This window comes from Lagopus muta, chromosome 2 (assembly GCF_023343835.1).
Source record: "Lagopus muta isolate bLagMut1 chromosome 2, bLagMut1 primary, whole genome shotgun sequence".
NCBI lineage: Eukaryota > Metazoa > Chordata > Aves > Galliformes > Phasianidae > Lagopus > Lagopus muta.
The window spans coordinates 9,321,855-9,443,750 of NC_064434.1; the positions used below are offsets into that span (position 1 = coordinate 9,321,855).

The 121,896-nt window shown below is 43.8% G+C and overlaps 4 protein-coding genes across 10 annotated transcripts; 2 read left to right on the forward strand and 2 right to left on the reverse strand.

Moving 5' to 3' along the window:
• Window positions 1-13,800: 13,800 nt before the first annotated feature.
• On the reverse strand, window positions 13,801-16,152 carry RHOB (ras homolog family member B). Its single transcript, XM_048935084.1, has one exon. The coding sequence runs from the start codon at window positions 15,853-15,855 to the stop codon at window positions 15,265-15,267; it is 591 nt and encodes a 196-aa protein (XP_048791041.1). The 5' UTR covers window positions 15,856-16,152; the 3' UTR covers window positions 13,801-15,264.
• Window positions 16,153-21,913: 5,761 nt separating this feature from the next.
• On the forward strand, window positions 21,914-22,805 carry LOC125688731 (rho-related GTP-binding protein RhoC-like). The gene has a single exon (XM_048935083.1). It carries the CDS (start codon window positions 21,914-21,916, stop codon window positions 22,505-22,507), a length of 594 nt encoding a protein of 197 aa, XP_048791040.1. The 3' UTR covers window positions 22,508-22,805.
• Window positions 22,806-34,712: 11,907 nt separating this feature from the next.
• LOC125688723 (b(0,+)-type amino acid transporter 1-like) lies at window positions 34,713-44,163 on the reverse strand. Its single transcript, XM_048935071.1, has 6 exons — window positions 43,272-44,163; window positions 41,741-41,874; window positions 39,039-39,168; window positions 37,313-37,437; window positions 36,815-36,902; window positions 34,713-35,925 (listed from the first exon to the last, which is right to left on the reverse strand). The coding sequence occupies exons 1-6, from the start codon at window positions 44,013-44,015 to the stop codon at window positions 35,692-35,694; spliced, it is 1,455 nt and encodes a 484-aa protein (XP_048791028.1). The 5' UTR covers window positions 44,016-44,163; the 3' UTR covers window positions 34,713-35,691.
• A 12,783-nt stretch (window positions 44,164-56,946) lies between these two features.
• Window positions 56,947-121,423, forward strand: PUM2 (pumilio RNA binding family member 2). 7 transcript variants are annotated; one of them, XM_048935065.1, is made up of 21 exons: window positions 56,947-57,176; window positions 75,200-75,268; window positions 80,593-80,698; window positions 80,980-81,167; window positions 81,793-81,965; window positions 85,356-85,626; window positions 85,921-86,014; window positions 87,523-87,645; window positions 88,746-88,885; window positions 90,155-90,293; window positions 95,051-95,194; window positions 96,134-96,415; window positions 101,005-101,241; window positions 107,493-107,760; window positions 108,327-108,456; window positions 110,367-110,501; window positions 110,739-110,876; window positions 112,502-112,627; window positions 113,618-113,739; window positions 116,531-116,723; window positions 118,450-121,423. In XM_048935065.1, the coding sequence occupies exons 2-21, from the start codon at window positions 75,218-75,220 to the stop codon at window positions 118,579-118,581; spliced, it is 3,192 nt and encodes a 1,063-aa protein (XP_048791022.1). In that variant the 5' UTR covers window positions 56,947-57,176; window positions 75,200-75,217; the 3' UTR covers window positions 118,582-121,423. The 7 variants fall into 7 exon arrangements, with proteins under 7 accessions (XP_048791022.1, XP_048791021.1, XP_048791017.1 ...); XM_048935064.1 differs by having other exon boundaries at window positions 56,948-57,176; window positions 87,520-87,645; XM_048935060.1 differs by having other exon boundaries at window positions 57,074-57,176; window positions 87,520-87,645; window positions 110,367-110,495.
• Window positions 121,424-121,896: the final 473 nt, after the last annotated feature.

Below are 121,896 nucleotides of genomic sequence, written 5' to 3' on the forward strand. Positions count from 1 at the left end.
GCCCTGAGTGCCTCCAGGAATGGGGCAAACACAGCTTCTCTGGGCAGCTGTGCCAGGGCTTTACCGGAGTTGGAGAGGGACCTCTTCCTGCCTCTTCTTGGAGAGCTCAGAGAAAACCAGAGCCTTTGCAGAAGGGCTGAAGCATTTTCCCAGTGCACACAAACACAGTTTCACCTCCACACTCGTTCTAAGGTGGTGATGGAGCTGGTAACCACCTCTAATTCCAGCATGGTGACAGGGTGGGAAGCAGCTCTCTGGTCAGCAGCTGGCAGCCAGGAGCATGCTGCAGACTCAGCAGAAAGCTGACAGCTGATAGCTCCATGGGCACAAGTAACATTAGGGACTTTGTAAAGATTGGAAGGAGTCAGTAATAAGGTCTGAACACAATCAGCCTTTGGAAGAGCAGGAGACTTTGGGGCAACTTCAACAGCAGTTAATCACAACTCAAGTTGTTTAGCATCTGAATGAATTTAGGGTCCTTCAAAGAAGGGTGAGAATTTGCACATCCTAAATACACATGGAAATGAGGATTATTGACAGAACGAGTAAGGCTAACCTAATTGGCTTCCTATGCCTGCAAGATCTGTCTAGTGGTGGATAATTATCAGAATATTTAGCAGTGTGATTAGGAAAATCATGAGGGATCTGGGCATCAACCTGAACCCTACCTTTGCAAATGAAGGCTGGCAGCCTCACACAGCTGGGCTTTCTTGCAGGTCCCTGGCACTGCTGCATGTGTTCCTGGCAAGACACACTGTAAGTGAAATCACTCTTCTGAGAACTTGGCAGCTCTGCTTACAGCTTTAGCCAGCAGAACAAAGGAAAATGATACAGAAATGCAAATGCTATCTGACCACTTCTGAGCTTCAGAAGCATTTAAGGTTAAGCAGTGATGTTGGGATACAGACACGCAGTAGGAAGGACGGAGCAGAAAAGTCTCCCCTGTGTTGGGTTGTTGGTTGGTTTGTTTTTTTTCCCCTAACTGGTTTTCCTGTCCCCTCATTGCACCCAGCATCAGGAAAAAGGCATGAACAGCAGGAACAGGAGGAAGAAAGTCAAAGAGATCCCTGATGTGGAGCGGACAGGTCGGTGCCTCAGGTATGGCCATGCTCCTTTCTCAGCCTGTCTGAGGCACGTACAGTGCTGCCATTGAGCCTCCTAACGCACAGGCATTTCCTCATGAGCATCTGTGCATCTTCCCTGTGCATCTCCTCTGCTACACGGATCTACACACCTGCCCATTACCAGCTAATACACAGAAAAAGATAGGAGAGACTGAAAGAAGCACAGTGAAATGAGGCACGTGTTCAGATTGCTGTGTCAAACTGTAACATATGACATAGCCTGGATTTAATTATAGAGTTCCTTTTTTTTTTTTCTTTTTTTTTTTAATTCACCCACTTGCTTTTATTCTGCGCAAAATCACAATCCAGTTATTCCATGCCTGATGAAGCATTATGCAACTTCCTAATTAAGGCAGACAGAGATGTGTAATGCTAAATCCTTCCTGAGAAGCTGCCCTACGGCACAGAGCTTCCCTGGGCTCCTCAGGGCAAGCAAAGAGCTTTGACCAGGAAAAACACTGCCCATTTTCCATAATTAAAGTCTCATCAAATCATAGAATCGTTAAGGTTGGAAAAGACCTCTAAGATCATCCAGTCCAACTGCCCACCTTGCACCAATATGGCCCACTAAACCATGTCCCTAAGTACCACATCTACATGTTTCTTGAACACCTCCAGGGATGGAGACTCCCCCACTTCCCTGGGCAGCCTGTGCCATGCCCTGTTGCTCTTTCTGAGAAGAAATATTCCCTAATATCCAATCTGAAACTCCCCTGGCACACTTCGAGGCTATTCCCTCTCATCCTGTTGATGTTATCCGGGAGAAGAGGCTGGCCCTCACCCCACCACAGTCTCCTTTCAGGGAGTTGTAGAGAGCAATAAGGCCTCTCCTGAGCTTCCTCTTCTTCAGATGAACAATTCCTGTTCCCTCAGCCACTTCTCATACATTCCCATGACAATGAAGGACTAATTTAATCTATTTGCAGCCATCTGACCCACAGAAGCAGAGAAGTCAATTTTATTTGAACACAATTTTTTTGGTGTGATTTCATATCCACTAAAGGATGCATTTTGCCAGCGTGTAAGTCTGGCAATTCCTGTTGGCAGAGAGCTCATGTGTTTTTCTGTGCTGAGTGAGAGGTAACTGATCTCAGGAACGAGAGCACAGGTGACCCTTTTGAACACTTTTGGCACATCCACTCAGAAATGCCCAAGAGCTCTACTAGAATGCTGGTGGTACTACTTTGCTAGCAGCAGCAAAGTCGTCTCCAAATCAAAGTAGTCTCCAAATGAAGCAGGATACTACTGGAACTTGTGTTGAGAAGGTAGGTGCCTTCATTATGGCACCCAGCAGTGCCCATCCTTGGGACACAAGCACTTGGAGAAGCTCTCAGATAAGTAACTTACACTTAGTCAGGGCTTACATATACATAAATAAATCAGGATGAATTCAGCAGCTCACGTTGCTTTAGAGAACATCATCTGGCCCACTTGAGTGGGATACTGCATGCATTAGCAAGGAAGTGGCAGGAGACTGCTTGAGCAGATCCAGACTGCAGAGGGTCAGTGGACCAGTACGGCCAAGGCTGCTGTAAAGTCCACAGGGGACCCTGAGATGGGGAAAATCCCATGCACTGCAATCCCATGTGGCCATGCAACAGTGCTGCCTTTTTCTGGAGATGTGGACCTATCTGCTTGCTAAGTCCACCATGGCAGCAGGTAAATTTATCCCCTACGCATGTACATCCAGCATAGCACTTACTGATCATGCAACGATCCAAAAAATAGGAATACAACCTGGAAAGAGAAGCCATTATGTTCCCATTTCTTAGGTGAGATGTGATCTTTGCTCTGGCTGACAGTGCTGTATTGTCAGAAGGCACCTTCCTCAATTTTTCAGTACTGAGAGATGCAGCTCTGTGCCATTACCTCAAACAAGTGTTCCCCTTGAAGGCTCATGGATTGGAGAGGCTGAGATCTAGTGCTTGGTGCCAGCTTCAGTGCTGGGATCCCACTTCATAATACAGTCTTCCTCTATCACTCTGTGAGTGTGGAGAGAAGTCCAGTTTTAATGGTTCATTGCTTCAACTCATGCTTTGGGGGAAATGGCAGAGGCAGACTGAAGGTAATGAGCATGGAAAATCATAGTATCATAGAATGGCTTGGGTTGGAAGGGACCTTAACGCAGGGTCCCACATATGTCTTATGAATTCTCACTCTTGGTTCATTTGGCATTTAATTACTAAGGCTATTCTTTTTCCATTTGCTGCATAGCAAAAAGCAAGGATGGTCTGGAGAAATGAAGGTCACAGCTGAGTAGCAGATATCTTTACAGTTCAAAAGCTTGACAGGGGTGATGATGGAAGGGTGAGGGAGATCTGTACAGAATTACACCACTTTCCCTCATCCAACCCTGAGGTTATCACTCAGAGTAGCATTACCTCTCCCTTTGCCTCCTGGGAGAAGCACCTCTTCCAGGAGGTATCATGTCTGCATTGGGGTGAGCAGCCCTGAAACACAGACCAAAGTGAGCACCAAGAGAAAATTGCTGCCTCTACACACAGTCCCAGTGGCCCACTGCCAAGAGCAAGGAGTCCCTCAAAAATCTTCAATAAGGCATTAAAGAGATGGAAGATCTAGGATGTTTCTACACGTCAGGTTCTCCACATTACATGATCAAAAGGGGGAAGATAAATCTCCCTCCACAACATCCATGCAGAGCACAGTTGCCTCCCAGGCACTCCTTTGATGAGAAAGTCAGCTCTTATGAGGCTGAACGTTGCCAGTGGCTGGGAAGAAAATAATACAGAAGCCCAGTAAGATGTCCTTGCCTTCCAGCTGGCTTTATAGCAGCCATGGCTGCTGGAGGAGAGATGAGGGTTTGTAGATTAAAGTAAATTCTTCTTACTCAAGGTAACAGAGAAATGGAGAGAAAATATGGACAGTTCTTGAGCTTCAAAGAGTTTGTTTCCATCCCATCCTTTTTAGTTTAAATGTCATTTCCTGCAAAAATTCCTGTAGTCTCAGGAGGAAGGGAGATTGAAATGACATTCAGGTGAATCCCTCACATCAGGAGGACAACCTGGAGTTCACTCAGCCATGGTTCTGTGACAGTGAGTCTCCCAGCCAAGCCACTCAGGCCTGAGGAAGGTCCTGTAGATGGAAGAAAAAGAAGTGTTCTGGTATGAAACTCAGGCTGTGGTCACTCCAGCTGCCCCTATGCCACCCTGAGCTCTTTCAGCTGGCAAACAGCTTATGCAGCCTCCAGGCAAAGAATGTAAAACAAGGCAGAAAATCAATCAGTCCCATCTGAGGATGGATACAGTTGTCTTCATTTTCCTCTTCCCTTCTGCTGCGGTCAACACAACCTAACAGAGCACCTGTATTTGCAATGCATTGTTCCCAGATACTGACTGAGTACAGTATAAACCAAATATTGGAGCAGCACTGCTCCATGGCAGAGCATGTTTAATGGGGCATAGTGACAGGTCAGAGTGATGACAAGTCCCTGTTGAGACTGCAAGGAGTCATTCCAGTTGGCAAAAGCTGGAGCTAATAGAAAATCAGGAAAGCACTGCAGAGGCTGAGCTGTACTGGAGGGTCACTGAATGGAGACATCACTTCTGCTCCAAGTCCTGCAGCCACGGCCACCAGGCACAAAGCCTACCAGCCTGGCAGCACCTTCCTTCCCTTCCTTCTGCGCTCAGCCTGCAGTGGCGGCTGGTCTGGCTCAGGCGCGGGGCTCACTGCAATATTTGCAACCAGACACCACAGTCATGTTTGCATGGCTCTCAGGTTAGACAACAAATACATCCCAGCTGAAGAGAGGTTTTCCTTCCTGTCTGTCTGGCTATGTACACTAGCAAAGGAAAGCTTAACTGGGACTTTACGGATCTTCATTTTTCTGTTATGCTTGCCCTATCACTAGCTCCATTGCTAAACTGAAAACCGAGGCATTTCTTGTGGCATCCAAGCTGCAAATTGGAATGTCAAGGAAAATGAAGACTTGTAGGGTTGTAATTCCCCATGAGAAAAGAGGGGCTGCTTCTATAAAACACTTCTGTCAGCTGCTTGGAAAGCTTTTCAGCAGGTTCAGCCTCTAAAGCTGGCAATGACTGAAATCCAAAATTGGAAAAAATGGGTATCAGCCTGTGCTTAAAGGGCTACTTTGGTCCCAGTCAATAATAGTAATGGAGAGGCAGCAAGTATCCCATACGTAATTCCATCAGCTATCGCACACACAGGGTGAAATCCCACCACAGACCCTGAGATCACAGAATCATAGAATGGCTTAGGTTGGAGGGGATCTTAAAGACCACCCAGTTCCAACCTCCTGCTGTGGGCTGGTTGCCTCCCACCAGCTCAGGCTGCCCAGGGCCCATCCAACCTGGCCTTGAGCCCCTCCAGGGATGGGGCACTCTTAGCTTCTCTGGGCAGCTGTGCCAGTGCCTCAAAACCCTTTGAGTAAAAAATTTCTTCTTAACATCTAGCCTAAATTTCCCATCTTTTAGTTTAAAGCCATTCCCCCTTGTCTTGTCACTATCAGACCACGGAGAAAATCAATCCTCTTTCTTCAAGTACTGGAAGGCCAACATGAGGTGCCTTTGGAGCCTTCTCCAAGCTATACAAGCCCAAATTCCTCAACCTATCTTCACAGGAGAGGTATTTCAGTCCTTTGATGATTTTCATGGACCTGCTCCAACAACTCTACATTTTCTTGTGCTGGGTGCCCCAGGCCTGGACGCAGGACTTCAGATGGTGCCTCATGAGGGCAGAGTAGAGGGGAACAGTCCTGTCCCTCTCCCTGCTGCCATCCCTCTGTTGATGCAGTCCAGGATACTGTTGGCCTTCTGGGCTGCAAGCAGGTACTGCTGGTTCATGTCCAGCTTTTCATTCATCAGGACCCCCACATCCTGCTTCACACTGCTGCTCTCAAATTTTTCTCTCACCCTGTACTCATACCTGGGATTGCCTTGACTCGAGTACAACACTTTGAGATCCCTGCCCATGGCAAGCTGCAGGTCAGCCCTTGGCATCAACACTTAGCACTGAATGTCCTACTTTCTCTCAAGGAGTACTCAGGGCTCAGCACCTATCTGGTTCAATACACACAGAGAGCGGAAATCCTAAATGAGTGGCCAGATTCACCTTCCCTACTCAGGTAGGGTAACAGCACTGAGCAAAGGGACAGAATGTGTCCTCAAGGTCCCAAAGAAGCCACAGGTTGTGGCAGAAGAGGCTGCACTGGCTCTACTCGCTGTTTCTTCCCTCCTCTTGCAACTTCAGTCATGCAGCGTTCCCCAGATATAAGTCCGTACCTTTTCACCTTCAGAGCTGGCCTATTTCTGCTCTCTGGCATTCAGAAATAAGCCTCGCTCCCTCCCAGGAAGGAGTCACACTATAAATATCTCCGTGCAAGTTTCCTGAGTCCAGACATTTCTCACAGCACAGTGCTGCTGCTCTTCCAGCACCAGTAAGCATGGCTGCTTTCTGCAGTGCCTTTAAAAATGTCATTGAGCAGCCACAGCCCTGCTGAGAAGAAATGGAGACTCATTCAGGAGCTGCAGCCATGGTGGCACAACCAAATTTTGCCTTCAGGAAAAAGAAAAGCTAAGGGTGACACATGGAAAGTGAGAGACATGTGGGTCCCATGCAGTATCATGGAGCAGGGAGGTAAGAACAAGCCTGGGTGCTGCTGGTGGTGGCCCTCAGCCTGCAGTCAAAAAGTGGCACTGCAATAGAAATACAAATCCTATAGTGGAGACATGGGGATGCAGAGGTAAACGTATAGTAGCTGAACCCATGTGGGAGGGAAACAAGCTAACTGGTGGGTGGGACGGCATCTTCACACTCTGAGCTATCTCAGCAATTTCTACATGACCTCCTTGCCCCCTGAAAGGAAAAACCTTTCCAATGTTTCCTTTCCAACTTAGGTGATTCTGTGATTCTACATGATGGGACTCAGGTCAGTTTGATGGTTGACTTTATCTTGAAAGCCCTGTCTAAGCTAAATGATTCTGTGATTCTAAGAAATGCAGTAGGAAGAACAATATGTGGTAAGGGGAAGAAAGAAGGATGCAAATCCAGTTCCTTTCCAGCTGCTTGCCTGATTCCATGGCTCTATCTCCTTTGCTTCTTATTTTATGGGTCCTGTAAGTAACATTAACTCACTCATCGAAAAAAGAAGAAATGTTTAGAGGGAGAAAAAAATCCCTTGTGAGACATCTACAAAGAAACAGGAGGAGAGGAAGGAGACCTGGGATCTCCTTAACTAAATTTGCTTATCTACAAGGGAAAAACACAAACAGGGAGAACCAGGAGTTTGCTCAGCTGCACAGAAATTATATGAGTGCAGGGCAAATCCAGTGCCAGCAGTGTCTGTGGCCAGATAAGAGAAGTGCAGAGATGCAAATAATGGTGCCACATTTTATCCAGGGCTGCTGGAATCTTGGCAGGTGGGCTACTAGTTTCAAGTGGAATGAATGGGCAGCTCACATCTTCTTGCACTGCTTGGCTGCAGACCCAGTGGTGCCCAGCTGACCATCCTCCCCTTCCACACCGATGGCTTCAGAAGGACTGCTTTTCTTCCTAGCTCTTGTACATAAGCCCAAGGTAGATTAATGGAGGTCTTCTCCTGATTCAGAGAAAGGAGGGGAACTGGCCTGAAGGCAAAGCAAGAAAATCAGTCTGCCACAGTGCTGAAGGGCTGTGCATCCTGCCCCCTGGCTCCCACCAGCTCAGATCTTGCTATCAGGCCTTCAAACCAAGCACTGAAGCTGCTAATGTGGACAAGGGACCCAGATGCATAAAGCAGCAGGTCTCAGCTTCAGTGGGTTGCCTGGCTTGTCCCTCCTGGCACGGGGAAGAGGGAAGGCTGCAGGAGGCTCTTGCAATGCAGGGCACCAGGACAGCACAGAACCAGGCATGTGCCAAAACTGAGGGGCAGAAAAGCTTGCAAAGAAGGAGGAGGAGAAGATACGGATCCTGAAAGTTTATCTCTGAAAAAAATTATTAGGTCATGCAACTTGCTTCCAGATCTGATTAAACCATGGACTTAGCTTGGAAAGCAAGCAATCCTCTGCACACACTTCATATTAGTTCACCCAGGAACATCCCATCCTTACACTGCTGCCTGCAGCTGGAGCAGGGAGGGAGGCACACACCTCAGAGGGCAGCACGCTTCACCATGAGTGATTTGTTGATCTCAGAGCAAAGCTGAGTTCCTGAAAGTGTAGGAGGAATAAATGTTTTACCAGCACAGTCTAGCTCCATCAGTCCTGATCACTAATAGGTATTTGCAGACTTTAGGTGCTGTTTTCAGCTCCTCGTTTAGAACAGAAAAACAAAGCTGCCTTCCACAACTGACAACTATGGAAAATAAAAACAGCTGTTTAGGCCACAAAAACAGGCCCAGTGTGAGCACCAGCAGTGACTCAGCTCCCTCTCCTCTTCCCTGCCCTGATTTTGCCTCGCTGCTGGCAGAAGGCATTGACAAGGCACAGGCAGTGAGTGGGGCTCAGGTGTTGAGCATGGCCCCATATCCCTTGGCTGCATCTTCCCCACACACGCCCTAGGGTGCAGCTGCCCACATGGTCCTGGTTGTAACACGTCTGGAGCATGTTACATTTGTAGCAGTATTGTTCCTCACTACAAAAGCATTGTTAAACATAGGTGAGTGGGTTGGACAGAATTAATAGTCAAGATTAATAGTCCAAGAGCTTGTCTGCTTGTGCTTACACTGCACCACAGCGATGATGGATCTCCTCTAGAGATGCTCAAGATCCCTCAAAAAGCAGGGACTGAAACATCTCCCTAGAAGTCCAGCTGGAAATTTTCCATCCATTAAGGCTGATTCACAGACCGGAGTGTCCACGGCGTACAGTTCCTCCAAGAACATTTAGGAAAGGTTAAGAATGCAGGTGCTTGCCAGCACAAGTAAGGCTTATCTTCTTTGTGAAAAAAAAAAAAAAGAGAACAGTCAGACAGGAATGACTGGGAGGTGCACAAGAAATGTGTGAATGTCAGTGACAAACACACTTTTCTCAGCACAAGGTGTGGGATTTGAATGCCTCCCACTTAAGAACTGATTTGATCCGATAGCTCCTTTCAGTTTGTACAGGCAGGAAAAATTCGCATCCAGTGATTTAGCAATGTGCTTTTCCCATACTGGGGGAAAGCTTCTTAACGTTGGCATGTAACAAGTGGGCACAACCCACACGATGGAGGTCAGACTTTAAGTGCAAGAAGGTAAACTGTTTGAAATACCAAAAAAAAAGGCTCAAGAGCTTTAGGGGAGATGTCAGGAAGTTCTGCAGAATGGTTGTGAAGGTTACAAATTCTGGAAGATGTAAAGCCTGCAGGTATTATGGATGAAACAATGAACCACCAGCATAGCTGCTTGCATATGATTTTGCAGACCTATCTTTTGTCCTGACAAGTATCACCCACCTACAATGGCTGCTCCAAAAGTAATGCCATCTATTTATTTACTTGGAAACTACATTGGATACAAAGAGTACAATAACATCATTTGATAGAGCACATTCTTAGCTACAAAACACTGTTTTTCAACACAGTCACCACCATTAACTGTCTATTTTCACCAGCTATGAATAAGAGCTCATAAAAATCTGCACCAGTGGAGGCAATGCATGGTTGCCCCTGCTGAAACTCACTGCCAACCACCTCACTGTGCTCACAGCCACTGTTTGGTCTCCAGAAACATTCAGCAAGTGTCGATGAATGCCAATGGGTGCCATTTTTTCCACATGGAGGGATTCAGTTCCACACCTTTGCTTCATCCACACTTCCATGTCAGACGCCATTCTGTCAGACTGCCCCTCTGCTGCCACCTGTCCCACAGAACAACTTGTAATGGGATGTTAGTAGGAAGGTTCAACCTCTGCTGCCATATCACCAATATCCACCTCTGATGTAGTGGCCCAACATAATAGGAAGCATTACTTTCGGAGCAGCTCTTGTAGTTTGTAAGGCAGCCACCTGGAAATACCTAATTTAAAAATTGCTAATAAAAAAGAGCATGCACTCAAAATATCCTCTTGCCTGTGGCTGCTTCCCTGGCATTAAGAAGTACTAAGAAGATTCTCAAGCGAAGAATGTGTGGAGGAAGAATGGCTTTTCATTAAACCCAGTGGCTCAGCTGGAAAAGGCAGAGAAGCCTCCAGGCACCAAATCCCTACAAGTCTGAAATGTTGGCATTTAACTCCAAATTTAACACGGCAGTGTGAAGAGCTGAGCCCACCCAAGAGGAGGCGCTGCTGGCTGTGGGAGCCATGCAAGCTGTCAGCACGGAGCCCGGCCTTAGGCAGACCTGTGCAAAATTCCTAGCTGCGAGGCAATTACTACAGTTTGCTTCCCTTCTCACCTTTTTACTCGTATGTGTGTGTCTCTGTCTTGCCAGCACCTCCTTGTAGTTAATCCCTGGGAATGCTTCCAGGGAAACCTGCAGTCGGGGCAGTGTGAAGTATTCAGCGACATCGCACTGATGTTCAATGGGGCATGACTGGTTTAAACTCAAAACATGTCAATTTTCCTTTTGGGATTAAGCATAGATATGTGCATGTGTTCGTCTTTCAGTGTGGCTGTACAGCTTCCATTGCTGCTGCTGTTAGATGTGCACGCCAAGCAGTGACGTTCCTCCATACCTTCATTCAGTCCTGACTGGTCTTTGAGGTCCCTTCCATTTCCCCTATTAGGACAGGCTGAGAACTGGGGCTGCTCAACCTGGAGAAGAGAAGGCTCTGGGGAGACCTGATAGTGGTCTTTCAGTATGCAAAGGGAGGCTGTAAGAAAGAACAGACTCTTCAGCGGGGTCTGTTGTGAGAGGACAAGGAGAAATGGTTTCAAACGAAAGGAGGGGAGATTTAGACAGGATATGAAGAAGAATTTTTACAATAAAGGTGGTGAAGCATTGGCACAAGTTGCTCAGAGAGGTGGTGGATGCCCCATCCCTGCAGACACTCAGGGTCAGGCTGGACGGGGCTCTGAGCACAGCTGGAGCTGTAGGTGTCCCTGCTCATTGCAGGGACTTGAATAGATGGCCTTTAAATGTCCCTTCCAACTCTATGTCTCAATGACTCTAACCTTAGCTGTTCATTTACAACACAGAAAGTCCTGGTCTGAACCTCACTTTCTTTCCGTGAGAGAAGAGCAGCTGCCACGGGGCAGGTCAGGCTGCCCCAGAGAAGACTGTGCAGCAGGACACCCCAAACTGCAGCAGGAAGAGCCCCACGCAGCAAGAACTACACGATCAAAGCTCCTTGGATACAGAAGCTAAAAAAAAAGAACAACAACAGCACAAAATCTTGGGAGAAGGAGAAAAGGCTCATCCAGGGCCCCCGGGGGTCCCCAGGCTTCCATCGCCCTCCCCTTCCCAGGGGAAGGAATATTATCGTGCAAATGAGCCCACCAGGAAACCCACTTTGTTTCCAAATTCCTCCCTCTGGGCCTTGAATGCGGATGAGGATGAATGGCCTGAATGCAACGGAATAGAGCGTTTATGGTAAAATCCCACCCTCTTTGTCCCCTTTAATGGGAAGGGGATTTTACACACACTGCAGCTGGGCTCCGGATGCCGTGCATGCAGCCATGCTCACAAGCTTCCTCACCCTGATGTGGAGTGGTCGGCCCAGTTGTAGGAGTCCCACTCGTGCCTTGTCCTCCACCCTTCCAGCAGCTCAGCTCAGCGGGCTGCTAGTGCAGTTTCTATCCCTGGTGGTACAAAATCAGCAGCACAACCAAGAAAGACCTGGCTGCGTTCATGGTACAGCTCACTATAATCTGAAAAGCGAAACTGGGCTTTTTGTCTGCATTGGAGGAATAAAATCCATGAGGGAAGTACAGTTGGTGACCAATTAGTTAATCGTCCTCAAAGTACTTTTTTTTTCTCCTCTTACTACATGGAATCTGTGTCCATTCTTTGCTGAGATGCTAAACCAGACTCGCAAGCAACTCCACGCACTGTAAGGCACGCGGAGATAAATTACATTATTGCTGCAAAACCAAGAAGCCACATAAGAAGACATGGCTTCAAATTCTGCTCCCATGTACACTCATGCAACCCCACTGCTGTATGGGGATTGTGAGAGTTTTAAAGAAACTGGTGTTTCAGTTCAGGGCATAACGAGGGCATTACAACCCCTTCTGCCAAAACAACTCGGGATTTTCACTGACTGCTTTCCTCCACCAAAGATGACTTGCCACGTTTTGGCACACCCTACTGAGAATGCTTTCTAACTGAAGTCTCCGTGTGACATAAGGACTACTTACCAGCTGCTGTTGGTGTATTTCCACAAGGGAAGAATGGTACAGTCACAGAACCATTTCCAGGATTTGCTGCTAATGATGCGCTGCTATTGCCACGGGGCAAATTCCCCAGGGGAGCTCCTACCAGAAGAAACCCCTTTTGCAGATGCTGACCTTAGCCTGAAGAGGGTGAAGGAGAGTGCAACCTTTCCTCAGCTTGGGATGCCTGCATGGGCCTGTGGACATGGCAGAGAGCCTCTGAGTGCACACGGAGCGTGTGATGAGTTGGCTGTGGAGCTTCTTCTGGTGCCTTCACTTAATTAATTGCTGCCTGCGTCCTGTCCTCCAGGCAGAGGACTACAGAAGACAAGCTGTGGGAGCAGGTGGACACGGGGTGGGTGACCAGAGGAACATGAGACGAAGGACCTGATGACAGCAAGGTGCGGGTCACCGGATGAAGCTGTGCGACCAGCTGAAGACAAGCTGGGATCCATAGAAACCAGTCTGCTGTTGGAATGCAACGTGCAACTCAGCCTGTCCCAGGCTTGGGCCCCTGCTTTAGCTCACACCAAAGCCCAGCCTGGCCCTGAAGCCTGGTCACCTCAGCAGGGCTGAGTCAGGGCCAGTGGGATGAGGCACACCTTGTGTGGCTAATGGATCCCAGCTGGGATCCCGTGCCATGACCCCAACGGGTGGATTCCTACAGGACCACCTCCTCTCCCTTACAGCTCCACGAGCAGCACGGGAAGCTCACGCTCAGCTCCAGCTGAAACGTGCTTTCTTAGTTTCCTCCCCTCCAGGCAAGACGCTGTAGCCTTAACTTGGGCAAAGTCCAATTTGAAATAATGAATGTAATTACCTCGTAGCACCTCAGTGGAAAATATTGGTAGAGCTAATTACACAGAGACGCAATGCTAAGTCATTTCCTAGTGTTTAAAATACAAATATTAATGTTTTCTCTTTGGGGATGTTGAGAAGATGACTTATCGCTGCAGTCTAATGAGCTTGCAGGCTTTGCAGCTGTTGCAACTGGTTTAAGGCAAAGGTTCCCTGTGCCAAAGGTTCCTTTTAATATCCCTTATTGGCATTGCGTGGAACATTAGGCTGTGTAAGACCTGGCTTCAGAGCTCTCTACGATCCTTTGGAAAGGTCCCTTCCACCTCAGGACATTCTATGATGTCATTATACTACAACAGCGGCCCTTGAAACACTACAGATTGAGGGATTCAATTCTTCTTCTTTTACCAAAAGATGTTTTAGGACCAAAAAACTGATTGTAGGATTTCCCAAAGGGAAACAAAACCCCCATGTCCCTGAAAGCTGCCTGAAAAGTATTGTCAACCAGTGGAGAAAATACCAGTGCCAGCACAGGGCAAACCCACCTAGCTCACCAGCACTGGGGTGCCTTGCTGAAACTGCTCCAGCCCCACCGAGGGCAGCCCTGGAAATCACAACACCGCTTTCTCTTAAGTCAGCATAGAATCTTTTAATACTTTACATAAAAAACTGCATACACAGTTCATAGTTTTTATGTAAACATCATATACATCTCAGTTCTCGCCATGGCAAATTCTTAAAAACAAAACAAAAAGTCTCAGTACCACCGTTAAGGGAAGGAGAGGAAGGAAACAAACAAACAGGTAAATTTGTTCTCTGAACCAGAGAAACGCAGTACTATTTTCACCTGAGTCCGCTACCCAGTGAAAATAAGTTTTAAATAAACCTAAATTCTTTAATCTGCCCTTTAGTGTTAAAGTCTGATGTACTCAATGCGTAAGGAACAGTGTCTTCGTCTTTTTCCAAGGCAAAAGAAATACAGCGATTTTAATTTCTCGTGCTGGTCACAATTTACAACAAGGCCCAGATGAGGTTACTGAGTAAGAATGCTTCCAACGCTGCAGTTGGATGTAGATACAAGCACATTGAGTATTTAAAAAAAATCCAAGTTGTGCAAAGTCATTTCATTTCAAAACAAACTTTTAAATAAATCCAAATCAATGCATTTGCAGAAGACAACACTAAATGAAGGAGCAGGCACCAAGATCATAATATGGCAGTATCACTCCATCCCCCTTGCTCACCCTGCCCCATCCATCAGGAGTGTTCAGCAAGGAGGATGGAGCAGCCCAGCTTTACTTCCCAACCCAGTGACTTCTGCAGCTGGAGACAATTCAAGGCTCGTGTCACCAGCAGGCATCAGTCATGGCAGGCAAAGCGTTCCTCTGCACAATGAAGTCCCAGCTGGGCACCCCCTCCCCACCTCACTTTAAATAAGCACCCTCTGCACTACCCCAGTTTGCACAAGACAGAAAAGTAAGATATATACAGGCTTTGCTTGGGATGAGCCTCCACTCCCAGTCCAGGTCTTCATGGCCAACTTCGACAGCAGGTCAGGTTGAGGCCAGAACACCCACAGGAGACGCTAGGATGCCTCAAGCAGCCAAAAGATGCAGCCTGTTCCCCAGCTTGCCTGGGGGGAGGCACATGCACACAGGAGGCAGGAGTCCCTTCGAGCATCTCAGCTCCACCACTCTCCTCTTGCAAAAGAGAGGAGGCCGCCTGGGAGCTGGGAGCCGCAGGTGGTGGGCGCAGATGAAGAGCTGGGTGCAATATTTGCTCAGTCCAGTCTCAGCAGCTTCTTGTTGAGAGTCAATCAACTTGAAGGGGCCAGTGATGGGAGAACGCTTCTCCCCACCCGATTCCCAAGACTCAGGGCATGCAACCCTCCCCCCCCCCTCCCTCTGTCCCCACGGCTGAGCCATCACAACCCTTTTCGGCTAAGGGAGCGAGCCCCGTCCCTTAGTCCCCACCCCCATTCCCTGCCAGCCCCCAGCTGAAGGGACAGGCAGATGCTGCATACATGCATGCCCCAGCTCCTCTCCGCCTGCCAACAGGTGACCAGGCGCCGTGCCCAGCGCCGCGCTCCAGCCGCGCCCTATAGGACCTTGCAGCAATTGATGCAGCCGTTCTGAGTGCCGTAGCGCTTCTGCAAGGCCGCTCGGGTGGCGGTTTCAAAGACCTCCCTGACACCCTCCTTGGTCTTGGCCGAGCACTCCAGGTAGTCGTAGGCCTGGATGCGGATGGCCATGGCGCGGCCATCCTCAGTGCGCACCGGCTCCTGCTTCATGCGGGCCAGCTCGTTGCGCACGTGCTCATCGTTGCGCAGGTCTTTCTTGTTGGCCACCAGGATGATGGGGACGTTGGGACAGAAGTGCTTGACTTCGGGCACCCACTTCTCCGGGATGTTCTCCAGCGAGTCCGGGCTGTCCACTGAGAAGCACATGAGGATCACATCCGTGTCTGGGTAAGAGAGAGGGCGCAGGCGGTCGTAGTCCTCCTGGCCAGCCGTGTCCCACAGGGCCAGCTCCACCTGCTTGCCGTCCACCTCGATGTCGGCCACGTAGTTCTCAAAGACGGTGGGCACATAAACCTCAGGGAACTCGTCCTTGCTGAAGACGATGAGGAGGCAAGTCTTGCCACAGGCGCCGTCCCCCACCACCACCAGCTTCTTGCGGATGGCAGCCATGGCCAGGCTCGCCAAGCTGGCCTTGCCGTGCAGCAGGACGATGGCAGGGCCCTCCTCCCCGCGGCCGCCGCCTCCCGCTTCTTCTCGTTTCTCACAGGGCACCGTGGCGAGCCGGGCCCGCGCAGGCAGGCTCCCCGAACTGGTACCGCGTCTCCGTCCCCTGCTCCGGGGACACGCTTCGGCTGCCGCTCCCGCCCGGTTCAGTCCAACTCTTCGCGAGGGAACCGCCGCAGCTGCCGGCCCGACCGTAAAACAAAAAATAAACACGAGCCGCTCCGCACCCCTCCGCGCCGCCACTGCCGCAAGCAGAACGCCGGCGCCGCTATTTAAAGCTTCTCCGACTTTCCTAATATAGCCAGCCAATGGGAAGGCAGGGAGTGAGGTCATCGTCGGCGGGGAGCGCCACGATTGGCCGAGCCCTGCGGGCGGGAGGCGGGGCGCGAAAAAGGAGGGGGCGCGCCGCGGGGTTGAGGGGCCCCGAGCTGAGGGGCGGCTGAGGGCGGGCAGGGGGTGCGCTGGGGGTGCTGGTTGTGAGGCGGGGCTGCGGCAGGGCTGGGCTGTGGGGCTGAGGAGCTGAAGAGCTGAAGAGCTGAGGAGCTGAAGAGCTGAGGAGCAGGGCTGGGTGCTGTGTGCCGAGCCCCCAAGGGGGCTCTGCGACAGGGCAGTCCCCGACGCGGTGTTCCCGAAGGCAGCCCTGCTCCTGAAGGGCTCCAGAGTGGCTCAGCACGAGCAGATGGCTCGCACAGCACACACGGCTCACAAAGCCTGGCATTCCTGGTACTGCCGGCCGTGCAGCTATCGCTGTTGGCTGGGTGTTGTCTCCCAGCACGTAACACCTTGCTGCTCAGGGCTGGGTCCGAATCCTTTTGCTCGACAGCGAAAGAAGAAAAATGAGAGATTTGAATGCTGTGTTTGCTGTTGAGAATTGTATTTAAAAACAGCCACTTAAAAACCAAACACACCGCTGAGGAAATCAAATTGCTTAGCTTGTGACTTTCAGTGGAGTGTTACGGAGGCATGTGTTAATAGGGCAAATGGTTCACTTAACCCTGAGCACTGAAATATAATTCATCCCCTGTGAGATTTTTCGTCATTCCCGTTTCTCCCTGTCAGAAGAACACGTCTCTGTTTGCAGATGGATGGATGCGTACCTGATCTTTGTAAAGCACCTTTCATGCAAAGTGAACCTGATAAATTCAACTGAAAAAAAAGACTGAAAGCGTGGCCACAGTCATGGTGTTTTCATATACCTTTGAACTGTCAACAGGCTCCATTTCTGATTTCCGTCATCCCTTCACATTTATTATCACTGCTTTCAATTGCAAACTTTTCCCAAACCCTAAAGAAGTCACCTGCATTGAAGTCTTCTTTCCCATGCTGGCATGTCTGTTCCACGAGGAGAGTCTGAAGGAACTGGGGCTGTTTAGTCTGGGGAAAAGGACGTAGAGGGGAGACCTTATGGCTCTCCACCAATATCTGAAAGGTGCTTCCAGCAAGAGCGGGGTTGGTCTCTTCTCACTGGTGACAGGTGACAGGACGAGGGGAAATGGCCTCAAGTTGCACCAGGGTAAGTTTAGGTTGGGGTTCAGGAAAAACTTCTTTACAGAAAAGGTTGTTAAGCACTGGAATAGGCTGCCCAGGGAGTGGTTGAGTCACATCCCTGGATGTGCCTAAAATCCATGTGGATGTGTTGCTCAGGGACGTGATTTAGCAGAGGGTTGTTAGAGTTTGGGTAGTATGGTTGGGTTGTGGTTGGACTCAATGATCTTTAAGGTCTTTTCCAACCTGAGTGATTCTATGATTCTGTGATTCTATGATGAAGCACAATGTAGCATGTAGCTATTTTCTCTATAATATCACAAGCACGTACAGCCCTTTTAATGAACAAGCGTAGTTCATTTGCTGAATAATGCAAATCTTCGTGCGTTTTGCTGTTTTCCAGTTACTTTAACCTCTTCAGAAGTGGCGCTGGTTCGGTTCGCCGGAGTTCGGTGCCCCCTGGTGGCCGCTCTGCTGGGGATGCCCGCCGTCCCCGCTGCTCAGGAGCTGCCGAGCCCGGCCTGCCTCCCAGGCGGCTGCAGGAGAAGCTGCGGGTGCTTCACAGCTCGTGGGAGGTGCTGCCTAAAGATGCTTTTGAATTCGGTTTTATTTTTATTCCTTTTTATTCGCTGTTCTCTGCAGGGAAGTTGGACGAGATGACCTTTAATGCTGCCTTACAACTCAAACAATTCTGTGATGAATGTGTGATTTGAGTTTTGGGTTGCGTGAGGAGTCGTGGCTGAATATTTGATGTCTTTTCGTCAGCACAGCGCTTCATTAAACAGGAAAAAAGAGCCACCCGAATGAGTAGTTATGCTGATCATCTGCTCTGTGCTGTGCCATGAAAGGTAGGGAAATAGGTAGCTTATTCATATCAAAGCACATGGCTCTGTTGTTCACTCAGGGTGCTGCTAGCAATTATCTGTGTGCCTCAGTGTGCAGAAAGCAAACTGAAGCAGCCCTCATGCATACCCCTTCACTCTTGTAGACTTCAAGACAGGGTGGCCTTATCCAAACAGTCGGCTCATCTCAACTTCAAAGCTGGGCTCAGGAAATGTTCTGAAAAGGTCTGACTAACCCAAGTCATACCCACAGCAGGGGTTCTTCTAATTGCAGACACAGTTCCAGTACTCAGTTACTGGAACTTACTTCATTCACTAGTAAAGTCTTCCATACTGAAGCCAATGGGCCCTAATTAAGACTTAAATGCCTAATACCTGTTACTTATTAATGGCCTGGGTTTCACAATTAGTGTAAATTTGCTACCGTTCCACTGCAGTGGATTCTGCCCATAAATGTCAGAAAGCCTCACCATCAATTTCCTCAGTTTGATTTTGCACTGAAGTTGCAGGAAGCACTGTGTAGTACATGCACTGAGCTAAGTGGGAGCAAGGAGGCCTTAATTTATATTTTTTTCAGTTATATATGCTTCTCTTCTCTGAAGAATCCTCTTTTCAGCTCACACATAAAAGCCTGAAAAGAGTCCGTTCTGAGAACGGTGGAGATCAGAAGCAGAACTGTACATAGGAATCCTTCCCTTTCCCCTGCTAAGATCAGGGAAAAGGGGAATCTGGACAGCTTTACAGTGCTCTGAGTGCAACAGAACTGCAGCAATCCTAGGACTGAACACAGAGGATAACAACCTGCTCAAGTACTTAGGCTTCTTTCTCTGGGTGTGTACAGAAAGCAGAGATGGAAAACCTGGGAAGAAAAATATGAGAATAGGCTCTGGGCTTTCTTCTCACCTAAGAGATTTCTTTACAGGACCAATTCTGCACTCAAGCATAGCTGTGGTCTGGAAGGCTCCAAGAAGTGTAACCACTCTCTGTTGTAATTTTTACATTTCCTGATCAAATTTGCATGATATGCTCAGCTATACTTCTTAAAGCAAACTGAAACTTCCCTTCCAGTAATCCCCTATAGCACAGTCTCTAAGCAAAGAATTTATTAGTTCTGCTGCACCACATACATCTGTATGACTGACGAAGAAAGCATGAGCAAGAGAAAAAAGACACCACATCTTTGCTTTTATTACTTGTGCAGCGGTTTTGAGATTAAAACTCAGCCTTTTGGATATTTACTTGATCTAAACCAATTGGCATTTTTTTATTGTTGAGAAGACAATTTCAGTTTGTTACTGGAGATTGTTTCCAGATTATATGCCTCCTCCCTGTTCTTTCTGCTAAACAGATTTTCTAAATGGCATGTCTGTAACTCAGATAATTTATGGTCATGTATAAATCTACACCAAAAGCATGAAAGCTCAGTGGGGAAGGTGATCTTTCTCCTTTTTGTCAATAAGTAGGCAAGTAAGTACATTGCCTGCTGTGGCATAGCATGCTGAGGGAGCCATGTGTGCCAGTAATGGCATACTGACTCGCCCTGTAACGCTGGCAACAAGCATCCTGCAGTCCTCATGCAAAGCATCTTAGTGAAGGGAGGGAAGTAAGAGCTTGTTAAATGTGAGCAGCTCTCAGTCTAGCACCTGACTTGTTGCAAGTCAAAGTGAGTTGTTCAGTGCTTTCTAATGTCACTGCTGAAAACCTGGATTTAACTCTCAGATTCCTTTGTAATCAGTGCAGTCAGTCAGGAGGTCAGGCTGATCTACCTAGAAACTGGAATGCCAAGGCACAAAAAGAGAAGGTGAAGACCTGTGCATTTTTGCTTAGGGTAAAATGGAAACACAAGTGAAAGCACATCATCCCAAACAGGAAATGCCTTTATTATCCAAAAGAACTCTGCAGGACCCACTGGCATTGCTCTTCTAGGGTGTAAGTAAAGATGCCAGAACTGAATGATTTCCATTTTGTCAAGTTTCTCTGACAAGATTATCAGACTTTTACTTGAATGGGACACAGGAAATATTGTCCTATTAGACCACCATAGAAAACTGATTGCCTTCTGGTCTCCATTCTCTCCAACGATAATAATAAAAAAAATCACCCTCAGTTAAGAACTTGTCTGTTTCTCTAAGATATGAATGTGCTGACTACGTAACTGAGCATCAGTAGTTAAGTATCTGCATCGCCAGTAATGCCTCTGCAAACAGTTCTCTGTGCAGAGAGACCAAATTAATCCATCTCCGGTTCCCTTTGTTCTCAGTTTTCAGTGGATGCACCTTGCATCTTTGTCTACCAGGGAAACTGAGAGAATATAGGAGAAATGACTTGTCCAATGCTCACAAGGTGTCAGGGAGCTCAGTTTCCTCTCTAGGGTCCAAGATAGTATCTGTAACGCTAGACAGTTCTTTCTCTTTAGACAATCCAGATGATATATCTCATTTTGCTGCTTTGGAGATGAGAAAACACTGGAAATGGCTGCCCAAGGGAGACTGTAGTCTCTCCTTCCTTGTCAGTATTCAAAACTCAACCCTGGTGGAGCACAATGATGGACCAGATCATCTCCAGAAATCCCACCTCATCCCTTTTTTGGTTCTGCGGTTCATTACTGTGGCATGCCTCAGCAGATCTGAAAATCTGAGGGTCTGGCTGGCAGGTCTCCTGGTCTCCTTCTCTTTTACTCTCTAGTACCATCAGCCCCAGCCCTTCAAAGCAGTTTGGCAAACTTAATACTGAAATGCTCACTCAGGATGAGTCTTTTGCAACGAGAATGAGGAAACTGCTAAAGCAAACATGCTATGGTGTGTCCGTGAATTGTGTAACTTCCACTTTGTTACCAGTAAAGTGAGATTCTTTAAAAAACAGTGTCATCAGGTTCTCTTTGCTGATTGGTTGGCCATATTAAGAAACATCAACCCATCCCTTTAAATGCTCTTTAAATGTGTTCACTGTGACGGTATTTGAAGAGTGGCAGAAAGTTCTCTGTAGGGCAGAAACAGTGACCTAAGGAAGGTGAGCAGCAACAATATTTGAAGAAACCAGTCTCATTTGGAATATCAACACAGAAGATTGATGCTGGAAATTACTATCCTGTAAGTCTAAAACTTCTATCTCATGTAAAATGTCCATGAATATGTTAAGAGAGAGAACACTTCTTAACTCCCATATGACAGCTAATCTATGAGCAAAAGCAGCATGGACTTATGCAGGGTAGCTGTCACCATTGGTAGTAACCCACTCGCAGACAATGGCAGGAAAAATGTAGACAGCTTGCATAGATGTTCAGTGCAGTGTTCTGTGCTCCATTTCACTCACAAAATTAAAGCATTCAGTGTAGAAAATGAAATCTGTTATGGACTGAATATTGACCATAAATAATGCTTGAGATGATAGAACAGAAATATAGGACACTGCAGGAATCTTGTGATGCCCAAACTTGGTTTACACATTCATTTTTGGATGTATAATAAAAATTGAAAGCAAAGTGCTCCTAGTGTCAGAAGATTCTAATGCTAGAAAAATGGAAAGGGCAAAAATCAGGAAACAAGGGTAAGGCAGAAGCATAGAAAGAAAAAAAGGAGAGAAGGGGAAGAATTCCAAACAAATGGGATTCCCTCTCCTCTTTTACCATCCACAAAAGAAGAATAACTCGTTTTGTACTTCATCTTTGTTTTGCAGGAATGGCTGCTGCTAGGAGGAAGCTTACAGTAGTTGGAGATGACTGCTCTGGTAAGACGTGCCTCCTCTTCGCTCTGCGTCACAATCAGCTCCCCGCATTCTACGAGCCAACCCTGTTTGACACATATGCCACTGACGTAGAGGAAGATGGGAAGGAGATGAAGCTGTTTCTGTTTGACATGTCAGGAAAAGATGAAGCCAGCTACCGAAATCTCCGCTCGGTGTTCTATGAGGACACCAACATTATTTTAATATGTTTCTCAGTGGACAGGCCTGACTCACAGCAAAACGTCCTTGACTTTTGGGTTCCAGAAATCAAACTGTTCTGCCCCACGGTTCCTATTATTTTGGTGGCTACCAAGATTGAACTGAGGGATGATGAAGCTATCAGGAAGAAATTAGCTGCTCAGGGCTATGAGCCAATTAACACTGTAGAAGGAAAAGCTTTAGCAGCCAGGATTGGGGCATACGCTTACCTGGAGTGTTCTGCCAGGACAAAAGAAGGTGTTGATACCGCCCTGCAGATAATTAGCCAATGTGCATTAAATGAGAAAAAGAGGAGAAAGAAGCGCCAAAGGTCCTGCCAAATTTTGTAAGAGGCACAAATATTATTTTGTTTTTAGTTTTCATTATGTGGAAGAGTGAGGTGATGTCTTTGATGCTGCTGTGTGGGCGCTGTAAGGGCTTTTGTGGTACAAGATGGAAAAAACATTTATGTGGATGGAAAGTCTGCCAAGTCTCTCACTTGAAAAGTTGGATTTGTTTCCTTCTCCAAAGCAGGCTGAAGAACACAATTCCAGGTTCGAGCTGAGCACAAGTCTTGAGAAATGGAAATGAACAAGCTACAGTTCTTCACAGAGCTGTCTTGGTCAAGGGACATAATATGCAGACTGGGACAATCATGAGTGCATGGAGGTCAGTGAATCTAATCATGACTTCCTGGTAATCATGACCTCCTTTGGTGGCAAGCAGCTGTGCTGAAAAGGTTTACTAGTATGCACTCCCTTCTGTGCACTCCCTTCCATACACTTCTTTGAAGGACGCCCTTAGGGAATAGAATCACTGCACAGAGCTCACATACTCATGTATCCAGCGTCTGCCCTGCTAATGGGAGTGGCTTTCTGACTGGCAGAGCAGGTCTAACTCTTCGCAGGATTCATTCACAGATCTGACCTGGCTTGGTTCCTTGAATGCATTAGGGATGCAATGTATTGTATAGGGTGCAAGGAAGGCAGTGCTATGTACTTCTTCAGGCACAGGTAAATAAGTTTACCCAAGGAAGTGGGGTAAAGCAGCCTGGCTCTGAGTTAAGATCCTTAACAGAATTCTTACCTTAAAATGAGAGAGGCAAAGAGACCTGACTTCAGTGTCTAAAATTCTTTAGAAATCTCCGTGGTTTGAGCGTATCTTAAATCTTCCTACCTTTCCTTAGCACTTGCAGGCTGAAGACATGAAATAAAAGGAATGCTGACAGCTACGCTCTCTGCTTTGCAAGTCATTGACAATTTGGAAAGAGACTAAAACATGCTGTCAACCTCAGCAGAGAATCTCAGGGAAGCACAGAGACGAGGCAAAAAGGAACGACTTTGGGTGCACCTCCATACTCTTCCCTTCTCCGAAGCACTCTGCTGCCAGCCCAAGAAACTGATTTATGGACTGACATTAAAGGTGCAAGTGTGGGAGACAGAAGATAATGTAACTATGGGATTTGGAGACAGATGCTATAACAGGAAATGGACATAAAAGTTTCAAAGGTAAACTCTGATAAAGGGACAGGACTAATTGAGCATAACTGTTGTGAACTGGGAGAATGTGGAAGTGCAGTACTTTCTTTCACTGACTTACCTAGTGGTGGTTTCATCACTCAGCAGCTTGTCTAAAGTTTCCCAGGGGAAAACAAGACTAAACACAAAATGTTACGCTGATTGTGCAACCTGCAGCTGTACCCTTAGCAAACTAGTTTTCCCAGACCTGGTAAAATACACACTTCATATTTTAATTGCCCATTCTTCCCACCAACATTTGTCTATTGATGGTAACGTGGATAGAAATGCCAGACTTGGCCAGGTATTATTGAGTGGGTTGCTGCTACTTCTTAGCAGTAGGTTTGAGTAACAAATGCTTTAGGATGATGCTTTACATTTCCAAAGAATCTCTGAGCTCTATTCAACTTGAATTACGAATCCATCTCTTGGTGATAAAAAAGTGTTATTTCCATTTTCAAAACTGAGAAACTTAAATTGTTGCCTAAAGTAAGTGTGAACCATCTACTACATGGAGTTCCTGTTTTTCTTGACTCATTTTCTTCACCTTTTCCCTTTTCCCTCCAGAGACAATTTTTCACCTTGATTTCTTCCCCTCTGTGTAATAATCCCCTCTATGCAACTTGATATTGTACACAAATTTAAAACCGTTTTCCCCTTCCTCCTTGGATGTGTGTTCTGTGCATAAGTGCTCTACAGATTCAGGCAGTGACATACATTAGTGCATTTCAAAGAGCTGTGTTTATGTAGATAGGTTTAAATTGTTATTTCCATTTTATATGTGTGGGTGAGGAGGATTAGACTGCAGATAGGTGAAAGAACACAGGTGTTTCATATGCTTCTGATGTAGGGTATGGAGAAAGACCACTTTGCAAAGATGCTAAGCACTGAGCGCTACCACTGCTTGGAAAGCACAACCACTTTGGTGAATCTGAGGTTGCACTGCCTGCTGCTTAGTAGGATATGGGTCAGCGTATTGACTGGAATCTCTTTTCAATCCAAGAAAACAAGGAGTTTTTTCTTGCAGAGGGTGCTCTGCTCAAGAAAAGAGTAGCTGATCAATGGCTGTATGTCCAAGTGGAGCTGAGTCACAAGTGGTGTCCCTCTGGGGTCCATCTTGGATGGTGCCCTTCAGCACCTTTATCAGACCAAGGCAGTGGGATCGAGACTGTCCTCCTTATGTTTGATGAAGACAACCAAGCAGAGTGCTGCAGCTGATCAAACAGCAGGAAGGTATGGCATCCAGAGGGACCTGGACGGGTTTGAAAAGTGGGCCTGTATGAACATAATGAGGTTGGAGCAATCCCAGGTCTGAGTACAGACTGAGAGAAGAACTCATTGAGAGCAGTGCTGAGGAGGAGGACGGGGGGGTTCTGGTGGATGAAGAGCTGGACACACACCAGCAGTGTGCTTCTGCAGCCCAGAAGGCCAGCGGTGTCCTGGGCTGCAACAAAAGAGGGGCAGCCAGCAGGGAGAGAGACAGGAGCATTTCCCTTTGCTCTGCCCTTGTGAGGCCCCGTCTGGAGTGCTGTGTCCAGGCCTGGGGGCCCCAGCACAAGGAAGGCATAGAGCTGTTGGAGCAGGTCCAGAGGAGGGCCATGGCGGTGGTCAGAGGGCTGCAGTACTTCTTCTGTGAAGAAAGGTTGAGGGAGATGGGCTTGTTCAGCTTGAAGAAGAGAAGGCTTTGGGGAGATCTCATGGCAGCCTTCCAGTACTTACAGGGAGCTTGTAACTGGAGGGAATGACTTTTTACGCTGCCAGATAGTTATAGGACAAGGGGGAATACTTTAACTAAAAGTGGAGAGATTTAGGTTAGAACATTAAGAAGAAATTCTTTGCTCAGAGGGTGATGAGGCACTGCCACTGCTGCCCGGAGGAGCTGTGGGTGCCCCATCCCTGGAGGTGTTCAAGGCCAGGGTGGGCCCTGGGCAGCCTGAGCTGGTGGATGGCAATCTTGCCTGTAGCAGGGGGTTGGGACTGGATGATCTTTAAGGTCCCCTCCAACACAAGCCATTTAATGATGCTATGAAATTAACTGAATGTCCATATATCATTCAACAGGGTTATTTGAAAGATGAAATACTTTCTTCCCCACAACAGGTTAAGACATATGTCCAATTAAAACAGCAGGGTACATTTAACCTGTAATATGTGAGTAGGATGCTATGCCCTGCAATTAAATGGGAGCTTATTTGCGATGTCAGTGAAACAATTACACAAATAAATGATAAGTCTTTCAAAAGAAAGAAGAAGGAAGAAGGAAAGAGAAGGAAAGCACAAAACGAAGCAAAATGACACAGCACTAATAAGGCAATACGTGAGAGCAGTTTTCCATTTCCAGTGCAAAGATAGCTTTTCCTTCACCTGCAGAGTGACATATTGAAAATAGACATGCACAGTGCACAGTGCAGGGCCTTGGGAAGAAGTCTGAAATAAAGAGAAGCCTGTATGTTATCTCCTGTTGGTAGGCTGCTCATTGCTTGTTTCTGGAATGGACTGGAAGGAAGGCAATACGTCTTGCTTAGCAAGACCATTCTCTATTTAATATTAATTTCCTGGGTAAATATTAGGCCTTTCTAGTAGCCAATCTATCAGTTACCTGCTAATTCATCTATTTACTCAAAATTATAATGAACTGGGAAGCGTGCTATATTTTATGAAAACAGATTCTCATAGGCTTTTGTCTCAGTTTTCTTCATAATAATGTTTTGCCACTTAATTGAATTCATTGCCTGAGACATACAGCATCTATTTTAAATAATTCATCAGCTTAGACTGTTTCTACTCAGTCACTCCCAGAATGACAGACTGAGACAAGAGCTGTACTTCATCATTGTGTTTTGATGGAAATAAGGCGCTGGATTGTGGTATTCCCTCCAAGCAGCGTAGAGGAGCACATAAAAAGACAGAAGGACTGGTACTTCATTTGCCAAAACTAAATTGTAGGAATCATTAAGGCCTTAAATCCTCCTCGTTCAGCTTCATTGCTGCTCGTGGACACGTGCCTCACTGAAACTCCTTTTGTGCTGCTGATATGGCAGTCAGCTGACATTGCAGTCTCACACCAAGGGTTCACACCAGTGAACCCTTTTTCAGTCCCACTGTTTTCAGCCTCTCGCTGCCCTTGATGCTGTAAGTGTAGCTGATTGATCCAATACTTCACAGTGGGGAGGGATGGAGGCAGGACTTGGTGGCCAAGAGGTATTCAAGACCTTACTCTTCTGCAGAGCTTGAACCCTGTGCTCAGTTCCCAAACAGATGCTGTTTGCCAGCTGCCTCCTGTGTCAGTGAGACCCCATTTGGGGTAACTGTCTGCACACCCCTGGGGCTGTGCCTGTTAGGACACAGACTGGTAGAGGCACATCCCATCCGTGAATCACCACTGACTGGTTTCTGAGTAGTTCAGTGCAACTGGGAGCAACTCTGTTAGCTCAGGTGTGTCTGAGCCTGGCTGTCACAAGGCGGATGTGCCTCAGCACTAAGGGGGATTTAGCTGCCAGTCATCATCCAGATTCAAAAGAGAGTTTGCAAGCCTGAAGGCACTAAAAAGAACAATCTTCTCTCTTCAAATCCTTTCTGTCAGGCATCCGGGGTCTTTGCAGAGACTGTCTACCCTCAGCTCACACCCAGCTGCTCCCCAAGAAAGCATGTTGTTACAGCCTGCTGAACCCAGCAGCCCAACAGAGGTGAGGCTGCTGCAACTCTGTCCCAAATCCAGTTGTCAGTGAGGCCGTGTGTTCTCCCATGCTCACAGACATGCATCATCAACACATATTTATATTTATATAGATCATAGAATCATAAAATCATTTGAGCTGGAAGGGACATTTAAAGGCCATCTAGTTCAACTCCCTGCCACGAGCAGGGACACTTACAGCTCCAGCTGTGCTCAGAGCCCCGTCCAGCCTGACCCTGAGTGTCTGCAGGGATGGGGCATCCACCCATCTCTGGGCAACCTGTGCCAATGCTTCACCATCTTTACTGTGAAAAACTTCTTCTTTGTATCCTGTCTAAATCTCCCCTCCTTTCGTTTGAAACCATTTCTCCTTGTCCTCTCACAACAGACCCCGCTGAAGAGTCTGTTCTTTCTTACAGCCTCCCTTTACATACTGAAAGACCACTATCAGGTCTCCCCAGAGCCTTCTCCTCTCCAGGCTGAGCAGCCCCAGCTCTCTCAGGTTCCTCCCCATGCCATGCCACTGTGCTTGTGGGCTGAGCGATGCTCCCTCACCACCATGGGAAGACACTGCAGGGTTTGCCTGCCACTGCCCAGTCCATCACTGACTTGTGCTTGCCACCACTTACCCCTGGAAGGAAATGAAATGTGGCTGTGTTTAAAGCCTTTGGCAGGAAGAGTCTACATAAACATTTATCAGCAGCCATATGGAGAAGAGCGAGCTAATAAAAATGCATCTTTCGGAAGGCTCTCTGACTACCAGTTTTCTGCAGGAGGGTAAATTTAAATTAATGTTGCACAGAAGCACTCCTCAGCTATTAAAAACGATGATGGGTCCAGGTACATTTCCAGTGACCTGCTGCTAACACGGTATATTCTGCATTGGTACTAAACTGCCAGCATTTGATGGTGCTCTGAAACATGAGAGAGGATGCTCAGACCTTTTTCTTCACCCCTGTTCCACAGGAAAGAGCACTCAGGCTTCTTCCCACACAGCTGAGCTAAGTCCTACAAGAACTGGTCAGCCCCTGCCATGCCACACCAGTGCTCCAGCCTTCACAAGGTTCATGAGCACCCAGCCAAGGCCCAAGCAAAGGGCTCAGCAATGAGTGGCATTCAGCATCTCCAAACCATACTTGTTATTTTCCTCTTCTACAAACCAGACACCTTGCTTGCCATCACCAGATAGACAAGGCTTTATAAGTAGACAGATATTAAAATGAACATCCTTGAAAAAAGAAAATATTGTGGAGCATGATGTTCACTCCTGGGTCCTGCTGCACTTACAGAGACAAGGGCATATGGAGACAGTCTGATGGAGCCATCCAGGTGATCGAGGAAATGAGCAACTCTCCTGTGAGGGGATGCTGGGACAGCTGAGACTGTCGGAGTTCATGCAGTGTTTGGACAGTGCTCTCAGACATCTCAGATTTGGATTTTGGGTGGTCCTGTGCGAAGGCAGGAGTCGGATTTTATGATCCTTCAGGGAGTTTGCAAACGGGAGGAGGACCTGACAGTCTGATAGAGACAGAACAAGGGGGAATGGCTTTAACCCAAAAGAGGGGAGATTTAGGTTAGATGTTAGGAAGAAATATTTGACTCAGAGAGTGGTGAGGCAGTGGAAGAGGATGCCCAGGGGAGGTGTGGATGCCCCATCCCTGGAAGGGCTCAAAGCCAGGTTGGGTGGGCCCTGGGCAGCCTAAGCTGGGTGGCAGCCAGCCCATGGCAGGGGCTGGAGCTTGGTGATCTTTAAGGTCCCCTCCAACCCAAGCCATTCTGTTACCCTTATGGGTCCCTTCCAGGTCAGGATGTTCTATGAATCTGTGATTCTGTGATCTGATGGATCAAGAGATTACCAGCTCTTTTTGTTAGGTGTTTGCATAGCTCGTAACACGAGGGCTGAACATCCTGAGAAGAGAAGGAGGAGCTGCTGATGGTGGCAAGCTCTCGGTCTAGTACTGCTGGCTGTCCACAGCCCAAATGCTTTAAGACAAAAAGCAAGCAATCACGTCTGGTAAATTGTTCTGATGGGAGATCTTCCCAAATCTGTCAGTGAAGGGGTTAACGCACTGCCAGCACCATGGGTGCTTCTCTGAGTGCCCACACACCTGATCTCAAGGCCCCCTGGGCAGTAGAAGAGTTCAGGGTCACTCCCTGCTCACTGTGGCTCACGAGGAGCCTTCTGCCCAGAGCAGGACCTGATCCTGGCATTCAGCCTGCCCTGCTAACTAAGCTACAAAATAGCACTGTACATAAATGTTATTTATTTCTAATTAATTATTAAGGCAGTATGTAACAGCACTCGAGAAAGATCATATTGGTATGTATCTGGATGCAACACAACCCTCCCTAAATCATGCTAAAAGCTGATTTCCCTCCTGCTATACAGCAAATTATGTCAGGCTTAGTGCTGGTACATAAGGAGAAAATTTGTTACCCTTCTGGAAAATCAATAGGCTCTTGGCAAACTGGGTTGGGAGTATTAATCATCCTGAAGGCACCATCTGCCCATGTGCCAAGGCACAACAGGAGAGCCACAGCACTGCCTGCAGGAGGGCAAAAAGCAGAGAGGACCTTTCCCACAGGGCAAGGGTGGGCTGGGGAGCCTGGAGCCAAACCCAGGGAGCACGACTGGGTTGGCAGAGAGCATAGCTGAGGCTGAAGACCTGGAGATGCACTGAGGAGCAGCTGGTGCTGGGCAGCGTGACCTGCTGGGCTGGAGCTGGCTCCTGGTCCTGGGGAAGGGACCCTCCGGCCGTTGCTTGTGGCTTCTGCGTCTCATCCAATGGGTCTGTGCCTCTCCCCAGACCCACCTGGGAGCCTTCAGAAAGCCCAGAGAGCCAGCTGGTGACAGCCAGGAGACAACAGCAGTGGCCAGCTTGTTCCTGCTCAATATTAATCAGCACTTTACTGAATCACAGACGTGGCTTTGTTTGTGGGATATCATCTGTGAGGTTCGGAAAGCAGCAGGAATTAATTCAGCTTGGGAGCGTTGGATGACTCAGATTGCTGTGAAAACACCCCAGAGCAGAAATGAGATGTAGGGTAAATTCACCCATGGGGTGGCTCTCAATGGACTTCAGCTGAGGATAAATTTAATTTGCAGAAGTGAAGAAAATTTTATTTATACTTTCTAAGTAGCATTTTAATATGAAATATTCAAATGGATAATCGAGAGACTCTTAATGGGTTGCATTTATTGAAAGAGGCTTTGATTTAAATTCCTCAACCTTGGAGTCCCAGGCACGTTTCTCTTCCCCAAACGAATTCCCAAGCTGGATTTTCCTACTGTGCTAATGTATGAAAATCTGATTTCTCTGAATAAACATAGAAGATGACGCGGCGCTGATATTAGGTTACGTGCAACCCACCCCGTGCTCTTGCTGGGGGGTGTCTGGAAAAGCAGGATGCAGCTGTCAGGAGTGCCTTGATGAGCCTGCAACAGCAGAGGGCTTCTGGTGCAGCTCCCAGGGATGGGTCCAAGATATAAGAGCCCCTCGGGCTCCTCTGGCTGTGCTGTCTGGAAGAAAAGATTGAGGTGAAGGATTTAAAATGCTGAGCCACGCAGACTGCTGCTTCGGCTCTCAGTGCAGCGGTATTTCATTGCAATCAATAAACATTTCATCATAATTTCTGGCATAAAGCAGGGAGGCTGTAAGGAAAACAGGTTCCTTCCTCATCCCCTTCCTCTGCTTTCTGTAGGCTGTGGAGCATCATTATAGGTGAATGCATCAGGGCTTTGGTGTTTTAAGAGGGAGATGTGGAGTAGGGGCTGCAGGAGGGCAGCAGGCAGCGGTTCGGTCACGTCCCCATAGGATACTGATGCTGGTGGCCAGGAGTCAGGGAAAGCCCAGCAGCAAAATGTGGAGGAGGATCTGGAAAAGTTCCTTCTTGAGGTCTTGTGCTGGAAGTCACAGCTGGATCCCATTTGTTCCCCTCAGCCTGCTCAGGTTAAAGCTTTGTGCTTACAGTGTGGCAGATAACCATTGGGTTAGGGTTCCTTGTTTTGTGACTGTTCCTCTGCACCCAGCCAGGGATGCATCTGCCACCTTTTCACAGAATCATAGTATCATAGAATCGTAGAATTGCTTGGGTTTGAAGGGACCCCAGGTTCAAGTTTCAGCTCTCCTGCCACAGGCAGGGCCACAACCTCCAGATCTGGCACCAGCTCAGGTTGCCCAGGGCCCCATCCAACTTCATCCTGACCACCTCCAGGAACAGAGTATCCACAGCCTCTCAGGGCAGCCTGTTCCAGTACCTCACCACTCTCTCTGTAAAGAACTTCTCCCTGACATCCAAAACTTTCCCCTGAACTTCCCCATCCAACCTTTCCACTTTGGTTCTCATTAAACTCCTTTTCTCCTTCCATTGGGAGCCCCTCAGCTGAGGGCTGTGTAGGCTGCAGGACTGTCCCTGCTCTGATGGGCTTCTGTCTCTTCTACGGCTTGGTATTTCAGACCCAGGTTCACCTCTCTGCTCTGTTCTCATTTCCCTCTTCTCCTCCTTTTGATATTCAGCAAACACCAGGAAAAACACCAGAGCTCAGCTAAAGCAGTCCACAAAATGCCAGCATGTCATCCCGCAGAGCATGAATCCTACTGCAGACAGGATGCTCAGCATCCCAGCAGGCAGCCTGGGTCCCAGGGCTTGAGGACATCATATATGTATATGTACATGTACAATGCATCGTAACTCTGGAGCTTTCACTGCTCAGAGTAGGAGCAAAGCACCAGCACCATTACCAGGTGCTTCTGTTCACCGTGCTTGTAGCCTTCCTGGGCCTTCCTGCAGTACGGCTCTGCTGCCAGTCCTGTTCTGCTGCCTGCCACAGGCACGGGGGAGAGGTGGGCGCTGCCGGGGACTCCATCAGATGTCTGCCACTGCCATCTGCTGGATTGCCTTCCTTCTACAAACACATCTGTACGGCTCCCAGCTGCCGGAACAACGCCCCGAGCCCCAGTGCCTTTTGCATTTTTGCATTGCAAAGCTGAGGAAAGGTGGTTCTGTGCAAAGTAAGCTGAATGAGGGAGGGGGAGCAGGCAGGGGGAGGAGGAGGAAGGCTGGGGCAGAGGAGAGGCATCTCGATGGGAAGTTGGAGGAGGCTGCCTGGGGGACAAGCCCAGCCTGGAGAGACGCTAGGAGAGGTGCTCCAGCACTCTGTTCATCCTCGTGGCCATCCTCTGGGCCCTCTGCAACAGTTCCACAGCCTGGACACAGTACTCAGATGGGGCCTCATGAGGGCAGAGTGGGACAATCTCGTCCCTCTCCCTGCTGCCTCCTCTCTGTTGGTGCAGCCCAGGATACCATTGGCCTTCCAGACAGCAAGAGCATCCTGCTGGCTCCTGTACAGCTTTTCATCCACCAGAGCCCACAAGTCCTCCTCAGGACAGCTCTCAATTCTCTCACCACCCAGCCTGTTTTTGTGCTTGGGACCTTGCATTTGGCCTTATTGAGCTTCATGAGGTTTGCACAGGCCCATCTTTCAGGCTGCCAGGGTCGCTGTGAATGGCATCCCTTTATCCCTCCAGCACACTGACTGCACCAATCTGCTTGGTCTTGTCTACAGATTTGCTGAGGGCGAACTCCATCCCACTGTCTGTGTCACCAACAAAGAAGTTAAGTAGTGCCAGTGTCCATACTGACCGTTGAGAAACACTGACTGCAACTTGAGTGTGACCACTCAGTGGGTTATGCTCTAAAAGACAGGCCAGAATGCAAAAGCAGAAAGGAAAGTGATGCCTGAAGCATTCTTCACTCCGTCATTTCTGAGCTTCTGGGCATGCGTCTTTGCTGCTTAGGTGTTGTTCATGTGTGTTTATACATAGGTAATTCACACATACACGCCAAGACTTGTGCACACAGGAATGCTCTTTCCATCTACTTCTCCTCTTGTTTCTCTGCTCACTCACTGTCATCTCACAGTACAACAACCAGAGCACAGCCCATGAAATTAAACAGTAGGAATTAATGACCAACCTTTAGAAGAAAAAGGTGGTCGTTTATCTGTCACACACTCGAGCCATAGTTTTGCTGCTTGAAGGACAAATTTGACATGGTTGCTCGATCCTCAGAACAGAGGGGCTGTTGCATTACCTTTGCTCTCACTGCTAGCTCATAAACCTAACACCACCCATTTATTTTACAGCCCTGGGTCTCGATCCATTTTTAGCAAAAATCACTGCCTCGTACGGAATGAGTCACATACACAAAGACCCTGATGATATTCATCTAACTATTCAACAAAGTGTGAGATTGAGCTCCTCCAAGCTGCTAAACTGACTCACCCCGATGCGCAGACTTATCACAGCCGGTCCAATGTCAGTACTAGCCTCAGTTGTACAAAATCAGGGCTTGCCATCGCCTGTCACTGAGCCAGCTGAAGCTCTCAGAAGTGTGGAGCTACATTGCAAGCTAAGGCTAGCTTGACATCTGGCCAGTGGCTGGCAATGAGCGCTGCAGGAATTGAGCCTGACTGATGTGACAGCATGTGCTCTTAGCAAATCTGTGGATGGCAGTGGGTTACAGGGTGGCTGGCATGCCAAACAGCAGAACTTCAGTCCAGAGGGAAACGGAGGGCAATGCTGACACTCTTGTTTTCCTCAGAGCCCAGGACGGAAAGGGCTAAGCACAGGTCCCAGGGACCTGGAGCTCCTGGGCAGACCACCACGATCTCACAGCGTACACACAGATGAAACCACAGGGCTCTGCCTGGCATCTCGTTTGTCTCAGGCTGTACCATTGAACAGTAGGGATGCGCTGCCTCTTTCTGACACTTCTACTGTAAATATCCAACGAAGGAAAAAGAAATTCCGATTTGCATACGCTGGGATCGAAGTAAATAAGTAAACATTTTGGAAAGTGAGTGCACGTACGCATAGCCACCCATGCATACATTGAAACCTCCCATCCAAGGAGAGATGAGCCTGATGTTGGTTGTTTATGTTCGTGCAGTAAGAATTCTATGGGGTGAAAAACAGAATCAACCACATCAACTCACTTCATTTCAATGTCCGTTTTATTGTAATCAATTTGCTGTTTGTGAGCTTTCAGCATCTCGTTTTGGCACTAAGCACCCGTGCTTGTAAACACTAGGCAACATAAATAAAATCTTATTACAGTAGTATCTACAGAAAATGAACTTGGTGCAAAATATGATACCTGCATCTTCTCAGCTTCCCTGCATCCGTGCACAATCCAGTAATATACAAAGGCTGTCTATCCAAAGTGCTGAATCTGCTCTTCAGTATTTGCACAGAGAGAAAGGATGGGCGAAATGATGTTTGACTGGACCTTGGGAGAAACATTCACATCTCCTGAGCGACCTTGAGGAAGCCACCCAATCCATCCTTTGATCTGTTCATCAAACCCTAAGAAACAGAAATTATTTCCAAAAGGATGATAACTGCCAGCTATCATTGTGCCTATGCTTGGACAAAAAGACTTCCTGCATCTGTGCAGCTGCTGTGTCACCACTTGGGAGGAGGAGTGACACAGCAGAGTGAGATTGCAGTCAGTTACACCGCTCTGAGACAGCTGGAGGATCGAGTGACCCTGTTCCAGGAATGGAGTGTTAAGTACAGGTCTGCAGAACAAACACTGACAGAAAGGTGACCTCAATAATATTCGGTATTTTGAGAGACAACAAGACATTTTAGGGCCAAACACTCGGACCTTTTTAGGCTATTAGTTTCCTCAACTAATAGAGGGAACTGGAATAGTGTTTTTGAGCACTTCCCATCTCATGTCAGAGGTCTTTCTATGGCACGTGTAGGGTGATTTAGTTTGAAATGTGGTGCGAGTATGTTCTGAGACAGAGAAAGGACTGTTGTGACTGTGCACCTGAGGTTGGAAGGAACAAGGGAAAGCCACACTCCCAGAGATGATACCTGAGCAGACAGGGATGTTTTGCTGTGAGCATGTATGCCCATGATTTATTTACTGGAGAAGCAGCATGATCGCAGGGGGCAGAGCTAGGTGGAAATAGTGAAGGGCACTGCCAAGGATGGCTTAAGGTCACAGCCTGCTGTGGGATTAATACTTCACTGTCAGTCTTCTATTGCCTTACGGCTTGAAATACGAGAGCTAAAATTTAGATCTGCTCAGGATGGACAGCTGAAAAACACACATTTCTTTGGGAAATCTGCTGAGTGAAAGCTGAAAATGAGAAAAACAAATGCCCCAAATTCTAAGGAATTGTGAGAAGTCCTGGCTCCAGTCCCTCCCAGCTGAAACCTTTCGGTGACACTTTAATTCTATTCATTCTCCCTTCCAGAATACTATTCTCTGAACCTTGAAAACCAAAGTGTTGCAGTAAGTGAGGAAGGACCAGGAGGATGTTAACTCAGTTCACATCGCTAGAGGTCGGAGCAACTTCCAGGAACAGCTGGAGATGCAAAGTGACCCTCTGTAAGAAGCGGGGCTGGCACTTGAAGCGAACCAGGGGGAAGTAAAGGACAACACCGCTAAAAACGAACAGGGCTACGTAGAGAATCTCAATCTGGGGTTGGTCGATGATTGGAGCTAACACCAGGTACACGGCTGCCATCAGCACAACTATGGGGATGACAATGGGGACCTGTGAAAACAGAACGTAAAGACAGCCCTGAATCTTGTGCAGAAAGCTTTTTAGATGAACAACTGCCGCAGCCTGATGGATTATCCAGAAATCACAGTTAATCCAGGCTTCCTGTTTCCCAGATCACTCCTCCTCTAAAGCTGAACAGCCCTTCAAGAGCTACACCACGTGCCATAACCCCTGGTCTTCCCTGCCCTCCCAGACCTGAAGATGCAGACAGCTGTTTTAGTTCCAGATCTGCCCTTGCTCTCCAGACTACTTTGCATCCAAAACCTGAGCAATAGACAACACCCACATCGATGTGCCCAGATTGAATCTTAGCACCCTGGAGCCAAAAGGTTTCTTGAAGTGTTCACAGACAGGTGGACAAGGAACCTCAGAAACGATTAAATAGAATTATAGAATCGCCTGCTGCCTGGAGGAACACCATGAAACCCAAGAGGAAGCCTCAGCTCACTCATGGCATCAGGAGAAAAAGCAGATAACTCCCGATTTCTTTCCACTGAACTGATTAGTGGGGAGCAAACCTCTCCCCTGGCCATGACAGAGGACTTGGGCTGTTCTGGCCAGCTTTTTTTCTCTTAGGTCAGGCTCTCTTACCTGGGCCATCTAGTCCAACCATCAGCCCCCCACCACCAATGCCCACTAACCACGTCCCTCAGTGCCACATCGACCCTTTTCTTGAATATCTCCAGGGATGGTGGCTCCATCGCTTCCCCAGGCAGCCTGAGCCAGTGCACATTATGGGATAGAACATGCAATAAAAAAAGGAAAATCACACCAAATCTGTAAGCAACAAACCCCAGCTCTTTCTCATTCCTCAGAAAGCTATCTTATTCGTTTGGATGGTCAAGGAAAAGGGCTAGGGGGCTCTATGTTATTACTTCACCTTGTAAGATCTTGGCAGGTCTGGTTTCTTGATTTTTAAATACAGGAGACCAGAAATAGTCATGCCATAGAAAAACCATGCTATAAAACTGGAAAAAAAAACAACATTAAATTTGGGGTGAGATCAGTCAACAACGTCAGTCCTGCTTTGCATGTCCCAAGTACACATATCTTCAATTAAAAAGGATAATATTGATATAAATTTAGTCATTCTTGCATTCGTTTCTTTTCCAGCACAAATAATGCAAACCTCAGAATGGTCTGAATATGACAGATTCATTTCAATATGAGGATGAATCACAGCCAGTTAAGCATTCATTCAAAAGCATTCACGCGTTGCAGAGATCCTGGTTTATAAGATCTTTCTTCTCTCCTCCTCCCTCGTCAGCATCGGTCAAGAAGCAATAAGTCATGTTCAAATGAGTATTAAAAGAAAATACTTTTGCAGAACGTCATCACCCAGCACTGCAGGGGGTGCAAAGAGAAAGGCCGTGCTCACCTGAAATAGGTCACAATGCTGGTGAAGTTTCCTGAGATTATCATTATTAAAGACATTGCAGAGGTGAACAGCAGCGCAGGAGAAGGCGTGAGGCATCGCACGTGGGCCATGGACAAGATGTCAGGCTGCAAGCCAAAGCAGAACACTTGTCATGTCGTTGTCATGTTGTGGATGTGGGGATGTTGCTCATCCCCGCAGCCGCTGGGGGCAGTTCTGCCTGCAGCCACATCCACTCTGGCTCATCACATAAGCACCATGATCTAAAAGCTGTTCAGCTGTGAGGAATGTAAACATGAACCCTCCCAGCAAGGACATTTTGAGTCTCTCTGATTTCACAACAGATTTGCTGGGTTTAGGCAGACAAGATGAGGTCTTCAAGCTACCAATGTGACAGATGAAGGCTGAGTCAAATCAGAGCTTTCCTGACCATCACCAGAAAAGCAGCCTGGCCTTCTCACAGTCCCACTCTCCTGCCCTCTGTCACATTGCTCTGAGACCTTTCCTGGTCCAACTGGAAAACGGGATGACCATTTCCAACTTGCAACCAATGCAAGGGAAGATTGGTTCCAGAACATGGAGAGAATGGTAGGCTTTTTACTTCTCGGTTCATTGGGAATGCTTAATAGAAAGTCTGTTGATTTTTTCCAATTTTTATTCTTATTTTACTTTTACTATCATGCAAGTTGTTCTGCTAGGCTCAGTCTGAGAAAAAGACTGAGCAAGAGGTCAGCTCTTAAGTCCAATATGGTGAAACTCAGACTGTGAACTGCTCAGCACAGAGCTTGCCACAATAACAGATGCTGTCATAGAATCACAGAATACTTAAGGTTGGGAAAAACTACTAAGATCATCCAGTCCAACTGCCCACCCAGCACCAGTATGACCCACAAAACCATGTCCCTAAACACTGCTGTTTCTTGAACACCTCCAGGGACAGAGACTCCTCCACCTCCGTGGGCAGCCTGTGCCAACGCATCACCACTCCTTCTGAGAATAAATGTTCCCTAATACCCAACCTGAACCTCTCCTGGCACAATTTGAGGCCATTCCATCTTGACCTATAGCTGTTACGTGGGAGGAGAGACAGAACCCCACCTCACCACAGCCTCCTTTCAGGGAGTTATGGAGAGCCATAAGGTCTCCCCTGAGCCTTCTCTCCTGACTGAACAATTCCAGAGAGCGTCACCACTGAAGGAAGACACCAATTCAGTCACCTCCACCAACCTTGTCATTTATGTACATGGAATATTCCCTGCAGTGCCAAAGGAGCGGAGCTGATGCAGAGTGCTATACTTTCCCCCTGAGTAGAAATACTGGATGGTGTGGGGAGGGAGAAGCAAAGCAGCAGCAAGCTCCATGAGGAACACAACACATCTCAAAGCAGAGGAGGTTGAATGCAGCGCAGCTCAAGTGCCAAAAGTGGAGCCAACTTCCAGATGTAGCAGAAGCATCCAGACGTGTGTATATGTGCACCTCATATGTTGTATACATGTGTTTGTGTATGTGTGCACCTACTGGGAACATAGCTCAACCTCACTTTCAGCTGGACCTGGGCCGTGGGGCTGTGGCAGCCTGGCCACTGTTAGGCCAATGGATTCAGCCCTGCCTAACAAGACTATTTAAAAAACAAATCTAGGGAAGTTCCGAACATCAGTGTCACCTTGCAATTGCTGTGAAGAATATAAAGTTGCCCAAAGCAAACCAGATGTCCTTTTTGATTTCTTACCATATGACCTTCCCTTGCAGCGATGTAGCACACGCGGCCTCCACTAAAGAATGTGCCATTGGATGAGCCAAACGTAGACAGTGCCACTGACAGGGAGATGATCCATGCCCAGTTACCCAGGACTTTGTTCCTGAGGTGAGAAAGAATTTATGGCACAACATCCAGCTCGCGAGTGTACTGAATATTCATCCTAGAACCCAACAGCTCTCTTTACTCCATTATTCTCATTGAACATTTTTTTCCAAGCTTTTCTACTGATTGAAAGCCTTCTCCTCACTCCCATAATATTTAGTTGCTAGGAACTTTGTCTTGTCTAGAACAAGCTTTTCTTCCTGCCTGGTGTATTTCCACCTAAATCTGTCCACACCGTAATGGTGGACACACAAAACTCACTGTTTTATGCGCATTTATGTTGCATGACTCCAGCAGATACTGCATTTACAGCCAACAGTATAAGAATGGAAAATGCAGAAAGGCTGTTATCACCATTAGAATTGTGTGGCATGAAGCCATACGTACGCCTTTTCAGTATCACTTATCCCAAATATTCGAAAATCAACAGCTGGGCTTCCCAAAACTATGGCAGTTGCTCCCGTGCCACAGTCACTTCACAGTTTACAAGTTTATAGTTCATAGTTTACACATATAGTTTACAAGTTTACTGTCCAGGTTACAGGCCTTCTGGATTTGGGTTATTAAGCCATTTGCCACAGTCAGAACTGAACATTTCCTTGTCTCGAAATGATGGAATCTGAGCACCTCTTACAATTGCAGGACTCCATTGCCTCAAGTCAGCAGTGTTTCTCCCTAGCAATCTTCTTTGTTTGAACAGGTTACAAAGCCTCACTGAACTGCCTCATGAGCCTTCTCTGCACTTCCTTTCTCACCACTCCCAATTAACACCTAATTTGTGAGCCCCCTCCTTTTTGACGCATCTTCTTTCCCTTCCTGATTCATCTTTTCACCCCAAAAGTGAGCTCAGGAGATTCAACAAATCCAAGTGCAAAGTCTTGCACCCAGGTCGAGGCAACCTCCACTACCAATACAAACTGTGAGATTAAAGGATTGAGAGCAGCCCTGCTGAAAAAGACCTGGGGGTACTGATGGATAGGAAGCTGGACATGAGGCCTCACAGCACAGAAAGCCAACTGTATCCTGGGCTGCATCCAAAGAAGCGTGGCCAACAAATCCTACCCCTCTACTCTGCACTGGTGAGGTCTCTCCTGAAGTACTGCATCCAGATGTGGAGTCCTCAGTATACAAAAGACATAGACCTGCTGGAGCGCATCCAGAGGAGGGCCACAGTGATCCAAGGGATGGAACATCTCTCCTATGAGAACAGGCTGAGAGTTAGGGCTGTTCAACCTGGAGAAGTTCACCTGATAGCAGTCTTTCATTATCTAAATGGCAGCTACAAGGAAGAAGGGGATAGACTCTTTAGCAGGGTCTGTGGTCACAGGACTAAGCAAAATGGTTTCAAGCTTAAAGAAGGTAGATTTATGTTGTATATAAGGAAAAATCTTTTACAGTGAGGGTGATGAGGCACTGGAACAGATTGCCCAGAGATGTGGACAGGCTGGACCAGCCTCTGAGCAACCTGTTCTAGCTGTGAATGTCCCTGTTAATTGCAGGGGAGTTGGACTAGATGGCCTTTAAAGGCTCCTTCCAACTCTAAGGATTCTGTGATGCTTATGGAGGAATAAATGCACTTAAGTGCGATGTGTCCTCCTCTGGCTTCTTTATGCCTCTCATTTCCCTCCTTAATGGCCGAAATGGCTGCACCTCCTGTCACCAACCACAGGGAGCACACCCTCCTCAGCCCATGGCCATCCACCTGTCCTCAGGGCTTCCGGGTGCTGCTGAGATTCCTGATTGCTTCTTCAGTGCTTCTCCTTAGTTGTGTTTTTGGGGTGAAAAGATGAATCAGGAAGGAAAAGGAGATATGTCAAAAAGGAGGGAGCTCACAGATTAGTTGTTAATTGGGAGTGGTAAGAAAGGAAGTGCAGAGAAAGTTCATGAGGCTGCAGTTTAGTGAGGCTTTGTTACCTCTTCAAACAAAGCATCAGACCTTTAAAAGTCTTTGTAATTACATGAAATGCTGTTAGAGAACATACCTAGCAAGAGCTCGTTTAGATAAGCTGAAGGTGTTGTGAAAAGCACACAGCAGCAAAGCTGCTGCTGACTTTTTAGGGAGAGAATGAGCAGCAACATAATCTCTGGATATAATGTGTCATGGTTTCTGCCAGCCAACTCACTGGGGAGATCATGGATTCTGTGTCTTAGAAATACTTAGGCTGAAGTTGGGTGTTCTGGTGGAAGAGCACCTGGTTCAAAGCCATCGCTGCCTATATTTCTCACGAAGGTCCTTTCCTTCCTATCCTAAAACCCTCGGTGTTCAATACCACCAAACTGATTCTGTGGAACAGCTCAGGCTGACGGAAGGTGCAAATAGTTTGTAAGCAGATGGGGAAACTGAACCAACGCGCTTTTGTCTCACCCCCAAATCACCGTCACTGCATTTGTGGGGCAGCACGCTGTCCTCTCCACTTCTCTGCAAAACATAGGATATATGTATGGATATATATCTGGATATGTATCTGAGCTGGGCTTATGTGAGAACAGCACCTAAATCTCCCAATATTCAGGGGAGAACCTGTGTTTTGCTAGACCACATGGGCTGTGTTACCACAGGCAGAGCTCACCCCCAGGTGACGGCCACAGCTCCTGAAGTCAGCAGCTCAGATGGAGCCATGGCCGCAAAGTAGCTGATGTTTACCAGCAAATACAGGCATGTAACCAAAGGAATAGCAATCATCACAGCTCTGGGAAGGGTCACCTGGGAAAGGGATGACAAGAGTGTTAGATGCAGCATGTTTACGCTGTTGTTTTGTCTTTGCTATGAACTGAAACACATTTGCTCACAATACTTTTCCCAGACTTATACCCAGATTCATAAGGAAGTTTTTACACCAATCTCCCGTACTATTAGGCTGTACATTTCAAAAGCTGTTCCTCAAAATAAAACAAATCATATTCAAAACATTTTGCTTCATAGATGCCCAGGAAGTCTGTTGCACACTTGTTGATTATTTTCATATTGGTTCATTTGCTGCGTATGGCTCCTGATGTGCTGCATCTCTGCACGAACATCCGATGGAAATGGGTGAAAAACCAGTGTGTGCTGCATCCTGTGTAACAGCACAAGGGAAATCTGCTCCAGGAAGGAATTATTTTGTTCTTAATGACAGAATACCACCTGTGTGCCCACAGACTACTTTAAGCTGCATCAATATCAGTAACTACTGCTTCGTGCAATTGAAAGAATGAGAAAAGAGCACCTAGTAGTCATCTCAGAGCCATTTTCTATTTAAAAAACATGAGATATCCATTTTTGTATTCCCCACTCTTACTGTAGGACAAGATAAGGCAATTCCTTATGTTGTTACCTCCACCCTGTCCAGGTCTGAAAATCAGTACACACAGTCCTGTGGGAGAGAGTGCCACGTGATTCTAGGATCTTTGCTTCCATTTAGATTAATATTCAACTGTGCATTTCCATTTAAACTGTAAAATCTTGCACACTGCACTGGCAGAAAGTGCAAGGTATCCATGCTGTGCTCACACAGCTTGACGGTGCTGTGGTGTCCCATCTGTGATCTGCACGGCACAGGGAGGGCTGATGTGAGATGCAAGTGAGCTACTTCAGTGCCTACAGCATGGACCAAACAATGCCTAGAAAATAGATGATTAAAAACAAGGGTTGTTCAGAGGCTTAGATTCCCTTATCAGTGAGGCTCGGCCTGCTCTGGTTCCCCTCCATGCAATGAGGAGGGACAAGTGCTTTTCTGAAGCACGCATTACAGATTAGATCTTTTGAGGAATATGTGGTATTGAGAAACCATTAGCAGTAGGGTGGCTGCAGCACTTTTCTGCATAAATCTGGATATCTGGTGTGAGATGCTCTGAACTCTGAGGAAACTTCAACACCCAACCACCTAGAAGCTCTTTCTCCAGCCACTGAGATCTGGTAGCACTTTCTTCTGGATAGGCTGCTCTTTTCCTTTGAGCCTCATTTTTGTTTGTCCTGTCACGTTTCCAGACACATCCATAGGTGTCCTGCCCCACTACAACAGCAACAACAAAACAGCAGTTTTTCCCTGATGCCCTATCCTTCAGTTACCCACAGCAGCAAATTTGCATAACCACTGGGCAAATACAACGCAGCTCACTCACCTCAGGGTTCTTCAGTTCCTCAGTTACGTAGTTCAGGTTGTTCCAGCCATCGTAGGACCAGAGCCCCTGATAAAATGCCACTCCGATCGTCCCAATACCTGCATTTGTGCCTTGAAAAGCATTCTGAAAGCTCTGAGTCTGCCCGTTGGCAAGCAGCACCAATCCGCCCACCACAATCACCAGCAAAGCCAAGAGTTTGGCAGCTGTAAAAACATTCATAACAGACATCGCCAGCCTCACGTTGAGGCAGTTGATGATGGTTAGGACCAGGATGCAGGCAGCAGCTGTACATTTGATGACAACCTGCGGGGATGAGCATCCTTGGTAGAACGGCGCGACGGCGTATTCGGCAAAGCTCAGACAGACAGCTGCCAACCCAGCTGGTCTCACCAGGATGACAGAAGTGTAGGCGAAAAGAAAAGCAGGAAAGGAACCAAAGATCCTCAAGATGTAAATATATTCGCCTCCAGACTCTTTGATCACGGTTCCAAGCTCAGCGTAAGACAGGGCTCCGAACGTGGCCAGCAGACCACACGCTGCCCACATGAGCAGGCTGCTGGCGGGGCTCCCCATGTGATGCAGCACCCACTCAGGGGACATAAAGATTCCCGAGCCTATCATGGTGCCTGCAATTAATGACACTCCGCTAATCAGGCCGACCTCTTGTTTCAGCCTTAATTTCTCCCTTCCTTCACTCGGATCTGCGGATGAATGAGGCGAATCTGATGTTTGCCTTCTCCTCATTGTGGACCTGTTAGGAGATGTTTCTTCAGAGGCAGTACGGAATAAGACTGAGTCATTTGAATAAGAACCACCTAAGGTCTTGAAGGTTAAGTTAATAATTATAAGAGTCACACTGTTAAGGAATGGACATGCTCTTCCCCTGTTTTGCATTCTTCCATTCCCTGTCTTCTCTTGCTAATTTATAATTGTTCAGATCCTGCCAAGTTTGATTATCTTTGACTGCCATTACAATAATGGCAATGGATTGTGCTTAGCAGTACTTGAGTCGTGCAGTACCTTACCAGATTGTGCCCCTGGTCACATCTATAAATTACGCTTCTAATGGCACCTGAAGCAGACTTAAGATAAGAAAAATCCCCATGCAAATCTGTACTTTATTCTTTGCCTTAAAGTCAAAGATCAAGCATCTGCTTTAGTGCTGAATTATATTTTCACTCCCCACTATCAAGGGATCAAACCAGCCTGTCAACCAGCCCTGCTCAACAAGGAATATTTCCAGTTCCTTCACCAAAGACACAGAAGCGTTCTGCTAAAAACAGCCCAGGTTCTGCTTTCTTGTGGAACAGTGGGGGGAAATTCTGGCTTTTTCAAATTTTAGGAGGCACAGGAGGAGAAGAGTGAAGAGGCAACAAATGCATTTTATGGGCCCCTTATGTCAGTGTCTGTGAGGTACGCAGATTCATAGCAGACCACAGTGTTCAGAGGATGCTGTCACTGCTCTTCATATACACTGAAATGCACACAGTGAGGAGAAATGCAGAGGCACACGCTTTCGGCAATGCCTCTACTTCCTACTGATCTAACAAAATTCAGGATTTGGGGAGGCCTCTGCAGGGAATCAGAAGATTGTTACAATGCATGAGGGTGCATTTTGTGATCTGTGATACGTGTGAAGCACTGAGAAGGGGATGTCTGCACAGATTTCTTTCGACGTAAAGTAAACTTTACAGACTGCAACTGTGAAGGAGGAGAACTACTGTCCCTGGTGGTCTCTGTCAGCCTTCTGCTGTGATGAATACCAGAAAACAGGGCTGGGACCTTCCTCAGGACTTCCTAGACACGGCAGACCTTGATTCTTTACAACAATCCGTCCTCCTGAACCATTTGAGCTAAAAAAAAAAAAAGCATGAATATAAACAATTATTGTTATTTCTAATTTCTTCTCTTTCCCTGTTTTGTTTTTTATGATTTTAAATTATCTTCTTAGCTTTCCTATGGATGAGTCTTGAGCTCTTAGCAAAATCCTTAGCACCCATAAGAAAAAGAAGGTAAACAAGTTGTCCAGTTTCTCGTGGTAAAGCAAATAAAGCAGAACAGATTTTAACATCAAGTTTTAGTTTCTTTAAAGATGGATAAAAAAGAGATCTCATTTAAAAGTATAAATCTTATTGCCAGACGAAGGAGATCATTAGAAAAGCTTTTCCTTTTGGTAAGGTGTGCTGGGAGTCGTTCCTGACACTAACTGCCATGTCCCAGCCGTTAAGAGAGAGAGCAACGATCAGACTTGCAAATCCCCTCGGTTAGATTAAGGTGAAATGACGTTCAAGGTCCAAACACGGTCATCAATTTTAATGAGGGTTCCTCTAATACAATTACGAGTATCGGCACTCTTACAATTATGTCTAAGCTGTTCTGCTAACCTATCTGACACTATAGGAAATCGAAATAAGCTTTGTGTTACTTAGCAACTTGAAGAGAAGGAAAAAGAGAGAGATGGACAGAAGTAGAGAGCACCGGTCGGGTTGCAGCCCTGCTCCATCCAGGTAGGGTGCTTGGTCTGAAAGTGTTCATCCAGAGGTGCCACCTGAGCTGCTCCTGAGCACCTTTTGTGCCCGCTAGATGTGGGGCTTCAAGCAGCACATCCACAGGTAAAGCTGCGTTATCACTGAACAGGGAGTTTGGGTCAGAGCAAGGCCATCCCAGCTCCCTCACCTCATCCTTGAGCAGCTCACCTATTGTCATGGTGACCATCCTATCTTGCAAGTGTTTGAGGCATTTCCAGGCATACCACAGATAAGGTGTTTCCCACTTGTCTGCTGTACCAACTCACTAGTATTCACTTGGAAATGGATCCCAGCTTGATTCTCAAAGACAATTATAAACATTCACAGCTGATCAATGCATAACTTTCACAAAAATGAAAGGTTATTTTGTCTGTATCAAAGAAGTTTTTTTAAGTCTCCTTAGTAAAGGTGTGAGTTCTAACAATAAACACATGCTCCTTGTACTGCAAGGGTGCAAATTAATTCATTTTGAGTTAATGGTTTGTAAAGTGCTTGAAAAGTTGAAAGCAGGCATCCCAGTAATGCAGAATATTTTGGATTACTGCTACTAAGTGACAGTGCTTGTCTTGTTAACTGGTTTAACTATCTGTAGCATAATCGTTTTACAATTAGGCAACACTAGAATCCTTCAGAGGTCTAAGGATACGAGGGTTTTTTTCTGCACTATAGACTACACAGACTTCTGTGCACAATTATACATACATTATGTATACCAGTCATATTTGAAAATGTATTCACAGAACACAGCTAAATCAATACTAAAAGAAAACTTACTGTGACTGCAGGTAGTTGAGCATCTGGTCAGGTCACAGAAGTATTTCAGTAACTGTTCCATTGTAATAAAGAAGTTTCTTTTCTCAAGTGTAAATGTAAGGCTCTGTGGAGGAGCTGAGAGGATCTTCTCAAACCTTTACAGTTTTGGCTCCTAGAAATAGAACTAGATGATCTTTGAGGTCCCTGCCAACCCAAGCCATTCAATGATTCTAAGAAATAAAGAACTCCTAATCTAATACTGTAGAACCAGAATTTGTTCAAACTTGATCATGTCTTAAAAATTTCTGTAAGACCACTCAGCGAGGATTAATTAATTGGTGAGCCAAAGCCTCAGTCAGTTTCTAAAGGGAGTCTATTTCTATTCCTCTGATCGTTGTCACTCAGTTCTATCTCCTACCCAAGGTAATAATAACTCTAATTAATAAGATAAGAACCTGAGGCTACTCCTGTTGAAGCTCAGATGGTCTGACTTCTCTGGATTTTTTTTCCATTGACTTCATTCTTTTTTTGACCGGTATCAGCAGTGGGGTGCAGGCAACCACAGATACTTTAGTCAAGTGGATTGGCACCATTATCAAAGCATTTGTCAAGATTGGATATGTAAAGATGTATCTCACTGCTCCACTTCAAAAACTGTGTATGAGCAGGAGTAAAAATAAAGCACTGCTTTCCCCTTCTGGGGAACAGCAAAACTTTGTTATTCAGGCTGCCATGTACAGGTCTGCAACCGAAGCAGCTCTCACTGGCCATTTGACATTGCAGTGGCTGGTTGCCATCTACTGGTCTCTAAGCAATAAAGCAGCTTTGTCCAGTGAATTCTGGCTTGCTCTACTTCAGAGATTGATATCTTGCATTACTGATTAAAAAGGAAATATGCAACAAGTGTTAGTTCTTGAGCATTAATGTAACATGAATTGAAAGTATGTTGAGCTCATGAATGAAAATTGCCCTTTATGTCACTAGGACTGTTTTTATCCCAGCAATAACTACAAGCACTACAGAAAAATAATTTAACATAAAAGCTGATGTCAGTTAGTAAAAAGCAGAAAAAACGTGCACAAATAATTTGCAGTGCTTAATTTTGGGCCCTGGGAGCTGCATTTGGAACACAGTTATAGGCTCATCTTCTCTCTATGCTATACTTTGGAAAGAGTTTCCATTCTCAGAACAGAAAGTAAAAACAACCTACAACCCGAGATCAGTGGCCAAAGCCTGCAGCTTTCCTGAGGCAGGCATTTCTTTATGCCTACTAATGCCTACTAAGAATCATTTGAGTTAGAAGGGATCCTTAGAGACCATCTAGTCCAATTCCCCTGCAATTGAACAGGGGCACCTACAACTCCATCAGGTGCTCAGAGCCCCATCCAGCCTGCCCTTGAGTTTCTCCAGGACAGGGCATCTGCCACCTCTGGGCAACCTGTGCCAGTGCCTCAGCACCACCTGTACTTGTGATATAAGCAGAGCTATCTGTTGAAAGGAGGGAGGCAACAAACGCTAGGAAACTGGAGCTCTGAAATAGGTTTTGAGCCCATAAGAAAAAATGGAGCAGAGAGAAAACATGTCACATGTGCGCTATGTGAAAATAGAAGGAAAAGTTGACTCACTCAGAGGTGTTTGCCTGGGCAGGGGGTGCCCTGTGGTGCTGGGCTCCAGGCACTCGCCTTCCACGAGCCCAGCCAGCACCACTGCTGGCTTCCAGCTACCAGAGCTGACCTGCACTCAGCCAGGGGCCGACTGGTGAGCTCCAGGCTGCTGCTGTCGCTTGGTAAGACCCCAGCACATTCTGGTTCTGCAGCTGCTGAACTGAAATACTGGGTTTTGTTTTGCATGATGAAGTGTCGCACGTTGTGCCAATCAGATACTGGGCATTTTGTTTCGTTGTCTTATTGTGTTCAGGAGGAAGCTGTTAGCGTTGTACTGTATGTTCTGTGCTGCCCTATGGAGCTGTACGTTGGGCAGTAACAGTCCAACCTCTCCATGCTGCATGGAAGGACACTTCAGTAAAAGAACTCATATAGAAAATAGTAATGGAGCAACACAAAACAAGGCTCATACGTGAAAAGGAAATAATAACCACTTGCATCAGTACTGGTCCCACTGCTGCATGCAAAGGTCAGGACTTGTTACTTAAAGTTTATTTTATAAATATCAAATAAAAATAGACAATTTAATTAAGAAGGTTTATAATAAAATTAGAAAGGAGAATTCTGCTTCTAATATGATTAGAGTAGCATTCTGAAGTTAAACAGGCAAATAAAGTATATGTTTTTGCCAATAGATGCTGCATACATTGGAAAGCAGTACAACCACAGAAGATCCCAAGAGATGCACAGACGCAGCAGGAGAGGACGTGTGTAAGTGTTCATTCCCCAACCTGGGGGAATATAACTTCAACAAAACAAACAGAAAAAAAACAACAGCTGTAGACTGATGCTGCCTCCAAGGTTCCCCACTTTGGCACTACAGTTACTGTACCAACACTGTGCTGTTGCTGTGTTTTCTTTCACCTGTTCACATCCACATTTCCTGCTTTTATCTACCTATGCACATACAGACACCGAGTATTCCAAACCTGTCCTGTTCTCTTTTTCACACCTTAGAACACCTTTACATTTGCCTTTATAATCTCTTTGCATCTCTTTGTACTCTGAAGAATTCCTTTTAAATCTTGAAACTCTTTTTTTATTATTATTACTTCTTAGCTTTAACTGAAGATTAACTTCTCCTACATGAAGTCTGTTTTGAAGAATCACCTCGTCTGTTTTTGAAGAATCACCTACCAGCACTGCGCACTGCCCACGTCCCTCAGTGCCATATCTACATTTCCAGAACACCTCCAGGGACAGTGACTCCATCTGCTCTATGGGCAAAAATGCATTCCTCCATTTATGAATAGATTGCCCTTTCCCTAATACTAAATGGTTTGTTATTTCCAAAACAAACTTTTACAACTCTCGCTTGTAGTTTAATCTATAACTTCATATTCACTGTGTTAGGTACCATTCTGTAACAAGACAGTGTCATCTCTACAGTTCTTATTAAAAATATCATAATGTTGCTGGTCCAAATCATGCCAGCTTCTCTTAGCTCCAAAAGCAACATAGTGACCATGTGTATATAACTCAAAGTCTTAAAGACTTTCCCCAAACCAACCTTGTATCACAAGAGACATTCCAGGTCATACTGGCTGTTAGAAAATAGAACAGAGGACTGGTTGAAGTGCAGCCTGTTAAATAAATTACAGCCCTGTGCTTTACACCCATATAAAGACCATTCCTGCACTCAGTGCAACCCCTGCACTTTGTGCCTGCTCCTCCTGGTCAGCTGCAGCCAGGGGAGGCATCTTCCTCCCAACAGCCCAAGTGGCTGAAGAGCTGCTTGCCCATCTGGAAGGACACACCGAGAAACGCAGCCAGGAAGAAAAGTAGGGTAACGTGGCTTGCAGCAGCTCGTGGAGGCAGCAGCTGTGGGCTGCCTCCCTGCCTGTTTACTTTCTTTTGGTCACGCTGTAAGAGCAGGGTGGGGCTGGGTAGGCTTATCCCTACATCACACTTTCTGCCATCAACATGTGGGGCAGGTCCATACTGCACTTCCCCAGCACTGAGTGGGGTTTCCACAGAGCCAGGCATGGCACAAGGGCAGACTTTGTCCCCACGTGCCCAGAACATTTAATGCGAGGGGTGGGCATGGGTGTGCCAGGGCTCCAGGCTGTACCTGGGCACCAAGGTGACTTCCTAGGATAAGCTTAGGCAGGGACAAGGGGGCTCATCCTGTCTCCATGTCTGTTACTGCCTACCTTCTCCAAGAGCCAAGACAAGGGTTTAATTTTAACAGCCTATTTAATTATAACCTCACTTTCACTCTGCCAAATGTCAAGAGGAAAAAAAAAAAACCGAAAACAACACGTTTGCCTGGAAAAATCACATAGGTGATGATGCTGTGCTAATATCTCTGACTGATGCTTTATGAAATTGTAACAAACATATTTTGCAGTTCCTGTTTCATCTTGTACAGCTTTACCAATAGAAAAACTAAAGATCTTGGGAAGATAGTGATGTGTTGATAGTGTAATTGCTCCCATCTGTAGCTTCAGTTAAAGTTATAAATAGATAGGAATAAAAGGATGAAATGAATTACACATCTTTTCTTGGGCCTTACAGGGGAAGCATGTGTGGGAGAGGGGAAAAGAATCCTATCAACTTATAATTCCATTTGGTATTTTAATTTAAGATAGGATGAAGAAAATGACTGTGCTTAAAGACTTGCAGGATTCGTTCTGGGCCCAGATTACAGCTTCCTAATTGCCCTTGTTGGTGATACAGTCAGCTGTCAAATTCATGACATAACGATGATGTCCAAGAATTCCTCTGAAGTAATACTGCTCTCTTAGACGGTATTTGATAAATCTATAGATGCTGTCTCCCAGTTTTTACCCCATAGCCAAAATGAGTGGATACGTTCTTTTATCGGTGCATACAAACTTCCTGTTCTGCAGCCCATAAATAGGATGTATTGGGAGGGAAGGAAGAAGTTTTCCAGCTGAACTGGATTCCTGTTTGGAGCCAGCTGAAGCCGGTAGGCACAGCAAGCCTCTGGCTCTGGGGTGTGTGGGCTGGTACCTATTTTTCCTGTTCCAGGGGAAAGGGAATTAATGACACCACTTTGAACAGCTAATCTCTGCTTCCCTCTTGCAAAGCTCTTTGCCCCCATTGTGACAGAACAGCAAAGGCATACCCGGGTGGCTTCTCCCCACATTCACAGAAGAACAAAGAGCTGCTCTTCTCACCCTGCCTTTTCCTTCTGCTACAGACACAGGCTCACCCTTTGGGCTCCCACCCCTGTGCTGGGGGTGTGGATGCAGCAGTGGCTGTTGGGCCCAGATAGGAGATTAGCTGAAGGCAGGAGTCCTGTACTGCAAGAGGGGAAGAGCTGATTCCAAAACAGCATTTTGCAATGTCAGAAAATACATTATTTAATCTCAGTGGCTTTTTTTTGTTTTTGTTTTGTTTTGCTCTGTGTTTAAGTAACTGCCTAGGAAGAGGAACACATTTGAAACAGCAGAGGTACTTTAAAAGTCTGTAAAACCTGCAGACGTAAAGATAAGCTCACATATGCATGAGCACTATTTATGCAACACTTGATGCAATACATGCATAGCTTTGACACCTACTTTTCAGTGTTACAGCACTCAACCATTTTGTTTATGCTCAGGAAGCAAGCAAGTATTGTCCTTCTTGAGTCTCTTTCTGGCATGGAACACTCACTGTGCTGTGCCTTGTTGCTCTGAAGGCATGTTTGACATAGCATATATTTTGTTTTCTTGATGTGCCAGCGGGTATGTCTTCACAGCAAAACAGCAGGCCAGAAGGGTGGCTTTTATCAGCTCTGAGATGATACACCCGTGCTGCATTTTGGTATTCAAGTGATGAGTTCAGTCATACAGACACAGTGAGTTGCTTGTGGTCAGCCCTCTTTACACTGTAAGAAGAAGAATCTATAGTCTAGAAATCACAACACAAGAGCAAAGATGAGAAGTCCCCACATGTTACCTTAAGTAAGTTCCACTTAGTGCAGAGCTGCTTCTTTCGGTCCTCATCAGAAGAACTTGCTGGAGGTGTTGATGTTGCAGTCAGCAATAGGTGCAGGGGCACTGATGAGCCTGAGAAGAGAAAGTGATAGAAGCACAAAGTACTGCTGCAGATATTTGTTCTAGTTTATGCTTGCTATCACGGCTCCTAATTTGTTAGGATGCAGATTCTAGATCATTTAAACTGGGGAGACTTTATGCAACCTAATTACAATTTCCAGATGTGCTCTGAGGATTCCTATAATGGTTTTGCTTAGGAGAAAAAAAAAACAAACATTCTTGCCCCCATCCTTTGTTTGGATATGGCTGAATGACCCATCTTCCTCATCTACTTGCACAAAACTAATTACTGTCACTGCCTTTTTTTTTCAAGTGCTCATGTGATTACTTCACTGCTCAGGATAGTTCTTTGAACTTCTTTATCTTCTATTAGAAATAAGAGTGTTACTCATTACAGTGTAATATATGAAATGAGTGAGAATCAATGTAATGCTTATCTCTGTGGTTTCATTCTTTGTGCTGAATACAATAGGCGATCCTTGGTTTTAAGAGCCACAATCTTCACTTCGCATGTAGAGTTTCTGGAACTTATTTCTCCAAAGGAAAGGAAAACATACTCCTGTTGAGACAATAAAGCTTTTTTTCTTAAGATAAGGGCCAAGAGCCACTCTGCTGAGGATGAGATGAATGTGGAACTAAAAAACAGCTGGCATTATCTCTGACTTTGCCACTCCACAGCCATCCCCATTTATGTACATGTAGTGATGTCATTAGTCACTCCTGTTACAATGGCTGTCTCTGGTTGTTGCAACTCTGAGGTATGTTTATGAGCCTCATTTATAGCCCAGCCAATTAGGAGGAGGTGAATGACTCAGGGACAAAAGCTGCCTTACTGGTGAAACGAGCGTTCAGCTGACTTCTGGGCAGTGTTAGCACAGACTTGGCAAAGCAGCTCCACGAGATACACTTCTTTCTCGTAACAAGTTCACAAAGACATGCTGCAGGGTTGTGCTTTCAATTCACCGACACCTCCTTTTGTGCATTTCCTTTAAACCTCTGGAAGAAAAGCTTTTGGGAAGGTTGGAAATGTTTTCAGAAGCAATTGCCATAGAATCATAGAACCGTAGCATCACTAAGGTTAGAAAAGAGCTCTAAGGTCATCTAGTCCAACCGTACGTAACCATCTAATGGCAAGTCAGCCTCCCTGCATTTTGAAACAACAGGATAGCAACGAGAAAGTCCAAAATTGTGACTAGCAGCAAAAATTGTCATAATTCAGCTGAGCATTTCTGTTGGTTCTAACATGAAGCATTCTCATTTGTACCGCCTACTGTGCCATGCCAGTTGAAAGCTAGTACAATAAACAAATAAGTAATCCAAGGTGGTCTTCATTGAAGAAATTTAGTGTTGCACTGGCAAGGGAAACAAATGGAACCATTCTGAGCAGCACAGCAGAATGGGCTTTCAGAAAACTGATAGCACGGCTGCTGTCAAATGGTTTACAGGAAACACACTAAAGGAAAGCCTTTTTGTGCCAGTTTTTGTGCTGTTAAATGGAAAATTTGAAGGATGCTAAAGTAACTCAGAAGAGTTCTTCCTGTTACATTCACGGAAAATAGCTCAAAGGTGTGTGCATTTCAACATTAAAATCAAGTACTTGCATACATTGGGTCAAATGTCTCTGTATCAGGAGGTTTGAGGCAGGAGTAGCCTATGAAGCTTCAGGCAGCATTAGTGCAAGGAGAAGCTGCAGCAGAAGCTGCATTAATGAACAGGCTGCGTAGGCAAAAGCAGCTCTGAGTTAGTGTGGTGAGTGGCCATGGAAAGTCTGTGTTTGTAAAGCAAAGGTGAGGAAAAAGGATGTGTGGGTGGGAAAGTCCCTCTGTGCAAAATCTACAGTGTGTAAGTAATGCGCGAGGCCCCAGGGAGAGGCTGGCCCAAAGGGATGCCGGGGCACTGGGCTACAGCTCTTATCTCAGTACACACTCCTGAACATCACAGCCACTGCTGGTCTAAAACATGAAATACCAACCCACAGCCATGCATTTAGCAATGAATCTTGTGCAGGTGGTATCTCAGGTTTTTTTTAATTAATTAAGAGTATGCCTGTTGACAAAGTGGAATCCAGAACTGTGCATGAGCTGCCAGAGGTACTATGCGGCATGTGGGATAATTAATAACTTTATCAAAACAGGAGCTGCTCCTGTGAACTCACAAAGCATTCATCTGAGTCAGCACTTCTCTCGTGGAGATGTAGGTAACAAGGGTTGTGCTCGGGGGATGTCCTGCCACTCCAAGGCCCTGCTCTGGAATGTGGACAGATAGCTCTAATCAATTTGGATCTGCAGTGCTGTGCAGCCTGAAGGTGGTAGGTAGTGAACTGTGGCTCTTATTTCAGAGGCTGAGCAAGGCTCACCCTTTTATGACTGCTCCTCATGGGCAGCAGGATGGTGATTAGACTGCAAGCAGGGCTGAGACAGAGGTTCTTGAGTTCTTCCCTGCAGCAGAGGACAGACAAAGCTGTGTCTGATTTTCATGACTCTGTAAGGAAATCAGACCTGCAGGTCTCGAGTGAAGAAATCAAATCTAGGGGCCCCCAGTCCTTGAGATGTAGGGGGGTTAACATTGGCTTAAAAGAGCACAGCTTCACGTAGGGACTTGCATCTTTTCTAGAGATGCTTTGAGAAGGTCTACCGTATCAATTTATTTAATTTCCATGGAGAAATGCCTTTGATTTAATTAAGTCTGGTTAATTATTTGCCGCCATGCTAGGTCTAACAGCATGATACGTCAGAGACGCTGAGGACGTGCGCCTCCTGGCACACCGAGAGAAATTTTGTTCACATGGAGAGCTTTGGGTCCTGACGTTTGTGGTTTTGGAAAATGTAGGCACCAGTCGGATTAAACACCGGCTGAGCGGGATAGTTAGGACTGCAGCTCCTTGATTAGGGAACTTGCCCAAGTTGCACAGCAAGACTCTGGAGGAAGGCAGCAGCACCCTGATTTTCACTATCCTTGGCTACTTCTCTAAACTGTGGGCCATATATTTGGATGGCATTGAGGATGCTCATTCACAGGAAAAAAAAAAACGAAAACAAAAAACCAACCACAGCCAGACTATGTTTATCAGTGCTTATCAGAAACATCTGGAGTGTGAGCAGAGCCCAGTCGGCTGTTAATATCTCCTTAACAAAAAAGAAATAGATAAGAAAAGCATTTTGTAATGGAGCAATACTAAGTTAAAGTATGTCAAGCATTAAGTAATTTTAAATTTTCCACTCAGAGGAAAAGATAAAGACTATTCTTGAACTTTTTTAACGTGAGACAGAACTTCAGTGATACCATTAGACTGTGCTGTGTGTGGTTATGGAATTTACTCTCTAGAAAAATTATTAAGAAAATAACAAAGCAATATTTCTCAGATCAAATCCTGAACCGTTTCCACTTAAACAGGGTTTTCCAGTACTGAGGAGCAGACTGATTCAGAAGTCCTTCAAGCTTATCATATACATGTCGAATTCCTCCTGAACACTGAATGCTTCATACACGCGCTTTGCTGCTGATCAGAATTACCCAGGATAGACCGGGCCTCCAGAAGGGTCTGAGTTGGTATAATACAGACCAGCTGTTGCAGCTGCCTGGGACAGCAAGAACAGCCCCTGCTTGCAGCACAGGCTGTGACTCGGAGGCCGACTCAGAGGCCTCCTCTCCTCCAGAGAGCAGAGGAAGTGGCTCTGCAGCCCTGCAGACAAAGGTGGCAGTGGGACAGGACACAGGATCACAGTGATTAGCCGGGCGTCTGGCTGCTTAGCGTTAAGCTGAAATCATTTTCATTTCTTAGGAAAACATTTATCAGGAAATGGGAACTTTTATGCCCCCAGCAGCGAGTTTTTCCTTCAGGATGCCTCTACGGAAGCAGTTGGCGGGCAGACCTCTGCTCCCCAGCAGGCCACCCCAAAGTCCCTGCTCCCCATCGATGCGCTGCTGTCCTGTTGGGCACCACACGAGCCCCAGGCTGGTGGACAGGCCTGCTGTGTGCAGGAGGAACTGGGGCAGCAGCGCTGTGCAGCCTGCTGGGACCGATAACGGGGTCCCACCCTAAGGTGTGATCTAAGGATGGCTTCCCGAGTGCCCTGCAGCCAGCCAGGCTTAGCGGACCTGCTGAGGAGGCAGACAGCATATTTCCTCGTGGAATCTGCGTTTTGAAGTGACACTGACAGGCTGGGCCCTGTGTCCTACGAGAGAAATGCTGCTGGGAATAATTGGGGTTGTAATTCAGCGTGGCCGACAAACCCCACAGCGAGCTGCTGTTGGGAACCTGTAGTAGCAGGGGGCCGGAGTCCATAAACCCCAGAGGTCCCTTCCAACCCTGCCATTCTGTGGTTCTAGCAGTGCTTACTGACTGCAAGGCAATGATGTATTTATCAACAGCTGTATCTGAGGTCGCGCATTTCACGTTCTCGGGGAAGAACTAAATCCTCCCACGGCCATCACACACAGGCACATCAGCCAATTAGTAACTCCGGCCACGCGTGTACTGTTTACTGTATGAACAACGCGCCTTTCCCCGCTCCGCGGCCTTCCTTTGGGAAGCCGATAACGTCGAAAACCTCCCGGGAGAAGCGACGGCCACACAGCCCGAGGGCAGAGCGGCGAGGGCCGCTCCGAGGGGAGGAGGGACGCCGGCGGGCGGCGCACGCGCGGTGAGCGGCGGAAGGGGCCGGGGGCCGCCTCCCCGCCTCCTCCCGGCGTGGGGCGCGCATGCGCTGTGGCGGCGGCAGGGGCGAGCGGCGGCGGTGGCGGCGGGGGGAGCTTTGCCGCGCTCTCGCTCTCCCTCTCCCTCCGCGCGCGCCCTCCCGCCATGTTGTTGTGAGCCCCTCGCGGCCGAGGGGGGGGGGGAGGGGAGGCCGGAAGGAGAGGCGCCGAGAGGAGCGGGGGGCGGCGGGCGGGCGGCGGCGTCCCAGGGCCCGCTCCGGCTCCGGCTCCGTCGCGGCGAGCGGCGCCGCCAGCCAGCCCGTGAGTAGCGGCGGGGCCGCGCGGGGTAGGCCGCGGGCGGGCGGAGCGGGCGGGCCGCCCCCCTTCTTTCTTCCAGCCCCCTTTTGTCTGCGGCGAGGGAGGGGAGAGAGGGCGGGAGGGGGCCATGTTGCGGCGGGGCGGTGCGGGGCCTGCGCGGCGGGCTGGCCGCCTTTGTGTGCTCGCGGCGCCGAGGTGGGAGCGGGCGGCGGCGGCGGCGGGAGGGGTGGCGGGGCGGGAGCGGGGCGGGGGCTTTGTTCGGGCCGAGGCAGCGCCGGCGGCTCGGGGCTTTGTGATGAGCGCGGCTGTGGGGAGGGCGGGACGAGAGGGCTGCCGCCGCTTCCGCGCCGCGAGGGCTCGGGCTGTAATCGTGCTTCGAAACCGGCGGCGGTAACAGAAGTCGGGGCGGGCGGCCGCCGTCGTGCGGGGCTGCGCGGCGTTGCGCTGCGCGGCGTTTCGCTGCGCGCCCGGGGCGGCTCTGCGCCTTGCCGCGCTCCTGCCCGCCCCCGCGGCGCCGCGCTCTGACGGACGGTGCCGGCAAGGCTTTGTCCGCCGTTCCCGGAGCGCTGTGTGAGCCGCTGCCGAACGAGCGAAACTTTTCCTGGCCGCCTTATCGTTGTGGCTTTACGTGCGGCGTGCGAACAAAGCGCACGGAGATCTCTTTTAGTTTCTCTTTTCTTTGTTGCCTCCCGGCTCTGTGCTTCGGTTGTGCGGGATACCGACGCGTTGCGTGTGTATTTACCGCCTCGCGTCCCCGTTTTCGTAGATAAAACGCGCCGTTTCTGTACGATCGGCGTCTCTGGGGCCAAAGCGTCGCCGACACGTGCGGCTGTGCCGAGAAACAGAATTATTTTCTACTTCCCCGTGACCCGCAGCTCAGTCCGTGGCCGTGCGAGAGCGGATGCGTTCTGTTGGTGGGAGAAGGAGGCGCGGAGCAAAAGGGAGATGGGAATTCGGCGATGTGCTTCGGCTGTGTGTGTAGGAACGGCGCTGAATCAGCTGATGGCTCTCCCAAGTGTGCAAAGAGTTCGGAATCTGGAATTTGGCCCAGCAAAGTGGTTAGAAGGCAAATGCGTGTGAGAAACTGCTTGATAGTGCTGATAGTTCTATAGTTTAATATGTGGAGGTTGCATCTAGGGAAGTAATATAGGATTTGAATAGGGTTGTTGTTGTTTTTCCAGCATTAATTGGAAATAGCTTTTCTAATTAATTTCTGTAGTATCATTTTGCTACTTAATGTTTTTCTCCAGCATTCGGGGTGTCAACACAGAGCTGAGGTCGCTGTAACCATATCTGATGTCGTGGTTGCCACCACGCGAGGCTGTTGACTGAAAAGTTGGACTTGCCTATGTTGCAGTGAGAAGTTGTCTCTTACTGTGGCAGCGTGTATTAAATGTTATGTAGGGTTGTGATGACATGAAATGCTGCACGTGTGTTTGCCTCATAGTTTGCCCTCGGGGAAGTTCCTTAGGGCAGGTGCTTGGGGTGAGCATATGAGCAGGACGTCCCCTTGTTGAGTACAGGGGGCTGGATGGGGTTTGTGAAAGCATTTTCTACTTTGCTCTTAGACTTCTTTTGCTTGCTGAAATGATATATGACTGCACACAGAAACATCTGCAATAGGGAGTTTCGTAAAAGCTTTCTCCTTGATGATTTCCATTCTTTGTACAGTGGTTTATAAGTCTCCAGCGTGATTAGAGCAAGTTGTTGTAAACAGAGGCAGATGACCCAGGAGATGGTTTAAATACCTGCCTGTATGTCTTCACGCCTTCTTTGATCGTGGAAGGACAAAACACTGCACTGCCCATTGCACTGAAGAGAACCCTAAATTCTCTCGTGTTCTTTCTGGGTTGAGCCCTCCTGTGAAATGAGCGTTAATGCACTGGAGTTTCTTCAGGCTTTATAAGTGCTTCTCATTGCATGTATCATACGTATAGGTATGTGAAAACTTTATCAAGCTGCTGCTTTCTCTTCTCTTTGGCAGATGTAGTTGGAAATGCATACTTAGCCTGATGTGGATTTTCCCCACCCATGACATAGCACTGTGATTGTTGTGCACAGTTGCAGCACTGTCACACAGCCAGTGACAAGATTGTCGTCCTGAAGTGGCACGAGAAGTGTTTTTGTGTAAGGTTCCTTTATCCTTTAAGAACAAATACAGCTGTGCAGTCATTTCTGGTGCTTCTAACCATGAAGTCAAAGGCACTTCACCTTCCTTTGGTAGGAAGGAGTTTTAAATGGCATCAGAAGATGAAAATGTATTCAGTTCTGCCGTCTGCGATGTAATTTCAAACACGTTGCATTCAGTTGCTTTACAGTAATGGCTTGGATAGAGAAGCATGATAGCCAGGTTTAGTTTAAATCCCACTCAGAATACATGCTGTGCCTTTCAGGTTAACAGGCAAGTGCTTTCTGAGTTGCTTTGGAAAATGTTTGCCCTACAGATGAGGGCCAGGTGTTACCTCTGGGTGTATCGGTGAAGATTTAATTTCATTAGTGGTGAATAGATTCTTCTCCTGAATGTGCTGGTTTAAGAGCAGCTGTACACTTACAGAAGAAATGTGTCTGAAGGTGTTACAGTGACAATCTCCAAAATGAGAACAAGTATCTCTGTAGTAACCCGAACTTCAGATTTCTGCATCTGGTTCTGCATTTAAGTCCCAAACTTCCGAGTGTCAATGCATGGATCTGTCCTGTACAGGCTGTGCTGTTTTTCCAGTGTGTATTTGTGTATAAATTGCTGCAAGTAATCCAATTTTGTACTTTTTCTTCGAAGTTACCATATAGTTTTAAGGTAGGCTTCCTTTTGCACTGGCAGAGCTGTCAGTCACAGGTGGTAGAACCTCAGTTGTCTTTCTGCTGCAGAGCTCCCTGCATGTAAGTCCTGATGGAAATGAAGGCAATATCAGGCTGCCTTCTTGGACGTCATTCTTTAGTTTTCATCCACGTTATTGTGAGGAATTTTTTTTCAAGTATCTCGCTGTTCATGTCCTCTATGATATGCATTACTTAAGGTAGTTCCATGGATGCTGGATGAGCTTGTTGTGTGGTGTAAAGAAGTTGCAGAAGTGATTTGAGGAGCTTTGTTTTGTCAATAAGGTGCATATGTACCACAGCAGTGAAAGCAGTTCTTATGTTACAGAGACACTTTTATTCCACTTTATTAATGTTCATCCTCCTCCATCTGTCTGCACTTGCACACACACACACACATATTCCCTAATGGTTGGCCATACAGCAGTGGAAAAGTAGGTGTGGAGGGATTAGAGGGCTGTACTTCCTTTTGTCTGCATCCTCTCATCTAGGTGTCCTTGTTCTGATTCAGCAGCTTTCCACATAAGTCAGTCCTTATTGTTTGGATGTGGCACTCCTGCTTAGCACAAAAAGCGAGAGGTTTCTCGGCCTTGAAAATGGAAGTCATGCAGCTTGTTAGCACAGAAAGTACATAGTTAAAACTGCAGAGAGACTTGGGGTTTTGTGTTTGCAGTTATCTAGTTCCTCAGGACATACTGAAAGATTGATAGCACATTGGTTACAGTGGACATGTGTGCAGATCACCGCGTATCCAGGGAGAAGCAGTTTTTACCTGCAGAGGTTCTGAATATCACAGGGAGATTTTTCTGGTTGTCATCTCTGCTTGTTTCGAGCCAAGAGTTAAATGCTTTGAAAATAACTTGGCAAAGTTCATTTTAATCTGAGCCTGAGATCTTTGTTTCATGAAAACCCAAAAATGCATCAGCACAAGCTGCAGAAGTTTTATGTCCATTCCTTCATTAGGATCTTCTGTAGTGCACCGAGTTTGTAAGAAAAACTGAAGCTGACATGCAAGAATGAGATGCATTTCAGATAATGTGTTTTCTGGGCTGTTTCATTTCATAGTCTACAGATGTAGAAGATCAGACTAAACAGCTTCACAGATTGTGCTGAGTAGCAATGTAAAAAAAAAAAGCAGGGCCTGGTGCAGGTGGGAGCACTGCTGACTCCATCCCCACCGCTCAGGATCACGCTGCAGGTGGGTGTTGCTTCCACAGACCCAGCGGGACACAGCGTTCCTGTGATGGTTGGATAGTTGGCGTGTTTGTTTTTCATGGATCCACTTGCACTTTGCGTTGACTCCGTAGCTTTAAGGATGCCTGTGAGCTGAGCTACTTTTTCAAAGCCTGCAGTAATCCAAAGTCAAAAAATGTTCCTTTGCTTGAAGCAGTTAGAAATCAAACTGTGTGCAGTAGCCTCCCAGTGCTCCGTTTGGCCCTGTAACATATATAAGCATTTCACAGTGCTGTGAGTGCCTGGTTTCCATCAGAAGTCTGTCGTACAGTTGGGTTTGAGTTTATGCAAAGCAGACCTATGAGAAATGCTATGGGTTTTGCACCCAGTTTTGCTTGTTACAGTTGCAGCCTAAAAAAAAAAAATGATTAAGGTAAAATAGAACAGAGATTTTGTTGTAGATTAGAGCTTCTGTTGGAAACAGTAATCTGGGGGACAAAATCCAGCGTTAAGCTTTTATCTCCAAGTGTTCCATTGGTACAACTTCCTCATTTGTCTTGAATCTCAGCTGGGAATGGCTTTATTCCCCGTGACTCCTGTAATGCTGTGGGGAGCTTGGGGGGTGTTCTAAGAGTATAGTAAATACAGGAGCAAGCATAATACAACAAAACTGGCTCTTCTTAAACGCAGGGATCTCTGTTGTCTGTTTTTTTGTTGTGTTTTTCCCTAATCTGTTTTGGTTTTTTTTTTCCTCACTCTTGAGCTACTTTTGACTTTTCTACTTTTACTATTCCAGTTTTTCCTTCCGTTCTTGCCCACATCCAGCTTTCTGCTGTATCACATTCTCTATTACATTAGTGCTGAAACGAGAGCGGTCCTGTACATACAAATTGCTGCAGCATTCTACTCCTCCACTGGAATGTGCAGAAACGTTGGTGTGTTTTTCTCTTGCCATCCCTTCCCTCACAGGCAACTGCACAGGTTTTCACACTTCTCTCTTCCACCTGCTTCCCCTCCCCAGAGGGAGGCAGAGGAGCATTGTAAGCAGAGCCCTTGTTTAATTACTGCCTGCGTTCCTCAAAACATGGCTGCATTTCTCCAGCAGAGAATACCATGAATGTGTGTTTTCTGGTAACTTGGGTAGGGAGTGCAGGGCAGCCACTCAGTATCTTTTTGTAGTGTTTCAGCAGAGTCAGAAGTACTGACTGAATGTTTTGTTATAGTGATTTATGCAGGTTGTGTTAGGAGCTGAACCACTCGCTGTTGTGCTCACTAAGTATTGCATGGGCAACGCCTCTATAGATGAATGCATGCAGTTTTTTTTGTCCTTTTAGACAGATGGCAAAGAACATTAATAGAAATAATTATACTAGATCATAGAATCATAGAATGGCTTGGGCTGGAAGGGACCTCAAGGATCATGAAGCTCCAATTCCCCTACCAACCTCCCCATTTAATACCAGACCAGGCTGCCCAGGGCCCCATCCAACGTGGCCTTGAACACCTCCAGGGACGGACAGGGGATCCACAACCTCTCTGGGCAGCTGTTCCAGCACCTCACCACTCTCTTGGGAAAGAACAAAAAGGTGAACAAAAGTTGTTCAAGAACTAAAAATGGAGATGCTGAAATGTTCAGAATAAATCATCTGAAGTGTATCTTCAAACTGTGGATTTGGTGTTATTTTTTAGCAGGCTGCAATGAACTCACATAATGTGAGACTACCAAAATGATTTAAAAATGCATTTCAGATATAAATAGGAATAGTGAATCATTACTTTGAATTCCATTAGGAGTTTAATCTATATAGAAAGTAAAGCAAAAAGTGTAAGTTTGCAAATACAGCAGGGATTTTTCATGTAAAAATAGCTGAAGCCATCCTTATTTCCAGCAAATGATAACTTCTTGCTTTTTGGGATTAGCTTGTGTGAAACCCTGCTGGTTTTGTGGCAAGAAAGTGGTGTAAACCTGAGGACTTCAGGAGGAGGCTAAAGGAAATGCAGAGTGTGGAAGAGCCATGTTTTCCCTTTGTAACAGAAGATGGGTGAGCTCTGACAGACTGAGGGGTACGTGGAAGTGAGTCTGCATGGTTGTGTGCAGTTTGTTTTTGAGAGGAATGTCAGTTTGATTGCAGTTACTGGTGGATTTTGAGTAATCTTCCTATTAGTTGGTGGAAGTTGGGAAGTCCTTTCTAAGTGAGTCAGAATAATAAGTTAATAAATATACTTGATTAGTTCCAAGACAGTAATTCCTGTGAAGACTGGGAATTTATTTGGGAAATTATTTGGGTCTTTTGAAAGCCATCTGAAACGTCTGCGGATGAGCTGAACATCTTGGTAAGCATAAGGCAGAGCAACATTGTCTGGTGTAGGGTATTTAATGTTTGTTTTTGTTGATGCTGAAGAATTTTTGTCAGAGTCCTTGGTAAGAGATAATGGAGAAATGAGCGTGGATGGGTGTTTTAGAGGCTGCTCACAGGGAAGGATGGAGTGGATTATGTGGGAATTCCATGGCAGCGCTGAGGCTTAATGAATGCTGGTTTGGCCTTCACACTGATTCACTCAGGCTTTTGGCTTATTTTTCTCTCCCTCAAGACCCCAAAAGCACTGCAGGCTCTTTGATTGCACTGCATCTGAGAAGACCACTAGCTGCTGTGGCATCGTCCTTTCACTGACATCCCTATGGGGCTGCAGATCAGCTAGAGATCTGTTCATCAGTAGTTCACCTTGCTTCAGTGTGAAAGATTGCCCAGGGTAAATAGGTTTAGTGATCAACAGTCAGTAGTGTTTGGATTTACGATGGCAGTGTGGGTTTTGTGAAGTTCAGTGTATGCTTTCTTGGGTGTCAGAACACTTGCAGGTGTTCTTGCTGCATGCTGAAGTGAAGAGGAACATCAGGGCGACACTGTCCTCAGTGTTTGTTCTGTCTTCCTCGTCTGTCCTTGCCCAAGGAGGCTGTGGATGCCCCATCCCTGGAGGCATTCAAGGCCAGGCTGGATGTGGCTCTGGGCAGCCTGGTCTGCTGGTTGGTGACCCTGCACATAGCAGGGGGCTGAAACCAGATGATCATTGTGCTCCTTTTCAACCCTGGCCATTCTGTGATGCTACGATCTACTACCATTCCTCATAGCAAAGGTTGATAAACAGTTCCTAAATTTAGTTACGTGGAGTTATGAATCTGAATTCTGCTCTTTCTTCCCCCAGTAAAGGAGGGAAAAAAGGTGAGAACTGATGGTGAGAACCTTGAAAATCCTGCAGCTTGGTCTGCTGGAAGCTCTTTGTCTCTGAGAAATGCTGGGACTGTCGCAGCCTGTTTGACACTTCTTGAGGAGAGTGGTGCTGTGCACAACGGAACATAACTGCTTTCACTTAACTATTTAGGCTTTGGTTGCTGCAACTCATTTCTGGTGCAATGTATGGACTTAGAGAGCAGTTCTGTGAGTAGCTGCTGACACACAGTCCTTTGGGGAGAAGGATGCAGAGAGTTTAGAAGTTCACTGAGATCAGGAGCTTTTTAGCATTGCTGTGGTACAGGGGAGGAAATCAGTAGATCAGTTTGTGCAAGTATTCAGTGTGACTCGCATGGGAATCTGTTAGAATTCATGCAGCCACAAAATAAGTGCCTGGGTGTTATTAAATTAATAAAATATGCAGATGTTTAGCATTGTTGCCTCTGGTATAAAACAGACAATTGCTAGCAAAAACTTTGCTTGATTTTAAACAATAAAATTGTTTTTGTTGTTCAAATAAGATACTTTTGTGCAATGGAAATTGGGAAATAATGTTCCCGTATGAGACTTTACAGTCATGTAGACATCCCTTGGAACAATGAGCACCATCTCATCGTTCCAGTTGGGAACAACATAATCCATTTCCTGACCTTAGAGTGGGAGTCACATTTCCTGAATCATTTGTTGGTCCATTTATAGAATCCACGTAAAGCATCCCTAGAAATCTAAGTGATCTTGCAGATCGTATTTTTGCATTTCCTAACTTTGTGACTTTTATTTCAAAATAAAGTTTTTCAATATGCATCTAAACCTTTTCAAAAGGTTTTCATGAACGGATATTGAAGAGTTTTTCGAGTGCTGAACAACTGCAAAGCACATAAATACCATCATGTTTGAAGCCCAGGCTGGGTGTTAGCTCATTGACACTGCCTTCTCCCCATAAAGTGTCCATCAGTCTACGGAGCTGCTCTGGGCTTCATTGATTTCTGTTTCTGCACTTAACAGACTCTGATAACTTCATTACAAGTGCTGTCTTTCTGCATTTCTCAGTGTTTATATTTAGTAGATACATACCACAGTAACCTTTAGATCCACGTAATTAGAGGCCAGGTAAATGAACGTCAAACACATGTTTTAAGCAGCTGCTCAGATCTGCCAGCTAGTACAACTCTCCAAACCGTACTAATTAGGGAGAGAAATGTTAGACTGAAAGCATTTTTCCTTTTGCTTTGCCGTGGTGAGGGCATTTGATTGGAAAACGTCTACTCTTGTTAAAGCTGGTTTAATAAGTTACTTGCAGAACTTTTCACCGTGTTATTGCTGTGTAGTTTGCAGCAAATCTGAGGTTCTTGGGGGCGAGTTTTAAGGTGTTGATTTTTTGTGCACTGAAAAAAGAAGAAAAAGACACCAGATGTCCTGTGTCTCGCACTGGAGACCTCACCAGATTAGTGGCTTGTGACTGCCACAGTGCTGGCAGCAGCCTTGAAACTTTCCCAGTAGGAAAGAGGTAACTGGTGTTCCCAGCTCTTTCATTGAAAGTAGCTAAAATGGTGTGTTTTATGACCCAAAATCAAACAGAAAGGCATTCAGAACTCGTCGTGTATTTCCTTAGCTAGAGAGAGGAAAACAAGAGTTCTGAATTTGCAGATAAGTGACTTGTATTTTGAGCAGTCTTGAGCATGTAGTGTGTGGAGCAGGCACCTTAACTACGAGGGAATGGCATAGAGCTGCATCAGAGGAGCCTCCAGTTGGATGTTAGGTAAAGGAGGGAGTGTTTGGGTGCTGGAAGTCTCCCCATGGCAGAGCAGCTAGCTTCAACAAGCAGTGCGACAACACACTCAGACACAGGGTTTGAATTTTGGGTGGACCTGTGTGGAGCCCCGAGTTGGGCACAGTGATCACTGAGGGTCCATTCTAATGCAGGGTATCCTGTAAATACCCTGTGACTGTAGAACTATTGCTCGCTTCAGTGGGTGTGTTGTCCAAAAAGAACATCCTTAGAAAACAGCTGAGGAGATTGATAACAGCAATGTCTTTAACTCTGCGTTTCTCTGCTGTAGACAGATAAAGTAGAAAATGTGCTCTTGCCTATAGTAACTCTTAAAATGCATTGGAACAAACGTGGTTTTGTGTTTTCTGCTTAACCTTCTCTTTGTGCTCTCGTGTGATTGAAGTCACCGCCTGAGAACTGGGCAGTTCCCTTTCTTCACCTCTAGCTTCAGCACCCTCCTGGAGAACATGTGGGGTTCCACACCGCTGGAACTCTTCTCAGTCACGTTTCTCTCTCAGTTCTCTTCCTGAAATGAACAGGGAGAGAAAATGCGATGAGAAGGAGCACACCACCCTGTGTCCCCTTGCTGTGTAAACCCCAAACAGAAGGTTGGATTTCATTGGTGTTGGCTTGATGGAGAAATGACCAGGCTTTGCATGGTTTGTTTTTTTTTCTTTTCTCCTTTGGGTGCGTTGGTTATTATTTTTCAGTATTTTTCCTGTTCCTCATTCCCTTGTATCTGGGTTATTTTCATTTTTCTGTTAGCTGTGTTAACGCATCAGTAAATGGATGTCTTGCTTGCAATGCAGAAGGTTAATTTATGGGAAGTTTTACTTTATTCTAAGTGTGTACATCTTGTTTGTTTTATTTGTTCTGATTCATTATTGACCTCATTATATAGACCTCAATGCAGCCTTCTAGTACCTAAAGGGAGCCTACAGACAAGAGGGCAGCCAACTCTTCACAAGGGTAGATAATGGCAGGACAAGGGGAAATGGTTTTAAATTGAGGGAGGGAAGGTTTAGAATCCTAGAATCATTAGGGTTGGAAAAGACCTCTAAGATCACTTCGTCCAACCATCCACCTACCACCGGTGTTGCCCACTAAACCATACTTCTAAGTATGGGTCAGTAACCCCCATCAGAAGAGAACATGGGAGAAGGAGAGCCTGTTGGCTGACATTACAGTCCTATCTCCTTTTTAAGAAACAGGATCACAAAACATTACCTTTGACCACCCAATGGAGAAACAGACATGCTCTGGATACACACCTTGCTCAGCGCTCAGCAGCCCCAAAAAGGCAGAGGTGGCTGCAAGGGAACCAAAGTCACAGCCAGGTCCTCCAGCCACAAAGCACACAGACACAAGGTTAACAGAACAGGAGACCAGCTAGAAGGAAGAATGCCTAGGTAAGGGAGATGTCTGAGGGCTCCGAGCTCTCCTGTGGATGTTTGTACATCCAAGGACAAAATCTCTGCCAACCGAGTCCTATTTATGTACAGCTTGTCAAAACCATGCAGTCAGAAAGTACTGTTGTTTTGGCATCTTGAACCACGTTTTGCCATCAAATTCCACGGGAAGATTAAGTTAATTTTAAAAATCTTGAATGTTCTCATCTATTTCTTTTTGTTCTTAAATAGAAGTTGTACTAAAATGATAAGGACAGACAGCCTTTTAGAGCTTCCCCAGCTGCTCTCACTGAAGTGCATGTAATTCACTTGCCCCTCTCCTGGTCTTCTTCCCAAGGGGATACCCTGTGAAACAGCACTGCCTTCCTCAGGTGTGGTGAAGAAGCTGTACACCTTTACAAACCTCACTGTTAAGGTCAGGACATTCTCATGTGGTGTGGATGGCTGTAGGATTAGGCAGTTTAATACTCGAGGTATGATTTGCATGTTTTTAATACCTCTCCACCCAAGCTGCCACATCAACATAAAAATGTGAAATTTTCTCAATCGGTGAGAAATGAGCATGAGAAGGAACCTCTAAACTTAGCTTAAAAAAAGAACCATGGAATCATTCAGGTTGGAAATCTGATCATCAAATCCAACCGTCAACCCAGCGGCAGAATGTTTCTGCCAGCATAGGATGGAAGTGTCCCTCCTGCCCTTCCTTCCCACCACGAATCCCCACCATGCACCCAAGCTCCAAATTGCTTTCCAGACCTCCTGATGCCTCTTGCTTCTACAGTACTTCAGAGAGCAGTGGAGCACGTCCATACTCAGCAGCGTCCTGATGGGAGGAGAAATCTGAGCTACTTCTGGAACCAAGGCACCCGATGGGCTTTTAGCATCCAGCCTAGCATCTGCATCCAGCACAGCCCACACCACACAGCAAAGTACTGAGAGCTTGATTCCCGTGCAATGCAGGCATTGGATGTCAGGGAGAAGTTCTTTACAGAGAGTGGTGAGGTGCTGGAACAGGCTGCCCAGAGAGGCTGTGGATGCCTTGTCCATCCCTGGAGGTGTTCAAGGCCAGACTGGATGGGGCCCTGGGCAGCCTGGTTTGGTATTAAATGGGGAGGTTGGTGGCCCTGTGTGTGGCAGGGGGTTGGAGCTTCATGATCCTTGAGGTCCCTTCCAACCCTGGCCATTCTGTGATTATCAACCGTTAACATATTTAATAAAGGTCTCTTTGTTAGAAGGAAGGAGTAACGATTACTGAAATATAATGCTATTTTGTGTGAATTGTCTCTAGTTCTTACATAGACCACTTCTTCTGTCTCGTTTTCATTTTCAGAAAAGGCGAATTTTAAGTTTTCTGTAGCATACAGTTCACTTTTTAACCTTTTTAAGAGAAAAGCAAACTATAAAATAATGAAGTGCAGCAATGTAATATCACACTTCTGAGAGAGGGAGCTGCATGGTGTTAATTTGCACTAGCAGAGCTTTTTAAAATTAAATACTGATGATTGGAAACATCTGAGTTCCCTGCAGTTGCTGTTGCATCACTTGTGGCACTTGCTGCTGTGTTACGGAAAGGTGATGCTACCAAGAAAAGTGCTGATATTCAAAATGAGAAAACTTAAACTTGTAGCATGCATGTATAAAGCAATCAACACCAATTAAGTAACAAGCAGGGTTAGACAGAGATGCAGGTGCAGTTCAGATTTGGTCATTTATAACACGTGCTTGCATACATTGGAATATATCACTTCAAATGGAGCAAGCAGTAAATAAATAGTTACAAATCGTGCCATGTTATTTATTGGTTAGGCTGGTAGTTCTGCCTGTTTTTTGACTGTGGGCATTACAGTTCTGGGCTTTTGGACATCTGAAAGTAGTTTAGAAAAGCTTGTACCACGCAGATGTGCCACTTTCTGACCAATACTTCCTGGATGGGAAAATGGATATAAAAGTCTGTGCAAGGAGGAGAGCAGTTTCTTAGTGGCAGAAGAGTTTGTGAGGACTGAGTGCTGTTTTGTGTTTCATGAAGCGTGTTTCACTTTGCAGCCAGGAAGAGAACCCAAGGTTTCTGGATGGTGCTGGCCTCTGCAGCCACCAGATGGGACTGAAGTGGGTGCAGAGATGTTTCATTTTCCTCTGCCTCTCTTGCTGGGAATGCTGTCCTGTTAGACTGGGTTTGTGTGCTCTGTTGGTAGAGGACAGGGAAACAGGTTGGTGATTGCCAACTTTGGCAGTGCCTTCTGAGATTACAACTGGCTTAGATATGTGGGGTGCTCTGAAAATAGTGCCTCCTATTTATTTCCATGAAAACAGCAATGGATACAGAGAGCACAGTAACATGATTTGATAGAGCAGGTTCTCAGCTGTGAAACACTGTTTCTCAACACAGTCACCACCCTTAGCTGGACATTTTCACCAGCCCTGAACAAGAGCCTTGGAGGAATTCAGTGACACACCTCTGCTTCAGTCCCCATTTTGTCAGACTGCCCCTCTGCTGCCATCTGTCACAGGGCAATAAGTGTAATGGGATATTGGTGGGAAGGTTGAATCTCTGCTGCCATACCAGCATCATCTGTCTCTGCTGTCACAGGCCACCATAATAAAACAGGAGGTATTTCTTTTGGAGCAGGCCTTGAGTACTTTCGTATATTTTTATTTCCTGCTTGTACAAGTCCAGGAAGTTCCTTTTTCCAACATGCATGGTTCCAGATTATAGACACTCCTGTTGACTAGAAGGACTATCAGGCAAGTGAATAACTGCGTATACACGTGCCATGTGTTATGGTCACCATATTCTTTTGTGACTTGCCTTTAGCAGATTGGAAAGTGCTTTTGTTGAATATTTCTTCTTTGCAGTACCACAGAGTTGCTTGGGTTGGAAGGGACCTTTAAGATCACCCAGTTCCAACCCCTGCTGTGGGCTCATTGCCCCTCACCAGCTCAGGCTGCCCGAGGCCCCCCCAACCTGGCCTTGAGCTCCTCCAGAATGGGGCACCCACAGCTTCTCTGGGCAGCTGTGCCACCATCTCACCAACCTCTAAAAAAAAGATTCCTCCTAGTATTTCATCTCAGTCTCTCCTCTTTTGGGGACATCGCTCTTTGTCTTATCACTATTAGACCATGTGAAGAATTGCTCTCCCTCCTGTTGGTGAGCTTCCATCAGGTACAAGGTCTCAATGAGGTCTCCCCAGAACCTTCTCCAAACTGAACAAGCCAGCTCTCTCAACTTTGTAAGAGAGATGCTCCAGCCATATGTTCATCCTTGTGGCTCTCCTGGACCCACTCCAACAGCTCTGTATCCTTACTGTACTGGGGGTCCCAGGCATGGACAGAGTTCTTCTGGTGAAGCTTCACAGAGGCAGAGCAGAGGGTCAGTGGGACAATCCCATCCCTCTCCCTGCTGCTACCTCCTCTGTTGGTGCAGCCCAGGGTACTGTTGGCATTATGGGATGGAGGCACACACTGCTGGCTTGCATCAAGATTTTAGTTGTCCAGAAAACACAAGTTCTCTGCAGGACTTCTCTATACATATACTTGGGATTGCTCCAATTCAAGTACAACACCTTGCACTTGGCCTTGTCAGACCTCCTTATGTTCACGTGGGCTTGCTTTGCAAGCCTGTCCAGGTCCCTCTGAATGATGTATTCTCCTTCTGTTGTATCAACTGGACCACTCCACCACTCCACTTGGATCCTCAGTGAACTTGCTGAGGGTGTCTTTGATCCCATTGCCTAGGTCATGGTAAGGGTGTTGAACAGCACTGATCGCTTTACTACATGAGACAGAACTGCTGCTTTGTAGCCTTCTGTGTTTTTTCACTCTGCTGCTCTCATCAGTTCTGAAACTTGCACTCTGAGGAGCACTGTGAGCCAGTGGTGGCTGACAAATTTGTTTTTGATAGAGCATCTGACAATGTTAATGATAACGTAGAATAAAACTTAGATCTCAGAGTATTTGTTCAGAAACCCGAAATAGATTAAATAATGAATTTGCCTGCAAAAATTTGTTTTTAAGGATGCTAATGCAGTGAAAATTTTTAAGGATGTGCTGGAAGAAAATAGTGTTCTTTTTAGATTTGAACTGTGGGATCACAGTAAAACTTCAAAATTGTTTGTCTTAAGCGTCTTTAGCATGTGTTGTTTACTTGGACTGCTTCTTTCAGCTGTCCTGTAATTCGTTTTGGAGCACTTAATTAGTCCTGCAGTTCAATATTGACGTTGCTGTTGCTCAAAAAGTGTTACTGGTTTTCAAGTAGATATTCATAGCACAGAAATGTGAACTTCTGTTGGGCAGCTTGGTAGTAAGTGAGCTTCTGGGTGTTCGGTGTCTCAGAGGTGTGGGAAGATGCATCCAGCCAAAGGTTGCTTTAAGCAGACGAGCACCACGTGTTCTTAAAATGCAGGTTGTAATTAACTTATATGCAGTGTTCCCTTACTGACTGCATTGGTTGTGTATTCGGCTGCTGCACAGCTTTTGGTATCCGGACACATGACTGGCTGGTCTCTGAATAGGGAAAGTAGGAAATTTAGCAAAATGTTCTGGATTAGAAAACATGTACAGCTCTGAACTGCAGTATGTGATAATAAAGGCCATTAGATTTGCAGTTTAGGCTCCTTGCATCCTTTTCCCTTATTCTTCGTTATAAACCTCTACTAGACTTGTCTAAAGTTTTCATTTCTAGTAAAATATTTTTCTGTATTAATTTCAAGCCTACTGCCCCTCTGAAATGTTAAATGAACTTTCTGTGTCTGTAGTCAAGTGTCTGCCCAAGATGACTGGGCTGTGCTGAACCCACCTGGAGGGCTGGCAGAACTGTGGCACGCTGTGTTTCAAAGTACAGCCGTTGCTGTGTTCTTAAACTAGTTCAATTTGTTAGTGATGGGAAGGCCACCATAAGGATGTATTACACATGAGATGATAAAAGCTGCAGAAGAGCCACCACCTGGAGGAAGCTGCTGGAAAGGCGTTTTGCATTGAACTTATTGAGGAGGACACAGAGGCTGTAGCATTTGCAGAGCAGCTAGCGGCTTCTGTTTTTTTCAGTGCCAGCTTTGTCAGTCAGCCAGCAGACAGTGTGCTGTGCCCCTGGCCTGCTGCTGTACCTGCAGCTGCACAGTGCCGCCCTCCCCTTGTCGTGGTGTTCGGGTGTTTGCTTGGGAAGGGAGAGGTGATCTTTGCTTGCATTAACTTGAAAAATGCTGCACTGGCAGCAGAAGTGTGGGCTGTTGGAGCAGGTACCTCTCCCTACACGGAGATTCAGGTGCCTGGATTCCAGAAGTGGCAATTACTTAAAGCAGGAGCTCTCTTGACCTTTTTACCTCTAGCATCAGCTCGGCTTACTGTTTGAAGCTTGTGGCTTTCAGGTCTGAGGGCTGTCTGGTGGATGCAGTGCAAGGCAGCAGAGGAACAGCAGAATGAGATACCTGCTCTGGGAGTCCTGATACAGAGTAAAGAAAAACTTTTGTATAGGTGTTTAGATGTAAAATATGTTGTACGTGGAAGATAAAGGGAGTATTAAGTCTGTATTCCAAAAAAACAACACTGCTATTTTTGGTCTCTGTCAGAACCTCATGCTTAATACTGTGATGAATAATGGACTAGTGTGTGCTGGTATGTTGTATCGAGTTTCTGTGGCAGGGGAAAGGGAGCTGTTGAAGAGTATCCCTGAACTTTTCCCCCTTTCACGATGTAGCCTTGTGACAGCAGCACGTGAGAGCTGATATTCCTCCCAGTGCATGTGTTTGTGCATTACTGGAAATAGCACAGAGTCATAGAAGGGTTTGGGTTGGAAGGGACCTTTAAGATCATGTCGTTCCAGCCCTCTGCTGTAGGCATGGACACCTCCTGCTAGACCAGGTTGCTTGAAGCTCCATCCAGCCTGGCCTTGAAAATGGAACCATAGTAGGAAGTGCTTATTTGCTTTCAGCTTCTGAAAACGAAGATTACATCTAGCAGCTGATTCCAAAAGCAAGTAGCTGGCAGATGGACGGAGAGTAATGTTCAGAGTGATGGTGGGGAACAGGGCTGCCTGTGTAGTGGAGCATCGTGCTGGGATGTTGGCACCACAGGTATTTGCTTCTGTTGTAGGGATCAGGGTAAAGCCGAGGAAAGTAATTAAGGCTTCTGCAGCTAGTAGTGCTGCCTGTATTTTCTTCAGGCTGTAAGCTCATCTGTGAAGCCTGTATTCATGATCCAGGAGAGTGTTTTGTGGGCTGCTCTGTTTGATGGGAGACGAAATGGAGACCCTCTTTGCTGCAGCTGTAAGACTGTTATGTTTTTTGCTGCTGGTAGCAGTAGATAACACTAACTTACATTTCATGCTTGCAAGAAAGGAGAGAGTGAGCAAAATGAAAGTTCAACGTACTGAAATGTATTTATAAGAAAGAAGACTTCCAATTTCTTGAAGTTGACTTAAAAGCTGGGAGGAGAAGAGTTAGCTGTGCCATTTCCCTGCTTCCTGGATTGTCTTTTTGTGGAGATTTGGCAGTGTGCGTGCACATTTTTGAGGTTTGTTGTGTGTTGGAAAAGTATTTGCTATTGGGTCCTGTAAAACAAAAAAGACAACTTGGACAAATCCCAAATGTACTCCTGAATTGCAGTTGGAACTGCAGTGCCTGATGTTCTGGGGAGTTGGTCGTGCTGAGGTACTCGGGTCTGTCAGCCGTCCGTACGGTAATTCTCCTTTCAGAAACTGGAATGCCCAAATTCAGAAGTACTTCAACACTTCAATTTCCAGTTTTTCTTTCTAAAATGTTCTTCTGCAGGTAATTTTCCCGTGCTCTTGCACAAAAAATTGGATTAACCCCACTAAATGAGCTAAATGAAGTAAGAGTGTGTTTCACATAGATTTCAACCTGATTTTTAATTCACGTGTCCAGCTTTATTAAAGACACGCAACAATCTGATTGCGGTGTTCAAATGAATGAAATCAACCTTGGTTGACTTAAACAGCAGCATCTTGGAAAAAAGGTCACAAGGCTGATTTTTTTTTCATAATTTGCTGCGAAACTAAATTTACTCTCATTGAAACTGTTTTGAATTGGCTTCGTACCCATCTTAATTATGCATGCTGTGGGAAAGCAGGATGCTTTTTGCAGCAGCCCCTGCTTTTATAGCGTAACTTCTGTATTCAAAGAAATGTTTCCTGGCAGAAGGTGAGAGAAATGGTGATGTTGCAGTCAGTAGCTAAGTTGTGATAGCAGCCCAGTACTGCTATGGGGGGCTTTTGTGACTTGTCCAGTGAGCTTTTCTTGGCCTGCTGCTATGTGTGCTCTGTGACACTGCGCCATCACTCGTCTGCTTCCTCAACTGTATGTTCAGTTCTTGCATCTCACTTTTTTTGTATTTACTGACAATAGGACATAGGTCATTGCTTCCATGATGAGTGGCCTCTATCTGGATATCCAAAGTAGATCATTTTTAATTTTTTTCATGGGATTTCTTGCTCGTTACCATATTAGAATGGTTCACTAACTTGGTAATTAACAAATGTGTCCATGCCCCAAACTCATGTTTGACCTAGATTCATTAGCAATTTTCTTTATGCTCTCAATTGTTGAAAATATGGGATATTACAAATTCTGGAAAATATATTGGACTACGTAGCAGATCACTGTTTTGTTTTCCCTCCTACAGGTTCGATCTGTGGATGAGATGAATCATGAGTTTCAAGCTCTTGCCCTAGAATCTCGGGGAATGGGAGAGGTAATTACTGAGGACTGAAAATCCAGTTGGAGTTGTGAAAGTTTTGATGCAGTTTAAGAGTTGTAAATGATACCAAGCTGACTGAAGAGTTTCTTGTAAGAGCAAATCGATTTTTCAGGCCGCTGAGGATCTGAGTGTCTTGTGAGAACATGGGATGCTCGGTGACTGTGGTGTTACTGTAGTCTTGTCAGATGACTGATACTGTAGGGGAAGCAACCGTGTAATTTCGTTAAAATCTTGTGCAATTCTATGAAATGAGGCATGTTTTCATTGTCTAAACTAGTGAAACAGCTGCCACCCCTAACAAGCCAAGGATGCTAAGAACTGCTAAGGGTTTTGGCTCCGTGAAAGATATTGGCACAACTTAACAGAAATGTGATAATTTATGATGCCTCTATTGGTAATTACTCCTTAAAATAACATTTTAATCAGGAGTAGAAGGACTGTTGTACAATTATAACGATGGGGAGGAGTTTTTTGATTCATTCCCATTGTCAGTGTACTTCTGAAGATCTGGGCATCATAGACAGTGACTTTGGAAACTGTCTTTGAAAGACCTGAACTTTTAAAAGTAATCAACATCCATTACTTGCCTTGGCAGCACATAATAATGAAATAAATTCACATTAAACAAAAATTTCAAATAATGATCTATTTCTTTGCTGGATGTTAATAAAGTTTTTGATAATGGAACTGCTGACAATATTTCTTCTTAATTTTTAAAAGGTAATTACAAGACTGCATGCTCAAGGGAAACTGTAACTCACTGACAGAAAACAAATGTGTTCTGGTTGCTCAACACTTGTTGGCTGACAAGTTGCTATTTGTGTTTGATCTTTTTTACTTAAATGAAGCATTTAACGAATTCTGCAGAGCTGTGAAGACTTTTCTTTAAATAATGTTAATTTTTTTTTTTTTTTTTTTTTTTTGGAAGAGGAGTTCCATTGCAGTCATCTTGTATCAGGAATCTGATTGTCACTGTATTGTGACCCTGATGAGCCTGTTACACCTTTCAGTAACGTCTTTCATAGAATCATAGAATGGCCCAGGTTGGAAGAGACCTCAAGGATCATGAAGCTCCAACTCCCTGCCACATGCAGGGCCACCACCCTCCCCATTCAATACCAGACCAGGCTGCCCAGGGCCCCATCCAACCTGACCTTGAACACCTCCAGGGACGGGGCATCCACAACCTCTCTGGCAGCCTGTTCCAGCACCTCACCACTCATTAGTATAGAACTTCCCCCTGACATCCAACCTAACTCTTCCCTCTTTCAACTTAAAACCATTTCCCCTTGTCTTTCAAGTATCTTGATTTAGTTGCATGTTCAGATAGCTGCGTTGACATTGTAATTTTTGTGTTACTTAGTGTTTCACCGCAGTGCTGCACTGCATGGAACCTAATGCAAACTGTTTTGACCTTCTTTTTGGATATATTAATAGCCTTCCAAAATACTAGAGAAAACACCCTCACACATACCCGTGTAAACAGAATTGGTAGTTGTGCATTCTTAACTGCTTCCATCTGCCTACTTCAGAAGGTTTGAAGAGATCATTTCAAATGATGTGCTTCTAGCTATTGGGAAATAGACTTCTTCCTCAATTTTTCTTCTCTGTTAATTCTTTTTTTTCTGAACTGAAATTAATTTCTTGTCCATGTAATTCTTTTATCCTTCTTGGTTTGTTTTTTTCCCCCAGTGGGATTCAGCATTTCTTGACGTCAAGAGGCTGTTATGTCTTATTTCCCACATCATTGCTGAAATGAAGACTGCACATGAATCCTGATGCAAGTATTTTGGGAAGGATGCATACTGGAAATCTTTCTGTTAAAGTTTTTGTCTGAACTGAGCCTGCTGTGAGTCAGTAGCAGGACTGGGACTGCAGAACATGAGCCAGATGTGTTGTTCCACAGAGTCATCCTTGATCTCTTTCCATCTTGTAATTCTTTTGTAAAGAAGCGAACCAGAGCTCTGTTAGCAGGAGATCTGCTGTTCTTCAGGCATCTCTTTGAAAATATCACCTGCAGTTGTAGCTCTTAGATGGTTAAATGCAGATGCTGCTTCTGGCTCCAGCTTTCAACAGCAGTCATGGCTCTCAAGGTCAGGGTGATATTCTGAAGACATACTGGCACGTGTTGCTATTTCTCTTCTTCAGGCATCTGCTGTTTCCTATTTCAGGGCTGGCTTTCAGGGCTCCAGGACCCTTTGTTTGACCTCACACGGCCATATGCAAAATTAATTTTATTTAGAATGTAAAATAATTTTATTTGGTAACATCTGTTCTTAGAATCATGGATTCACAAGGTTGGAAAGGACCTACAAGGTCATGTAGTCCAACCATCCTCCCGTTACCATTGCTACCACATGCACCAAACCGTATCTCGTAGCTCCTCATCCAGACGCCTCTTGAGCACTGCCAGGGATGGCGACTCCACCACCTCCCTGGCAGCCATTCCAGTGCCTGACCACTCTCTGAGAGAAAAAGTCCTTCCTTATGTCTAAACCTCCTCTGATACAACTTGCAGCCATTTCCTTGGGTCCTGTTTGTTGCCTGGAAGAAGCCAAACCCCTCCTCATCACAACCTCCCTTCAGGAAATGGTACAAGTGGGGAACGAATTGCATATTGGTTTTATTTTAGGGACAGAGTATCCATTTCTGGTCTCAAAACTTCATTTGGAGAATTTGTAGTGAGCTACATAGTAATAACTTCTGATCTTGGGGAAAAAAAGTTGTTAAGACCCCATAATTGAGACTGTGTAGTTACTTATTAGAGCTGGTTAAGAGTGACCTTTAACATGATTGGTTATTATCTGTGCATAGAAAAGAGCTTTGTTCATCCAGCAGAGACATGAAAGGGAGCAAGGCTCATACTGAAGAAGACACTTGAGCATACTGTTGGAAGAGCTTAGTTAGAAATACGGCACTTTTTCTTTTGAGTTAGAAATGGATGCATTTTTGTAAAGTGTCTTTTGAACTGCAGGTTACTAGATTAAATGTAGAAAGTGTTGAGCACAAGGCATGTTATCAGAGCAAGATGTTGTAGTTACTGCTGATTTTTTTCTTCTCTGTTGGAGAAGAACACAGTTCTTGTGTTTGAAAAACACATTTTTTGAGTCTCCAATGAGGTAATTGACAGCTGCCACAGCTGCTTCTTTATATGGCAATCCAATAGCTAAAAAATCCCTTTGAATGGACATAGTATGTCAACCCATCAACACTCTCTCTCTAAAAAAAACAAACAAAAGCCTAAAAATCCAGGTCACTCCTCCACAGGAAGGCACAGATTATAATCTTTAAGAATGTCAGTTTCTCTAGATAGTTGAGGGACTTTTTGTTACGTAAAATTTAATCAAAAATGTCTCCATGAATCTGTTCAGCTTTCACTGTAGCCTCCTGAGGTACAGGTGATGCATTATGTTTATTTGGAAGCTTTACTGTCAACCAGAAAACATAAGGCAACAAGAAGTTGAATGCATATGTTTGGAAGTTAAAAGCATTCAATTTAGAACAGAGAAAAACACATACATAAAATACAACAGAAAAGGAAGTACACAACCTTTTGCCTGTGGTCACTGTTGTGTCTTTTTATCAGTGAACAATTTCTTCCTGTAATAGGAACTCTGAAAATGAATTTTGAAATCAGAATTGCAGTGTGTTCTACTTCCGTCTGCTTATTGCTTTCCACTGCTTCATCTGAACATCTGTCTGATAGTGGAATTAAGAAAAAAAAAATAATATATATATATATATATATGTAAACTGTAATTGAAGGTAAGCATACTGGAAGCTACATGATGATTTGATGAGACCCAAGGTATTTTTGTTCTGACCTTCACTTCCGTGTTTCTCATCTCTCTCACCTCAGCTGGAAGTACCCTTGAACTTCTGATGGACTGTACTTACTATGAGGTGTGGTTCTGTTTCCCTATAAAAGGCTCTGCAGATAACAGAAAAGGCTTTTTGTCTACCTCTGTACGACAGAGTGAAAAAGTAGTACTACTGCAGAATTGGTACTACGCAGAGCTGAGAAATATTAATAGATTTTCTCAGTTTATCTGTAATATATCATCTGTTGCTTTTTAGTTGAACTGTAGTTTTAAGATTCCATGAATCTTCTTCTAAATCCTCTGATGGCAGACTTCACCCAGTTCTTAAATTTGTGGTAAACTCAATATTCTGGTGCTCCCAGGGCATGTTTGTTTGACAGCTGCTGGTGGTTCTCCCACGTACTGAGAAAAAGCACCTGTGTCACTGCTGCAGTACTGCAGGCATAGAACTCTTCCATAGGTGGTTTTGTGAAGTATTGACTGTTGATCTTCTTCCATCCACCAGTTCTTCGGTGTTACTGAATTCTTTATGTAAGGAACACAGGGATTTCAGTATCTAGTTTAGCTAAACATTTTTCTGGGGATCATTCTTGTAAACTAGGAGACATCAATCAGCAATCCCTGCGTTGTTCGAGAGGAGCTTCCTTCACCTCTCTTGGTTTTGTGGCCTGCTAATGGCAGTCTTACCCTCTTCTTTAAGCAGTTTTTACAAACTCTCTCAAAGCTACATTAATAAAAACCTAGGAAAAAAAATCTTGTTAGTAGCTTCATCAGGGCTCGTATTAAGCAGCTGTGATGTTGAATGATTTTTATCTGTCAGTTAAATAACAGGAGAGATTCTTGTTTGTGTGGTACTTCTGTAGTTTTGCACTGTCTTCTGGTCTTGAAATTATTATCAAGATATTATTATATCTTGAAAGAAATTATTCTGTTACTGATTTGACCTGCAACTTTGCTTAGTAATGAATAGTAATAGTGATGAATAGAATCATACATCTATATTAAATGACTGGCACTTGAAACTTCAAATTTGATGGTCACCAGTTTATGATCAGGAGATCCATGTGGTCTAAAGGAGCGGACTTGTCACAGTGCAAGTCAGTTGCTTGTTGAAATCTGGAACATAACTCCTTTCTTTCTGTCTCTCACAGTGGTGCTGGTTAAAGGCCCAGCTTCTGAGCCAAAATGAGGAGACCATGCAAAGTTCCAGGTTTCTGAGAGGATTATTTGTTCAGCTTTTTATCATAACTGGTTATGTGTTCTATATCTCTTCCTTGTACCTTCAGGATCAGCCTTGTTGCAGTCATTGGAGCAAATTCTTAATGCATCATCAGCTTCAGTAACAACTTCAGGTGTTTTAATTATTCAGACTACGTGTGCTTTCTCATGTGAAGCTGACTTGGGTATCTCTAAAACAAATTGCCCATCATCTTAGTTGTGTTGTTAATTTTTGCCTATTTGTAATCATTTTATTAAAAAGACAATTTTCTCACACAGCTTTTACCTGCCAAAAAGTTTTGGGAACCTGATGATTCAGCAAAAGATGGACAAAAAGGGATATTCCTTGGTGATGAGTGGAGAGAGACTGCATGGGGAACTCCTCGTAAGTGATAAACAGATACGTACTGAAAAATTGATTACTTGGTATGTGTTATTTTAAAGTAAAGCAGTATACTGTTAGATATCCATGTAATGAATTGGGTTTTACTTTTGTTTTAATTGTGTATAGCCCTGGTGATTGTATGCTAATAACACTTTTGGAAAGTGGGATTTTGAATTAATTTATTTTTCAGCTTCTTTGATACCTCACCTGTAATGAAATGCACAAATATTGCAAGTTGTATTCAGAAAGTACAATTGTGATATTTTTGTTTGTTTCAACAGACCATTCTATGTCCCAGCCTATTATGGTACAGAGAAAGCCTGGACAGGGTTTTCATGGAAACAGTGAAGTAAATGCTGTATTGTCTCCACGATCAGAAAGTGGTGGCCTTGGAGTGAGCATGGTAGAATATGTGTTAAGTTCCTCTCCAGCTGATAAATTGGATTCCCGGTTTAGGAAAGGAGCTTTTGTAAGTAACACAGCGTGTTCAGCTTATGTAGTTACGTGCTATGGTCTTAGTGATTTACAGGGTTATTTTTTCTATGTGGTTTGTCCAGTTGTTTTTTTCCTCTTCTCTTTAGGAAGTGTGTATAGTTGCTATCTGCCTGTCTTCCTTGGTTGGAGGGGGCTAAGGAGGTCAGAGGGAAGTACTTTGGGAATCTTGACTAAACAGCTGCCTTAAAAACAGTGCTTTCCTAATGCCTTGAAGGAGAGGAGGGAGAAGGTCACAAATAATTGAAAATGCATATTGTTCTTTTTTTCCTAGGTCTTCCTGTTCTGTGTTTCACTAAGGGGGTTTGATGTACTGGATGTTTTAGCTGTATAAACTAAGTGTTATTGCTTCAACAGCACCGCTATAGTTAAGGTTGAGTTAGCTCTTCCATTATAAATCCTGGCATTCCTTTTCACATATTGGCAGTTCTTAATTGCATGTGGTCAAAACTTGGTGACCAAGTTACCCACCAGATGCAATTGTATTGAAAACAAACTGTTTGTATTGTTTACGTGCGCTGTAGTGCAGAATTAGGTCACCTTGTGGTGCTCCTGTTGTGTTCTGTTCAATATTCAGAATCAAACAGATTCTTTTTCCTCAGGGCACTAGAGATGCTGAAACAGATGGACCTGAGAAAGGAGATCAGAAAGGCAAGGCTTCTCCATTTGAGGAGGACAAAAACAGAGATCTTAAACAAGGAGATGATGAGGATGTTACTAAAATAAATGGCAGAGGTTTGCCAAATGGAATGGATGCCGATTGCAAAGATTTTAAGTAAGCTTTTAACTGTTTCTCGAGAAGGCGAACATGTCTCTTTAGGCATTATTACAGTTCTGGTTTGTGTGTCAGCTTCAAACATTATCCAGCTGCAGATTGATTCTTGCTGCCTCACGTCCTTCCTTTCCCACTGTGCCACGTGTTTCTTGGGATGTCATTAGTGTGTGTGTCACTTCTCATGAGACAAATTCATTTTAATGAAGTATTTCTTCAAGCAAACGAGTACCTTCACAATGTGGTGAATTAAAGGGGGATGAAAGCTTTCACCCTTTTGATCACAAAGTCAATCCTTTTCTCTCTCTGCTTCCTTTTGATATCTCTAACTTTTGCACCTGACTGTTGTAGAGAGATAATCCTGCGGAATTACAACGTGCCTTGTGATTTTGCTGGTCAGCACCTCAGCCTCACACAGTTATTTCTCCGCAAAAGTTTTTGTGGGAATTATGTACTTGGATGAGAGTTCACAGAGCTAAGTGTCCCAGTTCACTGCATGGAGTGGTGTTACCCTTTAATTCTTTTCCTAGGGAGAAAAAAATGGGACAAACTCAAGGTTTTTGAATGATACGTTCCTTTATGATAGCACAGCCAGCCTGCTTTTTTAATAATGCTAAAATGCATTTCAAATTGGATGTTTTTAAAGGACTAATTTTTGTTTTCAGGTGACTAGTGCATTTATAATTGTCATAGAGAAGAATTGGCAGGATTAGAAAACTAGAGTACTGCTCATTAATTCGTATTAATGTGATGAACGTGACCTAATAGTTGGGCTTTCATTAGTTTATAATTAAGCATGTATATTAAAATGCATGTTTGAATCTCGTATTTAAGTATTTTCTACCCCTTAAAAATGTAATTACCTAAGGCTAAGGAAGGATTCTTCAGACCTATTTTTCAGGATCTGTTACTGAGAATAATATAATAGCACACATATTAGAGAGCTCAAACTAATTACCTCCTTTCGGATGCGTTCTGCAATATGTGAAATAAATGAAGTTACTTTCTATTATATATATATATATATTTTTTTTTGTCCTGCTTTCGCCAGGATCTATTTCAGTTTTGAAATAACAGTTTGCAAATCATAGAATTGTAAACTCATAGAATGGCCTGGGTTGAAAAGGACCTCAGAGATCATCTGTTTTCAACCCCCCTGCTGTGGGCAGGGTCACCGACCCCTAGACCAGGCTGCCCAGTACAGAAGTAGCTTTTGTATTATTTAAAGTAGGAGATGATTAAAAACTAGAGCAAAGAAGCATCCAAAGCCAGAAAACCTCTCAAAAAATAAGGCCATCTAATTGAAATGGCCCATAGGAAGTGATGCTATAAGGCTCTCTGAACAGAGGTTTATAATTGAAGTATTGACACAACTTTAACTATAGCAACAGAACAGTACTGATGTAAGGAGCATCCTTTACTAAGTAAACATACGTAGTAAATCAAAACTTTGTCCTGTGCTCCTCCTTGTATTTTTATTGTACTTAGGACATTTTTTGGAACTAAAATATGTACTGAAATAACTGCTTCTTTTCTTTTTGTTCTTTGCTTTGTTGATACTGTACGTCCCTTGGGAAGCATAAGGAATGTTAAACAGCTTCAAACTCGGTTTTATTCATTGAGCTAAATATAGTTGCAAGCTAGGATACGTAGATGTGCAGTACCTTATAGATAGATGATTGTTGTAGGTTGTTCCTTACATTCAAAAAATGCCCCATGTAACTCTGCTTTCACCTGAAGGATTTTGTCCTAAGAAAACGACCATAAAGTATTGCTGACTGAACTTACTAAGTGATTTCTAGCTGTGCAGTCTGCAGGGTTGATACTAGCAAACATTTAAATTCTAGCAGGTTTCTTTGCCTTGGTAAGAGGGGATAGCTTTGGAGCCCTGAAGAGGAAGGAGAGCAGGTACTACAGAGGCTGTGCCTCTATCCTAGCATTAGTCTTCGGTCAGTGTACTCTTGGAATAGATACAGGTTGATCCTGCAAGATTGATTTTTGTGGTTGTGAACCCCATCTTCACAAGTAAAGTGATCTTAAATGTAATTTGCGTTTTTCTTGAAGAACCATAAATACATGTAATTATAGTGCTCTGCCAAGACAACTAATGCTGTTAAGGGATTACAGATTTCCTCACAGAACTCACTCCCAGTATTTCATTTTAGACTTTTGTCAGAAAAAAAATGCTAGTCTAAATTGTATGGCATGACACACAGCATAGGATGCAAGTCCAAATTAGGGTAGAGTCATAGAATCATAGAATATCCTGAGCTGGAAGACACCCACTAGGACCACCAAGACCAACTCCTGTCTCCAGCAGGACCAAATGTGTGTCTGAGAGCATCATCCAGACCAAGTACAGGAGTGGGAATCTTTTCAGAGCATCAATCAGTTGACATCTCATTGCAGGTGTTTGCATGCACTGAGAGATTCACCTGTAGTCACTGGAGATGTAGTCAGTGCAGCCTGTGGAGATGTGAGTGATAGTGACTGGTCAGTTGCTACTCTCTACATTTCCATCCTCCTAACGGCATTTTAAGATGTGTGAACTTACAGTGCAAGTGTAGGTGGCTAAATATCAGCCACCAGCAGCTCTGTTCTTATGGAAAGACAAACCTCAAGGTTTTGGCAATGTATACAATTTCCAGGTGCACATCTCTGATGTATTGCCAAAAGAAATCAAACACTCCCATTTTACTCCATCCTGAAGATCTTCTTATAGACAACGGGCTGCGTTCATTCTTAAGGAACTTAAGATGGAGCTGATGAGATTATATGAGGAACACTTTTTTCCATAATCAGTCATTGGTGTAGTCTGTTAAATGACTCGTGTGGGGAAATTAAATGTGAGGGAGTTCTGAGTCTGCTTTACGTAGAGGTGGAAAATGCATTATTTGTTTTTGAGATGTGAAAGATACTTGCTATATTGTGTGTGTCTTTTCCTGTTGAAGTTTTATTGTTGCTTTCTCTCCTTTGGCATGAATACACAGCTGTGTCCTTTTGTTTCTTTTTCTAATTATTTCTTTTTGAGTTGTTTTTTAGTAATTCTGTCCCTCCCAAAATGCAATAACAAAGCCATCCCAAAAGTTACAGATTATTACAGTTTATTTCATTCCACCATCACTAGCTTCGGTGATTACTTTGTTTATTTTACAGTGATTTTAGAGAGCTGTATATTCTAAAGTTTAAAAATAAAAAATATGCTTTGAAGTGAAATGTGTCCTTTATCTTGAACCATCAGTGCATGCTGCTTAAAATCCCTCTACTCTCCTTTGTAACTTCTTTGTAACATCTCAGAGCTCAGAGATCCCTATAAAATAGAAATACTGTACTCTATTGGTGAATAGTGTTATTTAAGACTGTAAGAGCCTGTCTTGAATTTCTTCTGAACAGTCGTACCCCTGGAAGTCGACAAGCCTCCCCAACAGAAGTAGCTGAACGCTTGGGCCCCAATCCCAGCACCACAGAAGGATTGGGTCCACTTCCCAATCCTACAGCCCACAAGCCCTTGGTAGAAGAATTTTCCAACCCAGAAAATCAGAATCTAGATGCCATGGAACAAGTTGGTCTTGATTCTCTACAATTTGATTATCCTGGCAATCAGGTACAGATGGACTCTTCGGGAGCTACTGTAGGACTTTTTGACTACAATTCTCAGCAGCAGGTTAGTATTGGATTTCAAAGCATGTCACATTGGTCCTTTAAGTGCTATTCTCTTTGGTAGTTGTTTAAACATATGTATTCTGTTTTATTAAATATCCATGAGATAGTCAGAGGCAGATAAATGTACAGTTAATCTGGGAAGAATATTGGCATGTAATTTTCCAGTTAAATAATTTCATAGGGTAGAAGCTTGGCTCAAAAATTCCTTTTGGTAAAGTAAATCCTAGCAAATTGTAGTCCTGACTCTTGAAAATGCTGCTTTTTTCTTTTCTTTTCTGTTTCGTTTTCCTAATAGCTTTTCCAGAGGACTAATGCTCTGACTGTGCAGCAGTTAACAGCAGCCCAGCAGCAGCAGTACGCCCTGGCTGCGGCTCAGCAGCCTCACATAGGTGAGCTTTGGGTGAAGTGCAGCAGGGGCTGGTGGCAGACAGCTGTGTGTTGCTCTCCTAATTGTTTCACCTAATTTAAATAGATTCTAATTTAAATAGATATTGATCAGTTGGCTCATTTTGGTGGTGCCCTTGAAAATGGCTCAGAATGACTGGCCAGCTTTTAGAAAATGCTGTTTCGTGATTGGTTCTGTTTTGTGTTTTTATTCGCCTAGAACTGTTGCAAGCAAAGAAATAAAAGTTACTTTTGCTTATGTAGCATAATTAAGTTCTGATGGGATTATATGTTAAAAAAGAAGAGACAGAAAAGGCTTTTCTCCTGAGAGCAGTGGCAGAAACACTACATTTAAGTACTAAAAATTGCAAAAATGTGCACTTCTGTTGTGCTGTTTAGTATTTTTCATACTCTAGTAAAAAAAAAAACAAACTATTTGTAGTAGAATTTTGAAGTAAAACTTTCAGTTCAGGTTGATGAACTCTTTCTTCTAATGGCATAGAAAAACTTCTTTGTTTTTAGAGTTACTCTGTAGGAAGAAATGTGGTTGTCTTTTTAAAATAACTCAGTGAATGAAGTCAATGCATCAAGTTCTTACATGAGGCCTGCTGGCAGCTCACCAGCAGGCTGTGTGGCAGTTACCACAGTATCAGTTTCACAGCCACTGTTACAAAGATGTGCTTTGGGGAGAGAGGAGTGGGCACCTCCATGGGTGCAATTCCTTGAGGATGGGGGCACATCCGGATGTGACACAGTGGTAGGACGGGTTTTAAAGCTTCTGCCCTTCCTGGTTCACCACAAGGTTGACAGAGGTGTATGCATTTGTGCACTGGCTGTGAGGGGATAAAGGGTTCTTGTGCAGAAGAGCAAAAGGGAAGGGAAGCTGCATCTCAGAGTGAAGTCTTTGTTCTCTTGTGGTACAGTGATAAAGTTTCCCTCATCAGCTCATTCACCTAGATGCCATCATGTCAGGCAGATCTGGACAGGGATTGGCAGTCTGTAAATAGCAGCTTTTCAGCATTATCTAGCTAACTTAATGCAGTCTTGGAAATGAACATGTCAGCTGGAGATGTTTGTGTGAGGCCACAAGCCTTGTCTCATGCCTTACTTTGACTTCTAAACTGCAAAGAAGCTCCTTTGTATAAAAGTGCTGACTGAGCAGTCCGCTGTATTCTTTGAAATGCAGCATCTTCTGGTACACATTTCAGCAGAAATTTAGCAGCAAGCTTCCTATTTGGAAGGCTTCTGTGTAAGGGTGGGTAGGTATAAATGAGATCAATTTCTTCGGAGTCTGTAGGTCAGCAGCACAAAGCTGTTCAGCTTTGTAAAGCAAGAAAGGACTGACAAGAAACAGAAGCATTGATTTTTATAATACTGCATCTGCTGTTAGAAAGTTCCAAACTATAAGCAGTACTGATTTTAATGGGTCTGCTCTGTGGTTTGGTTGGTTTGAGTATGATAATGCTTTCCAAGTCTGTTAGCTATAATTAAACTCTGTTTATTATTGTAGCAGGTGTATTCTCAGCAGGCTTGGCTCCAGCTGCTTTTGTGCCAAACCCATACATTATCAGTGCTGCTCCTCCAGGTACTGACCCATACACTGCAGCTGGATTAGCTGCAGCAGCCACCCTAGCAGGTAACTGAACACTTTCTTGTGTTTGTCTTGATAATTTCACTGAATGAAATTGGAAAAAACAAAACCAAAAACAAGCTGAGATCCATCCTATATATTGTTTGCAGATCTATTTCTAGGAAGGAGGGACTTGTAGAGAAACTGACGTTTACAGTTTATTTGATGTGTTTATTTGATGCTTTTCACTTTATAAAAGGAATTCAGTTCTTGTCATATGTGCATTCTGAACATTTATTTCCTCTGGACTTCTGCGTGCAACAATTAGGTTTCTCTGTTCTGAAAAAGCTTACTGTCAATAAGATTGTTAGAGACATTAGTAGAATCTTATTTTCAGAAGATGAGACAGCTGGCGTTTCCTTGCATGTTTTTACTTGGTGCATTAGCTTTCTAATTCCACATTTTCTCCTTCCCAGTGAGCATGAGAATAAAACGGGTCTCCAGTGTGCTAACAAGGCCCAGACTACACATGAGCCCCAAGACCAGGAAAATCTCTTTTAAAGTTGATGCTGCTGAGAAACACAGTGGAGTATTCAAGTCCTAGCTTAGTGCTCAAAATACTAGATCTCCAGTTAATGTTTTCACAGGGCAGGCAGTACAAAGAGTATATTGTGTTTATTTTGATGGTGTGCAACACAACGATATAAAACTATCCTTCTGTGGGTTCTACTTATCAGTAGGTTAAAAGGTAAGAACAGGATCAAGCACTCTGAAGAGTGTTGTGTGTAGTTGGCCGGGAGGCAGAAGCAGTGTGTGAGCAAGTCTTAGTAAGGTGCTGCTGGAGGATGAATTTGGCTCTTTCAGTGATGTCCTCCTTCCAACCATGGAAATTAATTCTGAACATGCTTTGATTGAGCTTTGATCACCATGTTTTTCATTTTATCGCTTGAATCTCACAGGGTTATTTTTTCATAAGGAAAGTATGGCTTCGTATGAATCCTTTAAATTAACCCTTATATTAATGTATCATTTTGACGATCTGAATTTTCAAATACCAGTTTCTATTTTGACATTAGAAAACAGATCAATGAGGGATGCTGCAAACAGTGTAAACAATTATTTTAACTGGCTGCATTAGATGGAATAATCAAGTGTTCTGGTTTTAGGTCCTGCTGTGGTTCCGCCTCAGTATTATGGTGTTCCATGGGGGGTGTATCCAGCCAATTTATTTCAGCAGCAAGCTGCAGCAGCAAATACCACAGCAAATCAACAAGCAGCTTCCCAGGCACAACAGGGACAGCAGCCGGTACGTGCTTGTGTACAGGAGACATCCTTTATAGCTTGCTTGTAGCATTTTCAGTCTATAGAGATCAGGTTCCAGAAGACGTTACTTAATTCAAGTGCTGTTCTGCTGTATCAATGTTAATATATCACTAATTAACTAAGTGCTTGGTTCTTTAGAATTTCTCAACTTCCTTATGTTGCCGATTATTGTAGTCCTCTTTGCTGCACTGTTATGATTTTACCTGTCTAGGTAATTCTGTGTGTGCTTGCTCACATTTTAAAACAAAATTTGAAACTAGTGTAGGAAACTGCCGTGATTGCAGGAAAAGAGATGGAGTGGTTATTTGTGTTACAGCATCACCATGTCATGTTATTTTTGCCTTGGTAATCATGACTAAGCAGTTGCTGCTAGAATTCATTGCAATTTTCTTTAAATGAGTTTTAAATATATTTATCACTTTTCTACTGTTAGTCTACATGCAGTTTTGAAGCTTTGTGAGGCACTTGTACAAACAAGTGGTGTTTCTGCCCACAAATGAAAACCATGGATGTATTATGATGTTATGCTTGATAGATGCTTGATAGATGCTTGAATGACCATTATCACTAGCAATGGAATTAACTTCAGTACTGTTATTAGGAATTTGATATCTAAGTGACTTTGAGTTACCACGAAGAAGTGATCACTGTTACACTATCCAGGTGGAGCTGTCTTCCTGCTGATCGTGGTCATAGTTTAATGTGTATTGTCTCTCCAGTGGCCTTCTGCCTTCTCTGTAAAATTAATACCCACTTGGAATAAATCTCACATAATGTATTGTGTGGGATATATTGTAAATAGTTTTCTCTTATTTCGGACGTGGAAAGGGCTATTTAAGCCTAGAGGAACAAAGTAGTTGTAAGAACTTAGATTACTTCTCAGTTTGACTGATTATCAGTAGTGTAAACAAATAATAAATTATTTGTAAGGGAAGGACAAGTGTTCAGTTACTAGATAGTCTGAATCATAAATGTTATCAGCCTTCCAGATTTTCTTCTTTTCTTTACCCATTGATACCATTGACAGAACATAAGTGAGACCAGAGCAGGGCACGTGCATTGTCATGACCATCAGCAGATTAGTTTATGTTTTTTATTCTTTGTATTTAAATGTTCTTGAAACTGATAAGGTGGAGTATTCAAATAGGAAATAGCATCAGATATGCAAAGAAACTATTCAAAGCCTGTTGAAGCATATAAAGGACTTGCTTTCTTGCCTCTGAAGTAAAGGATATCACATGGTCTTTTTCAGGTTCTGCGTGCTGGAGCAACTCAGCGCCCACTTACTCCCAGTCAGGGTCAGCAAGGGCAGCAGGCAGAGTCACTTGCAGCAGCTGCAGCAGCAAATCCAGCTTTGGCTTTTGGTCAGGGTCTTGCTACAGGCATGCCAGGTATGTGTGTTTATCAACGAGTTGAGAAAATAGACCTGAAAGTTAAAATACTGGTGGTGTTAGATACCAGATTAACTATCAAAATCCTGCCATGCTTTTGGTAAGCTGCTTAGAATTGAGTTGTATGTGGTTATGCATTGTTTATGTATTTGCACAGATTCTTCAAACATAAGGAATTCCTCTCATGTTTTCTCTGTTCATAAGTGTATGCACGGGAGGTATCACACGTAGTTTACAGGATGATTTCACATATAATGAAGCAACTGCTCACTGTGTTAAACTTCACTGTGAATTGTCTAAATAGTCTGATGCACCATGAACTAATAATTGCTCTTTCTGAAGTACTTTTTTTTTTTTTGGCCTGTGAGTGTGATAATATTTAAAATCTGAAAATCAGAATTCAAAATCAGGAAATTCAGAAGGAAGTTACTGATTAATTATCTCTGAAGATCAGAATGTGCTTAAGGTGAAATAACACCAAAGCTGAGAGGCTTTTTTTTTTTTTTAGTGGGCATGGCTTCTGACATCAGGGTAGTATTACGTGTTTCAGTACCATATAATAAATGTGTCAGGTTGAAGCTGATCATTTTAAATGCTGGATACTGTTAACCTGAGCAAAAATAATTTGGCCCTTCTTGAATACCAAAATTAAGATTTTACATAGTTAAATCAGGTGAAGTTGATGGTAGCTGCAAGTGCATTTGGCTTGTACAGGTTCTGTCCCTTGGTAGCATCTCTGCACCTCACCAAAGCCTCAGGGAAGGCCTGCAAACAGTTCAGCTTACCAGAGTTGCTGTTGGTATCTTTACAAAAGCCTCAGAGGCTTAACTGTGCAGTTTTTGTGCGTGCATTTTGTCATTTGATTTTTGTTTGTTTATTTATAGCTAGTTAGTAGTTCCTGCTTTGCACGTGGAGCTTGACGATTGTGGAGTGGCTCGTGCAGTTCCATTTCAAATTCTTCTATCCTACTGCAACACATTACTCATTGCAAGGAATCCTTCAAAACTGGACAGTTCTCATTAAATGAATACACAAGTCAAAGTCAAAGGGTACACCCAATTTCACCTGATTAGTACCTGTTTGTCTCTACAAATAAAAACGGGGAGGGTTGCACTGAGCTTAGGCATCCAGGCATGGGAATCTCCCTGGGACCTCAGCTGTATAAAGAGCTGTTGTGCTCTGTGAGGATGTAGCTCGAGCATTTGCTGTACAGAGGTTGCAGTTTACCCTGAAAGAGATGCCTAGCAGCTGGGCAGGTGAATCACTCCGAAGGCATTACTGCCTGAATAGGCTAGGTCAAGTGTAACTTCAGTTATATTGCGTCCACACAGCTGTAGCTGTTGACATGGATGGATGTAGCATGCAGGTGAACATGTATATTAATTTGTCTGAACTGTGTGCATAGAACGTCGACACCATCAGTTTCTGTTTATTGGCATTGCATGTTCTGTTACCCAGAATTTGAAGTGTGCCATTGTGGTGGGTTGTACTTTCTTGTACCTCCAGGTAGTGTTAAATAGAAGTCAGATTCAATTGTGGCAGATCTACGGAGAGCTATGAGGTTGGCAAAAAATGATAAAGGTTATAGCATATCCAAATCATTTACTGATAGGAAAATAGGTTCTGAATTTGATTTGTGAGAGGAAGAGTGCAGAGAGAAATCTGTGTCAGGACAGCACAAAGTAACCTTTAGCAGTACAGCAGGTGAACTTGGGAGAGTGAAGGCTGCAAGATTGAAGGAAAGAGAAGACGAAGGGCTGAATGAATTTTCAACTGTGTGTGCAGAGAACAGCCGGATGTTGGGTACATTAGAAGGAAGAAGCTGTAAATTTTCTACACAGAGAGGACTCAAAGATGACTTGCAAGTTATGCTCCAGAGTAGGGAGAGAATGTCAGGATGGTAGTGTTAGAAGGGGCAGACAATGGAGTTGGCAGTAGGAAGTGTCCTATCTGTTAACTTGAGTAGAGAGAAGTGACAAAACTCTGACATGTTTGGCTTCAACCTGAGTCATCAGTGACAGAAGCTGCAGAGGGAAGTGAGTAGGAGCTTTCCAGTGGCAGACACTGAAGAAATTACTGGATGGATAGGAGCTACCCAGAATTGGTTGCGAGGATCAGGAGAACAGATTTCCTCTTGGTTTCTCATTCTTCGAAAGCATCTAAAGTTTGTGTGAAAAGAATGCAGAAAGTTTTTAAAGTGTGATTTTGGAGACTTTTGGAAATCATTTCAGTAAGACAGAACACTGGTAAACCAGTTTGTTTTAGTATTCCCCACTGATCTTGATACAATAAATGTAGATAGAGCAGTTGAGTTCTGAGATAAAAGATGTGAGGAGATTATTTGACGGAGAGGTAATACAAAATGAAACATGAGGAGAAAGGGAATTAGGGGACACAGGACCTAGCAAATCACCATCATACCTATGACCCAGCATATTGATTTTAAATGTCTGTGACTGGTATAAGATAATGACAAGCGTCAAGCGTTTTGTAATGCAAAGGGCATAATGTAAGGTGCTTTTGTTATTTGACTGATTTGATTAGCAGTCATCTAGTCAATTACTTCAGAAAAACTCAAACTAATGTATTGTGTTAGCATCAATCCCAGGACACGTAGTTACTGTAACACAGTGTAAATTTTCTGAATTGTTTTTTTTATCTTCCTCCCACCCCAAGCATTTCACATTGGAAGATAGGCTCATTTACATTATCTGGGCCTGAAGTCGTATAAAATGCTATGTATTATAGATGAGCAGAAGGGTGTAAAGACGTGCTCAGTCCTTTCTTATATAGCTACAGCATTATCTGTGCGTTTGAACACCTGGAGAGGGTAGGTGGGCTGAGCAAATGATGGTACGTGTTAACCAATTCTGAGTTCTGAAAATGTGATTTTCTGTGATACAGTGATAACCAGTAGCAGGACCAACATGATGATACAAATTGAACACGCTTTGAGTAAAAGTATTAGCGGAGTAGGTAATTAAATATTGCTAATGTATGCTGTGGTGTAAGTGATATTTTTCCTGATACCATGTGATCTTCCAGCACTCTCCTTTGAGTTCTCTGCTGAACTATGCTAAGCCAGGTAGTTGTCTGTCTCATTTTTTCCCTAGCTTGGGAAATTAGTAGCCTCAGTGGTGAAGACGGTAGTGCTGCACAACTCAGTTTTCTAGGCAAAAGCAGTTGGTGGCACCTATAATTAAATTTCCTAACCCATTTCATTGTAGGACCTTGCTTTGGTCATTTTTAACTATCACAGAATCACAGAATGGCCAGGGTTGGAAGAGACCTCAAGGATCATGAAGCTCCAATCCCCTGCCACACACAGGGCCACCAACCTCCCCATTTAATACCAGCCCAGGCTGCCCAGAGCCCCATCCAACCTGGCCTTGAACACCTCCAGGGAACAGGGCATCCACAACCTCTCTGGGCAGCCTGTTCCAGCACCTCAGCACTCCCATAGTAAAGAACTGCCCCCTGACATCCACCCTAAATCTTCCCTTCCTCAACTAGCTGAACTTCTGGACATACTGTGCAGAAAGACTGTTTTCCTGTGTTGCTGGTGAGGAAGAGATTGTAGATGCACCTGAAATTCAAAGTAGGTGGTGAGCAGTGGGAACAGACATGTTCAGAATGCTGGTAATGACAACTTTTCTTAGCCAGTACTGTGCATTCATCTTGAACGTGAGAGCAAACCTGAAGTTCTGGATTTTCACTGTTCCTCTCCTCTTTGGTTAATACCTGAGATTTCTTTGTGTCTTCAGATTTGAAGATTTTGTTTCCACTGTGCTGTTGGCAGCTGTTTTGAGCTCTGTTTTTGAAGCAGGCCATCTGATCAGCAGAGATTTTACATCTTGTTTTACAAACTCAGGAGAACAGAATATGGCTTAGGAGCCTGGTGATGAAGGTACTCACCAGAAATTAGAGGTCTTCATGTTCAGAGAGAACTTGTTTCAGATAGAATGTGAGGAGCGATGCCCTCTGTTCGGCCTAGTGCTGAACATGCATACTGATTTCAACCAGTGTGCAAAATTTTGGCTTTTTTTCACTTTTTATTATCTTTTCCTTCATTTGTGTCTTGTATTCTATTGTTCCCATGGCTCTTGTTTTTCTGTTTTCAAACTCTTCCTTTTTCTTTACGAGTTCCAACTCAACTGAGTGCAGTTATACTTGGATTACAGTCTGTGTTCTGCTGCACTGCCCTAGACTAGACCATTTTGGTTCTGTTCAGAAGTATTCCTGCACATGGAACACACCTTCACTAATGTGCTTTTGTAGACAAACTTTTAAATGGGGACAGATAATATAAGGAGTGACCAAATTTGCATTTAGTTCAGCACTTCAATTGTATAGATTTCAGCACCTTTTCAGGAGTACAGTAGTGGAATATTTTAAATTACTCGAAGAAGCTGATTCAGTAGTGCTCTGATCGTGACAAGTTTGCAGTGCTCCTGAACCTTTTCAATTGTAGTATTTGGAAGCTTGACTTATTATCCTTGAAGGCAAACATTCAACTTGAAATTGCTAAATCTAGTGACTGTTCTAGATTTTTTTTAAACGACACAGAATGTTCCTAAGATTTTAAAAGTCACTCTTTTCCAATATTAATAGTTTTTGTTCTTTTGATGTTTGGTCGATGTGCTGGGAGACTATGGCAGAAATGCTGTTTTCCCCCTTACAGTTTGTTGACAAGGTATTTCAGTGTTGACTGTTCAAGACTGTGCGTGCCGCTAATTCTTGTATTCTGTATTGTGTAGGCTATCAAGTACTAGCTCCCACTGCCTATTATGATCAGACTGGTGCCTTAGTAGTAGGCCCTGGAGCAAGAACTGGCCTTGGAGCACCAGTCAGACTGGTGGCCTCAACTCCTGTTATAATCAGTTCTGCAGCAGCACAAGCAGGTAAGTATTTGACCTTCCATGGAAATTTCTTCCTTGTTTGTATGGAACCTTAGCAGCAGTGTTAGTTGACTAGTATTTCATATTGTTGATGTGGTTCATACACACCCTGTGAGGATTTCCAGTTGTGAAGGATATACCATGTGCTGTTTCTTATTGTCACGTCTGCTGTTTTATCATTTTCTCCTTTCCTCTCCCCATGCATACAACATGCACTTCTCATCACTCCTCAGAATGGTGTCCTCTAGGAAGCATCATTTCATTGCTTCGGCCTGGCAGAAGATGATGAAATACTCTGGGGTCTTGCTATGCTTTTCTTATGAAAGTTGCTGGTTTTCTATTTTGTTTTTTAATGAGAAGTATAGCAAGGAAAAATGTACAGAATGGATAAGCGGAAGAGGAGTATTAGTTACATGGAAAGTCTCTAGCTTTGTTTTTATTGGGGCAGAGCCTGGCCTCACCTTATTAAAACATCTGTATTTATTGTATTTATTAAATTAAAATCCAAAATATTAACACAGGTTTAATTATTTTGAATTAAATTATTTTAAATTAAATTATTCAGAAGATTAGATTTTAAGTTGATCTGTGAGCTTCTTGCTCTGACATTAGATGTCTTTGAATGTTAGCTGTAACTCTGCTACTGTGAATTTGAATATCAAAGCACAGTTCAGTAAGCAGTAATGTTTATAGGTTTACACTGAAAACTCCTTCCATTACATTACCTATCCTGCAGCCTTGATTAGCTTCTGACATATGCTGTCTTACTTTTTCTATTTCCTTGGGTAATTAAGACTGTATGATACCACAGATTTTCTTTCTTAATATGTGAATTTGTTTGTTTAAGAGGGGTTCTTAAGAATAAGATTTAGACCTGAATAGTCCATTTGCAGTCAGAAATGTTTGAGAGAGTAATTATGATTGAAAACGTGTGTTTTACAGCTGCAGCTGCTTCAGCTGGAGGAACAGCAAACAATCTCACGGGAGCCACGAACGGTCTATTTCGGCCACTTGGTGCCCAGCCACAACAACAGCAACAGCAAACAAATAGTAGCCTACAGTCCAATTCATTTTATGGCAGTAACTCTTTGACCAATAACTCCCCAAACAGTTCCCTTTTTTCACATGGTCCTGGCCAACCAGGAAGTACATCTCTTGGCTTTGGAAGTAGCAGCTCCTTAGGAGCAGCTATCGGCTCTGCACTTGGTGGATTTGGCTCATCAGGTAGGTTGGTAATATAGTGAGGAAATTGTGAGACTTGTGTGTTAAGGGAAAAAACTGTATTTGTATCCAGATACGTGATATACACGTACATTTCCAAAAACAATGTTGAAAAAAGGGTATGGAAATGGAAAGCAAATTTTAGGGGAAGAAAAAAGGGCTTAAATTCACTGTGCAAGAATAATTTTTGAAGAATACCTTCTAGTTGTAGATATCTCTAAAACAATTTTTTCTACTGAGCATTGAGCTTTGCTCCAGAACTTTGTTCATCCAGTAGGTTATTTTTTGTTCTTTATTTGCAATTGAAGCCTTCATTTTGTGTTTTAAGTAACAACTGATTGCTTTTAAGAATTGCATTCTTTTGTTATACTTCTCATGTCAGGAAAATTTCCCTTTTATTTATTTAATAAACTGCTCGTGATATTCTAAATTTGATGTAGTATTGCAGTGCTTCTAGGTTTAGGCTGTGATCACGAAGAGCTTTGATATCTAGGAGTAGTCCTTGTTAATCTCAGTAGATTTAATCTTAGATACATTTAAGCAGAGTTGAGAGCCTTACGTTCTTGCAACAAATCCCCCTCAATATTATCATCTGTCTTATCAAAACTAAGAATTTTAAAAAGTCATAATGTTGTATAATCTGTGGCAGGATTTTATTCTCACAGTTTTTAAATGTGCAAGGTAGGTTTTCCTATATTGAAGAGTCAGTTTTAGTAAGAGGAACGAAATAATCTTTCTTAAGCATTTCCTATTCATGTTACATTCTAAGTTACAGAACTGAATTGCTTACTGCTCTTACTGTTTTGATATAAGTGAACCCTACTTTTAATCCTGCACATCTTGCAGATAGGTGGAAATTGGGAGGAAAAAAAATAGTACTTGAACAGTATTTTTCAAGGCAAAATGCCCCACAGGAAATTAAAATAATGTTGAAGTGTAGAAGTAGTAACTGCTATTACAAGATAGCTTAGTGTATGGAAAAACAGAAAGAAAACCACACCCTTCAGTGCTAAAATGTGATACCTTTCATTGGGTACCAAAGTGGTGACATCACATGGCTGCATTCCAGCACTGAGATTTTCTCAGTATTGCTTTTCACAAAATTATCCAAACATTTACTTGCTTTAACAAAGCTAATGATACAAATTCTAGAGTCAAGTTCTTACACTTCTTACGGTCCTCTCTAATCTTGAATTCAAATAGTGCCATTTTCAATTAAACACAAAAGTCACTCAGCTGTGTAGGGTTAATAATTTTCCATAGTATCACAGCAGGTAAATTTTATTGCCAGAATAATGGCACTAAGTGCTGCATTTCGTAATACAGATTATTTCCTGAGCTACTTGTAGGTTTCAGTGAGTTCTCGGCAGCTGTATTCCGCTCTAGATAAACTTTTATTTCATTGATAGCTGTGGTCATAACAGTATCTGCATCGTTAATGCAGTGCGCCCATTTCAGGTCTCTGGTTAGTATACTTGTAAGCCATGGAAGTCTTTATCCAGCATTATCACCAAGACCTCCATACAATACTGATTTTAGTTGTATATCTGTCTAAGAAGAAGTATAGAAGTTATTTATTGCTGGCACAAGAGATTATGCCGTCATCTGGTGGCAAAGTTCAGCTCCAGAGCTTTGTCCAAAGCCTTCAGCACAGACGGCGCATACTGGAATCTTGCAGCAGTGTTTTAGGTGATTTCCACATGGTAGTTTCAGCAGAGGAGCAGGAAGCTCGTGCTTTTGCAGTTGAGAAGTGCTGATGAAAGGTGCTATCCAGACCCTAACTACTGTTAGAAGCATTAATGCAGTAACAGTATATTGAAAGTGCCCTCTTGCTAAGTATAAACTGTATTTGCCTTAACAGCCACTTAAACATGTTTTTCTTAGAACAGCAGCAAAGGCTGCTGAGCTGTAATGTGTGTATGAATTGAATTGCACAGATTGAGGAAAAATCTTAACGCATGTTGAGCAAATGAAAAACAAACTTTAGCTTTGATTTGCCAAAGCCTTGGCTTACCTGTAACTCTGCTAAGTGTTGCTGTAGGAGTTGAATGTCAGGTAGACGATGTCCGTGAAGACTGACAGGTGGCAGTACAGATCTTGTCCTTCTGCCCCTTATGTGTTTGCAGTTCCTGCACAGGGAAAAAAAAAAAAATAGCCTTATGAGGGAAAAAAAAAAAAAAGGTACATGTTCTAGCTGGCTGAATGATGAACAAAGCAGAAAATGGAAAGAGGCAAGCGTCTGTAAATGGCCGTACGCGTGTTGCCAGCCTCTGTTTTTTATAAAGTTATTCATGCTCCAGTTTAAAGATTCAGGTACATAAGGTACTGCAGCTTAACAGGCAGCTGAGAATCGGATCAACTAAGGCAGCTTCCCAGATGTCTGTCTACCTTTGGCTCGTAGCAGATGGGACTGCATTAGCTTAGTGGTAAGGAGGGCGTGGAGTTAATTCAATTTGTCTTGTTTCTTTGAGCCTTGTGTGTGTGTCAAGATGCAGTTCAGCTGGTTCATGGTAACTTGTTAAGCTGCAGTATTCTAGCTGCATAAGAAACACTGAAGTCTAGCTTTTTTCCCCCATAGCCAGTCGGAAAATTAACAATCCATTCCGTAGTACTGGATTAACACTCACATGGTTCATCAACTGAGACAGAACCTGGAGGGCTAGTCGCAAATCTTAAGATTTCTTTCAGCTGTTACCTTAATTTGCTCTTCTGATGTCTTAATCTCCTTGCTAGCTAGTCCAGTATCTTTTCTTCCTTGCTTCTCCTCCAGTATGTCTGCCTTACTAGTTTTCAGGCAATATTTATCTCCCCTCCTGCTCTCAGTATGTGTGTGTTTCTGCTTGTACTGTGTGACGTTCCCATTACCAGCTTACTGTTCCAGTCTCTTTGACCCACAGTCACATACACCTTCTGTAGCCTAACTTTTCATCAGATCTCCTTTCTTTTTCATCCTCGATTCTACTACTTTTGAAATTGCTTGCCAGTTTTCTTGCAGTCTCCCTGTTGGCTCCTTTGTCTGACCTTTCTCTCCTCCTGGTTCCTTTTTTTTGCTTGGTCTATTTCTTGTGTCTGGTTTCTTGTGTCCTCTGCATTTGAAGTAGATAACTTGCTTTCCACACTGCCTGATGAGTATTCCAAGAGCAAGGTGGAATCTTGGACAACAGTTGGAGTCCATTTTTGGCATGGTACACAAGCCTAGAAGTGCAATTGCAAGAAAACCATTACTGACCATCTCAGACATGCCATGAATGGGCAGGAGAGTTTTTAGTTGTGAATCTGTACCAGATCTCTGCTGGTTTTCTGTGAAATGTGATTTCAGTAAGATTTCTAGTTCAAAGAGAGCATGCAAGTAAAGGTATCCTATTGCTAGCATGCTATCTCAGTACATGAAAGCATTAATTTCTCAAATAATAGGAGACTGGATTATTTTCATAAAGGTGAAGCATCTTTCCCAGTTTCCTAGAATGGCCGTGTTGTTGGGCAGAACTTCTTTGAATAATTTGATCCAGGCTGAAACTGCCAAGAAAAACATTAGCATAGTTGCTGATGTTACAAGAAATCACAGTGCCTCCAAGTGGAAAGTATCAGGAGGCCTTTATGTTGGAGCATGCTGTTGGCTTAGTATGAGGGTACCCTACTATGGGTAAAGATTATGGAAGTGAAGTTTGGTGTTTTCCTTAAGTTGAAGCACAGAACCTGAATCTTTCTGATTCAGCTTATGTTCCCCAGATAGCCGTAATCTCAGTTCATTGATGTAATAATGTTGCAGTGTTTAAAATAGGCACTGTAGTTAACTATTACACAAATATGCAACAGATGGACTTTAACATTTCTAAAAACTTTCTGTTGTTCTCCTAATTTGTCCTAGACTGCTCATCGCCTTGCTGAATGATGCTGGCAGGATAACCACTTCTTCATTAATGCTCTGTTAGCCACAGCTTCTAGTCTCATTTGTTTTTCAGAAGTAGTGTTAGCAGTAGAGTTATGTTTTGAATTTCTCACTTTAGTTTTCCTATCTCTGCTCTGCTTCTCTTCTTCTTAGCCTGCTCTGTCTTTATGATATCTTTATACAGCCCTTCTTTTAAGAATCATTATTCTCTCAGGGAATTTTTAGTAGCCATTTTTTCCTGCAGGTGAGGGGATCACAAACAAGGAGGTTCAGAAACAACCGAACAGCAACATAAGTTATTTTCTGAACCCTTATAAGTAAAGAAGTTGCTTTTAGCCTTTTTCCTGCACTCGAGTATTGCTGTCTGTTAATTTCTGATGGAAAAAAATGCTTGAAGAGTTCAGTGGAAATATCTTTAGAACTGCTCACTGTATGCAATTGCTCTGTAATCCCATAAAGCCTGAAGCCCAAGGTATTGAAATGGAGTACTACAACATTACCGTGAGAAGTCTAGAATGAAATGTGGTGTGTTTATACCCACTTAGATTTACTTAAAAGCATGTGTGGTTATCACAGTAATTGTCTTTGTCATAATGATTGCTGTAATTATTGTGATCGCATCTGTTATTGCCCAGCTGTAGTTGGGGATTAGGTTTTATTCAGTTGACACTGTGTAATTAGGGTCTTTTTATTTCTTCTTCAGTTGGCAGTTCTGCAAGTAGTAGTGCCACAAGGAGAGATTCTCTATCTACTAGCTCTGACTTGTACAAAAGATCTAGTAGCAGCCTAGCACCCATAGGGCAGCCATTTTACAATAGTCTGGGATTTTCCTCCTCTCCAAGTCCAATAGGCATGCCTCTGCCAAGCCAAACTCCAGGACATTCACTTACGCCACCGCCATCACTTTCATCACATGGATCCTCATCCAGTTTGCATTTAGGTAAAAAAAACAAAAACAAAAACGAAAAAACAAAACACGTTTTGTTTGTATGTGTGTATGTATTTCTATGTGTAAAATATGTGTTGCATAAGAGATGTCACGTTACCTTTGCTGTTAAAACAGTTTTGTATCGAAAAGGGCCCATTCCTGAGGGTTGAAGAGTGCAGTCAAATGGTCATTGGTTTGACAGTGGAGGGCACTCAGCTTTTGTGCTCTGTTGGGCCAACAGCTGATTTTTGTTCCCTTCCATAAGCCTGATAGAGCCCAGTAAGACTGACAGCTTTTTGTATTGTTGCTTCCTGCAATATGATGGGCAAAGGTGCAGCAATTTTATTTGTACTTCAGTGTATTACCGCTTCGAGAACGTTTTAAGATGAGTTTTTTTGTTGAATGGTGAAGTGACTTTCACTGCTGCCCCTTAGCATGGCAGTGTGGAAAAGTTCTCAACGTGCTACGTGTTAATTTGGAATGGGTGAGCTCTATGGCCCACGCGCTGTGCCAGGAAGATGAGTGCTTCCCACCAGCTGGTGGAAGAAAAGAAAATGCTTTTATGAGAGAAATAGCAAAGGCTTTGTCAGAGGTGGCTCTTTGGTTATCAGAGATATTTTCAAGGTGTGGTGACAGTCATCTTAGAAATTTGTCAGCCGGTCCGATGACGTGGGAGCTCAACCTCTTAAAAATAAGTAAGAAAACTAAAATCTAAAGTAACTCCACCACAGCCTACTGTAATTTTAGAAGAGAATGCCTCTACCCTGAGGTAACTTAATGAAACTTTACCTTTTTTCACTGCAGATGTGGTCATTTAATTGGGATGCTAAAATTGTAGTGGATGTAATGATGAGCTGAGTTGCCTGTTGCTCCGTTAAAGTGCACTCCAGTGTGCATGTGTGTTCATGTAGCAGGCAACTGAACCCCTGTACTTCAGTTTACTGCAAATAAAACAGGGAAAAAAACTAAAGTGCCCACCTCCAAAAATACACTTCAAGTGAGAAATGTGTGATTTCTGTAACGATGTTGAAAGTAATTTAAATATATTACCTTTGCAGTTCAGTATTCCCTTCATGGTTATGTGCTGAATACCCGAAGTAAAACTGGGCAAGGGGATGTTTCAGCACGTTTTATTTTTTTTTACTTACCTTTTTTCCTTTTCCAGGTCTACAAAGTGCACCTTTGGGCTGAGACCAAGCATGGAAAGTTTCAGCCCAAATGGAGGCTTTTGAGAAAGTTCTGAACATCTGACAATGGGGTTATCATGGAAATCTTTCTCTTTCTTTCTTTTCGAAGTACTCTCACAATAGTTTTCATATTACTGAAAACTATACTCAGAACAAAATTTGGAAGGCATTATCTAAAATTCAAAATGTTTAACGTTGTGTTGCTTTACATCTGCTAAATGCTAAGTGAGCTGCAATTGGTATGGAAGATTGCCTCTGTCAGCAGAAATTGTTGATAAATACTGATTTGAATCCATTTCAGACTGTTTGGCAGTGTGAGCTAAGTATAACAGTTTGATGAAGTCATCTACAAGATCGGTGTTTAAAGGCCACAATGTACAGTTGTACTCTGAAAATTGACGCAGCATTTTTGGCTGCCGTGCTTGCTGCCTTTTCCACACTTTATTATAAATGGGTGCACTTTTCACTGAGTCCATCTGAAGTGCTGAAATTGAGGCTCTCTTGGATTTTTACTTTCACCGAAAATGCAGTGCTTTATTTTTTTATTTTTTAGCATTTTCTGGACTCTCCCCTTTGTGTTACTTAGTTGTGCAGTTGCACCCAAGGGGAACCACTGCAAAAAGGTCAGCCCTTCTGCTGCTGCCTGTCCTCAGCTCATTCTGCTGTGTTCATCAGCCACGCTGGGAAGATTTCTTGTTTTGTTCTCACATGGGGGGGGGGAAAAAAAAAAAGCCAAAGCTATTTCACCCAATAAGAAGCAAAACCTGCAGTCAAACAGGGAGCGTATTTTGAGAAGGGTGCGATTATCGCGCAGTCACTTTTCAGAGTAGAACAACGTTGTAAGTTCACGTCTGCATGCAGTTTCCATTGGTCTCCTGATAATGCCTGTCAAACGCAGCTCTCCCTCCACCTTCAAAACTTGTCCTGCCTGCTTATATGAACAGGTTCAGCTAAGTTTCACTCCTGTTTTAAGATGGGCATCAAACTCAGTTGCTCCTGTTTCAGCCACCAAAACACTAAAGCACAATACTGGGGAAGGGTGCATGGTTTTATAACCCCTTTGTCAGACACTGCTGCAATTTGTAGCTTAATAAAAAGGCTTCCCTTTTACAAGAAACTTGTGATATTTTGCTGTTTTTATCTCTTCTCATCAACTCTTATCCAACATCCTAAATTAGAAATGCACTAATTACCTTGGTCTAGTGTCAGTTTCCCTTTATGTGAAGGGATATATCAGTTTGTAACTGCTGCCTTACTGTAATCGGTTGGAGCAGCAAGGTCATGAATTTGAACTACCCTTTCACTCCCAGGGGCAAAGATATGAATGGAAGTGGTCTAAAAATTCCCTGAGGTTGATAGTGCTTGCTTTGTTGGATGGTACATTGCCACATCTTAGGAGCAGGATTCTTAAAAACAGGACTTTGGGAGTTAGTTATTTTCAGTTTGTGCTGTTGTTCAGGTCAGCGTTTTTGAGAGCTGGTCGCTCGAGAGCTGAGGCCCTTGGCATAGCAGCATGGGAGCCTCTCTGCCTCTGCTCCATACCTGCCCTGTAGGAGTAGGGCAAAGCAGGCACAGCAAGCACTGGCATTGCTTCATAAAGTACCTGTGCGGCTGTAGGTACACCTGTGTGTATTTGTGTATGTGGTTCTGTTTATTTCCAGTGTGAGAAGGAAACGTTGACTTGTTTTAGCTGAGGATGAGATGAAGCTGATTTATTTTATGGCTATAAAAATGTTTTGTAGAAGTCCAGTTGAAAATATTTATATGCTTCAGTATATTTTACTAGCAAATAACGCTGACCGGATTTAAACTGCAGTTCCTGTGCAATAAATCTGTTGTACATCTTGGTTAGAAATGGTTGAAAAATGCTTTGGTAATAAGTACTAACAGACTAATGCTATAAAAGAAGCCTGCATAGATAGTTTTTCATATTTTTAATGTTGTCTTTTATATTAAATATGTTACCTGAGCTGAGGAGTTAGTAATTTGACATGATTTGTCTCCTTAAAGCCTTAGTAAGGCTCTTTTTTAGATGGCTTACGTGTCTTTTATGCCTCTGTGCCTCTTCTTCCCAACGGACCAGCCGCTGGGATTTAGCTTCAATTAAACTGTAGAACAACTTAATATTCATTGCATCAAGGTCTTCTTATTACAAGAACAGAAGTGATAGCGAAGTGATTATGTGAAGAACAAACTGCACGCGTTGTTCCCCAGTGGTCTGTGATCATGTGGACATGCGGATTCCTGATAGCAGTCCATTAAAATGTCAGCATTTGCAGGGAAGCTCAGGTATTTTACCCAGTGGGATATGACTTTTTTTTCCCAAGTGGTTGATAAGAATTAACCTGTGTTACCTTCCTGGTATGGAATTAGAGCCTGTAGAACAGCGTTAGGAGTTCTTGAAGAGCACAAGAATGTGGTAGGTTAACCAGCAGAGGTTGGGTAATGGGGACTCAGATTTCAGTTTCTCATTTCTAAGCCCTTCCCAGTAGATGTTTCAGGAAGGAGGAGGCTGGTTGTCCTCAGTGTCCACACGATGGCTTTGCTGGTTTTGGACTGACGTTGTAACGAGGATGAACATTAAAGAAACTAGTCTGTTGTATACGAGAGTGTATCTGCATATCAGAAGTACCTGGGACAGTGGGGGTGTGATCTGTGGGTTTTACTGTTTTTCAGTGCTGTGAAGTTGTCACTGAGCTTTAACACCACTGCAGTAATAAAAGATGACACGAGAAAAACTAATTAGCTGTTAGATCACAGTTTTTACAATAGCATCCAGGGTTCTACAAGCTTAAGCTTGTTTGTCTTTGGAGTGTGATATACATCTAGGAATGGTGAATGTTTTTATCCATCCCATATTATGATCTGCCTTATGATCATTTCAGATAGTGTCTCAAGGTAGACAGGAGTCTCTCAATTGCAGCATAGTCTTCTTAACCCTTAAAAAGGGACAGTTACCCAAATTAAACCAAGAAAAGACTTGATAGTCTCAAATGTGGAACGTTCAAGAACATGCATGCAGTTGTACTGCACACGCAGCATTTGTTAAAAGGGTAGTGAGTTTGATAACTTCTGTTTTGGTTTTAATACATATATAAAATGGTCAAACAACTCCTGATTCACGTGTGCAGTTTGATTGCTTATGCTAATTAGGACCTATGCAGTTTGTGATCTGACAGTTGAAACTGCCCTACTATTTCTGGCACAGAGTAGTGCATGTGATGAGTGGAGCGATAGGTAAATCACAGCATCCTATTAGGACTTCCTGTGAAAGGGGCTTTGCTGCCCTCTCCTGGCATTAAGTGCTGTTACTGCACAGCATGTGCAGAGAAGATAGATTTCTTACACATGTTATAGTCTAGATCAGCAGCATAATTTCCCTGTTGTTTAGAAGACCCTTCCTAGAAAAACCACTGTAGAGCATCAGTCTGCATCCTGCTTCACCTGCAGAATGTTGGGTTTCTTTTTCTTTTTTGTCTGTTAGGATGTCATTGTCATCTCTTCTGGAAATAGTGATTATCAGAAAGTAAATATGATAGTTACAGCTGATTTTTCTGGCTGTAAGGAATTAAGAGGCTTTAATAGTTTTATTAAAAAAACAACAACTAGTGTGGGACATGAATAATTTACTGGTTATTTATTGATTCTTACCACTGAATTATGAAAACATAAGTAATACTTACATTCTGGGGCACAATCCCATACAAGGCAATAAAGTGATGCCTGGTATTACCTGCAGCACACTAACGTACTGCATTCTGGTATTCTGATCTGACCTTTCAGCAAAGATACTTCAATCATCAATCTGTTAGCAGCGCACGGTAACTCTGCTGTAGCCTGGCCTTATGAATACTTGGAGCCAACAGAAGGCTTTGGCTAGGGCACTGTCAGCTGATAGGGTTTTTTTAATCCATTTTGTATTAGAGCACCATTTGAACAGCACATACTTCAATTTGTTTGAAATTCAAGTTCAGATACTTAGGTTGAGTTTGAAAGGATTTTCGGGTGCTGCACTTTTTAGATAATTTGTTGTGAAACAGTCTTTTTTCCAATTCATACTGTATAATTCTAGTTTGGTGGCTTTTTTGCAGCAGTAGAGTTGGGATATTATACTCTGCATCTGTTATAGTAGCAGTATTTCTTTGAAAAATCATAGTGTAGTTGCAAAAGATGAGTTGTTTTGTGGTTATTATGATGATTGCTGCTTGCTTTAGAAGGGAGAGTGGCATTCTGGCTAATTTACTGATGGGAGAGCAGAATGTGAGAAGAAATTCACAGGGCTGTGAGATGGCAGCTGATGGTGGGACAGCAAGTGAAGGAATGGGACCTAAGCAGAGCAGTTCACTTCTTAGGAAAGTGAAGGCGTAGTGAGGAGTGCATGTTCTCACGACAAGGCAAGGAGTTGGTGTTTTAAAAGGAACTTGAGTTTAATGTATCTTTGGTTATTTTAGAATTAAGTAGAGCATTCTTATTTACCTGCTTTGAAATTCGATGTATTTAGTGCTTACAGAGAGGTACCAGATTGAAAGCCTGGGATGCTGAAGTCATCAAATTTCCTGCAGAACAGGTACAGCATGACAAGAGGCATCACATGTGCCTTCCCCAAAATCTCCTTTCACTCTATAAACTGACAGAAAGGTACCTCAGCAGGGACTGAAGGGTAGTTCAGATTTCATGGTCTGTTTTGACACAATTGGCTACTGCTACTAACAAGAGTGTGAATCACTGTTGGTCGTGAAGTGGAACTGTGCCACTAAGCTGAGGCCCACCCAGTTCTAATGTGTCTGTAGGCCTGAGTGGGCGGTCACGTGACCTGCTTCGTTATGTTCTAATGAGATGTCTTTTCTAATGAGATGTCTTTTCCTGGTGGCCCTCACATAAAAAGAGGAGGAGAATGGCTTTATTTCTTGGAAGATAAAGCTATCCGATTCCTCAATTCAAAATGAGGTAAATACAAATAACGAGACAGCGCTGTTGTTTCCTTTGGCTCCAGGGTATCTGTAGTTGTAGTACACTTGATGTTTGCTGTTGTTTACTTTCCTTGTGGCTTTTACTGACAAAACCGCTTCCTTGTAGGAGGACTCACAAATGGTAGTGGTCGCTATATTTCTGCAGCACCTGGAGCAGAAGCCAAGTATCGCAGTGCAGCAAGTACCTCCAGTCTTTTTAGCTCCACCAGTCAGCTCTTCCCTCCTTCACGCCTTCGTTACAGTAGGTCTGACATTATGCCTTCTGGACGGAGTCGATTGCTGGAAGATTTCCGAAATAACCGCTTCCCAAATCTTCAACTAAGAGACCTTATTGGACATATTGTTGAATTTTCTCAAGATCAGCATGGCTCTAGGTAATTACCATAGTAAAGTTAATCAATTAAGAATGTTTTACTGCTTTGATATTGTCATATTAACACGAAACGTTTGAGTGAGCTGGGAGGCATCGTAATACAAAGTGTACCATTAATTGGAATGCATGCTCTTACGCTGACCTTTTTCTTTTCTAGGGGATTTCATTATAAAGGTAGTGTAAATGTTGCTGCTCATAGAAGTACTCAGGTTAGAAGTAGCCTTATAACTCAACTTGTAAACTCCAGTATAGAAGTATCAAAAAGGTGTTGATTAAGAAAACAAAATCTCTGGCGTATGGAATGTAAAAAAATAAGCATTTTTTCAGCAATACCTCATCAGGTCCTTAGTTATTCTTTTCATCTTTTAATACTTTGCAAATGAAAGTTCTTAAGGATCATTATACGAAAATGCATTCTTTCATACGCAGAGGCACTCCTTTCGTTTTAATAAGTTTTATAATGTTTTATACGTGCTTCAGAGCACTGAGGTGTCTCATTGAAGCAGTGTTTTGAGAGGTTTTCCTGTTGTTCACGTAAAGCATAACGTACATTTTTGTTGCACTTAGATTTATACAGCAGAAGCTGGAGCGAGCTACTCCAGCTGAGCGCCAGATGGTGTTTAACGAGATCTTGCAAGCAGCGTATCAATTGATGACTGATGTGTTTGGAAACTATGTGATTCAGAAGTTCTTTGAGGTAAGAGTAACACTTGAGGATATGAACAAAAACATGAATGAAAAACTGTAAAGTCTGATTAAATTTAACAATTTTTTTCTTAACCTTATAGCAGGTTTCTACTGGCCTCTCAATATAGAACCCGAGAGTCGCATGTGTTTCTGTTCCGTTCCCCCTGCTTTGTTCATAGCAGACCTGGAAATTATAGGCGTGTTTTATTCTTTGCCCTGGTGATGCATGTGTTAACGAACAGTGTAGGCTGCACACTTGAACTTTCCAAGTCTTTCAGCTTAATTTATAGAGGCTTTAAGCAGATGGTGGGGAACACAAAGATTTGAAGGATATTTGTACTGGTATTAAAGGATACTTGCATCTTGGCATAGAGCAGGTCTGGAAAATGCTCTTGTACCCAAGGAAAAAGATGTGTTGAACTTTGTCCAGTGCTGTATATGAAGGAACTCAGATTGAGAAACATCTTGAGGAAGACATCACAAAATACATATTAGTTCCACAAGAATTTAAAACAGGTTTGGTTGGTTGTTCTTTTTTTTTTTTTCTTTTTTTTTTAATTGAAAACTGTGGGGTTTCACAGGGCTGCAAGGGTATCAAAGGGCTGCAAGATTCAGCCTTTGGAGAAAAGCAAAGGCGATGCCTGCTCATAAAACAAGAAATACATGCAGAAATGGTACGCAGCATAGTGTACATTACATCAAGGACCGTATCAAATACTTGGTGAAGCTGGGAGATGTCTAATAAAAAAAAAGTTCAGTAAGAAATAAGGTGCTTGCTGTAGATAGGAATTAATTTGTAATGACTAATCTACAAAACAGCGTGCTTATTCTTTTGTCTTGATGTTCCTTTTACTAAATCAGAATAACTTCTCAAAAGTGTGGCTGACACCCAGTATGCAGGCCCTTGATATTGCTCGTGTGCTGTTTTTTCTTCTCCCTGATGTCAGGTTATGATCATTTAAGCAGGAAGTAGCTGTTGTTTGAGCTTTTCTCAAGGCTTCAGGTGACTACGAGTGTGGGGTTTAACAAATCTCGGCAGTGCTGCATGAAAGTTAGAGATGGAGCCCAGCCCATGACTGCTGTGTGTCCTCTCGCCTTGTGGCAGCACAGCAGTTTGTGTGACTTGGCCAGAGAGATGTGGGAACTGGCCAGGCTGGAAACAACATTTCCAATAGGTTTACATTATTCTGAAGCCGGATTGGTGGCTTCTCTGTTAAAAGTGGAGCAGCTCAGGAGGTTGTAGAGGCACTGTGGAGGGAATAAGATGGCAAGAGCTAGGTACTGCTGAAAAGTGTTGGTTGGATTATGCTCTAATACAGCCAGTGTGTAAAACCCAAAGCAAAACCCATGTTATTTCTTAGTTTTCCAAAATTCTCATGTTAGAAATGATCCCTCAAGGCACCTGAAGTTAGCGTGTAGCTGCTGTAGGGACAGCTGCTTCTTTTTTCTGTTGTTTTCTCTTTCTCCTGTTACAGCTTACTGTAATGTAAACTGACCAGTACAAATTTGAGATCCTGGAGAAAACGTGGTTTGAATTACTATGTTACAGTAATCTGATGTAATTAATTGGCTGGTAACATTTGTCTCAATAAGTAGGGCGTTTCATTCTAAATGTTAATCTGTATTCCTACAGTTAGTCAAGTACAAACTAATTTGTACAAATTAATTTTTTTCTGCTGCCCTTAAAGTCGTGCATTTGAAAGCACACATTGTACTGGAATGTAGAATACTACAAAATGTTGAATTTAAGGGAAAATAATAATGATGAAAAAGCTTCTGGTAAATATACCCATCAAAAATAAAAGGAAAAACCAAGGCATGATAAATGTTTAACGCATCATGAACATTCTTACTCTGTCATGTGAATTCCAGCATGCTTCATGCCTTCTGATTTTTAACAGCGTTTTGTTTTTCTTCTAGTTTGGAAGCCTGGATCAGAAGTTAGCCCTGGCAACACGCATACGTGGTCATGTTCTGCCATTGGCCCTGCAGATGTATGGTTGTCGTGTTATTCAGAAAGCACTTGAGTCTATCTCACCTGACCAGCAGGTAATTGTAAGTTAGAACAATATTTTTTTTTAATTTTGTTTCAGTTTAATTTCACCTTCCCTTTTACTTGCTTAAATTGCGGATCATTCCCTTCGCTGTAAAAAGATCTAAAGACCAAAAATAGTTAAAGTGTTGAGATACACAAGTAGATCAGTGGTGAATAGAAGTGAACAATTACTGTGAAGAGATACTCCTTTGAGAAAAAAAAATCACCGTGAAGACAAAGCTAATCTTTTCTTCCAGAACGAAATGGTGAAAGAGCTGGATGGTCACGTTCTGAAATGTGTGAAAGATCAAAATGGGAATCACGTTGTGCAAAAGTGTATTGAGTGTGTTCAGCCCCAGTCGCTGCAGTTCATCATCGATGCATTCAAAGGACAGGTAGTGTTAACAGTTCATTTCCTTTTCTGTAGGGTTGCTTTGATTTGCAATTTGCTTTTGGCGCTGTGCACATATACAAGATAGCGTTTGGCTCACTTACAGCCAGCCAATATTAAGCTGGAGTAAAGGAAGAGATGGTAAAATGGAAAAGCTGTTAACAGATAGTTAAGATGCTTTAAAAAAGATGAATGTTGGATGTGAAGCTCTAGAAAATTTCTTCGGGTGTTCTGTAAAAGCCAGTAGAAGTACTTGGCTAATGGCCAGGCTGTTTGGGTTTTGTGATGTGCCATTTTAAATTTCCTTCCTAACTTTTAGTGTCTATTTTTGGTGTATCTGATCTCTAACATGCACTTTTCATTAAAATTTCCTTTCAGTTTTTTTCTTCTTTTACTTACCTTGTAACTCTGTCTTCTAGAGTTTGCCAATCAATATCTACCATTAAGGAAAATCCTTTGAAAAAGTATTAATCTTTTCCCTATGTATTTGGGTAGTGTTAAGGGCAGGGGAGGAAGAAGGTATTTGTTAACCAAGGTTGTTTTGTTTGTTTTTTCCAACAAAATTATATTCATAGTTGATTGGTATTGTGCCACAGGCTAAAGAGCACGTTGCAGCTAAAGAAGATTTTAACACTGTGACAAACGTGTACTTCTGTAGTCTCAAGGAACTGTAAAAATGGTATTGATGTGGCTGTTAGTAAATTCCACTTTAATGGCTGGCCATGTGTTTCTTAACAAAGTCTATGATAAGATTCTCTCCCACCACACTACCAGAAACACTGTCGTGCATGGTGGTAGGTGGCACACTGAGGTGTGTAGGGTTGGGTCTTTCTGTATCAAACAATAAATACCGAGTACGTGAGATGCAGTTTCTAAAATATAAATAGAGTCCCAATGACTAAAATGTTCCTTTGTTGGGCATCTGTCCATAAAACCCAAATATATTAAAATACATATATATATACACACATATAAAGTAGCTAATCTCAAAAGACAAATGAAAAATGCTGCACTTCAGTCATGTCCCATAACAGGACACACCTTTATCACTCACCCATATTATCTGAACTTTGTCTAATCAGGCAAGGTTCTTCTTGTTCAGTTCTGACCAATAAAGAACCTTAAATATTTTGAATTAATTCCTAGAAACACAAACCTGACTTTGAGAGAAGTAAGGAAAAAGCAGTAAGTAGGATTATGACCATATGTTTATAATGCCTCATTTGTGAATGTTGAACACGTAGCGGGGAATATGCAAATCATGAAAATTAGCTGCAGTGATCTCACTTCTTTCTGTGGGAAGGAAAATCTTCACCTTTAAAATGAAAAACAAAGTTAAAAAGAACACTTGAGAAGTGAACAGTGCTTAATTAAGGATCAGAGTGTCAAGATTTTCTTTGCACCTAAGTAGGCCAGGAACGTCGTATGGAAAATTTGTGTTCTTTGGTAGTTGTATGATTTGCACTTGACACCAAAAAAAAGGAGGTAGAATTGTGATATTAGCAGTGAAAGCTTTTCTGTTTTCAGTAAAAGTAGTTGGCAAATTTCGGTTCCATTTTAAACACGGTACTCTTAGTGCATCTGTGAGCTTCAGCTGGGTTTGACTTCGGTTTGCAATTCTGTTTGAAGGTATTCGTGCTTTCGACTCATCCGTATGGCTGTCGAGTAATTCAGCGCATTCTGGAGCACTGCACTGCTGAGCAGACTTTGCCAATCTTAGAAGAACTACATCAGCACACAGAACAACTAGTGCAGGTTAGTGTGTGCATTCCTTGCTCTGGTGCCCTGTGGAGCTTATTTGTATGATGGTAATGAATTCTTGTGTCGTAGTGTATGAAATAGCTTAAATGAGTTTGCCTCTTTTTAGTGTCGTAGATAATGATTTTTGTCTTTTTTTCCTTCCATAGTTTTAATGAAAATGAATTTGGAAGTTGGGAGGCAAAGAAGATATAAAAAGCCTTTTTCTTACACTTTTGGCTGTAGCTTCAAGTATACGTTGTAAATGCACAGATTTAGTTTGTTGTGTTTGTGGTTGGTTTTTTTTTTGAATTGCAAAGTTCACCTATTTGTAGTTTATCTTGATCCACTGCTGTCCTTCAGATAACTTCTGGTAACGTCTGAACAGAAATATGTTGTAAAAAATGCATGTTCTGCATATTCAAACACAAATAGGGCATCTTTTCTAAAAGAAGGCCAGGCCAAAGACCTCGTACAACATAAGTTCCTGTCGTGGTTTTGAGCAAACAAAATAAATGGATCTGAAATTGAATCAGTTTCAAATGCTGGAAGGGACTCATGTTGTTCAGTAGGAATTCCTACGTGAGAAAAGACAAGAACTGCCTTTTGCTTTGTATTCACAGCCTAGTTTACTTCTCAGTGGTATTTTGTGCATGAAATCTGTGTTAAACTGTAATTGTCTTGGGGAACCAAAGTTCAGGGAGATATGAGCGCTGATAGAGAAGGATGGTATTAATTTTGAAGTCTTGTTTCTTTAGGAGGAGTTAAGATACTCAAGCAAAATGCCATTTCTACAGATTATTTCTGTTTTCCATGTACATTTAGTCATCCATAGAGTAATTCTTGATGCACTATATTTTGCATCCCGTTGTTTCCATGATGATGATGATATTATTGCATTTTTCCATATATCCGTGCAATTAGCTGGTTGAAACTTTACACAAATAAAAATCTATGTGCATGACTTGGTATGAACACAAAAGAAAATTGAAGTCATCTCATTTTCAGGATCAATATGGGAATTACGTTATTCAGCACGTACTGGAGCATGGTCGTCCTGAAGACAAGAGTAAAATAGTTTCAGAAATAAGAGGAAAAGTCCTAGCTCTGAGTCAGCACAAATTTGCCAGGTATTGCACAGCTTTCTTATATTAAAGTTGTGGTGTTGGACTTTTTTAATTGTATTTCAAAAAGGATATGATGTTTTACCCCATGGGTAATGTGTTTTCTGATATTTTGTGTTTGTATAAAGGGGGAAAGTAGTGGTGCTTTATCCTCTGCAGAATTCCAGATCTGGGGAAGGGAAAGGGGAAATGCTGTTCTGAAGTAAGATAAATGAGATTTGCTGGGTTTTTGGAGTGTCTTTCGTTCACCCTCTGTAAGTGCAGGAAAGAGACTCCCAGACTCAAGGAGAGGCATATGAGGATGACCAGAGGCAGCTGAAAAAGCTGTCCTGGAAACTGCGTGATAATCTGCTGACGATGAGCTGGGAATTCCTCGCTGTCTTATGGGTCCAGTCAAACAATTTCCAAGCATAAAAAGGCTAGCTGTAAAAGTGCTGCTTAAGCCTGACAAGAATTTAATGTGCTAGGAAGACTCAAAGGCTACGAACTACTCTAAAATTAGAGCCTAAGAATAATCCTTAAATGTTTTTTATCAGAACATCAATGGATGTGCCTTTTGCTAAGGAAAATACACTGGATCCTGGATGACACAATGAGATGAGCTTTGTCATCAACATTAAGCAGAAATGCAGTGTTTGGGGGGGAAGGAGGGGGAAGGGAAGCATTTGTCTTCAAAATCACTTGTATGCAAAGTAGCAGCTTTATCTGGATTATTTATTTACTTATTTATTATTTTCTTACATTGAACTATTCGTGTTCTTCATTGTTCTTAAGTTCTTGACAGAGAGTGGTGAGGTGCTGGAACAGACTGCCCAGAGAGGTTGTGGCTGGCCCTTCCCTGGAGGTGTTCAAGGCCAGGTTGGATGGGGCCCTGGGCAGCCTGGTCTGGTATTAAATGGGGAGGTTGGTGGCCCTGCGTGTGGCAGGGGGTTGGAGATTCATGATCCTTGAGGTCCCTTCCAGCCTGGAAGGGAATCATTCTGTGATTCTTTGATTCTCTGTGAACTTGCTTAATTTCTGAAGTACAGATCTAGGACAAGAATCACTTTGTTGCTAACTTACATTCATTGATGGTATTTTCAGCTTCTGAGATATCTGGAAGTCATGGACTTCATAACTAAATATTTGAAGGCTTCTCTGATCTAGGCATGATCCTGAAGAGATTCTTTATTCAAAAAATAGAATGTTTCATATCTGCCTTTCTCTGTTACATCCTAAAAGGATCCATAGATAAAAGCAGATATACTACAGTACAAATACAGCTTAAAGTCCAGTGTATCTGAGTAGGTCACTCTGAAAGTAATGCCTCCTATTTATTTCCATGTAAGCTGCAACCAATACAAAGAGCATAATAACACTGTTTGATATAGAATACTCTCAGCTACAAAGTGCATTTTTCAACATATCCACCACCAGTAGCTATGCATTTTCACCAATGGTGAGCAAGAGCCTGCATGTTGTGCTCATGAAAATCTGCACGTGTGGAGGTGACCCACTGTTTCACAGCTGCTATGATGGCACTATTGCTAGGAAAATGCTGCCCGAGCAGGCAACATTTGTCTTTCATTGGCCCAAACATACAGAAGTGAAAAGGAGCCAAATGCAGACTATATGGTGAAGTAGGGCAGTCCACCCAAGATTGGCAGTGTGCTCCATGATCTCCAGACTGGCGTGGGACCTGGTGTTATCACGTGGCCATAGAAAGGTTGTTGTCTTCTCTGGCCTCGCTCTGGAAGCTCAAGTATTCAGCTTAGTCAACGTTGTGATGTAGTGGTGAGAGTTGATGGTCTGTCCTGGTTCCAAGGTACATGGAAGGATCATTGCTTTCCTGTCCCAAAAGACAGTACCCATCACTACTCACTGAGGGTGCATCTGGAAGTTTTTCTTCAGTGGAGAATTCATGTGCCGTCACTCCACAGACTGCTGTTGTCACACCACATCTCATCACCAGTGGTGTTGTGATGCAGGGAACTGCCACCTTCAGCCTCATTTTGGCTCAGTGTGAAGTTTTGACAAACTTGCATGTGGTGTTCTTTCTGTTCCTCTGTGTGCAGTCATGGGGCCCACCTGGTGCAAACTCTGTGATGTCCCAACATTGCCACCATCATTTCCAACGCGTTGAGGCTGACAGTTGGCTCCATACACAGTTCCCTGTTTGTAATTCACTGATTCCCATGGATGAGCTGATTGAGATGCTCTTATTTTCTTGGTGTGAAACCTGTGCATGGCTGTCTGGAACATGGCTTGTCTTTTGTGTTGCTGTCACCGCTGTTGAAACGCAGCACCCATCGTCTCAGGGTGCTCAAATCCACTGTTTGGTCTCCAGAAATGTTCAGCAAATATGGATGAATATCAGTGGGTGCCATTTTTTCTGCATGGAGGAATTCAGCAGCACGCCTTTGCTTCATCCGTGCTTCCGTGTCAGCTGCCATTTTGTCAGACTGCCCCTCCGCTGCCATCTGTCACACGGCAACAAAACGTAACGGGATGTTGGTGGGAAGGTTCAGCTCCACTAACATCTGCCTCTGATGTCGTGGCTAACATAACAAAATAAGAGGCATAACTTTCAGAGCAGTCCTCGTACAACCACTTCTCTAAGTATCAGAAGATGACTTTGGGATATAATCTTTTACCGTACTCAGCTATTAGAAAGCAAAGATTTAGAAGTTGGAATGTCATGTATTTAAAATGAATTCTCCAGTGGTATTAAGGCACTTAAGCGTTCAGATAAACTTAAAATTGCTACTCAGAAGGATGTGACATATAGGTAACAGAATCCATCTGTCCTGTTTTTCAGCAACGTGGTCGAAAAATGTGTAACTCATGCTTCTCGTGCTGAAAGAGCTTTACTTATTGATGAGGTCTGCTGCCAGAATGATGGTCCTCACAGTGCCTTATACACCATGATGAAGGACCAGTATGCCAACTATGTTGTTCAGAAGATGATTGATATGGCTGAACCTGCTCAGCGGAAGATAATAATGCACAAGGTACATTTGAGTATAGTTCTGTTGATTGAGAAAATTTCTCCACAATTATTCTGCTTTATCTGTTAGAATTCTCTTCCTTTTGGAGTTAAAACTAAAATCCATGATCTAGAACTTAGTGCATAGACATTAAATTCAGGGGTACTTAATGGGGTGTAACATATTTAGGTCTCTAAGAAGAATAGTCTTCAAAGATGAATTTTGTATCCTCTCTTTATGTCAGCTTTTCTGTGAAAATAATTTTAAACTGAAAAAAATCAATAGTGTTTGTCACTTGCATTGGCATAGCAGAAGAAATACAGGTCTCTCTTGTTGCTGGTAACAAAGAGCTCTGCAGTTGTCATCCTATCCCACCTCTCTCTGCCCCGGCAAAAAAAAAAAGAATCCAAAGACAATCCTCATAATTCCTAACATTTGGGCACATTTTCTAGTTACAAATTGTCCTGGTAGGAACAAAAATGCCTCATTAGCTTTAGGCTGTTTAACACAGGGTATATTCATGCAGGAGTTCTGCTTCCCCTTTGCTGACAGGGCACTCCCACAAAACAAGCTGCCACCCTTTTCCACCTGCAAGCTCAGCAGGCTGCTCCCATGGGAAAGCTCATTTTTCGGGGTGGTTCTCCATTGTGCTGTTTTCCTGCACTGCTCTGTCCCCAGCTGCTTAGAAGAACTCCTTGAGAGCAGCCCTGCGGAGAAGGACTTGGGGGTCCTGGTAGACGAGAGCTGGACATGAGGCAGCAGTGTGCGCCTGCAGCCGGGAAGGCCAGCGGTGTTCTGGGCTGCATTAAAAAGGGGTGGCCAGCAGGGAGAGGGAGGTGATCATCCCCCTCTGCTCAGCTCTTGTGAGACCCCATCTGCAGCACTGCATCCAGGCCTGGGGCCCCCAGTACAGGAAGGACGTGGAGCTCTTGGTGTGGGTCCAGAGGAGGCACTGAGATGAGCAGAGGGCTGGAGCACCTCTCCTGTGAGGAAAGGTTGAGGGAACTGGGCTTATTTAGCTTGGAGAAGAGAAGGCTCCTGGGAGACCTCATTGTGGCCTTCCAGTACTTGAAGGGAGCGTATAAACAGGAGGGGGAACGGCTGTTTAGGAGGGTGGACAGTGATAGGACAAGGGGGAATGGTCTTAAACTGGGACAGGTTTAGGTTAGATCTTAGGAGGAAGTTTTTCCCCCAGAGCGTGGTGACACACTGGAACAGGTTGCCCAAGGAGGCTGTGGATGCCCCATCCCTGCAGGCATTCAAGGCCAGGCTGGATGTGGCTCTGGGCAGCCTGGGCTGCTGGTTGGCGACCCTGAACAGAGCAGGGGATTGGAACCAGATGACCTTGAGGTCCTTTTCAACTCAGGCCATTCTGTGATTGTTGGACAGCCCAGCCTCACCTGTCACTGGATTAGGTGACGTGTTAGGATAGCACTGCTAGTATTGTCTGTTGTGTTTATATCACACAGCATAATGTTTTGTTGGCTTCTTCAGTCATTTGTTGATGTTGAAGAAATCCATGACCTGAAATCTGAAAGCAAAAGTGGAGTCATCAACTGAATACTTATAATATGAGAGGTACATCAGTTGCTTGGTGATTCACATCACCCACTTTACATCTTTCCAAGAAGCTTCCATAGATGTGAATCGATAGGCTGCTGCTTGTTTGTTTTTTTAATATAATAGTTCACAAGTGTAGTGACTCCACTTGCAATTTGCGAGCAAAAAAATAACGAGTTTCTTCCTACAGATTCGACCCCACATCACAACTCTGCGCAAATACACCTACGGCAAACACATTCTGGCCAAGCTGGAAAAGTATTACCTGAAGAACAGTGCTGATCTGGGGCCAATTGGTGGACCACCAAATGGGATGCTGTAAAAGGCAGGAAAGGAAATGGAAGAATTTTATTGTGAATGATCAAAACGTACAACTTAACTATAAATGTTCTGATTTTTTTAAATCTATTTATTGACTTTGTTCATCCATTTGTAAAATTTTTATTCTTTTGTATATTTTTGGGGAGTGAATTATAAAAAATAAAAATAAAAAAATCTCCAGCCCTGATCAGGAGACCTATCAGATTGGATGGCTGGCAAAGCACAGAATGCCTGTATATGATGTAATTGTATCAAAATAGCTGTCACATATTTTGTAAATTTTTACCTTGTAAAGTCACTGAAATAGTTTTTAAAGGGAAAAAGTACAGTATTCTTTTAATACACTGGCTTGCAATCTGGTAGGTCTACCCAACATCATAGCACAACAGATTTATAGAGTTGTATATAGAATTGATCCTTATTTTTCCCTTTCGTGTGAAGTCTTTTATACCAGATTAAAATTGATCAGCTGCATAAACATTATTTAACATGTCGAAAAGTTAAGTTGTATTTTGGTGGTTCACAAAGTGCTATCAGATAACGAGCAGGGCACAGCAAATGAAAGCAGAGAATAACAAGACCACGGGAACCTGAAAGGACAATTTTCACCACTCGTGTGGACAGTTATTTCTTTTTAATTAGTGCCCTTAGGTTTTCTCTAGCGATGTATTGACAACAACAGTGCTGTATATACTTCTATATTTAATTGTTGTACAAGGTAGAGGGATCGAGTGGTGGCGGTGCATCCACTCAGCAGAGCACGCTGTTGGAAGAGGAGTGAACCCTGTATTAACTTTACAGTCAGTTTTACAACGCAGGAAGAGTAGAGATTTGTATTTTTTTATTTTGCATATAGAACTGTAAGGATTTGAAAGCATTGAGCATTTGTTTTGCTTTCTCACTGTAGATGCAAAAAAGAAAAAAAGAAAAAAAGGTATTGATGAAGAGGGGCCACTGAAAAGTAAACTCGATAGCTCAACATTTAAGCATGATTGATTAAATATCCAGATAGCTTTTTTGCTTCCTATAAATATATGCATTGTATACGTGTAGTTAATAGGTGTAAGTTTACAGTTTGAAAACAAATCTCGTTTTGATGTTTATTACAAGCCTTGCTAATTTAGTAGTGACGCTTACCTTGGTTGTACAGATGTACATTTGTAAACCTTCATGCTGTAAATGTAATTTGTTTTACCCTTTTTTGGGACAAAAATTTGCATTTTAGTGTATATTCATATCCCCGTCCCCCTTTCTTCCCCTGGCATATAGTGTTGTATAATGTAAATTTATTTCAGCAAATTAAGAGTGATTTTTTTAAATTCTATCTTTATATGGTTTCAGAAATATGAACCGGCTTTTTTTTAACTATTGTGAGAAACATTATGTTTTGTTTACAACATAGCTGTTGGTTCTGTTCATATGGACACTTGGGGAAATCAGTCTGTTCAAATTTTAAGTTGGGATAATAAGCGTAGTGAGAAAGAAGTGGACTGAAAACTTTGGTTATCGCAGAAACCAATGCTTCTTCCATCTTAATAAATGTGGCATGATTTTTTTGTACAGAAGAGTACTGTATTTTTGAATAGCCTTCTCCCAGCGTAAAGCAAATATGTATGATACTGTCAATTTTTTTCTCTGGACATACGACATTGTAACAGTAACATGAGATGATGTACATTTACAAGCGGCCTTATGTACATTTCCCAATGATCTTTTTAAGGCAGAGTTGTGACCATATGTGTATAATTAAAATCCTTTTTAATCCTTTGCCTATGGAAATATTTTGGAAAAAAAAAGAAAAAAAAAAGCTTTGTATATTCAGTTTCTGAAAGATAAAGAAAGTGCTTTGTATGTTGTTGAAGTAAGTATTTTGTGTAAAACATTCATTCGGAGGGCATGATGAAGTTGTGATCACCAGGATGGATGGAAAGCAGTGTTGAGCATTGATAAATAAAAGGCTGCAGCTGTAGGGCTCTGATCTCGAGGAAAGAAAGCGGCAGTGGTATAAACTCGTGTAAGGAATTCTGTTGTATTACTCTTGGTGTAAGGTTTACGTGTCTTTTGAAAGCATACATCTGAGTTGCTACCTTTTTTTTTAGTGGTAGTGTTTAAATCATGAATAAGCAGACGGGAAAGCGCGTTCTGGCCTAGCGTTAGTGTCTGCATCTGTCACTTAATGCCTGCATCAGGTGATGTAGGGGGCCGAGTTACTGTTAATAACCTCATCTTTAATTGCTAAGCAGTTTTTGAATGGCAGTCCACAACATTCCTTTCAAGAGCTACAGGCCCTGCCATTGGAGCCAGAGCTTTCCCGTAGTCACACAAAGGATGGCACTTGAGCAACTTACTTGAACGCATTAATTCTCCTCAGTGAGTATTTTAATCCTGTGTACAAACTGTCTGTTATTATCTGACATTGTCTCTGACATGTGAGACGTTAAATCAGGCTTTTGGGAATGTCCAGGCAGAAAATGGTGATGTCTGAGTACTTTGTCCCTGTAGCACTCATGCCACAGTTGAAGTTAATCAGTCCTGTAACTGTCATCCTTCGAGCTTTCAGTACCTCGAAAATAATCCTCCACTTGCTCTCCTGAATTACCATTTTGCACAAACTATTATCCAGGAACGTGAAAATCACTGGGTTTCCTTTCAGCTCTTTTAGGCTTTGGGTAGAACCACTAGACTTCTTTCTTTGCTAAAATACCGCTATTTGATATAGACTGTTTATGGACCAGTTTGATTAGGTTTGACTCCAGGCGGCTCGTATTAAATAATGTAATGTTCACGTGTATATATTGTAAAAATCAAAATGAAAATGTGTTAATAACACTGTGTGAAATACATCTGGTCTTGTGTTTTTCCTCTAGGAAAGCAGCCAATCTTTTTGTTCTCAGTTATGTGACTTGTCTGCTTGGAAATTTTGCACAGGCACTCCATTCTGTTTCTGCGATCGGATGAGAGTCAGCCAATTATTTGAGAACCCGGTATGAGATCATTGCATTTCCAGAGGTCAGTTCTGAGCTGCAAAGCCTTCATATCATCCTACAAAAAGTGTTCCCTAGGGATGGGTAAGGCTAGAGCTTCATGCTATTTCGTACACCAGTGAAAGCGCGGTGAGTTCTTGAGCATTTGGGAAGGCTATGATTGTTGGCTGCTCTGTCGTTACTGGATCCACAATCTTTAGTTACTGCCCAGGATTTTTTTCAAAGGACCAATCGTGGCTTAAGGTGGGGAGTGAAGGGGTCTAACTGCAGCGGAGTGGGTTTGCTTGGTGGTATTAAACCAATCCTCTGAAGTGGTGCCTTTAGGACAGAGC

Bases quoted from the DNA above. Each gene is read 5' to 3' on its own strand.
- RHOB (XM_048935084.1), bottom strand. From the start codon at position 15,855: ATGGCTGCCATCCGCAAGAAGCTGGTGGTGGTGGGGGACGGCGCCTGT.
- LOC125688731 (XM_048935083.1), top strand. From the start codon at position 21,914: ATGGCTGCTGCTAGGAGGAAGCTTACAGTAGTTGGAGATGACTGCTCT.
- LOC125688723 (XM_048935071.1), bottom strand. From the start codon at position 44,015: ATGAGGAGAAGGCAAACATCAGATTCGCCTCATTCATCCGCAGATCCG. The intron at 39,169-41,740 runs GTGAGCTCTGCC...TTCTCACCTCAG, and splicing joins GCTGTGGCCGTCACCTGGGG to GAACAAAGTCCTGGGTAACT. The intron at 37,438-39,038 runs GTAAGAAATCAA...TTTGGCTTGCAG, and splicing joins CTGCAAGGGAAGGTCATATG to CCTGACATCTTGTCCATGGC.
- PUM2 (XM_048935064.1), top strand. From the start codon at position 75,218: ATGAATCATGAGTTTCAAGCTCTTGCCCTAGAATCTCGGGGAATGGGA. The intron at 80,699-80,979 runs GTAAGTGATAAA...TTGTTTCAACAG, and splicing joins GACTGCATGGGGAACTCCTC to ACCATTCTATGTCCCAGCCT. The intron at 110,502-110,738 runs GTAAGTTAGAAC...CTTTTCTTCCAG, and splicing joins CACCTGACCAGCAGGTAATT to AACGAAATGGTGAAAGAGCT.